The sequence below is a fragment of the Polypterus senegalus genome, chromosome 8, assembly GCF_016835505.1.
Source record: "Polypterus senegalus isolate Bchr_013 chromosome 8, ASM1683550v1, whole genome shotgun sequence".
NCBI lineage: Eukaryota > Metazoa > Chordata > Cladistia > Polypteriformes > Polypteridae > Polypterus > Polypterus senegalus.
The window spans coordinates 159,435,598-159,561,579 of NC_053161.1; the positions used below are offsets into that span (position 1 = coordinate 159,435,598).

Sequence of the window (125,982 nt, forward strand, 5' to 3'; positions counted from 1 at the left end):
GTAACTATCTGTTAAGGATCTCTTTGTATACCACGTTGTCAGTTCAGCACTCCGGTTGAAATATGATCAAGCTGTGCACTGAAATTACTTTTGAGAATGCAACGTATAGTTTTGTCCAGGAGGAAAGCAATGTTGCCTCAAATCAATGGCAACCTTTTGTAGGGTCTGTCCCTGAGACTTATTAATTGTCATCGCGAAGCAGAGCCTTACTGGAAATTTGAGGCATTTGAATTGAAATTGGAGATCAGAGGGTATAACGGTGATGCGAGGAATACATTTAGAGTGTGGCGCTTGTGGACGAAACTCAGACCCGACAGCAGGTGCGGTTATAAAGCAGCTTTATTTTCAGAGTCACGGTGAGAAGAGTTTCAGAAAAGCAGACAATCAAATATACATGACAGCGTCAGGGCTCTTCTGAACCCCGTCTGTTAGGTGGGGTCCAGTTTTATACCCCTAGAATGCGTGATTTAATATCATTATAAAATGTAACAGTCAACACATTTATTATACACAAACCTTGAGCCCCTTTAACGTCCCTTGTGAAACTTGATTTCTTGGCCCCATTTGTTATGGCGTTCAGATGTAAGCTAAGGGAAAACGTGATAAGGCAGACTCATGTGTGGAATGCTCAGTCCTTTGCACAAATATTATTCTGTTTGCTGAAACAAAGCAGGCTTCTACAAGCTGACTGCTTAGACATGAATTAGTACAAGGGAACGAAGAGAACATTCGTCTTCCACACTCTCTGCTGTTTTTTTGTGTAGCTGCCTTCACACAGCTTCTCCGCTGCTTTATAAACGAATGCCATACAAGGCCGTCATTTCTCCTTGCTTCGCGGTTCTGTACTGTTTTATTGTTTGTTTATTATGATTCTTATAGTTATTGTGTAGCTATTTGAGACTTACTTTACTGTTCTGGTACCCATTTCCTTTATTTAATCCACGGCTTTTACGCTATTTTTTGTTTGTTTATTATGATTATAGATATTTATTAATTCCCTTCTTTAGCTGACTGTCTGCTCATATAAGGCGCTCCGCTTGCTTTTTGTGAAGCAGCCTTTACACAGCTTCTCCGCTGTTTTATAAACAAAAGACATATAAAGCTATCCTTCTTCCTTGCTTTGCTAAGGAAGCTGCCTTTTTATTTAATCCATGTGTTCTCCGCTGTTTTATTGTTCGTTTATTACGATTATTATAGTTCTCTTTATATATCACGTTGTCAGTTCAGCACTCTGGTTGTAATATGACGAAGCTGCACGAGCTCACTCTTGAGAATGCAACGTATAGTTGTCCAGGAGAAAAGCAATCTTGCCTGAAATGAATGGTAACCTTTTGTTGGGTCTGTCCTTGAGACTTCTTACTTCTCATCGTGAAGCAGAGTCTTACTGGAAATTGGAGGCATCTGAATTGAAATGGGAGATCAGACGGTGTAACGGGGATGCGAGGAATACTTTGAGTGTGGAGAAACTCTACAGACAGCGTGTGTATTAACTTGTGGATTTTTCTGTGAGTATTTGGTGGCAGCGTGACGAAGTTGCTTCCGCAAGACTGCCTTAGCTGTGGTGCTCAGCTCAGAGCATATTCTTTTCCCACCTTGTCAATTGTGTAATGCGTTTTTTGAACAGGTTTGATGCATGGAAGTGATCACTGGTACTGCGGTCAGTCAGTACACGTGAGCTGCTCTCTTGTGTGATGTTGCGATGTCCACGGCTTTATTTAATGTTAGCTAAGACCCGGCACTTAAAAGTTTCTCGCTACAGCAATTTTAACTCTGTTACAAAGTAATCCTCATTAAACTTGTATCTCGTGAATAAAGTATTCTGCGTTTTTCTTCAGCACTCTTTGGGAGCTCTTCCTTCTTTTCTACATACTGCGGTCACTGTCAGTTCACGTGATTACGTGGGAGGCGTGATGATGTCACACGCAGCTCCGCCCCCACGGCCATCGAGCTAACGTCCATTACAGTAAATGGAGAAAAATAGGTTCCAGTTATGACCATTACGCGTAGAATTTCGAAATGAAACCTGCCCAACTTTTGTAAGTAAGCTGTAAGGAATGAGCCAGCCAAATTTCAGCCTTCTACCTACACGGGAAGTTGGAGAATTAGTGGTGAGTGAGTCAGTCAGTCAGTGAGTCAGTGAGTGAGTGAGTGAGTGAGTGAGTGAGTCAGTGAGGGCTTTGCCTTTTATTAGTATAGATATGTACACACACAGTAACAGCCAAATGATACAAAGAGTACACAACAGTGTTTTGCCCTAATTTGGGGCTCATCAGGTGAGCACTCCTATGCTTCCTCTTATGATTGAACATTGGATGTCAATGTTTCACTCTGAAAGCTGCTTTGTTTATTTTGCAGGATCAATATTTTCATTATGGTCAATTAATGTGGAAGTAAAATGAATATACTGTAATGTTAAGTTGTGAATCGTCATGCACAGTTCAGATCGGGCAGTGCCGTAAAGTTGAATTTTTTTTTGTTTTTTTTTATTAAGTGCAGGCGGTGTGTTTTAGTACCTGGTCCACTTGCAGAACCACAGCACCATACGTCACCGCAGTTGTAGACCCCCAGTTGTAGACCCCCAGTTACAGACCCGGAAGTGACATCTCCATCATTTCAGGACTGACTTTGTAAAATGACTTTTGGAAGGTTTTGGCAAGTCTCGGTAAAGCCCGGAATGTAATGTTGGGTCAAAGACCCGTTTAGAAACCACAATGAATTGTAAATGAAACAACTCAGGTGCAGTTGAAGTGCAGACTTTCAGCTTTAATTCAGTGGGGTGAACAAAAAGATTGCATAAAAATGTGAGGCAACTTAAGCTTCTTTTTAACACAATCCCTTCATTTCAGGGGCTCAAAAGTAATTGGACAATTGACTCAAAGGCTATTTCATGGGCAGGTGTGGGCAAGCCCGTTGTTATGTCTTATCAATTAAACAGATAAAAGGCCTGGAGTTGATTTGAGGTGTCGTGCTTGCATATGGAAGATTTTACTGTGAACAGACAACGTGCGGTCAAAAAGCTCTCCATGCAGGTGAAAGAAGCCATCCTTAAGCTGCGAAAACAGAAAAAACCCATCGAAGAAATTGCTACAATATTACGAGTGGCAAAATCTACAGTTTGGTACATCCAGAGAAAGAAAGCAAGCACTGGTGAACTCAGCAATGCAAAAAGACCTGGATGTCCATGGAAGACAACAGTGGTGGATGATTGCAGAATCATTTCCATGGTGAAGAGAAACCCCTTCACAACAGCCAAATGAGTGAACAACACTCTCCAGAGGGTCGGCGTATCGATATCCAAGTCTACCATAAAGAGAAGACTGCATGAAACTAAATACAGAGGGTGCACTGCAAGGTGCAAGCCACTCATAAGCCTCAAGAATAGAAAGGCTAGATTGGACTAAAGAACATCTATAAAAGCCAGCACAGTTCTGGAAAACCATTCTTTGGACAGATGAAACCAAGATCATCCTCTACCAGAATGATAGCAAGAAAAAAGTATGGGGAAGATTGTGGAACAGCTCATTATCCAAAACATACCACATAATCTGTAAAACACAATGGAGGCAGTGTGATGGCTTGGGCGTGCATGGCTGCCAGTGGCACTGGGACACTAGTGTTTATTGATGATGTGACACAGGACAGTAGCAGCCGAATGAATCCTGAGGTGTTCAGAGACATATTGTCTGCTAAAATCCAGCCAAATGCAGTCAAACTGATTGGGCGACGTTTCATGATACAGATGGACAATGACCCAAACCATACAGCCAAAGCAACCCAGGAGTTTATTAAAGCAAAGAAGTGGAAAATTCTTGAATGGCCAAGTCAGTCACCTGATCTTAACCCAATTTAGCATGCATTTCACTTGTTGAAGACTAAACTTCGGACAGAAAGGCCAACAAACAAACAGCAACTGAAAGCCGCTGCAGTAAAGGCCTGGCAGAGCATTAAAAAGGAGGAAACCCAGCATCTGGTGATGTCCATGAGTTGAAGACGTCAGGCTGTCATTGCCATCCAAGAGTTTTCAACCAAGTATTAGAAATGAACATTTTATTTCCAGTTATTTAATTTGTCCAATTACTTTTGAACCCCTGAAATAAAGGGATTGTGTTTAAAAAATGCTTTAGTTGCTTCACATTTTTATGCAATCTTTTTGTTCAACCCACTGAATTAAAGTTGAAAGTCTGCACTTCAACTGCATCTGAGTTGTTTCATTTAAAATTCATTGTGGTAATGTGCAGAATCAAAATTAGAAAAAAGTTGTCTCTGTCCAAATATTTATGGACCTAACTTTATACACTGCTCAAAAAAATTAAAGGAACCCTTTTGAATGAAAGTGTAGTATCAAGTCAATGAAACATCTGGGCTATTGATCTGGTCATTTAAGTTTCAGCTGCTTTGGTGCGCTAGAGGGGCAACACTGAGACCACCCCCAAAACAGGAATGAATGGTTTAACAGCTGGAGGGAGGCCACTGACATTTTTCAATTCACATCTGTTTTGTCACTCATTTTGCATTTGTCTATGACCAGATTCACTACTGGTAGCATGAGGCCATACCTGGATCCTACAGAGCTGGCACAGGTAGTCCAACTTCTCCAGGATGGCACATCAGTACCATGTGCCAATGCCAGAAGGTTTGCTGTGTCTCCCAACACAGTCTCAAGGGCATGGAGGAGATTCCAGGAGACAGACAGGCAGTTACTCTAGAAGAGCTGGACAGGGCCCCTCATAGAAGGTCCTTAACCCATCAGCAGGACCCACCGGTATCTGCTCCTTTGGGCAAGGAGGATCAGGATGAGCACAGCTAGAGCCTACAAAATGACCTCCAGCAGGCAGGCTACTGGTGTGAATGTCTCTGACCCAATAATCAGATACCGACTTCATGAGGGTGGCCTGAGGGCCCAATGTCCTCTAGTGGGCACCGTGGAGCTTGATTTGCATTTGCCATTGAGTACCAGAATTGGCAGGTCCACCACTGGCACCCTTTGCTTTTCACAGATGAGAGCAGGTTCACCCTGAGCACAAGTGACAGACGTGAAAGGGTCTGGAGAACATTATGCTGCCTGTGACATCCCTCAGCATGACTGGTTTGGTGGTGTGTCAGTGATGGTATATCTAGGGAGGCATATCCATGGAGGAACGCACAGACCAATACAGGCTAGCCAACGGCACATTGACTGCCATTAGGTATCAGGATGAAATCCTTGGACCCATTGTCAGACCCTATGCTGGTTCCTCCTGGTGCATGACAATGCCTGGCCTCATGTGGCGAGAGGATAAAGGAACTGATACCATTGACTGGCCCCCATACTCACTCGCCTGAACTCAATCCAATAGACCACCTCTGGGTGTGACATTATGTTTTGGTCCATCTGATGCCACCAGGTTGCACCTCAGACTGTCCAGGAGCTCAGTGATGCCCTGGTCCAAATCTGGAAGGAGATCCACCAGGAGACCATCCGTCGTGTCATTAGGATGTTGTCAGGCATGAGGGGACAGGGGGACAGGGTTCAGGCAACATACAAACTACTGAGTGCAATTGGGGTTGCTGCAATGACATTTTGGCAAAATGGACTCGCCAGCCTGCCTGCCGCAACATTATTTGTCTTTGATTTTCAGGTTGTCTTTGAATTCAGCCCTCCCTCTGTAGGTTAATTATTTTAATTTCCATCCTTTCGTTCCTCATACAGAGATAGCCAGCAGGATTTTTTTTCCCATTGAGATCTGATGTGTTTTCAAAGTGTTCCTTTAATTTTTTAAATATATATATATATAAATATATATAATTATATAAATTTATACTGTATATTTAAAAGCACTGATACACACTAAATGACAAGACCTTAGAATAATGAGGCTCTAGCTGTGAGTTATGGTTTTAGAATACTGAGCTTCAAACGCTTTCACTCTCCATTTATCAGGAGTATACAATCCTTTTCCTTTAATTTTGTTCCTATATATACAAGCTGCATTTTTAGTTAAAGACAATGCAAGTTTTATTTAAAATTTGACTCCTAAATAAAGATAAATAAGACCCTTATTGTTGTAGACTATTTGTAAGTGAACAGCAAAGTCTTGGTCAGGATGCTCAGTTTCCAAGCTGTTTAATTCTGTGGGATCATCGGCGAGTCCAGCAATGTGCCATTTGTAGACGGTGTTAATACAAGAGGAGGTTCTGCTCAAATCTGTCAGTTCTAGTTGTGTTAATACGTGAGTTGACTGGACCAGCACAAATTAAAATACTCAGTATTGTCACTACCAAAAACAAAATTGTATTAATAATTATTCAGTATAAATTGTATCACTATTTCAAGAAATATTTACAATTAACAATATATGATGGTTCAGTTGAATTGAAAGAAAAATTAATCTTCTTTTTGCATTGTAACAAACAGACTTATCAGGGAAGAAATATTTACAATTAACAATATATGATGGTTCAGTTGAATTGAAAGAAAAATTAATCTTCTTTGTGCATTCTAACAAACAGACTTATCAGGGAATATACTGAAGGATGGACGTCCAGAGCAGGGAACTGCGTCACCTGAACTGGAGTGTAGTCGAGTCCGTACCACCCGTTCTTCAATAATTTTAAAAATAGTTTAATCTACATCGGAGTCTAAAAGGGCCGCCAACATTGTAATTTCTTCCGATAAATCTTCATTTCTCTCTCTGAAATACGTAATATCCTCGGCAGAATCCATTTCATCGGCAGTAGTAAGCGTTTTTCTAATTAATTCGTGTGCTATCGATTCACCAATCAGTAACTAGAGGGCGTGTTAGATCCCACCCTCTCAACTTTGACGAGTGAAAGTGACAGTTTTATTTCAGGTCGTATTTCATGACAATTTTCAGGAATATAACGAACAAAATGAAATAAATAAATAAGCAACAAAAAACATATTTCGTGACACATTAATTTATTTATGCTCTCATTTCATGACATATTTATTTAGGCTCGCATTTCATGACATATTTATTTATTTATACTCACATTTCACAGTACTTTTATTTATTTATTTAATTTTGTCCGAAATATTCCTCCATATGAATGCAGCGTCTACCTATATATGTCTACGGGATGGATGGCAGTCCTGATCCGCGCGCACGTGCGTATTGAAAGGCTACGTCATAGCACACTTTTACTGTGCCGCCCAATCTGTTTGACGCATGCGTGAACACTTTACGGCACGTCAGGCCTTCAAAACGCCTGCACGCGCGGATCGGGTAACAACAGACTGTACATCAGAGATGCGGAATGTTACTGGCAATCGAGTGACTGACTGAAGGTGTCCTGCTTCCCGGAGAAGCAATTCCCCAAAAGACAAACGGTACGCACTTCAATGCTGCAAGCAATCGAAAAAGGGCAAAAGTGGTGCCGGAGATATATTTTGTAGTAATCGAATATGCAGAAGAGCGAGAGCACCGAGGCGTGTGCTGTTTTTACGAGTCTCTCTTTTTAACGAGTCTAAAGTTCCACTTAAATTTTGCACTATTTTGCGTATGCAATCCGTAGATGGCGATGTTTACCTATTATTTCAAATTTTATTTAAATGCTGTAAAATCGACACATCCTCCTTAGTTCAAATAATTATTGAGTTTTACACCTTTTTTGACTATAAATCACACGTGTCCCAGTATATATTTACTGAAGTAGAAGAAATGCTGCCGCTGACTTTAACCGTGGATTTTTGAGAAGACTATAGCGAGTGGTACTATCAGCTACAAAGTTTCTGGGTACATACATTTTGAGAAGAATTGAATTATTTAGAAGTTTTGGTAGAGAGTCAGGGTCTTGCATGTTTTTCAGTGATGGTTAGTGTTTTAGGCTTGGCTTTATCTTTTTTTTTTTTGTTTGGACATTGTGGCTGTCCCAGCCCAATTGCAAAATCAATTGCCTTGCCATTTTCTGACATGGGCAGCAAATTGAGAGAGTTGTTACAAAAGTAACTGGGTAAGATTAGATAAACTTTATTAATCCCAAGGGGAATTTTAGATACAGCTGCAGAAACACAGAAAACAAGGAGAAACCATACATTCAAGCAATCAATAAATAATAATTGTATATTGCTCTGCAATTGCAAAATTAAATTAAGAGTGTGAAATTAGAGACTGGGTTAGAATGAGCCTGTGCCTAAAATTGCTTACAGAGAGCGTCTCCTGCAGGGAATGGAGATTTTTCATCAGGGCATCCAATTTTGCCACCATTCTCTTTTCCACGGTGGCTTCCAGTGTGTCCAGGGAGCGGGCTTTCTGATAAGTTTGTACAGGCATTGTGTATTTTTTGAGCTCAAGTTGCTTCCCCAGGACACCACAACATAGAAGAAGATACTGGTTATTGCTGACTTTTAGAACATTTCCAGAAGCTTGCTACATGCATCAAAACACCCAAGTTCTTCGTAGAAAGTATAGTCTGCCTTGACCCTTCTTGTAACACGCCTATGTTTTGTCAGACCAACCCAGTTTGCTCTTTATATGAACCCCCAGGTGCTTGTAGCTGTGCACCTCTTCCATGTCCACCGAAAAATGGAGAGTGGCCTCAGAGGCTCTTTAATGCACTGGAAATCCACCACAAGCTCTCTTGTTTTGCTCATTTTGGGTTGAAGGTGGTTTCCCAGCACAACAAAATGAAGTTCTCCACAAGCCTCCTGTGCTCAGACTCATCTACTATTATTAATGCAGCCTATGATGGAGGAACAATCTGAAAATATTTGTAGGTTATAAGTGGGAAGTCCTAGAACCTCACAAACTGTTTTCTGTTGGTAAAGAAGTCCATGACCCAGGTGATTGTGGGGTCATCAAGATGCAAGGCCTTAAACTTTTTCCTCAGTCTGTGAGGTAGAATGGTGTTAAGGGAATTGGACAAATCAAGGAGTATTATCCTTACTGTGGTGCTGGCCTTGTGGGAGTAGGCTCTGTGGAGCATGTAGATCACAGTGTCTTTCACACCTGTATGTGTCTGAGTATTTTTAGGACCAGCTTCGTGATTTGTAAAGTAAGAACAACTGGTCTGAAGTGCTTAGGATCAATGGAATGCCCTTTCTTTGGTGCTAGAAACACACAGTTGTGAAGGTTCCCTAGCTCTGGAGGTTTTTCACAGCTAGGGAAACTACTAGAAACTCTTGGAAAGGGAGAACAGGTGCTGAAGGACCTCTCATATCTGACTGGCACAAGTTTTCAGCACTCTGCAGTTGATTCTTTCCAGCCTTGAAGCTTTATTAAATCTCTTAGGGTGGATGTCGACTTTTTCGACAGGAGCGGTTGAGGGTGCATGAGCACAAAAGTCAACATCCAGGGTAGAGGGCGACAATCAGCTTTTAATGGCAACATTACTCACTGTTATATCACAGGCATGCCCTCTCAGCGTGGAGGAATGTTAGACTCATTGACTCAGCATCAAATCTTTACGTGCGTTAGTTGTGAAATGTAAACAAAGGCAAGATGGCATCGACATCTCATAAGGGAGTGAGAAAAGAAATGAAAATGAAAAAGAAAAGGAAATACTCGGCATACTCTGCCGTTCTGTGCATTATCGCTGAGTTGGACTCTGATTTTTCAGAATCAGATTTTGTTGACAGTGATCAGGAGATCGAGCAAGAAAGTGAGGAACTGGCATCCTCTGATCGGACACCAGCTGATGCCTCCCTAGCTGATCAGATGCCAGCTGAGTGCATTTGCGCAGCCGATGCACCTACGGCAAGATTCGTGTGGGAGGAATACCCAGACATTGGGCCGTAGGAGCCAAACTGGCTACCGGACTTGACAAGACAGCATGGCTTGCTGTTGGACACGACAGATTACCAGCCGCTGAACTACTTCAATCTGTTTTTTTTCCTGAGGCTGCTTTTCAGCTACTGTCAGACGAGACAAACGGGTATGCAGAGCAATATTTTGAATCACGTGCTGCGCTTGCACCGCATTCTCATTTTTTAAAGTGGAAACCCACAATTAAAGACGAAATAGAAATGGGACCAGACTGGTGATATAAGTTCAGGGAGCATTGGTCCAAATTTGCTTTGTCCCCTGGTGGCTTTGGACAGGTTATGCCACGTGATAGGTACGTGCTGCTGCAAAGTTTTATTCACTTCTGTGATAACCAGAAGCAAATCCCAAGGGATGAGCCAGGCTGTAACCCCATGTGTAAAGTTCAGCCTCTGCTTGACAATGTGGAACCAACATATAAACAATTTTATCAGCCTGGCTGTGATGTTTCTGTGCATGAATCTACGATAAAATAAAAGGGATGCCTTTTTTCTGCCAATATATGCCAGACAAGCCCGCAAAGTATGGCATAAAGGATTTTGTACTGGCAGAAGCAAACACTGGTTTCTGCCTGAAAGTAATTACAATATACAGGAAAGTATTTCTTTCAAAGAAAGAACTGTCCCTTGACAAGTCGGGTTGTGCTGGAGCTGCTTCAGTGCTATGAACATTTGGGTCATGTTGTGTACATGGACAATTTTTATAGATGCCCAGAATTGTTAATGGAGCTACAGAACGGGGGAAATAGAGTTTGTGGCACAGTGAGGGTGAACAGGAGACACAGGCCTTCACAGTTGAAGCCAGACAGGCTGAAGTTGAAAAGAGGTGACAATACAGTTTTCATGGGGGCAGATAACTTGGTGGCATTGGCATGGCACGATACCAAACGGGTGGCTTTCCTGCAGCATATGAGGACAAAAAAACACAAGCCTGACTGTGTTGTGTGCAGCAACAGACAATTGAAAAAGAGGTATCAGTGCAACACATATTGTAAGCAATGCAATGTGGCAATGCATGCAATTGGCTGCTTTGAGCGAGATCATACTTTGCAGGACTTTGCTGTGTAAGATGTACAGTATGTGAAATCATATAGTATGCAGGCTCATACAACATGCAAGACGGTAACATTTGTCAAAAATAAGTATTTTTTGTTGATTTGATGTTAAACAATTGCTTTGTGTTCCTTTTTTTTTAAAAAGTTAGTTTTTGGAAAAATATTCATCCGTCTCCTCACTTAAGTAGCGGAGATAGACGGCTCAAGAGGTGAAAGTGGGCTGGGGACCACAAGTGTGATGTCATTGTAGGGGAAGGTTGTGCAGGGTACAGATGGCAGTTGGCAATCCAGAATCTCCTGAGCTTGCTCTCGGAGGCTAGCGGTTTTGGGGAGGGTTGGACAAGGCTGAGTCAAACCTGTTGAAGAATTAGTTCACTTCATTAGTTCTGTTCCTCTTTTCTGCATGTTTTTAGGCCTGCTGGTTACCAGTTGTAGTCCTCATCCTGTTCCACACTTCCTTCACGTTTATTCTGCTGTAACCTGTGCTCAAGTTTATCTCTGCAGTAGGTGTTCCTCTCACAGAGCTGCTTCCTTGCTTCTGACTGCACCCATTTGATTTCCTTATTATCTCCAGACATGAAGGCTCTATTATTCTTATTCAAGAGAGCTTTCATGTCTTTTGTGATCCATGGTTTGATATTGTGGAAAACGGCACACAGTGTCTTTGTGGGAACTGTGTTACCCATACAAAACTTGATGTAGTCTTTGAAACAGTGGCTAAATCCCTCAGTGTCCCTCAGTGTCTTCACTGGGTGACTCACAAATCACTTTCCTGTCAATGAGAATGGGAGTATTAATTTTAGAAGTCAATAAAATATACATAAGCTATTATTTTATGTCAAATCTACATACATTTGAAGTCAGACATTTGCATTGAATTTTTAAAGCTCACTTCTTATCCCCTCCACAGATTTTATACTAACAAACCATAAATGTGGCATATTGTTTTTGACATCTACTTTTGTGAAGGGAAAATGTCTTTTTTCCAACAATGTTCACAGACCTCAGAGTATTTCACTTTTTATTGACCATATCACTGTTTCAGTAGGTCACAACTTTGTTGATATTTGGTAGCATTGCCTTAAAATAGATTAACTTGAGTCAAACATATTGGGTCACCTTCTACAAGCTTCTTGCAATAAGTTGCTGGAATTTTAGCCCATTTCCTCCAGACAGATCTGGTGTAACTGGGGCAGGTTCATAGACCTCCTTGCTTGCACACGCTTTTTCAGTTCTGCCCACAAATCTTCAATCGGATTGAGGTTAGAGCTTTGTGATGACCAATCCAGTACCTGACCTTTTGAACTTAAGTCCTTTTACCAGAACCTTGGAGGTCTGCTTGGAGTTATTGTCCATTTGGAAAGGCCCATTTGTGACTGAGCTTCAGCTTCCTTGATGAGCTCTTTGAGATGTTGCTGCAGTACATCTGCATCGTTTTCTTTCCTCATGATATTGCCTATTTTGTGGAGTGCATCATTCCCTCCTGCAGCATAGCACCCCTACAATATGATGCTCCCACCCCCATAATTAATGGTAAGGATGGTGTTCTTTAGCTTGCAGGCCTCACCCTTTTCTTCCAAACATGACAATGGTCATTATGGCAAAACGGTTTGATCTTGGGTTCATCAGACCAGAGGACTTTTCTCCAGAAAGTGAGATCTTTGTCCCCATGTACCATTGTAAACTGCAGTTTGTCTTTTATGGTGGCTTTGTTTCAGTGGCTTCTTCCTTGCTGGGCAGACTTTCAGGTTATGTCAATATAGGACTGGTTTTTACTGTGGACTTGTCTATCTGTTTTCTCCAGCATCTCCACAAGGTGCTGTGCAGCTGTTCTGAGACTGATTTGCACTTTTCACACCAAAGTACGTTTTTGTCTAGGAGACAGAATGCATCTCTTTCCTGAGTGGTATGATGGCTGTGAGGTCCCATGGTGTTTATAATATGCTTGTGTATTATTGTTTGTACAGATGAACGTGGAACCTTTAGGCATTTGGAAAGTGTTCCCAAGCATGAACCAGATTTGTGGAGGTTCACAATTTTTTTGAGGCCTGCAATGATTTCTGTTGATTCTCCCATTTTGTCAAGCATAGAGGCAGTAAGTCTGATGGTAGACCTTAACATACATCCACACATTAACTAATTAGGCTAATTTGCTATCAGCAGCAAATAGTCATTCACTCATGACTCCATTTTCTGTCATTTTTCCAAGCTGTTTAAAGGCACAAGTGTATGTAAACTTGTGACCCACTGGAATTGTGATTAAAATCAAAAAAAGTAAAACACTCGAGGTCTGAACTTTGTTGGAAAAAATTACTTTTGCCCTACGCAAAGTAGACATCTTAAAAAATATGCCAAGTTTATAGTTTGCTAGGATAAAATCTGTGGAAGGTGTTATAAAATGAGTGTTAAAGAATTCACCCTGAGTGTATGCAAACTTCTGAATTCAACTGTAGCTGTGTTTTCTTCTCTGGAAAATCCCTACTTTTATCAATGTATTGTGCTCCACCATTCTGAAGTATCATGATTCTGTGAGTTAGAGCAACATTCCAGATGTGCCTCATTGCTCTCCTAGTACTGGTCTCACCTCTGATCCTTTATGAACTTCAAAAACTTGCTTATCTGGCAAAAATGTGTCGAGGATGTTTCCTGCTGAAACCTGTGGGGTTAACAAAAGATGAACCTTATGGTATAATGAACATTATAAAGTAAAAACCAACACTATACAAGAAGAACAGTGCCTCTAGTTTTGCTCAGCTGAAAGTCTTAATCCTACAGCCATAGTACAATGGCATAATAATGTCTATTTTTCATAAAAAGTGGGGAAAATTAGATATGCCATATAAAGACAGGTTACTTTATTTTATTTTTTTTTTTATTTATCAGTGTTGTCATCAACTAAATAAATGTGCTGTTGCTAGTTTTTTCCCCCAATATCTCATGATATTAAAAAACAGATAATAGTATTAATCATAATGGAACAAACCACAGTAATGTCCGGTCACTTTATAACTACAGGCGTGTAAACAATAGTTTTACAGAGTTGACATACAACTTGGGCTTTATCTTTGACAACAATCTGTGTTTTCAAATGCACACTGCAGTACAATACAAAAACTAATGGAAAATCAAGATAATTTCTCAGTATCCTTCAGATTTGGAAACAAAGTTATGATTTATTAAACTTGGCCCCCAGTTTTCTGAGATAAGGGGGTCTCATCCACACTTACTTAGATAATAACCTAGAAAAACAAAAATCGCAACTGTTAGGGCTGTGTTTCAGATCCATTGGACTAGGGCTCGCTGTATTGTCTCTGGCGTAAGCTCCTGGCCCTCCACTTTCATCCTAATGAATCCTTTGCTATGATTTCTTCTATCAGGACAAAATCTGTTTGAATTTCTAATGACCCCAAATAGAGTTGCAATATGCATCATCTACAGTAATATCTTGTTGTTTTAATGAAGTGCGAGCTGAAATTACCAAATATGTTTCTCTCTTTTGTGACTACCAGAGAGCACACCAGCTCCTCAATACTGACACAACAGGCACAAACGCAAGTGCAGCACTACACAAGGCTTTTATTCAGCTGTGGAAAATGCTTGTCCTTTGTGTCCCACCAAGGCAGCACAGTACGATAAGCACTGATGAATACAGCACAATGTAATTTTTCTTTATTTCTCTCTCTGTGTCTCTTGTCTGCCTCCACTCCTCCTCCAGCAAGCTTTCTGAGAAGTGTCCAGCTACAGTCAGGACAGTTTTTAGGCCTCAGACAGATGCGAGCACTTCAGACACTATAGCCGCTTTTCCACTGCATAGTACGGCACGACACGGTTCAGTACAGCTCACTTTTGCGGGGCTTTCCACGGGGAACAGTACTTGGTACCTGGTCCTTTTTTTAGTACCACCTCAGCCGAGGTTCCAAGCGTGCCGAACCGTTACCAAAATGTGACGTGTAAACTCTGCTGGTCACTGATTGGCTGGAGAAAATCGTCATTACTGTGTCACTGGCTATTCTTTTCTTTAAAGGTACAGACACGTGGAAGTTTCGAAAGTTCTCCAGCCACTGAGTGTTTGTAAAACCGGGAACAATCACATCCCACCACTCTGAAGCACGGTTAAATGTCCAAACAGATGGTCTGTTGCGGCGACTTTTTTGCAAAATGTGGAAGATCTGTAATATACAGAATCAGCATTTTAATGTTACACTGGCAGTTAAGTTCATTTTATGCTTTGCAACAGTGATAAAAGTTAGCTAGTGATGTGCTTATTTTAGATGCTTAACCTTGCGCGTCGTCGAGCTAAAGTGTTGTCGTTGTCTGCGTGTTGTTGTAAAAGTTCCACGGTGTCACGGCAGTAGAGGCGGCGCAACTATAACGACACGTGAATAATCCCGCCCACTCTAAAGCGGTACTACACTGCAGTCGAAACGCAAACCGAGCTGAACTGAGCCGAACCAAGGTGAGCTGTACTGAACCGTGTCGTGCCGTACTATGCAGTGGAAAAGCGGCTTAAGAGGTCCATAAATGGACGCCCCCTTCTGGAGCCATTCTCCTGTTTCACTGGTGAACTGACACTTATTATTAAACGCCCCTCATGATGATTTCAATTCCCTTTAGTTCCTGCACTCAAATGTGGATTCTGCAATTTATTAAACTATTAAACTATCGAGTTCTCTCAGTTCTGCATTTGAAGCAGTTGTTTTGGTGTCATACATATTAGAAACAAATTGAACAAATAATCTTAACATTTTGTATTTTATAGTATACATTTTATATCTGCATTTGTCATGTCTCATTCATTACACTGCACTTTTTTAATTAGTTAATCGCTGCAGTCAACAGAGTAGTGGTTCTGTGGCTAAGGATTTACACTGGTGGACCCCACATAAAATGGGAAATGCTAAGGAAGAAGATGAAGAATAAATTCTATGCTGCACACAGCTACGATTAACACTACATATTCTTATAGACTCCAAATCGAATAAATCATATTTGTGTAAACAGTCAAAATATGTAATACTACACGCCAAACGTTTAGGAGCTCTTTAAAGTACTGTCTTTTTGGTCCTATCTGTGTTATATCATTAGTACTTTAGTTTTGCTGGTGTTCAAAATTTTAATATTTATGTTAAACTCTGCCACGATTAATGATTCATTATGCTCCAGAGGAATGACGCACTCGCCCTCAGAAGCACGAAGAGGTATATAGTAGTAGTTTGAATCGCCCAGCTAAGACCTTCTCTGTTAGCTGAACGGCTTTGTGTGTCCATTCTGGATGGCTCGTGACCTCGTAGCAAGTACGGAGAGACGTTTATTACATTAGCATGACAGTTAATCCTGGTGAAGCTTTTTTAATTATAATCAGTATTTTTTTGCAGACACGCTCAGTTTACCACCATTTAGCACAAAAGTGTACCGCTAACACGGGGTTGGGGGCATGGAAAGTGGGTGGAGTCAAAAGAGATGCAGCTAATCGGGGGCATCATCCAGCCTCAGAATCTCTCAGGTTGCTGAATCTGTCCAAGGCCTAAAACTGCCTGACTGCAGCTGGACTCTATTGAGCTTTGTCCTACACCTCCCAACTCTGGCTCCTTTTTATAGAGGAATCAGAAGTGCTCCAGGTGTCCAGTGATCTCCTAACAGGCCTACTTCCGGGTATGGAGGCAGTCCTGCAGTGGTGGGCTCAGCTATTCCCAGTGTGCCCTTATGTCCCTGCAGGATTATGCTTCCATGCTTCAAACCCATGGCATCCTAAAAAGCCAGGGGTACTGCCCTCTGTTGTCCCAGGAGAGATACTGTCCCATGCAAGCTGTCTCTCTCTCGGTCCTTCCATCACATTGGAGTCCTGGCTGGGTAAGAGCTTCGGCTGTCCATCACACTTTGCAACAAACAATCAAAACCACAGCTTGAGAGTCCATGCTTTCCACATCTTTTATTTATTTATTTTTTTTGTGTGTGTAGTATTCCTTTAATTTGCTACTTACTGGCTTCTAAATATGCTTTTGGTAGATGTTAAAATCCTCCTCCTTGCATACAAACTGTTTAATGGCCAAGGCCCTGCTTAACTACAGTATCTGCACTCATCATATGATACAAACTGGATTACACCTTACAATGTCAAGATCTCAGACCTTTAAGGATTCTAAGTATTAATAAAGGAACAGTGGAAGGCTGCACTCTGCATGATCTGCCACCTTTTATAAAAGACTCCCATTCAGCTTGGCTGAAAACCTACTACTTCAGCAGACTCTTATTATTAATAACCACTGACGGCACACTGCACGATAACGTGCAGTGAATACACTTGACTTGAGCATTCCTAGTTTTCATCCTCTTTCATTGTACGTTTAGCATTCATTTGCTCAGAGGTTGATGTGCTTGCTGCTTCCTCAGCAGCTCTTTTCTCCCCCCTAGTGGCCCGCTTTTTCTTCTTTTTCTTTTCTTTTTAAAACCGATTAAGTCATTGTTTATGTTGCAATTACTTTTCCTTAATTTTTCACTTAAGCTGACGCTTAAGTGTTCAGTCTGCCTCAAGAATGATTTAAAATATGAAGAGGTACGGGAAGTGAGGGCAAAGATGGTAGGAATGAGAACAGCACTCATACGCATGCGCCGCATGGCTGCCCTGCTGGCCACTGCCAGGATGATTCTACAATAATAAAAATAAAGAGGAATACCCTTGGAGGTCAATCATCACGCCGAATATGGACAGTAGATGTCACGTAGTATATGTGTACCAAATTTCAGGTCTATAGGTTGAACAGTTTACGAGCTACAGGTGATTTAAAATCCTGGACGGACAAACGGACAACCACGGTAGCGTATTATATAAGAGGATAAGTTTTTCCCCAGATATTATATCTGTTCTTATAGCACTCCTTTTTGTTAGTTATTTGTACAGAAATATAAAATTGTCAATTATAAATTAATGTCTCTCTTCAATTACTTTTCCCTTTTCTGTATCATGATATAGTCCTTGGTGCCATTGCTATACTGTCAAGCTATTTCCTTACCCATGGGAAAGACACAGAAAATACTTAGTAGCTTTGGAATCCACGAATGCCCTTGGATGAGTTGGCTGAAGTCTCCAGAGCTGTGACTGTGTTGGACATTGTTTATAAGTCTATATTATAACTAACTAGACCTCCACAAGTTTATTTTCAGTAGGCATTAAGCTGACTGGAGTTTTTAGTTTCCTCTCGTCAGTCAAAGTGTAACATTTCAATACTAATATCCTTGCATATGTTGTTAAGGTCAATATGTCAAACATCTTGAAATTTTTTTTTTATTTTTACTATGTGTTTAAACCAATCTTTATTTTTGTGAATCCATACTGTAAATTGTAAAATTTACACTTTATCAGTAAATTTGTTGCAATGTCTGTTAAGAGAGCTATTCAAAAATAATTTGAATTAAAGAGCAATCAGGAACATTTATTGTCGAATGATAACCTGTGCAGGATTGCTTTTACCTTGTGTCATCAACCAATGTGCATTCTGACAGATCTTTATAGATGGATCAGTAAAATATAAGAAAAGGCTTTACAACCCCTCTATGAGAAAACAAAATGATAATTTTTACTAGAATGCCTCATATTGTTGTTCATTTAAGTTATCCCTCTAAAACTAAATGTGGACTATTGTTTGCAGTCTGTGAACTATGAGGAACGGTTAAAGAATGTGATTAAATGTGCATTCTTGCAGTCTTGAAATAATTTTACCCTCTTCTGTTTACAGAGAAAAAGAGAAGCTGCCATTTCCGGTAACATCTTTAAAATGAAGGCAATTGTCCATCTATCTAGGATCTTCTAGAGGTGGAATACAAATTTGAATAAACTGACTCAGAAGAGACAAGTAATGTGTGATGTGTTATTCAGATCAGTGTTGCCATTTTAGAGTGGATCCTTCCAGAATCATTGTGTCCAAGTGAAAACCAAACCGTTGGATTCTGACATAAAGGAGACTGAGAAAGCATTATGTTCTGCAAAAGGTAATATATGAAAGTAATTGTAAAAAAAAATCAATGTAATTTTAGACTTCAGTTTGCTGTGCTGTGTTGCTTCACAGTTGGTTTTTTGGTTGGGTGCTGCTTTGTCCACTTTACGTTTAACTTTAGTGGCACATGGAAAGAACCAGAAAACGGGAGCACCTCTCAAAAACTGTAACAATAAGCAGGTCAACAGAAGGCTAGTAACCAACTGCATTGGCCAACTGGAGTGAAGGACATGGCTTATGTTTCATGTGATTGGTGGGTGTAATTTATATGAGACTGGCAGGGATCTTTCAACCTGAAGTTCACCCATCGGTAACCTAAAATTTTGCTTGCTTCTGTAAGTGTTGTGACTTGAAGATCTTGTAGTTCTCTGAGGGGCAACAGCAAAACCTTTGAAAGCCAGAATCTTATCCTGCCACAGCACTAACTGGAAGTGTTGGCTACTTACTTAATATACTTTATCATTTTGTTTCTTGGTAGGGGAGTTGGAGTTGGATGCTGAGGAAAGGCCTCCTATAAAGAAAACTGCAACATTTAGGTACAAGCATCCCTTGTACAATACAAGGAAAGGGAGAATCTGTGACTGTACAGGAGTCTCCTTTCTTCGTATGACATGGAAAACAATAAGCATATTAAGGAAGAAAACTGTGAATGGGAATGCATGCAACATCAGAGGAAGATTTGTAGCATTGAGGAAGATTATAAATTGGGACTAATAAATGTTAAAAGAGAATCTGAGCCAACATCAGATACAAGTGACTTGCAGCTAAATACAATTGTAAACCATGTCAAGGCAGAAGACTTCAAATCAGAGGCTGTCTCTCAATTTGTATGTCCAGAAGAAGAGCAAACTGGAACAGACTTCCCAAAAAGTAGATCCCACTCCTTCCAGAATGATTATGTCCAAGTGAAAACCGAACCTTTGGATTCTGACATAAAGGAGACAGAGAATGCATCATGTTCCGCGCATTCTGAAGAAGGTAAGGGATAAAAATAATTGTAAAAAAAATCAACATGAAGCTCAGTGTGATCTACCTACAGGGTCTCTCTCTGTCTTTCTCACAATGTAGAAATGTAAGCTAATTTTGATTCATGAACTCCAAATTTGTTATAATTAGCTCTTTTTGATGTCATAGGTATGTTTTAAACTGAGCACCTCATTTTTAAAAACCATAATTTATTATTTTTTAATTCCCTTAAATGCTGTGCAATGACCACAGTGGCACAGTTTACCAGGTTTACACCAAGTGAAAGTACAAGCCTGAATGTTAGGCTAATTTTAATCCTGGAAATCAGCTAAGGAGGTTATTGCTGGAGGTATTCAGTAATCCCACGCTATATCACGCTTTTCGCAGCTTCACTCTATCGCAGATTTTAAATGTAAGCATATCTAAATATGTATCACGGATTTTTCGCTGGTTCGCGGATTTCTGCGGACAATGGGTGTTTTAATTTATGGTACATGCTTCCTCAGTTTGTTTGCCCAGTTGATTTCATACAAGGGACGCTATTGGCAGATGGCTTAGAAGCTACCCAATCCAAGCATGTATTATATATTAACTAAAACTCCTCAATGATATAAGATATGCTTCCCGCGCGGTGCTTGATTGTTTGCTTTTCTGTCTCTCTCACCCTCTCTGACATTCTCTGCTCCTTTGAAGAGAAGATATGTTTGCATTCTTTTAATTGTGAGAAAGAACGGTCATCTCTGTCTTGTCATGGAGCACAGTTTAAACTTTTGACTAAAGGGTGTTATTTCATGTCTAGAGGGCTCTAATAATGTTAACAGTGTGGGAGAGTTTTTAAGGGCATAAAATATACAAAAATAACCATACAAACATATGGTTTCTACTTCGCGGATTTTTATCTATAGCGGGGGGTTCTGGAACGCAACCCCGCGATCGAGGAAGGATTGTAATGTGATTGTATTGTAATCCTACTCGACCAATAGTAATATTCAGCAACTCGCACAACTAAAAGAAATGTCCCAGACCTCCAAAAGGAACTTTTAAAGGATGGTTATTCGACCAAGCATTGATTAACTCCTTTCTTTAACAGCAAATACTACTAGATGCTGTAAATGATCTCTGAAACTACCGACAGTTGTATTAAGTAATGAGAAATCAATCTCGAGGAATAAAGACTATATTCTCTATATAAATGCACAATAGCACATTAGCAAACTGAGTTGGGGATTGTCAGTAACATATCAAAAAAAGTTCTTTAACCCCTGGGGGGTTCTTGTATTAGTGGATAAGTCAATGCTGGAAATGTCTGCATAATTAGCTTTGATTTACAAGGGCAGTGCTCACGTCTCCGACATGATGCTGATAAGGGCCTATTGCTGCCCCTGCCTTGTTACAGATCAAATACAGAGCAATAATAACACCTCAACAGAGGCCATGGGCCACTGCCTATTGGAACTTCCCCTGAAAACACACTTTAGACTACCTTAACTGCTCTCCTTTTGGGGCTTACCAGATAAACTTTTGAAAGGGCCACACACATCTAAAACATTATCAATATGGCCTAAGCTGACTGCCTCATCTTCAATAATTCGGCATGGGCCACAGGGACACCTGCATTCTTCGGCTTTTTCAGTTTTAGCCTTGAACGGGATGCTCAGTGCTAAGAGAAGCACCTGAATGAACATTCAAGACGTACTCCAACAAACGTCGGGAGGTTCTCCTGTGCGTTGTCCTGTTCTTTACATTTGAAAGAGCTTAACAAATAATCACTTGAACAAGCACACGGTGGCAGATCTCAATAAACAAGGCAAGTTTCAGTGAGGAAATATTGAACTTTAATCATTCGTTATGTTTTTTTGCAGAGAAACCAGTCAGTAAATAGTAGAAGTAAAAATGAGGAGAAAAAATACAACCTGAATAATACAAACCAATATCCTTAACAAGTTTATTTTAAATGTAACTGAAAGAGTCCGAGAGATGACTGTGTAATTTAAAGAGTTTATTCTACTTAATACACTTGTGGTGTTCTTTAAAAGAGTGTGCTGCCATGGCTTTGCCTTCCTCTACGTAAAGGTGTTTGTTTCTAAAACCGCACATGCTGCAGTCCTTATATTCTTATATGCATCTAGGCCTTCTCCTTCTTTTCCTGTTTAAATCAAGTTTGCCCTCTTCTATTGTGGACGAAGACTTCAGACCAGACAGCTGGTGTGGTTATAAAGCAGCTTTATTTTGCAATAATCACAGTGAGAAGAGTTTCAGAAAAGCAGACAATCAAATTATACATGACAGCATCGGGGCTCTTCTGAACCCCGTCTGTTGGGTGGGGCAAGTTTTTATACCCCTAGAATGTGACATTTCATAATGATATTAAATCACGCAGTCTACACTTCATTATACACAATCCTTGAGCCCCTTCAACGCCCCTTATGCAACTTGATTTTTTGGCCCCTTTTGTTATGGCGTTCAGATGTAAGCTAAGGGAAAACGTGACAAGGCAGACTTAGGTGTGGAATGCTTAGACCTTGAGTCCTTTGCACAAATATTTTTCTGTTACATGGTTTAGTAAAGCTTACTTCTCAGACATTAATTGGTACAAGGGAACGAAGAGAACATTCGTCTTCCACACTATCAAGACAGTAGTAGACACTTTTATATGAAATCTTTGGGTTCTTTGTGATCTGGCACATGAAATAACCTTTATTCTGCAAAAGCAAAAAGGTAGACTGTGATGTTTCTTGAGAAAGCTGTTTCATTTTCGTATTTTGAAACCCAGAACTCAACTTAAGAACAGAATAACAGGTTACAGTGATACTAATGCAGTTAGAATGGCTTTTCCAGTAACCAATTACCATTTAAACATGACTAAGGGAACTGACCAATAGGACGCTGAAAGAATGGCTGCAGAAATTGGATGATGGCTCACTTGCAGAGTTTTCATACAGTCATATAAAGTTTGTGAACCTCTCTTTATTCTTTGGATTTTTGTTTATCATTGGCTGAGTTTTCCAAGTAGCAACTTACTTTTAATATGTCCTGCCTTATGGAAACAGTAGTATTTCAGCAGTGACATTAAGTTAATTGGATTAACAGAAAATATGCAATATCCATCATAACACTTAGTTGAGCCTCCTTTTGCAAATATAACAGCCTCTAGATGCCTCCGATAGCTTTTGATGAGTGTCTGAATTCTGGATGGAGGTATTTTTGAACATTTTTCCATACAAAATCTCTCCAGTTCTGTTAAATTTGATTGCTGCTTATCATGGACATCCTGCTTTAAAGCATCCCATAGATTTTCGATGATATTCAAGTCGGGGACTTCTAGAACATTGTACTACTCCCTTTACTTGAATGCCTTTGTAGATTTCGAACTGTGTTTTGGGTCATTGTCTTGTTGGAATATCCAACCCCTGTGTAACTTCAACTGTGACTGATGCTTGAACATTATCCTGAAGAATTTGTTTATTTTGGGTTGAATTCATCCGACCCTCGACTTTAACAAGGGCCCCAGTCCCTGAACTAGCCACACAGCCCCACAGCATGATGGATCCTCCACCAAATTTGACAGCAGGTAGCAGGTGTTTTTCTTGGAATGTGGTGGTGTTCTTCCACCATGCAAAGCGCTTTTTGTTCTGACCAAAGTACTCCAATTTTTGTCTCATCAGTCCAAAGCACTTTGTTCCAAAATGAATCTGGCTTGTCTAAATGAGCATTTGCATACAACAAGCGACTCTGTTTGTGGTGTGAGTGCAGAAAGGGCTTCTTTCTCATCACCCTGCCATACAGCTGTTCTTTGTGCAAATTGCACTGAATTGTAGAACGAAGTACAGATACACCATCTGCAGCCAGATGTTCTTGCAGGTCTTTGGAGGTAATCTGTGGGTTGTCTGTAACCATTCTCACAATCATGCGCATATGCCGTTCCTGTATTTTTCTTGGCCTGCCAGACCTGCTGGGTTTAACAGAAACTGTGCCTGTGGCCTTCCATTTCCTGATTCCATTCCTTACATTTGAAACTGACAGTTTAAACCTCTGAGATTAGCTTTTTGTAGCCTTCCCCTTAATCATGATAATGAACAATCTTTGTTTTCAGATCTTTTGAGAGTTGCTTTGAGGATCCCATGCTGTCTGTCTCTCTTTAGAGGAGAGTCAAAGGGAAGCACAACTTGCAATTGCCTTATTTCATGATTGGACACACCTGTCTATGAAGTTCAAGGCTTAAAGAGCTAATCCAACTAATTTGGTGTTGCAAGTAATCCAGCAGTGAGCAGTTACGTGCATTCAAATCAGCAAAATTACAAGGGGACCCAACTTTTTGCAGTCAGTTTTTCTTATTTGATTTAATTTCATACAATTAAATACTGCTTCACTAAATATCTTTGTTTGGATAACACCCCAGTGCTCAGGGTGTTCCTAGGAAATGAAAGACATACCACAGTTATCTTTTTGATTGAAAGTAAATTATTATGCAGGCTGAGAAGGGTTTCCAAACTTTTTCATATGACTGTATATTGCAGACTGACAATGAATTCAAATGCAACAATAAATACTGATCGGTCTTTGTGAAAATGGAAGGACTGATGCAATATTTTAATTGGATGTAAATGAAGCACATTTTAGGATGATTTGAGTACAATCCTATGTTAGGTATCACTCGCGCACACACATACATATGATTGTTTAAATGCGTTTGTGTATTATATCACGTACATTTGTTTAATGGCAGATGCATATACAAGCAAAGACAACTGGCAGTTTGTTTGTATTTGCATAATCGTACATCGTCAGGGAAAACATTGTACGTGAGCTGCATTCACTTGTAGATCACTGCATCCGCAATGTGCTATCTTGTGTGTTCTCCTTTTCCCACGTAAAACTGATAGCTTTGCTGTGGTATATCTTGATACTTGGCACATGTTGTGCCGAACTGCATCATGTCTTATAAGAACAGACATACTCTTGGATGAGCAGTTATTGACGCATTGATGCCCTTTCACATAATGAAGGTCAAACAAACCCAATAAGTCTGGAATCATATTTTGTATATTGTTGTAAATAATAAATCTGCTGTATATACTAGATTCCTTTGTCGATTTGGAGAAAGATCACACTCGATCAACAGGGAAACACAGTGTGACTGCTGATGTGATCTGTTAGCTTTTCAAAAGCAATATTTGAAATGTTAGTGCTGACAATCTATTTACATTACCATTCACAGTGATGGAAGTGGGCATTTCTAACAGTAAGTAATATCTGAATCAAGACCCCTTGTGAAAGCACTCCACAGAGAAGCACAATTTAAAGCAAAGGAAAATCTCCTTGTTTCTCATCACTAAGTGTATTCTCTCTAGTGCCCCTGCTGTTGAAAAATGTCTCCCAACCATGTTGTCTTAGAAATTGCGAGATTGTAGGATGGCCACTACTGATTATGTTGTCAACAATCTGATCAAGTTTTTCATTGACTAATCTGACAAAATGTATCCATTTTATTTAATACTTGCTACATTAGAATGTTTATTGAAAAAAAGACATGAGGTCATATAAGCTTTTTTTTTTTTTTTGTTAAGAGGGGAGATGTATGTGAGATATATTTTAGAATTGCAAATGACCTTTTTTAAAAAAAAAATGGTCACGCATTTATTAAAAAAATAATATTCTTGAAACCACATATGGATTTTTATTTTGGAAGATGTAAATACAGTTGTAAAGTTTATTTTGTCTATCTCCAAGACGTTTGCCTCAACCATGTATATTTGACACTAGCAAAATACCCGCGCTTTGCAGCGGAAAAGTAGTGTGTTAAAGAAGTTATGAAAAAGAAAAGGAAACATTTTAAAAAATAACCTGATTGTCAATGTAATTGTTTTGTGACTGTTACAAGTGTTGCTGTCATCAAGGATTTGATTATCATTATTTCTTTCAATCAGATTTGTATTTGGAGGATGTGTTGTGTTCAAGTTACATTCCGTATTTGTCAACCATTGTAAAGATAACAGGTTTCATTCATCAAAGTGTTCACTACCCAAATCGCTAAAGGCAAGGAGGGCATATTTTGAACGAAAAGGGAGAAGACAGCGAAGGAGTGGAAATGGGAGAAGGAAAACTGTTTAAATAAAGAGCTGGGAAGGTGAATGGAAAGAAGCAGCCAGCGGTAAAGCAAGGAGGACTCCGTAATAAGGATGGTTGGGTGCACGTAGAAGGTGTAATAATAGGATTGTTAAGCCTTCTGATAATGTTTAGGGAGACGCACCGGGAGAAGTATAGAATAGGGAACCCCGTGTGACTGTTCTGCTGTTCTCCTTTAACAGATCTGTGGCTCTGAATATTTGTGTGCACCTCTCTAAACTTGCATCACTGGTTCCGCACATAATTCGGTCACGTATAAGGGAACTTTTAATCTCCTCGAAATTACATGTGCCTGCTAACACTCTCAGATCTGTGACGTAGTTGTCTATATTTTCTCCCCTTGCCTGATTTCTTGAAAAAAATCTGTACCTCTCTACAGTTTTGTTTATTTTCGGGTTGTAATGTTCATCAAATTTACGTATCAAGCTCATGGTTAACTCCTCATGTCTTACATCACTGGTCAGCGCCTGACACAATTCTCTGCCGCCTTCTCCAAAAAGATAATGGAATAATCTGATTTTAGTGTTTTCCTCTGCCTTCGGCATTGCAAGTTCTGTGAATAATCTGAACTTGAACTTCCATGTTCTCCATGACTTCGCAAGGTTTTTAGCATTGAGGCTTAATATCAGCAGCGATCTCAGACCCTCCACTTTCCTTTCATGTGAGCGTCTCCATGTCCTGAACTTTTAACAGCAAACTTGCGTGACTTTCGGCGCAGTTCCGTCACCTACGCTGCCACCATGTTTCTCTCTCGAGATTATGAAAAGGCTCAGACTCGCGCTTCCAGTTTGTCTGTTTATTTCACAGTAGTTAAAGCCAGAACAAAGTCCGTTCACGTGAGCCGCTCAGAGTACATGAATCGAAGCTTCTCAGCTGTGCTTGTGCAATCTATCTCGCGAATATCGTATTCGTCGTAGGCATGTCAAACGCCAGCGGCAGCCTGTTCTATGAACTTAATTTAAACTTAAGGTTTACACCGTGCTTTTGTTTCCGCAGTAGCTGCACTTATGAATATGCTTGTATGCGTCGCTCGCTTCATATTCTTTTGCTGCCTTCTCAATTGTGTAATGCGTTTTTTGAACAGGAGGGTTGTTACATCACACACTGCATGCACGGGTTTACCTTTCCCAGTCCTACAAAGTCAGTTCACGTGAGCCGCTCAGACTATATGCATCAAAGGTTCTTAGCTGTGCTTGTGCTATGTCGTGCGATCTTGCGATGTCCACGGCTTTATTTAATGTTAGCTAAGACCTGGCACTTCAGTTTCTCTCGCACTTTCGCTGAGTTTGTGACTGACCATCCCATCTGCGTTTGCATAAGCACAGCCCTTCACCCGCAAATATTTCGCGACAGCGTGTCTATTGGATAGCTGCTGACGGACGGCCTTATATGGGCAGGCACAACTCCACCTCACACGGCGACCGAGCTGCAGGCTATAACCGTATATATGGATGAAAGTAGGTTCCAGTTATGACCGTTACACACAGAATTTCGAAATGAAAACTTACAAACTTATGTAAGTAAGCTGTATCGAATGAGCCTGCCAAATTTCAGCCTTCCGCCTACACGGGAAGTTGGAAAGTGAGTGAGTCAGTCAGTGCTTTGCAAAATTATTAAGCAACATTATCTATACTAATAAAAGGCAAAGTATAAATGATACCACCTGAAAGCTTGTTTCAGAGGATGGCGGTTCATATCTCTTAAAGAGTGGATGAAAGCAAAGCTGATGTACTATACATTTGAAGCTGCGGTGTATTTAACACCTGGATGCGGAAAATAGATGGTCATTTCCAAAGGGTGGGACTGGACCATGAGTTTGTCTGTATATGTCTATATATCATTTATTTGCAGACTTGTTTCTCAATATTTGATTTCTTACTGTATGACAATTTCTTTCAAAACTGTGACAAGGAGGGATCACAGATTGTGTGTAAATCAGTTAGTTCATCTTTCATTTTTAATGGTCTTTGGCGGTTTCTTTTTTGAAAAGGAAAAATAAAAAGCCCAATAGATAACATACTTAACATAATTTATTTTCTTTTAGAACTACAAGATGACAGCTGAAGAGTCCGAATTTGCTGTCACTAGCTAAAAATATTGAGTAGCGTCCATTTGCAGAGCCACAGCACCATATTGAGTAGCGTCCATTTGCAGAGCCACAATTCCATATGTCACCACAGGGCTGGACCCGCAATTTCAGGACAGAAGTGACATCACCATTGCTAGGCAAGGTGAACAAAACGCCTCCATTTCTCAAAAACAACAAGTCTCCGTTTCTAGGCATGAGCACTGCATTCTCGAGCACAAATCAAAGATGGCAATAGTACTATTGTTTTTAATTATAATTGATAAAAACTGTACATTTTGGAAAATGTTTTTCAAAACCGGTTTAAAAGTTAATGTAACATTTACATGTATGCAATCTTTGTTCTTTGGCTGATGTGCTAATTGTTAATGACTACATCACTGGTTATGGTGCTGTTCATTTTGCCTCGTAAAAACTGGGGGACATCAAAACTTATTGTATTGTCATCAAGTTGTGACAAAAATAATTTTTGCCCAAAGTTTAGTCTATTTTTCTGATGAATGGAAAATTCCAGGTACATTAAGACAATATTTTAACATAAATTAAGATCGTTAAAGTTCTGTTTTATTGTTTGTTGTATATTTTATAAATTGGATTCATCCATCCATTCTTTGGGGTCATTTTTCATGAAACAATCGACTCACATATTCCTGTTTGGTTAAGAAGTAAAGGTTAAGTTTTTTTAATGAGACGGTAATATAGGGTTAAGGTTGTAATTTCTATGCCACTTTATATTTGTCTTTTTTTTGTCAGTGAAGTAGTGTCAAATTATGTTGCTTTTAAGAAACTGAGTAATTCAAAATCCTTTTCCCAAATAATTGTTTGTTGCTACATTGTTAGTTTATTGCTTAATTTTTGAATGGGTTCATAATCCCCTGAAAGCTTCTAAAAGTCATCATCTGAACATCCATCTTTTGAAACAGTGGTGACATGGTTTCTGATGACTTACTTGCTGAGATCAGATTAAACCTTCCAAAAGTAATTTTCCAAACCACAGTCCTGAAAATGCAGTGATGTCACATCTGGCCTGCAACTGCAGCCCTAGATCTGCGGTGACGTATTGTGCTGTGGCTGTGCAAGTGGATATTATTGTAAATATCTGTCAGATGGAGAGTATGCTACTCAATTGAAGTAAAGTTAACCGGTGCATTTTGCAGACTACTCAATTGTATTTAGCTAGCTACTGTATTTATTTATGCTACCCAAAGAAATACCATGGCTCAAACTTTCATCTAAACTTCTTTCTAAAGTCAATCAATCTCGCATCAGTAAAAGATCAATTGTGTGATGACTAAGTGAGTTGAAGTGAATTACTTATGGTACTCTCTTGTTCTGATTATGGTTTTTGTTTTAATACCGCTTCCCCTTTAGGTTTCAATGCTTACTGTAGAACTAGTTCTGCTGTAATTCCATCTGTTTTTTTTACATAATAAATAAACAACCTTCTGTTTTTTCTAGTGAAAAAATACTCTGATGGAGGAGACTTTTGGGTGATATTTATAGGGGCTGTCCTTTTGTTTGGGCTTGTTTAGTCGATTAAGCAAATATAATTACATGCATTTTTTTGCCGATCAGTCCGTTATACTAAAACAATCCCAACACTGCTATGAGACTGAAAGAAGTTGGCAGGTTTTATGGTATAGTGGTTAATACTTTGGACTTCGAACCCTGAGGTTGTGGCTTCAAATCCCACTACTGACACTGTGCGACCATGAGCAAGTCACCAGACCAGCCTGTGCTCCAATTGGAAAACAAAAAAGAAATGTAACCAATTGTATCATAAATGTTATAAGACTCCTTGGGTAAAGGTGTCGGCCAAATAAGTAAATGTAAACATGGCACACAGATTCTTCATTCCTCCAACAGGAGCTTGCACTAGGGAAATAACACCATTGATCATTTGTACAGTTTGGATCTGCCAAAGATTAATGGCCACTGCTCTGATTGGTTATATTGGATTACAGACAATCCAAGGAAGGTTGTGGTGTGTTGGTAAACTAGCCTCTGATTGGCTGTGATGTACATCCTTCGATTGGCGAATATGGACTGTTATATTAAACAGATTTTATGATATAAACTGTGATTTTTCCCTTTTTTAATTACGTCTACACATTGCTTAGCTAGCTGTTGAAAATATTGTGTCAACAAAATCTCAAGTTCTCTTCTGATGTTGCTTCCTGTAGTACAGTGTGTCCCATTTTGTAATTATAATTGATGTTTCTGTTGCCAACATGTAGCAGTGTGAACTTTACTGCAGCAAACTGAATTTTCTCTTTGTCTCCTGTTGGTTAACCAAGTTGAGATCCTCTGATCCCTACAACATCTAGTTTTAGAATTAGTCTTGGGTGTGTGGGACTCTATCAAAGGATTTTTGAAAATGCAGGTAACTGTTGTCATGTTTTTGTAAACTATTCCAGTTCCAGTTTGGATTGATCTCCCTCTTATAAACCCATGTTGCCACTTATATAATATAATATTTTAATAGTTTTGTTGCAGAAGTTAAACTTTTTGATCTGTAATTACATGGACCAATTTTGTTTTCTTTCTTAAAGACTGAAGTCACATTTGCAACTTTCCAGTCCTCTGGTAATTCTTTTCTTAAGTAACTGCTCTGATATTCTTAAGGGTTCATAAATTACAGTTACTACTACTCTGGAAAATACAGTTAAAGTGTTTGCACTGTTAGTACACACAGGTTACATACAAGTTCATAGAAAGTAACATCACTGTTAAGATACAAATACATTTTTTTTTTCCTTCTCAATGCATGTGTTAATATGTGTATGCATGTTGTTTTTTGGTGTTTTTTTTTTTTCGCACAGTGGTAAACCAGTTTTTATGCAATCTGTAGTGGGAAAATTACATCTGGAACTGGATTAACTGGTCACCCATTCTTTCTGAACTTAATGTTTATTTGAAACTGTACATTTTTTATTTCTGCAGATTTACAAGAAAAACTGACTGCCTCTCAGTCTTCATTTTTTGATGCCTCTCTTCACTGTAGACCACAGGAAAATGAAAATGTGAAAAAACTGACATCGGAATCAGAGATTTTAACACCAGCCTCAGTCAAACATAGTTCTTTACGTGTTGTGAAATTAACAAGGTTAAGAATAATCCACATGCAACGACAGGTGCACAATTCAAAACCTACAGCTCTGGATGTTTGCCAAAAGCAGACAGGAACAGTTAAAGAAAAATCGAGATCTGAACTTGACAGGGCTCGCACACAACCGAAACCATACTGTTCTGAATGTGGAAAACAATTATTTAGCAAAAGCAGCCTTGCAAGACACAAACGAATACACACTGGAGAGAAGCCATATTGCTGTTATGAATGTAGGAAAAAATGTAACACCAGTGGTCATCTTAAGATCAACACAGGAGTTCACACAGGAGAGAGGCCATATTGTTCTGAGTGTGGCAAACAATTCTCAAGGAGTAGTTCTTTTTCGGGTTCATTCAAGATTGCACAAGGGAGAGAAGCCTTATTGCTGTTCTGAGTGTGGTAAGCGATTTTCTGATATAAGCAATCTTAAGAGTCATGCAAGAATTCACACCAGAGTTGAGCTATATCACACTTCTGAATGTGGCAAACAAGTTTCTGACAGTCTGCAGTCCTTATACTAATACAAGAACTCACAAAGGAGAAAAGCCATATAGCTGTTCAGTGTATGGCAAAGGAATTAGCACAAATGGCAAGCTTCAGATCCATTTAAAAATGCACACTGGTCTGAGGCCATATTGCTGTTCTGACTGGAAAATGATTCTTTAGGAGTGGCAGATTTCAAAAACATAAAAGATTTCATATTGGATAAAGGCCTTATTGGTGTTCGGACAGTGGCAAACAGTTCTTTAATAAAAGCAATCTTCAGATTCATACAATAATTCACATGAGAAATGCCATACTGTTGTTTTGAATGTGGCAAAGGATTTGGTACAAATGGCAAGCTTCAAGTCCACGTAAGAATACACAATGGAGAGAAGCTTTTTTTGCTGTTCTGACTGTGGCAAAGTATTCTCAAGGACTAGTACTGTTCAGGTCCATTCAAAGGTACACACTGGAGAGAAGCCATATTGCTGTTCTGAGTGTGGTAAATGATTCTCTACGAGTAACAGCTTACAGAGACATAAGAGAATTCACAGTGGAGAGAGGCCATGTTGCTGTTCTGACTGCAGCAAAAGACTCGCTGATAAAAGTAATCTTCAGAATCTCACAAGAATTCACAAGGAAAAATCCAAAGTAAATGGAATATGATTTACAGCAGTGAAATATGCCTGAAGAGTGAGGTTCACTCCTATTTTGACAGTAAGCATGAACAGCAGAGTAGGAATTCCACTAAATGTTCTGTTTACCTGACACTGATGAACACATTCAGTATGTGAAGTTACTGGAAAATTAGCTTGTTATTTGCAAACTGGTAAATTCAACTCAGACCATTTTTTTTTTTTTTTTTACAATTCACCACTCTGCTGATCATTTAAAAGCCCTACCTCCCTAGTGCACTTTTTTTATTAGATACTGAGGCTTTTGACTGGCTCAGTTAATACTATCCAGGGAGAGTCTTGGAAACACAATATTGATTCCTTTTCCTTTGTTTTATATATTCATAGTGTTCATTCTTTTTAGTATTTAGGCAGTATAATATCTTCTGTTAAAAGCATTATTTCTTCTAATTTTGGCAATGCAATTAAGGATTTTAAGCAGCAAATGAATCAACTTATTATCCTAGCTTTAATTAACTATCATACAGATAATCACCTTTCCTTCTTTAAAGTTTCTGAGTCCAATGATCCCACTCCCATTTTCTCCTATGTATTTGAAAAACAGCAGGGGCCTCATGTATAAGGCTGTGCATAGAATTCACACTAAAACATGGCATATGGAGAAAACATATGAAATGTGCATACACAGAAATAAATCCAGATGCATTAAACTGTACATATGCCAAGTTCCACACACTTCTCCTAGTGGAGAAAAAGATAGGACACAGTGAAGAAAAAAAAAATTAAATGTAGACTTTGAGATTAAAGTTTATTTTGTCATTGAAGTAGAATGTTGTAAGCTTCATCTTAAAATCGATTGTTTTATTTACTAGAGTTTCTCAAATCCCACCATAACTAAAGTAGCATGGTAAATTCTTCATGTTTCATGTGTTCTATGTGTGTGAATCACTACGTGCATTTTAAACAGACTTACGCTGACAGGAGCGTGCAGGCACTGCTTGCCACACAGAATTTTTTACATTTATGATATTCCAGCTCCTTGAACATTTTAAAAGACTAAGATGTATTCTTGATATACTGTAATTTTCATGATGAAATGCATTAAAACATGTATTAAATATATAGGGACACAGTGGCGCAGCAGTAGCGATTAGCTGGAAGCCCTGTCCTGTTGCTGCCTCTCAAAAGATGCTTGCTGGGACATGTGCGACCCAGAATCGAATAATTTATTGCAGCAGTACTGGCTTTGTCAATTTTACTAACCCCCATTCCTGTCCTTCTGTTGTCTTTCTCTATGTAACCAATCAACACACAATGAACTTTGTAGTAAAAGTTAAAACCATTTGTAAAACGTTTATGGAACATTGAATAATCTTCATTATACATAATAATAAGTTGTATTTATTGAGTGCCTTTCACAAACCCAAGGTTGCTTTGCATACAAAGTTAAAAAAAAAAAAAAAAAATTACACAGATGACAAAAGTTCATAGAAGAGGAAAGTTTTCAGTTGAGAAAGAGGAGCAATCTACGAGAAATTGAGGAAGAGAATTCCAGAGTTGAGGGACTATAACACTGAAGGACCAGCCTCCCAGGGTGGAGAGTCTGGTGTGTGGGACAGTAATAAGATTACTGCACGACAAGGAGTGTAAGGTGCTAGGAGCTGAGTGAGGTAGAGAGGGGGGAAAGGTTATGTAAGGCTTTGAAGGTGAGAAGCAGAATCCTGAATTTAATACTTGATGGAACCGGTAACCAGTGAAGTTGGGTGAGAACAGGGGAAATGTGAGCAAAACGCTTTGTGTGGGTGAGGACTCTGGCTGCGGAGTTCTGAATATACTGTAGCTTCTGTATAGATTTTGCAGGGAGGCCAATGAAGAGGGAATTATAGTAATCGATACAATACATTATAAAACAATGAACCAGAGTTTGAGCATCATTAAAGGACAGAAATGGACGTAGGCAATGTAAGATGATGGAATGACATTTTGAACAGAGACCTAATGTGTAGCTCAACGTTAAGTGATGAATCAAACAAAACACCAAGATTTCTGCCAACACGAGCAGGTTTGACAAATGTACCATCAACAGAAACTGTGAAATTGGATGCCTTAGAAAGTTGGGATTTTGGACCTACCAGTAACACTTCAATTTTATTGACATTAAGTTTGAGAAAATTATTTTCCATCCATAGCTTAAGATCAGTGATGCAGTCAGTGAGCGTGCTGGGAGGTGAATCTGTAGGGGAGTCTGTACTAAGACATAACTGTATATTGTCTGCATAACAGTGGAAGTTAAGGCTAATGTCTGCGAAAAATCTGACCCAAAGGAAGAATATAGAGTAGATAAAGTAATGGGCCAAGGACTGAACCCTGAGGGACAACACACGACACAGGTAAGGCGGAGGCTTTATATCGGCCGAATGTTAAACTGTTGCCTATTGGAGAGATATGATGTGAGCCATTGAAGGGCTAAGCCAGAAATTCCTATGGCAACGAGACGTGACAGGAGAATTTATGATTAACTGTGTCAAATGCTGTACTTAAACCAAGAAGGAGGAGAATATTAAGTGAACCATAGTCTGCAGATTAAAGAAGGTCATTAAGTACACGGAGAAGAGCTGTCTCGGTGCTGTGCTGTTTAAGAAAGCCAGACTGAAAATGCTCATAGAGTGTATTGTCTAGAGGAAAAGCATGGAGTTGTGTAGCAACCACGTGTTCCATCACCAAAAAAGGGAATTTAGAGATAGGCCTGTAACTGGAGGGAAAGGAAGGATCCAGGTCAGCTTTTTTAAGGATTTGGGTAACTGCAGCAGTTTTAAGGGCAGTAGGGACAACCTGAAATGAAACATGCATTTACCAATAAGGCAACAGCAATACTAATTATGGATGAATATGTCTTAAGCAGAGAAGTGGGGGCAGGATCAAGCAGACAGGAGGAGGAATTAGACTTATTAAAAAATTCAGAAATGGCAAGAGAGTCAACAGGCAAGAAACAAGTGAGTCTTGATGATGGAGATGGCAGAGCAGAATGAGTGAGTGATTGAGGTGTGAAGTGGAAACTGTGATAGATTTGATCAATTTTGGTATTAAAGAAATGTAAGAATGCCTGAGTCTGTTCAGCTGTATTGGGACATTCTAGAGGAGGGGTTGGTGGAGTTTGACAGTCCTAAAAAGAATTCTAGGCCTACACTTAGCACCATTTATGAGAGAGGAATAATAGTTGGAGAGAGAAGTGTTTAGGGCATCCCCATATTTAAACATTTATTCAGTGTAAAGCTGTGAATGAACTATGAGGCCCGTTTCTTATAAAGCTGCTCAAGATGACAGTTAGTGGCTTTCTTAGCTCTGAGCTCATCGGTGTACCAGGGACAGGAGTGGGAGGCTGGAACCTTCTTAGTTCTTAAGGGAGCAAAATTATCTAAAAGTTGGGAAACACGGCTGTTATAAAGGGAAACCATGTTTTCAGGATAAGGAAGACTATTCAGTTCAAAAAGAGATGAAGACAGAAGGGAAGCAGCAAACAAGCCAGAATTAACAGACCTAATGTTGCGATACGAGATAGACTTTTTCTTAACAGATGTAGTGGTAATAATTCTAAAGTTACATTCAGTAAGCTTATGATCAGAAATATCATAGAGTGATCCTGAGACAGAGACATTATTCAAGCCATTTGAACAAAGCAAATCAAGAATATGACCCTTAGTATGAATGGGGAAATCCACATGATGCAAGTCAAAACATTCCCAAGTCGAGATGAATTCAGCTGTAAGAGAGCAATTGATATCAATATGAATTTTAAAATCGCCAAGTAAAATTATAGCAGGGCAAAGAGATGAGATTACAGTGTGAAGTTCATTAAATTCAGATAGAAAGTTCACCACAGATTTGGGAGGGCGATAAATGAACAACAGCTGCAAAGGAGAGGAGGGAACCAGTTTAACAGCAATATTTTCAAAAGATGTGACTTCAAAAAAGGAGAGTTCCTTCATTGTGAAGGTAGATCTATAAACCACAGCCAGGCCAACCCCTTTTCCTTTTACCTTGGGTTCACTTATGTGGCTATAGCCTGGGGGAGACCGCAAGTTTAAATGTAACAAGTCACCAGGTTGTTGAAAAGTTTCTGGAAGAAGAAACATGTCCACTTGCTTCTGGGAGATGAAGTTATTAATCAGCGAGGTCTTGTTACTGATGGACGAACATTCAAAAGGCCGAGTCTAAAGGTGGAACAGCCGGGAGAGATGGGGCAGACACTTCCTAAAGAGGTCGAAGATGGCCCATGTTTATTCCTTGGACAGCCCTAGCATTACGCCAGTGAACACAGTGAAATGTGAATATAGTTGGAATCGGCACGTCCGAGTCATAGATCCACGAGGGACCTCTTTTAGACCTGTGAATATAGTGCAGAGTAATTCCAATCGACTTGCAAAAACTATGTCAGGTAGACCAATCGTACATGACAGTCAAGATTTTTAAGTTCATATGTAGAATATATGAGCTGCATTGCCAAAAAATTAAAAATGACAACACACAGCACAACTCCAAACCAGAGACAGAACAATGTAAGAATATCCAGACAACACAATGTTAACTCCAGCTACACACGATAGCCAACCCAAATCTCACTTCATAACCAGGTAGAAAAGGAAAAGCACAGCGGGCAGGCAGCACGTTCACAGTGCAGACTGGCAGCTGCAAACAAAGCAAGAGTAGATTTATACTCCCCGAGATAGCAGTAACAGGAGAGAAGGAAGGGAGCTCACGTAGGACTGAAGTAGGTGTGATGTAGACAATCGCCAGTGGTATTCATAAGTAAAATTCAAAAAGACGGGACAAAACAAAACCAATACAACAACACCAGTGAGAAGCGGCAGCCAAATGCGCACAGTGTAATCTCAACCTGAAGGGATGGAGATGTTTACATGTTACATGTTTAATTATACCATGTCTCCAGGGCCGCGACAGTCCCAGCAAGCATGAAGCACAAGGCAGGAACAATCCCTGGAAGGAGTGCCAGCTCATCACTGCTGCTGCACCACAGCCACAGTGCCCCACATGTTTAATTATTAAGAGTATACATTATTTAAATTAACAACGATTTATCTGTAAAATGTAATATCCATATTTAAATGGATTTCATCTTAAAAATGATATCCAGTATACATCCTAGTATTCTAACAGCACATAGCGCCAAGAGGATAGTCAATTATCATCATCTGTAAATTCGCACTCTCTTCTATTGAATTGAATTCCTTTATTGTCATTGTATGGTGCAATGAGATTTAATATGCAAATCCTCCATAAACTTAATTTTCCACAAAAGCATAAAAATAATAATAATAAATTGATAAAAATCTGAAAAATATAAAATATGAAAGCATAAATACAATAAACAATATATAAACAATAAAATAAAGTGCAAATAGTTCATGAATTGGCTCAGATTGTGCAGTGTTAGTTATATTTCAAGTTTATAGTGAGATAATTGTAATTATAAATACAGACAGTTCTATCAAGACCACTTGAAGGACTGATTGAGTGCATTTAGAGCTCTTGGGATGAGCTCTTCCGATCCTCGAGGTCGGTGCAGGAAAGGCTCTGACGTATTTGCCAGATGGAAGAAGTTCAAATAGACTGCACGCATAGCTGAATGGAATTCACGCAGATACTGGTGGCAGTGGCTGCTGTAAATGTCCTCCAGGGATGGAAGCTGTATCCCTATAATCCTCTGTGCTCTCGACACAACCCTTCGTAGAGCCTTCCGAACAACTTCTGCATACAGTAGCTGTTATACCACACTCGGATACAATGGGTTAAAATGCTGTGAGTGGTGCACTGATGGTGACAGCTCTAAAGCAGCTATGTTATTTGGAATAGTTTGGTCATTCCATGTGCCATTATATTGTTACAGAATGACTACAGTCAAATGAATTAAGTTTGTAATCAGTGTGAAATTAATTTTGGTCTTTTTGATAAATCTCACTGTTTTGATGCAGGGTGCTGCCAGTTTGCAAAACTGAGCAGAAAAGTGTACTGTATATGCCATATGTGTGGCTTTATGCAAAGTTTACTTTTTATACATCTCAAAGCGAGTGTGGGAATGGGTGTACGCAACATTTTTGTGTGTACAAACCATTTAAACATAAGGTCCCTGGTCTTGTATTTCTGGCGTTCATGTGGAACGCATGCCAGCTTTGCATTAAACAATTACTTTTGACTTTTTTTAGAGCAGACGGGAAAGTTGCATTACACAGTTTTGAAGGATATCATTGGTCACTTGTCCTGTGTTCAGTTTGATTTTTGTTCAGCCAACCCTCGTCTCTAATAACTCCACCACCACCCACCTTCCAGTTGAGACAAGTCTGAACGTCCAAACTCTTTGTGTGACTTTCCTTTTTAAATCCAAGACTACTAGTATATTCTACCTAATTGTTACACAAGCCTTTCAGATATTTCAGAGTGCTGTTAACAAACTTTTGCATTGGTACTGCAACATGTCATTTTTTTAATACAGCACTTCACATTGTGGGTCATCCTATTTTATTTCCATATTGGGCCTCTCTTGATGATTTGGAGCTTCTTATGTTTGTGTCTCTTGGCTCACATTTTCCATTCTTCACTCCTCCTTATATCTGTGGATCAGATTTGTACTCAGAACATATGAAATTATTCTTTCTGCTCTGTTGCTAGCACATCTTGTGTGCAACTTTGCTGCTCCTTCAGCCTGTTTCTGCCATGTGTGGCCTTCTGTTTGATGGTGGAAGAATGCCTGTGCCTATAATAGGAAAATGGGCTTCAGATCTTCCCTCCTCATATTCCATGTGCTTGTGTAGTTCTTTAAAAAATGTTAAGCTTGCATCAAAAAATATCCTAATCACCAACACATACAATACCATTTTGCTCACTGGACTTCTGACCTGTTTTATAAACTTTGCTCACTTAACACTTTGGGTCTGTCCTGCTATGGCTGCTCTCTGGTCATCTCTCTCCACTTATGTTTCCACTATTCTCAGTGTTAACTGTCCCCTGCTCTCCGCAGTTATCATTGCTTTTAGATTTCTTTGCCTTTTTTTCTGTTTTCTATCGGTGAGTTGTTTCTTTATGTTCAGTTGCTGCTGAAATCTTATTGGTCCCTCGGAGGAAGAATCCCACAAGTACAACTTTAAACGCTTTTCTGTATTCCTTTTTAAACTAATTATGCTAAGTGGTCTTTTTGACAAGATAGTTTCCAATGGGAAGGATTTTACTTTGCTGGTCAAAGACTACAGTAGTGTGGGACGTCCTTTGTTAAATATATGTAACTTTGCTTTTCTTTACTATTCTGTCCTTCAGTCTCTCAAAGACCCCATAATTCCCTCTCATCTGGGCAATTTTATTTTTGCTCCAGTTATAGGGGTGAGGGAAGGAATTGAGGTTGGTATGGAAGGAAGGGAGATTGAAGATTATTTCTCTTATTTGAGGTTACTTTTCTTACACCCTTTAATAGATTCAAAGTATTCATTTCAATTTCAGTAAAATAAAATGTATAAAAGAAAATTGGTCTTGATAAAAAAAATGTAATAAGAACATTGGATGAAAAAGAAACAAATATTACAGTAGACAATAAAAAATGAATTGATGGTGTGCATCTCAGTCTATCTGTAAATTATGAGGATTTTTCTAATATTGTGAGTTTTTGCCATTTATGTTAGAACAATAATTACTGCCAACTACAAAGATTTTGATACAGAATGACCCCTCGCTATTGAACATAGACACAGCATTTGTAACAACATAAATTGAAATTAACAATATGAAAGTTACATTAAATGAAATTCAAGTACAGTGACTCACTATAGACTAGGGCTGCTGTTTTTGTTTTCAAATTTCAAATACAGTAATATGTTTATTGCAGTTTGCATTAAAAATTTGTTTGAAGTTTTCACATGTTTGCATTTGGTGTCACATTACACTTTGTGAGACATTTCATGTACACTAAACCCAGAAAGGATAACATCTCAAAAAAATGAAAGCTAGGCCTACTCTCCACCAAAGATCTGAGGCAAAAGTGTAAGCCTCGTGCCTTCAAGAAGTGCAGCTCCAAACTAAAGGTGCAGGCTTGTGGCCTACACAGGATCAATAGTGGGGCTTAGGGTTTTAAATAAAGATAAAAAATGTCTACAAATAACCTGGGTAGAGGTCTAAAGAAAAAAATCTGTGCAAAGTTTTTTTTTTTAATTTTAAATTCAAAAGGTTAACAAAAAAGGACTTGATGGTTAACAAACAGAGATGGGATTCAAAAAACACTGTCATATCAGCTAGAAGTCTGAAGCCAGGGAAATAAATATCAAAATACCAAACACAAAACCAAGGAACAGCAGAACAAGCTAATGCAAGCAGTTCATGGGCTGTTGCTTCTTAAATAAAACTGGAGTTGTTCCACAGTTGTAGTATCAGCTACACGACTGACCAACAAAATATTTACAAATATGTTTATATGAAATGGAAAACAAAATAAATATTTGCATAATCTTTATTAATGTCTATCTGGCTGTCACTAATGAATAGCATAAATAAATTCATTTTGGAACTGTTGCTCAAGGCTTATTTTTAGCTTTAACATTGTGGACATTTTGTTTGCCCAGTCTATAACACCAAGACTTGACTTCCATATGATGTGATGTGTAAATCCTTATTGGTAACTTGTGAGGTACAAAATCTGTAGATTTTGGGTTATATTTCCATTATACTTTGTTCAAGACAAAACAACAGATGAACAAAATTCAGGATACGTCAAAGCATATCCTTTTCCCAGTTGTACCTCACTACTAAAACAGCTGTTCCAACAAAGAAAGGAAGACATGCTTGTGCCTAAGGCTATTGATCAGTTTATAATCTGGGCAAATAAGTAGCTAAATTATTTTACAGCCTGGGAAAGGAAGAGATATTAAGCAACATCAAAAAAGTTATATTGTTTGGGAAAATGGACAGTGAATTCATTCATCATATTGACATCCAGTCAATCAGAATATCTAACAATCACATCTCACAAAACCCCCCGGTAGAATTTTATACTAAATCTGCTTCATCTGAAGAGCGACATAGGATGGAGAAAGAAGAAGGGACGTCAAAAGAGAGGGCGCTGGCAACGTGTAGCTGTTTCCATCTGATCTTCAGAAAACCATCTCCCAACTACGAGTGCAAGATCACAAGCTACCTGTGACATTCATCCCGTACATCTTTACTTTTTCGTACGCATTTTCTAAAGACTATATATACATCCAGACTTTACTATCTGTCCTATTTTCTATTATTCTTTTTTTCACGGGTATTATTATTACTACAATAAATATCATGCTGCTTTAACTTTCTATGCTTTGTCTTAATGTCTAGAGTGACTGAAGTAATAAGGTAGATTTCTTTGAGCACTTGGTGCAGCCGGAGATTTGCCATTTCGTTGTTCTGCAAGGTTTATTAAGGGCCGAGGGTGAAAGCTCCACCCAAAAGTAGGGAACAGTATATAAAGTAAGGCATTATTGGCTGATAAATGGCCTATAGTCAAGGAAGCTGAGACTTTGTAAGTTTAAATGTATTCTTGGAGACCAAAAGTAATGCTTAGGTCTGAGATATCTTTAAAACATCGTATGTTGTTCCTGTGTATAATAAGTAAGTCTCATAAAGTGCTAGGAGAGTGACAAGTTGTGTTATTCCTAAGGCACTTGTGTGATTTAAAGTGTTAGAGATTAACCAGCTTTGTGTGTGTCATCTATAAGGCACTGTTGTGGTTAGGGTCTGTGTATGTATGCGTATATCTATGTATGTGTGTGTTAATCTTAAGATACAACAGTAGACCTACCCGGTAATGAATCTGATGAGTACATTTACCCTAGGTAAAGGGTAAGTAGAGGGAAATACCACAATAATACAGTAACTGAAAATAAATTTTGTCAGTATGAATGAGCAAACCAAAAAAAAAACAAAAAACAGAGCATTAGTAAACTCTACACAGAGTGCATAATGGAGTCAAAATTAAAACTCAGAAATCTGGACCAGTGAGGCAGTAGAGCCAACCACATGCCAAAGATGTCCAGTTTGGGTTGATGAGTGACTCTGAATTGGTTCCTTGTTAGTATTTGTCTTAGGTGATGGACTGGTGTTCTGTTCAGGGTCCGGTCTTATCTTACTTCTTTCAGTTCTCTACATTACACAAACTCACTGCTTTGACATAATTAGTTCAGAAAATTAATAAATATCCTTGTTCATTATGTTCATCACATATACATTATTATTGTCAATGGCCACATGAATGTCCACAGGAAAGTTTCCAGGGGAGTGGATTTTTTAGCCAAATTTTCTTTATTATAACAAATAATGGATGAATTCCAAGATTATAAGATTGAATAAACAAGACTAAAATGCAGAGTTATATCACTTGCTTGAACAGCAAGTGTGCCTGGCATTCATTTTTGTCTGAACTTGTTAATAACTTTGTTATTTCATTCATTTTTATGCTCAGTAATCTCAGTTCAATGAAAACTAATCATGCACAGGCTAGGTATGCATGCATTTGATATGCTTGTCCAAAGCCAGGTTTTCACGTTTCTCTTTTCAGTTCTTTTTACATGTAATGTTAGAGCAATAAGAATGACTTGTTGAAAACCAAGAAAAAACTCAATACTTTACAGTCCACAGTCTGACATTTACATTCTATGTCATTGATTTAGGTAACCCTAAGGTGTGACCAATGTCTCTAATGGCTTTATTCTAATTTTTCAGCCTCAGAGTGGCCTCTGTGACTTTTTTTGTATCAGCTCTTGTCCTCATGTTGAACAATGGCAACTATAGACTCCAAAGGATAACACCTTCACACTATCCTGGCTTGGGTTATTGTTTGAAATAGCAGACACCTCTACAATACAGTTTATGGCTTTGCTGAATTGTTTGTTCTGCAGGAGCGCTTACAACAGGACTTTCTTCCTCAAATCCCTTATGGGAGTTTTATGAATGTGTAGCTCCATAACTGAAATATGCTCTTGCTATGGCATGCAAGCCCTCCAGCAAGCACACATATGCTATAACAGAACTCACAAAACAAATGACAACAAGAATGGGTGCTACAAATTTAACATTTTTTGAATGTCATTCCATTATTATTTATCATATTATTAATATTGTTGGAGAAATTAAGTATTAATTTCATCCCAAGTAGAGGGTTGGCACAGTTCTCTAAAGCTTCTCCTCCTCTCTCCTCAACATATCTGATGACCGCAGTACCAGTGATATCACGGTCCTCTGATCCTGCCCTTTCTGCTTTGGCCTCCTTGTTAAGGGCACCATCGCCATCTTGGGTCAGTCTGAAAAGGCATTGCTTGTTTTTTTTTTTTTTTTACTTTTTGTTATTTTGTCACCCGTTATACGGGGTTCGCTTTCAAAGGGTCCCAACTCTTTATATTCTCACTGTGTTTTTCTCACATACCAAATAATGCTAGTTAGGAAAGGGATTTCCTAATCAGTGTTAAGCTCTGTTTTTTTCTCTTTAGACACAACATTTTTGAATCATGCTTTGGTTTTGGTAGCTATTACTTTTGTCCTTGTTTAACTTTGTTCCCCACCATTTTTTTACCTTTTCAATTTCAGTTCTTCATTGTTCAAATACACTTTTGGTTTAATTTCTGATCAATGCAACCCAGGCCACGAAAATGGGGCTTTCATTTTCTTCATCTGTTTGCATTTCCTGCCACCAAAACCAGCAGGGGACTCCTTTCCGTGAGTCATTTTCTAAATTGACTAAATATATTTATGCTATTTATAATCTTACCATACATTTAATGGCAGGTAGGTAATGCAATACAGTCCTCTACCAAATCTTATGATCTTGATGATTTTGAAGGAGTAACATACAAGAACCTTACACTTTTCCAAATTTTTAAATGTAAGCTTGTCACTGTCAGTGTATTCAGTCCCTCATAAGGCACTGTCACCCTTCTCACAAATTGAAGGAAACTGCACAAACACTGGAATTTTAATTAAGTATTGTAAGAGAACTAATGGACCATGATGAAGAGTTGGGGCTCCACCTTGGTGACCACATATAACTGGAATGCAGCAATACAAAAGAGAGCACGAAAACGTCTTTCCAGGCACCAGTTCTGAAATGAGCTATTTCAAGATGAAAGATCTTCCAGTGTTAAGTCCTTCCACCAGGAAGAGGCGGGTCCAGGCTGACGGACACTGGAAGTGATGTCAGAGGTGTTACAGCTGTCAATCATCTGGTCTGAATATGTTGAGAATTTTGATCAAGGATCAATGCACTGCATTATTAGTTTTTGTCCTCTTAGCTATGAAAAGTCTAAGCCTGAAACAACTTTTAAAGGACATCATTTATTTTGTTAGAGAGGCCTCTTGCCTACCTGTCCTTAGTACTTGCCTTGTTTTGAGTTTCTATTTGTCGAGTTGTGAGACAAGGTCATCATGCTGTCTGAGGAAGCAAGCAGGCAAACTTTGTTTAGAAAAATGAAGGTGCGCTCCGCATTGACAGAAAACGAAAAAAAAAAACTGCATGTAAGCCCTTTGCCTGTGTGAGTAAAAAGCGAGCTCATAAGCCAGCGCATAAAACATTAAATGACATTTAGAAGTATTAGGGCTCATCAATACCTTAGGCAATAAAATTAAAACACAATGTATTATTAGTTTGAACAATATAGGGGCTTAAGAGTTGATTATTGAAAGTTGGGGGACTTTTTCCTCAACATGTGCCATGACGTAAGCAGTAGCTTGGCCTCTTCTGTCAGACCACTGAGCAGCTGTGTGCCATGATAACAGCGCTGCTGTCTGCGTTCATGGGCTTTTTATATTAGCACACATGTATATGTTTTACAGAAGCATTTAAGTTTATATGGCAATGTTTCATTATACAGCTTAGGGATAATAACAATACAATATAGTAGCACATATGAGTGAGCTTAAAGAAGCAATTGTTAAAGGCTTGTCTTTTTCCTTCTTTCAAGCGTGAAGCGTGTCAAGGTTGTTCACAGCTCGGCGCTTGTCAGTGAAGCTGTGCGCTGCCGCTCAATGGCACAGTTGCCTATTATGTAAGCCTTAGCCTTACAGGATGCTGGTGCAACAAATAATTATTTATTGAATTAATTAGGCAGACCTGTTCTCATATATGGGTCATTCTAATCCCAACTTAATTAATTGTTAAGAATTGAATATTTAAAAAATTGATTAACTGAATGGCCATCGATCTTTAACAGCTCAGGATTAGGCCATGAGAATGAAGGGATGGGTAATCAGGTGATGCTCACCGCCAGATGGCAAATATGTCCTGCCAGCAAAAATAGTTATGAGCAGGTTTATGGGGAAGAAGACTATTATGGGGATTTTTTCAGGGGCAAGAATATTGTGATGAGAAGGTCTGGAACACCAGGTGATTGTTATGGGTAAAGGTGCTATGTGCTGACAACATCATGGGAACCTCAAAACAGTAGATGTTGGGAAATGTGTGTGGAACGGGGGCATTGTGTGATAAGGATTGTAATATATATTCGGGGCTCATTTCATGAACTGAGATAGCCTTTATGTGCTCTGCAATTGATTTCTATGCTGTACAATAAAGTCTTAAATTCTGACTGCCTTTCTGAAGACTCTGCGTGGTTTTTCTAAAGATTTCTCCACAACACAGAGAGAAGAAGAAAAAAGGCATTTGGACACAACACCAACCCCTTGAGTGGCAGGAAATTACAATCATCAGAGCCCTTAACGCTGTCACCTATGCACACACACGTGTGACAGTACCCTTTTTGGAATAATGCAAAACTAGCAATTACCCACATTATGACACTGCTACCCATTTGCAGCCGATTCATTGAGAGTAAACGATTGTCCTGGAATAACAACCTGACAAAATCAAATTGACCTAAGAAAATACAGTGGAAAAGGCTGCCTTGTTGGTAGGAATTTCTGCAGTACCAGTAAATGAATGTGAAACAAAACTCAGACATAAAACAGGCTAGGTGTAAAAGAATGTAAGTATTTTAAGAATGTAAGTATAGAATTCAAATTGTTCTGAAAAGGTTTCATAACTAGTGTGCAGTTAATACTATACACACATAAGCGAATTCAGATCAAAGTAATTTATTCTTGTTAAGCACATTCTTCTTATGGGTCTACCATGATCACTTTTTATATGATGAAAAAAGAAATCTGTATACTTAAAATGCAAAGTTAGCTGACTCACCCACTCCCTGACTGAATGACTTACTCACTCAGAAAAACTCTATTTCTCATTTAATTTAAAAAGTGAAATGTGTCCAAGTATCTGTTTATCATTGCCAGTTTTTATACATGGCAAAGTATTTGTCTTTGGTTTAGAACAACCGTGAAAGCAATAGTTAAAATAAACATTTTTGATGCAGAAAAGTAACAAAGTTTTTACCCAAAATATTGTGTACAGTATAAGGAAGCATTTGCTGTTAAAATATGTTATTTAATTTAATAAAGAACTATGTAAGCATAAAATATACATTAAACAAGCAATTAAGCCAGAGGGGGAGTATCGTCAGTCCTGGAGGGCTGCAGGTTTTTGTTTTAACCCGGTTGATTAATGAGATGTCAGTTATTACTGTTCAATCAAGTTTGACTGTGACTGACTGATATTTGTCTCACATGTTAAGATTTCTCACTCTTAATTTCTTATTTAGTCTTAAACTGCTGCATTAACTGTTTTCAGTTGCTCCTTACTAGCAATAAGATGCAAATGACAAAGGAACCAGCAGTTCTCCGTCTACACACATTATGGCAGAATAATAGAAAGTGGCAATGATAACCCAAGGGTTTTGTTCTCTGTAGTTAATAAATTACTTCAACCTGCATCTAGCACAATTACCTCCTCTACTGAGGACGTAGGGTGCATGACTCAACGTCACTTGCTATTGGGGAAACCTGGAAGAAGTAAGTAACAATTGGTTAAGCAAGAGGGTCAGTAATAAAAAACTGAAGTCCAGGCCACCAGGGGTCGTCTTTTGACCGGTCTTGAGTCTTGAAGATGCTTCTTTACTAGTAAATTAGTGGTGCAGAGAGAAGAACATTTAAGTTTTCAACTATTAGTCAGGATAGTTTTCTTCTGATTTGTGTATATATTTGGGTGGAAGTAATCTGTGTTTGTGGGTACTCATTTTTTCTTTAAACATTGGAACACGCTGACCAATAGCATTGCACATGGAGACATTTCCTTCATGCTGCCCAGGGACTTTGACAATGGCACAGTTACCAATGATGTTACTCTGCCTACCTCATCAATGAGGATATATGAATAGGGAACAGTATAGGCTTCTCTGAAAAAGGGAGAATAAGCATATCAGACAAAAGGCACACATACAGGATGACTCCGGTATATAGTGTGGTAGAAATGAACATCTTTAATTAAAAAAAAGAAGCTTATCCTCTAGTAGAACAAGTCTGATAAAACTTGTTTGAGTCAGAAACCAGGCAGGAGGGAAACAGTTAATTGCATCATATATTACTATCAGCAAAAGCTTGAACAGGGAGCATTCTTTATAGCAGTTACTTACAGCATTATAAGAAGGATCAAATTATTATGGGTATAGGTCTACTTTATAAGCAATTGAATTTACATAACTGTCAATACATAAACTTACTCTGGTTGGTTCATCACCTTACACCCAAATGACTTGTAGAAAATCTTCTTCTTGTTCTTTCGACTGCTCCCATTAGGGGTTGCCACAGCGGATCATCTTCTTCCAAATCTTATTGTCCTCTGCATCTTGTTCTGTTACACCCATCACCTGCATGTCCTCTCTCACCGCATCCATAAACCTCGTCTTAGACCTTCCTCTTTTCCTCTTGCCTGGCAGCACTATCCTTAGCATCCTTCTCCCAATATACTTAGCATCTCTCCTCTTCACATGTCCAAACCAACGCAATCTCGCCTCTCTGACTTTGTCTCCCAACCATCCAACCTGAGCTGACCCTCTAATGTACTCATTTCTAATCCTGTCCATCCTTGTCACACACAGAGCAAATCTTAGCATTTTTAACTCTGTCACCTCCAGTTCTGTCTCCAGCTTTCTGGTGAGTGCCACCGCCTCCAACCCATATAACCTATCTGGTCTCACTACCGTCCTGTAGACCTTCCCTTTCACTCTTGCTGATATCCATCTGTCACAGATTACTCCTGACACTCTTCACCCTGCCTGCACTCTCTTTTTCACCTCTCTTCCACAATCCCTATTACTCTGTACTGTTGATCCCAAGTATTTAAGCTCCTCCACCTTTGCCAACTCTACTCCTTGCATCCACACCATCCCACTGACCTCCCTCTCAAACACACACATATATTCTGTCTTGGTGGTCCTGCTGACCTTCATTCCTCTCCTCTCTAGAGCATATCTCCACCTCTCCAGGGTCTCCTGAACCTGCTCCCTACTATTGCTACAGATAACAATGTCATCAGCAAACATCATAGTCCACGGGGACTCCTGTCTAATCTCGTCTGTCAATCTGTCCATCACCAATGCAAATAAGAAAAGGTTCAGAGCCGATCCCTGATGTAATCCCACCTCCACCTTGAATACATCTGTCACTACTACCACAGACCTCATCACAGTCTCACTTCCCCCGTACATATCCTGTACAACTCTTACATACTTCTCTGACACTCCCGACTTCCTCATACAATACCACAGCTTCTCTCGTGGCACCCTGTCATATGCTTTCTCCAGGTCCACAAAGACACAACACTTTCTGGCCTTCTCTGTACTTCTCCATCAACATCCTCAGAGCAAACATTGCATCTGTTGTGCTCTTTCTTGGCATGAAACCATACTGCTGCTCACTAATCATTACCTTACTTCTTAACCTAGCTTCCGCTACTCTATCCCATAACTTCATGCTGTGGCTCATCAATTTTATCCCCCTGTAGTTACTACAGTCCTGCATATCCCTCTTATTCTTTAATATCGGCACCAATACACTTCTTCTCCATTCCTCAGGCATCCTCTAATTTTCCCAGATTCCATAAAACAATCTGGTTAAAATCTCCACTGCCATCTCTCCTAAACACCTCCATGCTTCCACAAGAATTCAATCTGGATCAACGGCTTTTCTATTTTTCATCTTCTTCATAGCTGTTCTTACTTCCTCCTTGCTAATCCATTGCACTTCCTGATTCACTATCTCCACATCATCAAACCTCTTCTTTCTCTCATTCTCTTCATTCATCAGCCTCTCAAAGTACTCTTTCCATCTGCTCAGTACACTCTCCTCGCTAGTGAGTATGTTTCCATCTTTATCCTTTATCACCCTAACCTGCTGCACATCTTTCCCAGCTTGGTCCCTCTCTCTAGCCAATCGGTACAGGTCCTTTTCTCCCTCCTTAGGACCCTGCCTGATCTGCGTTTTTTTACTTTGTAACATGAGTCCCCATCCAAATTGTCTTGAGCACGCACTCTCTGCTTAAAAAAATTGATTTCACAATGCTGCCCAATTTGTACTGTGCATGTCTAATGTTTTATAGCACATGTCACTCACCATGTTTGAATTGTACTTGTGAGTCATTTATGTGTTGCAGTTTATCTCCGTCTGTAAGTCGACTTCTTACTGGAAAAGATGGCAACTTTTAAATTTTATAACATCTTGGAAGAATATTTGTTGCCTGAAAATTTTAAATCCAATCAAATGAAGAGGTAGCAAAATGAAATGCGACGTGTGTCTGTGAACTTTATAATGGATACGTACAGATTTTTGTAAGTACAGTGGAACCTCGGTTCACGTACAACTCGGTTCACGACCAAAAAGATCGCCAAACTTTTGCCTCGGTTCACAACCACACATTCGGTATACAAACAAGCCAGTTTCCCTTGCCTGTCTGAGCTGAGCTGAAAGAGAGAGAGAGAGAGAGAGAGAGCAAGAGCGAGCGAGCACGTGCCTACTAGGGAGGGGGAGGAGGAGATTGCTTCACGTGTTTGCTGAACAAGCCAGTTTCCCTTGCCTCCTCAGCTGAGAGAGAGAGAGAGAGAGAGAGAGAGAGCAAGAGCGAGCGAGAGCGAGAGAGCAAGAGCGAGCAAGCACGTGCCTGCTGGGAAGGGGGAGGAGGAGATTGCTGCTACGTGTTTGCCTGCCTATCTGTAGGCTGTAGTGCAAGCGAAACCATCCCCCTCCCCCCACAGGCAGCCTGAGAGAGAAAGAGAGCTGCCATGCTTTTTCATTTAAGCAAAGCCGCTCCTTGTTCATTGTTTTCAATAGGACGTGCACTCTCTTTGTGCTCTACAGTATCTCGTGTGCTTTTACAGTTAACTATGGCTTCTAAGCAAGTGGAGAGTGTTCAGAAGAAAGTTTTGAAGATAATTGAAATTGAAGTAAAGAAAGAAATTACAAAAGGTGGAAAAACTGTTTAACAGTTTACTCATTTACCAATCGGAGAACCCTCGTGCTTTCAAGCAGCATAATGTAAACAAAGCCAGACTGCCAGTAATGTGGAGGGTCACAAGAACTTTCTTTTTGGAATGGCTGCATGAGGCTTTCACTCCCACCAGCTAAACAGCTAAAAGCACCAGAAACCCAAGAAATCACAAGAGAGAAAACACCTGAAGGAAAACACTTCATGCCAGAACTCGTTTCATGCAAGGTTAGTTTTCTTGGTGGTCTTTGTATTACAGAGTTTTCAAAAGTTAATTTTTTAGTTCATAATGCGATTTGTTGCAATGTTATTTTTCTCTTTTTTCAAATGTTCGCTTTTTTCCTTGTGCTTAAAACTCATGAAAGGTTTACAGATGGAGTTTTTCATAGCGCGATTAGGTGCAATGTTACATTTCTCTTTTTCAAATGTTCGCTTTTTTTCCTTGTGCTTAAAACTCATTAAAATTGTTTACATGGGGGACTTCATCGTGTGATTTGTTGCAATGTTACTTTTCTGGTTGCTTGTGAGTTGGTTTTTAAATGAAGTTCGGATTTGTGCGATGTTTTTTTTTCTGCTGTGCTTAAAACTCATTTTAAAAACATTGTTTACAGCGATCAGGCTTTAGGTTTAATAGCGTGATCTCCTGCAATCTTACTTTTTTGTTTGCTTGTGAGTTGGTTTTTGCAAGCGCTTTGCAATTTTTCTTCTGCTGTGCTTAAAAGTCATTTTAAAAAAAATGCTGCGCGAGCACGTGCTACAGAGAGATTAGAAAGCGCGGGCAGCTGACAGGGAAGGGATTGGGAGGACAGATAGGTGTGTGTGTGTGTGTGTTTGTGCGCTCGCGCTACACAGAGAGAGAGCGCGTGAGCCAGCCTGCTCCTGTAGCTGAGGTAGGGAGGGGCTTTGGTGGTGTGTGTGCTACAGAGAGAGAGCGCGAGCGAGCCAGCTCGTGTAGTTGATCAGGAGCCTGGGTGTTTTGTGTCAGTGTTATTCAATGTTTTTACATTAGTTTACTATTACACTGTGGATTCTATGGTGTAATTAACTATATTTGTGCTTAATCTTTACATATTTTTACCTATTTACATACAGTTTGTATGGTCTGGAACGGATTAATTGTATTTACATACAATCCTATGGGGGGAAACTGCTTTGGTTCACGAGCCAAAGTTCTGGAACGAATTATGGTCATGAACCGAGGTTCCACTGTACATTGTATTGATTGAAAAGGCAATAAGGATTTTCATTTTTTGTTGCAATACGACCTTAGTATTTTCGTAGGTTAAATGTAAAATTCACAGCATTTTCTGTATTTGGGTTAATGGATGTATGTCATTTATTTCGTAACACCCTATTAGCATTAGGTGGTGTGTTTCAGCATGCTAGTAATTAAGCAAAACAATGTAATCGAGGTGTTGAACTGGGAGTAGAATTAGGAGTGCACATCTGACACTGGACCGGTGTAAAGTGTGTCCTCCAAAGCCATTGGTATTTTTTTATTATGTTGATATCAGAATACATCAATACAAGAGTATATCTATAATAAAGTTAACAAATATATAATGATGAAGGCTAAATTACATCCACGAGTAGCAACAGCTAAGTTATTACAAGATAGCGGGATGCATATATTAGCATTACAAATTGTTAATGAAGCAGTTCAGAATCTTACACATTTTTATTGCTTTAGTGTATTTTTCATTTTTTAAAATCTATTTCTAGCATATTAAATGTCGATACAGAAAGATGTAATAGTGGGTCTAACATTCTTAACTTTACACTTATGTATTGGAAATTTACGAAGCAAGGAAACCACAGTTGCTGCATTTTCTAACATTTAGTTTTCAAAATTTTACACAGAAAAAGAACAATACTTAAACAGTGAGATATTGGTTTGTCATTCAAGACAGTAACAGAAATAAATCTTTATAAAAATTTTGGAAAAGGAGCAGAAGCTAAAGAAATGTGAGAGGGGATTTGACTTCATTTGTACAAAACTACATTTTGGGGATATATTAATGTCATACTTATGAATGAATTTATTAGTTGGGTACTATTTATTCATTGTTTTGTAATGTATTTCTTTAACTTTGTTTGGTAGAAAAACTTCTATGACACAAACAGGCAATTTCAAAATTTATGTCCAAAGCCATCAGAGAAGTGTGGTGTGTGTCTGATGTGGCACAATGACAGGCTAGGCACCTGCTGTTGTCACTTGTTATTTGCTTATTGTTTAATCTGTTGGTTTAGGAGAAGTACACACACATACATTTAACTGAACATAATGGAGAAGGCTTGCCCCTTAGAAAAAACTTATTTCTTATTGCTGCAGTTACAAAAACAATGCCCCTTTATTGTATTTATTTCTTGACCCTACAGGATACATGGTGGTAACCAGCCTTCAATTTGGCTGAACAGATGCCAGTGTACCCGAATTCTGAGACACAACTGGATGTTCTTTTCTTCTGCTTTTAAGATTCCCAATTTGGGATGAAATGCAGTTCACATTAGATTTGCTATTTCTACAGGTAAGACTACTGAGGCTTTCAGTTTCAAAAGTAATTTGTGCACAATTCCTGCAAAACCTCCCCAAATTTATTACTTGATCTGTAATATTTTGCTGACTTGAATACTGTGCAGTATGTTTGCTCACTCTGTTCAGTAACTAACACAAGCATTTTAATTTTAGACAGGAAAGCCTCAGAGTGTGAATCCTCACAAACACAGAGACTGAGGCGCATCAGTACCAGAAGTCACTAAACAGAGATGTTGTTCCATTTTGCAAAATAACATTTATTTTCTTAAGTTACTGTGCTTTGTTGTTGGATTTTAAAAGAGCCAAGACTTAATTTTAACCTAAAAGAAAACTAAGGCAGGAGATAAAAACAAAGATGTTTACATGTAAGTAATCACACCTGAGCACATCATATTAGAAGTTCAGATATACAGAGATACCAGTCTTAATGACTACAGGCCAGTTGCACTGACCCCTGTGGTTATGAAGCGCTTCAAGAAGCTCATCAGGAACCACATCATGTGGTATAGGAATAACAACTTGCTCCTAAATACCACCAAGATCAAGGAGATCATTGTGGACTTCAGGAAGAAGGTAGACAACATCCATCCACTCATCATCAATAGGGACTGTGTGGATAGTGTCTCAGACTTCCGCTTCTTGGGTGTCACCATTAGGAAAGACTTGACCTGGGGAACACAAATTGCTGAGGTAGTGAAGAAGGCCCAAAAGAGACTCTACTTCCTGAGGGTTCTCTGGAAGAACAACATCCCTGAGACTCTGTCCTTTAATCGCTGCATAGTAGAGACCACCCTGGTCTACTGTCTAGGTGCGTGGTTCTCCAGCGGCACAGTTAAACAGAGGAAAGAGCTCCACGGGGTCATTAAGGTTGCCCAGCGGATAGTCAGCTGTCCTCTCCCCTCACCAGAAGAACTACATAGTTCCTGTTGTCTCAGGAATGTGAAGAAAATTCTTCAGGACCCATCACACCCAGTAAATGCATTGTTTGAATGCCTGCCTTCAGGCAGATTTTTCAGATACATAAATACTAAGACAAATAGACTGAGAAACAATTTCTATCCTTCAGCCATCACCATGCTGAATGCTGCTAAGTGGTCAATCTGACCGAGTTCACCTTCATGTTTACAATACAACTCTAAGTTAACACTGTGTGTATGAGTGGAAAACATTGTTCTGCTGTTATGGACAATTTTGGTACCTATTTTATTCCCTTTCTATTTTAGTTTTAACTTGAGTAATTGTGTTTTTTTTTTTTTTTTTATATTTTATTTTTCTGCACTGGAAAAATTGCTCCTAAAAACTGTAGTTGTACAGTGTCTCATTGCTACAATGACAATAAAGATTTTGATTTTTTGATTTTTTTTTTATTGTAACACAATGCCTACTGTATGTGTAATGTAAAAGAAAAAAAATGATGCTACACATATTGACAATTAAGTTGGGGTTCTTTCAAAATCCAACAAACTTAATCTGTTGTGATGATTTATTTTGGTAATAATTGATCTTCAGGTGTACCAAGAAAGGAGGCAGAACAAGAAGTAAGGGTACAATTTGTTAATGTTTGATCTCGGTGAATGAACGTCATTTATCTACTGTGTTTATGTTTTTAACAGTTTCAGTGAAGTGTAAGTTTCCAGCTATGTTATGGGGCAGCACATAAACAAGAAGGATAGAGGGATGTGTGCCATGTTGAAGTAGTGGCTGGCCATCCTGCCCAGCACTTCTAGAATCCTCCATCTAAACATCTGGTCTGATATTCTGTGCCTTTGCCAAGTGATCACGAGGTATTGGACTATTTTGGTTTTTTTTTTCTTCTGGAAACTATCTTGGTCTCATTACACTGGCTGCCTGTCTCGCATAGAATTGATTTCAAGGTTCCATTAAATAAATAGAAGGCTATGAGTATTTTACACCCTGCCTGAATTTTGGAGTGTCTGCTCCCGACATTTTTTTTCTCAAACGTTGCTTTGCTTTTTATTCCAAGATCAACCATAAAAACTGGCAGTTTTCTGTACTCAAGCAACAAAATCTGGAATAGTTTGCCAATTGAGAAGTGCCAGGCTACAAATGTCGATCATTTTAAAATTTCTAATTTTACTTTTACTTAATTACTTGCATTGGTTGTAATAGATTCGAAATAGTACTGTGTACAGTTTGTAAGATCTGCACTGAGCAGTCACTTATGCTGTGTTTCTCTGTTGTCTTTTTGCAGTTTATTGCAGTGGTACCCCCTGCATCTCCACCGTCTTTTACATGAACTCAAACTGCCTGTGATGCCGGAGAGGACAAAAGTTCACAAGACATCCTGAAGTGGAATTGTGATTGGAGTGAGACGGCCACAATTATGTATGCTGGGAAGTGCAGAGGGGGCTGCGCGAGCTTTGGTTTGGAACCCCCAGAGATTTATTATCTCCAACATCCTTGAAGGCTGCAAGTTTTTCTTTCTCCCTGGCTATTTTACCATGCAGTGTATTTATTACAAAGGGCAAGGACCCATCCATTTGCTTCTCATTTACTTTAATAATACCTTCAATTTTCTCAATTTTTTCATTAACTGTATATTTTTGTAGAGCAATTTGAGCTACACTTGTAAGCAAAGGTGATATAGAAATGTTATTAGTGAACAAATGTTAAGGGACAGATCAGGGAAAATGTCAATTGAAATAGAACACATTTTTATGGAACATTGCTGGATAATAACTCTGACTCTGAGTAGTGTCTTGTTCAAAAAGCTAAAGTAGCATTTTTCCTTTTTTGACAAATTTAATGATTCACTTTTACTGTGTTCAAAACCTTGGCTAACATTTTTTTTAAATACCAAGGTAATATATATATATATATATATATATATATATATATATATATATATACACATTTATAAAATGTGTGTATATTTTTTTTGACAAACATTGTTCACGGATCTTTCACTTTTGTTATTTTTAAACATACCATTTATTTATTAAATAAAAAAGTCTGAAAAAGTGTATTGTATTTTCTTTTTTTAAAGTTATTAAAGAATCTGAACAAGTGGACAGTCACAGTTAATACTAAGGGGGACAGTCAGCACAATTCCATGCAACACAGTGTTCTTTTCTTTTGTTGAAAAAGGACCATTTATTTCAATAAAACTAGTTGGATACATTAGGTTTTGTAACCCTGATGCCTTAAGACAAATGGCAATTTTGTTTTAATGATAATTGATATCTAAAGATGTATTTAAACAAACACAATTTGTCCATAGAGGGAAATTGCAACAACAGATCAAAAATGGAAAGGGGACTTCATATAATTTATTACGTGAGTGGAAAAATAAAAACACTATATATATATATATATATATATATATTGTGACAGATTATGGTTTTTCTCACACCCTTGTACCCTCGGACCACACGTCACACACCAGATAAAAGTCCAATCATAGGATTTATTATAGTAATAAAGTGCACAAACCACGCTCCTCTCCACAATTCTCAATAAACAATCAAATACCAATAACAAATAACCAATCCTCCAGCTCCCAGATGCGTTGCCACCCTTCCACCCAGCTCAGCTCATTGTCTGGGAGCTCCCACAGTCCTTTTATACTCCCTGACCCGGAGGTGTTCCTGCCCAACAGTCCACAAGTCCTTATTCCTTCCGGGTCAGGGTAAACAATGCTTTTTCTCACCCCGGAAGCCCGTCGCTCTTCCTATGACGAACTTCCGGGTCATAGGGCACGAAGAACTCTTCGGTCCTCCCTGCAGCTCCCTCTTGTGGCCCCCATTGCATCCAGCAGGGCGGTGCATAAAAACTCCATTGTCCATGATGCCCTGCTGCAAGGAGGGCTCCACCTGGCGGCTTGGGGGTATTGGCCGAGATAAACAGCCGGCCATCCTCCACAGTATTCCCCCCCTAGCGACGAATTATAAAGATTCGGAGCGGCCTGCCCCGAGAGGGAAGTCTTCCCCCAAGAGGACGTTCCGATTGAGCCTTGATTAGTCCGAATATCTTGGTCCCTGGAGAACCTAGGGGGAATATTATTCCAATTCGATATCTTGTCCCCCTCTCTCCAAGGACAGTATCGCCAAATGTGGCCCAACCTTCGGCACCCGTAGCACTGCCTCTGTCCTCCTGGTATTCTCCCCCTACGGGACTGAAAACAATAAGGAAATGTTAGGTCCGCCCCTTCTCTTGCTGGGAGAGAAACCCCTGCCGCCTCTAACGGTGTTTCTCTTTCTGCTTCTATACCTTTCTTGTCAGGAGACCCCCGTTTTATTTTCGGGATCTCCTGCTTAATCTAGGGCTTGTCCACAGTCTGAGTCTCTCTATTAAGTAAAGAGAGACCCTTTACTGTTTGCACCCCTTTACTTTTACAAATTACCGGTGGCGGCGTCTGTGTGCACTGTGTAGCTGCCCCGGATCGATTAGCCCTTCCGCCGGCCACTCGGTTATCGTACCGGCCTCTCTTGTAGGTCACGCCGTGTATTGGCACCCGCTATTTATTAAACGGGCCGGATTACACTCGTCCCTCTTGTTTTATATACGTACGGGTTTCACATACCTGTACCGCCACATTATGATATACGGAGGCTCCCACCAAATCGCGCCGTAGTCCCTCAGCTTCTCCAACAGCGCTTTGGCTACCGCTCCCAATTCTCCAACGATCTTCTCAATGGTCGTCAGGACCTGTAAACAACTCTTTACGGGCTCGATCAAGCTCTCGAGTTCCCGCATGTCAATATTATTTAATTCGACCGGCAGAAGACTTACTTCCTTTTCTGTCTTCTCTGCCGGCCGGGAGCCAATGAGCACGGCCGCTTCTGGCACGTGTTCTGACGGGTCTCACGGAGGCTTCTGGGACTTGGAGTTCTCTTTGGACGAGGACCGGGCCGCCATCTTTGGCTGACTGCGATCTGCCTGTATTAATTTGTCGTCAGATCGACCAGCCATTTCAAGGGCCTCCTTACCTTCTCGTGGGTTGAGCGGTGCTTCGCTCACCTCCCCTTTCCCCTTCGGAAAAATCAAGTCCGTCTTTTACGTGGGCGAAGCCACAAACAGCTGGACATGGAGCGTCACCTTCCTGGAATCCCTCGTGGTAGGTCCGCGTGTCCTCGCCGACACCCGTAATGCGGAAGTCCTTCGGGTTACTCGTTTGCCTGCACAAGAGCACGCCATCGCCTTCGGGTTTGTCTTCTACCTCCCGCAGAGCCTTCGGATGGACATCTGGGAGGTATGTACACGGGACAACAGTTGTTAAATTAAAAAGATTATAAAGTACATTCCCTGCACATACCTCGTCGGAGATGTCCTCCTCCGGAAATCTCTCCCGAAACGCATAGCTACTCCATGGCTCGTCTTGAGCACAGGCAATGTCGAGCACTAGACCTCCGCTGTTGCTGGCACTCTGTTTTGTCTTCTTCTTCCCCATGACAGACTTGATAAAGGTGAGGTTTCTGGCGATTTTTCTGCGTGTCGTGACGCTGTCTTCTTGGGTATTCTGTCCACAATAAAATTTTTTTAAATTCAGGTCCTCTGCCAAACTGACGGCCAGAGAATCCTGCCGAAGCTACGCCAATTGTGACAGATTATGGTTTTTCTCTCACCCTTGTACCCTCGGACCACACGTCAGACACCAGATAAAAGTCCAATCATAGGATTTATTATAATAATAAAGTGCACAAAGCACGCTCCTCTCCACAATTCTCAATAAACGATTAAATACCAATGACAAATAACCAATCCTCCAGCTCCCAGACGCGTTGCCAACCTTCCACCCATCTCAGCTCATTGTCTGGGAGCTCCCACAGTCCTTTTATACTCCCTGACCCGGAGGTGTTCCTGCCCAACAGTACACAAGTCCTTATTCCTTCCGGGTCAGGGTAAACGATGCTTTTTCTCACCCTGGAAGCCTGTCGCTCTTCCTATGACGAACTTCCGGGTCATAGGGCATGAAGAACTCTTCGGTCCTCCCTGCAGCTCCCTCTCGTGGCCCCCATGGCATCCAGCAGGGCGGTGCATAAAAACTCCATTGTCCATGATGCCCTACTGGTCTTCTGGAGACCTCCATGCTGCAAGGAGGGCTCCACCTGGCGGCTTGGGGGTATTGGCCCGGATAAACAGCCGGCCATCCTCCACAATATATATATATATACACACACTGTTCACAAAAATTAAAGGAACACTTTAAACAAACACATTAGATACATCAGATCTCAATATGAAGTTGGATATCTATAAAAATAATGACAGGGCAATGTCTTAGGAACAAAAGGATGCCAAGTCTTTAAATGGAAATAAAAGTTTTCTGCCTACAGAGGGCTCAATTGTGTAGACACCCTAAAATCAGAGTGAAATGAAGATGTGGCAGGCTAGTCCATTTTTCAAAAACTTAATTTCTGCTACTCAAAATGCTTTTCAGTATCTTGTGTGGCCCCGAGCTTGTATGCATGCTTGACAACGTCGGGGCATGCTCCTAATGGGACAACGGATGGTGTCTTGTGGCATTTCCTCCCAGATCTGTATGAGGGCATCCCTGAGCTGTTGTACAGTCTGAGGAGCAACCTGGCGGCGCCTAATGGACCAAAACATAATGTCCCACAGATGTTCTATTGGGTTTAAGTCAGGGGATCGTGAAGGCCATTCAATTGTTTCAATTCCTTCATCCTCCAGGTACTGCCTACATACTCTTGCCACATGAGGCCGGGCATTGTCGTGCATTACGAGGAAACCAGGACCTACTGCACCAGCGTAGGGTCTGACAATGGGTCCAAGGATTTCATCCTGATACCTAATGGCAGTCAAGATGCCGTTGTCTAGCCTGTAGAGGTTTGTGAGTCGCTCCATGGATATGCCTCCAAGATCATCACTGACCCACCACCAAACCAGTCATGCTAAACGATGTTACAGGCAGCATAATATTCTCCACGGCTTCTCCTGACCCTTTCATGTCTTTCACATATACTCAGGGTGAACCTGCTTTCATCTGTGAAAAGCACAGGACGCCAGTGGTGGACCTGCCAATTCTGGTATTCTATGTCAAATGCCAATTGAGCTCCCCGGTGCTGTGCAGTGAGCACAGGGCGCAGTAGACATTTGGGCCCTCAGGCAACCCTCATGAAGTCTGTTTCTGATTGTTTGGTCAGAGACATTCACACCAGTGGCCTGCTGGAGGTCATTTTGTAGGGCTCTGGCAGTGCTCATCCTGTTCCTCCTTGCCCAAAGGAGCAGATACTGGTCCTGCTGATGGGTTATGCACCTTCTATGACCCTCTCCAGCTCTCCTAGAGTAACTGCTTGTCTCCTAGAATCTCCTCCATGCCCTTGAGACTGTGCAGGGAGACACAGCAAACCTTCTGGCAATGACACGTATTGATGTGCCATCCTGGAGAAGTTGGACTACCTGTGCAACCTCTGTAGGGTCCAGGTATCACCTTGTGCTACCAGTAGTGACACTGACTGTAGCCAAATGCAAAACTAGTGAAGAAACAATCAGAAAAGATGAGGAGGGAAAAATGTCAGTGGCCTCCACCTGTTAAACCATTCCTGTTTTGGGGGTCATCTCATTGTTGCCCCTCTAGTGCATCTGCTGTTAATTTCATTAACACCACAGCAGCTGAAACTGATTAACAACCCCCTCTGATACTTAACTGACCAGATTAATATCCCATAAGTTTCATTGACTTTATGCTATACTCTGATTAAAAAGTGTTCCTTTAATTCTTTTGAGCAGTATATATATATATATATAAAATGATGCAAAGAGTACACAACATGTTTTTCGCCCTAATTGGGGCTGATCAGGTGTGCACACCTATGCTTCCTCTTACAATGATTGAACATTGGACATCAATGTTTCGCCACGAAAGCTGCTTTGTTTATTTTGCTGGATGAATATTTTCATTATGGTCAATTAATGTGGAAGTAAAATGAATATACCGTAATGTCAAGTTGTGAATCATCATGCACAGTTCAGATCGGACATTACCGTAAAGTTGATTTTTTTTTTGTTTTTTTTTCATTAAGCGCAGGTGGTGTGTGTTAGTACCTAGTCTACTTGCAGACCAACAGCACCATGTGTCACCGCAGTTGTAGACCTGCTGTTATAGACCCGGAAGTGATGTCACCATCGTTTCAGGACTGACTTCGTAAAATTATTTTTGGGTGGTTTCGGCAGGTCTCGGCAAAGCCCGGAAAGCAACGTCGGGTCAAAGACCCGTTCAGAAACCAAATAAATATGCATCATTTTGAAGTTCAGAGGGTTTCTGCCATCACATCGTATCATACATCAAACTAAACAATACGGATCATTTCTGTGAAATACACTATTAAAATTTATGTTGTGTTCAGGTCTGTGGGAACCATTTAACATGTCGACAAAATTAAAATCATCATGATCTGTGTTAATTGAAAATAGTTTTTTGTTTATATTCATGAAACGAAACATCTTCTTATATAATATGCTACCGTGGCTGTTCGTTTGTCTGTCCAGGATTTTTAATCACCTGTAGCACTCAAACTGTTTCACCCATTGACCTGAAATTTGGTACACATTTACTACGTGACGTCTACTATCCTCTTTCGGGGTGATGATTATTTTTACTCTTTTTAGTTTTATTTTATTTTATTGTAGAATCAACTCTTGGAAGCACGCAGCAGGGCAGCTGTGCAGCACATGCGTATGTGCACCGTTCTAATTCCATACCACCTTAGCATTCACTTCCCCTACCTCTTCATATCTTAAATCATTCTTGAGGCAGATTAAAGACTTAAGTGCCAGCTTAAGTGAAAAATTAAGAAAAACGTAGTAAGTAATTGCAAAACACAAACTAACTTAATCAGTTTTAACGCAAAAAGATGCCGACGAATTCGACAAGCAGCGGGCCACTAGGGTGGAGAAAAGAAGAGCTGCACAAGAAACAAGCGCATCAACCTCTGAGCAAACGAATGATAAACGTACAGAGAAAGAAAGAGGATGAAAACTATGAATGCTCAAGTCAAGTGTATTCACTGCACGTCATCGTGTAGTGTGCTGTTACTGGTACAATCTAATTACAATGTTTGCCCCACGTTAATAAAAGTGACTATGTTTTTTAAAATGTGCTATGCATGTGTGCAATGTAGTTCTAAACCAATTTAGAATAAACATTTAAGCCAATCTAATATTTTTAAACATGTGAAGAAAACGGCAATACATATTCTACACTGAATTATGCTATATATTAATCGCCTTATATAGAACTACTCTAGTTTTTGGCACTTATTATTATAAACGATGGGCCATCAAAAGAAAAAAAGAAAAATACTAATAAAAACACAATTTATTTATATAGCACCCTTCCTATGCCCAAAAATCAGGAAGAACAACAGGACCTATATAATATTGGCTACAAATTATATCTTCACTAAATAAAAATAAACACAGGATATACAAAACATTCAAATAGAATAAAAGACAATAATGTAGACTGAATATAATATTACAAAAACCAAATGATATAATTCTTCCTAAACAAATGATTGGAGTCAACTGACCTCATTAATTTTGGGAGGTCATTCCACATTTAGGGTGCTATATACAGCTGAAGGCCCTGCTGTCACCCACAGAGTGCAGGTTAGTGTGGGTACAGAATGAGAGGACCTTAGTGGGCAGGTCAATAACAGAATTTGATATTCAGTCCTGTAAGACACAGGGAGCCATGAAGGTGCAGCAGGATGGCTGTGATGTGCCCGCTGTTGTTGGTCCATGTCAGGACTCTTGCAGTTGAGTTTTGAATCAGCAGGAGCTCTAATATAAGATTATATTATTATAAAATTAAGATAACTTAATTATTATATTATAAATTAAGGTATGAGGGTTGCCCTGGTCATGACATAAGCTACATTGTGTCTGACAATGGGTCCAAGGATTTCATCCTGATACCTAATGGCAGTCAAGGTGTCGTTCTCTAGCCTGTAGAGGTCTGTGCGTCCCTCCATGGATATGCCTCCCCAAACTGACCATCACTGACTCCCCACCAAACCGGTTATGATGAACGATGTTACAGGCAGCATAACATTTTCCACGGCTTCTCCCGACCCTGTCACGTCTGTCACATGTGCCCAGGGTGAACCTGCTCTCATCTGTGAAAAGCACAGGGTGCCAGTGGTGGACCTGCCAATTCTGGTATTCTATGGCAAATGCCAATCAAGCTCCACAGAGCCCACTAAAGGATATTGAGCCCCCAGGCCACTATCATGAAGTCTATTTCTTTCGGTCAGAAGTCAGAGACATTCACACCAGTGGCCTGCCTGCTGGAAGTCATTTTGTATGTTCTGGCTGTGCTCATCCTGTTCCTCCAGTCCTCTTGATGGGTTAAATACCTTCTCTGGCCCTGTCCAGCTCTCCTAGAGTAACTGCCCGTCTCCTGGAATCACTTCAATGCCCTTGACACTGTGCTGGGAGACACAGCAAACCTTCTGGCAATTACATGTATTGATGTGCCATCATGGAGAAGTTGGACTACCTGTGTAACCTCTGTAGGGTCCAGGTATCACCTCAGTAGTAACACTGACTGTAGCCAAATGCAGAACGAGTGAAAAAACAGATGAGGAGGGAAAAATGTCAGTGGCCTCCCTGCACTGTTGTCTCTCTAGTGCACCAAAGCAGCTGAAACTGATGAACAATCCCCTCTGCTACTTACTGTAACTGAGCAGATCAATAGCCCACAAGTTTCATTGACTTGATGCTATACTCGGATTTAAATTGTTCCTTTAATTTTTTTGAGCAGTATATTTTAATGTAATATTGTGGTTTTATAAGTCACTACACAAATTACTGAAATACACTCAATGATAGTTTTGGATAGCCTCACACTTCAGTCCTTCACAAATGCAGAAGTTTACAAACATTGTAGGTTAATCTTTCTTTGAGAAGCATGAAAGATAATTGTGTTGCATCTCAACTTATGATTACATTTTTGCTGCGTATGTACTATTGAGGGACTTTTTTTAAAATCAGTTGGTCACTTTATTTTAACAAGCAATGTATAAAAAATAACCTGTTTATCAAGCAGAACTATTTTCATTTTCCACACAATACTGTAATACAGTAACTGTACAGTTCACACAGTGAGACACACAAACACACTCGCTATGCATACACACTACAGGTGCCGTCATTGGTTCCTCTGTGGATTGGACTGTTAAATCTACACAATTGCTGTACATGCTGGGGTCTTTGACACTTGTCGTCCCAGTAGCATGTGAAGTGTCGCTAGTGGTTTACCCTGCTCCTCAAGAAGGCTCTGTCTCCTTCTCCCTGTTCCAGTCTCAGTTCCAGGTTGTTGATATGACAAAAGTAATTTTTTTCTGAGATGTTCAATATGTTGAAAAAATTGCCTGTTGCCAGCATCCAGCATAATGTTATGTCTAAATTCTCCACTCATCTTTTTGTAGCATTATAGGTCATTATCATTTCTGGCTATGGCATCTCCTATCCCTGTGCAGATCACATTGTGCACCAAGGATGTGTCATTTGTTTAGACAAACGTGAAGGTCTTCACTGTCCTATTCTGTGTTGCCACCAGTTGAGATGGTGTTTCCTGAAGAGGCATTAGCTCTCTTGGAAATGTGTTCTTTTGAAATTGTGGCATATTAAATAACTAAACAATATCGTAATATACCAGAAAAGGTGATATCCCTCCCATCGTAATTACGGGTACAAGAATCACATGAGAAAAAATATCTTTTAGCTTACATTTACTGACGGTTAACGAGGTTACAGACGGGAGGCAAATGGACAGACTTTATCCAGGTGGGAATCTGGATCAACACAGGCTGCCATTTCTCGTCCCCACGCTGGGAGGTTTTTCGAACTTTGTCGACACAGCCTCGAAGGGTCTGGCTGCTGTCCAAGCCTTTTATACTGTTGTTCTTCAACTTGCTGGTCCTTTCTGTCTCCAAACAAAGGCTGAACTCCTCCTCCACCAAAATACAGAAATATCATAGTGCTTACATGCCGGTTCTCATTCTCCCAATAAGGAAATTAGATTTTGTGCTGACAGAGGACAGAAATACCCTATCCTGTGTTTAAGCTGACTATACAATCCTCCAGTTGTCTTTGGCTATCTAATCCAATGCTTGGCTAGCAATTCTAACTGCTGAGCCCCTGTGTGCCAAATTTAACATGCACATGTGAATAAATCCATCATAGAGACAGTGACACTAATATTAAAGAAAAAATGTAGCATAACAAGCCACCCTTTGTCACTGGATCTGTGACAAAAACAATACTTGAAGTTATATCCACAAAGCAAAAGGTACTTGATCCCCTGTCACAGTGTAGACATTTCAAGATCATTTATGGAAATGTGAGATGTAGTACCACTATAGCTTCTGTACCATTCATCTAAAACCAGCGTAAACATTGACAAACAGTTACATTTAACATGCTGTTATCAAATAGTGATCAATGTATCTCATCAATGGTGTTAGTGTAGATTTTTGCCCTGTTATTTCTTACATAGTCTGTGTTGTATCTACATATTACTGAATTGGTGTCATAGCATCAGATTATATTATAATCCTATATAGCATCTTGATGGATTAGACTATTCTTTGGCACTCCTATCATTTCTAGCTTCAATATATTGCTAGATGTGCCCCACCCCTTTGGTGTCTGATCCCTTTATGAGTTACAATAGTTGTAATATAACTCAGATGCTATTCTAGCTTCATTGCTATGATTATTAATTGTTCTTAACTAGTATTATTGCATAATTGTTCATTCACTATCTGTTATCCTCCCCAACTTCACTATCAGATGTTCTATTCCAGGTTAACAATTTACAAGTTCACATCATTGATAAATCATGCATATCCTCATACCTTTGAGCCCTTCTTATAATAGTTTCAAGTATATTCCTAGGCTTGCTATATACAGTGGTGTGAAAAACTATTTGCCCCCTTCCTGATTTCTTATTCTTTTGCATGTTTGTCACACAAAATGTTTCTGATCATCAAACACATTTAACCATTAGTCAAATATAACACAAGTAAACACAAAATGCAGTTTTTAAATGATGGTTTTATTATTTAGGGAGAAAAAATCCAAACCTACATGGCCCTGTGTGAAAAAGTAATTGCCCCTGAACCTAATAACTGGTTGGGCCACCCTTAGCAGCAATAACTGCAATCAAGCGTTTGCGATAACTTGCAATGAGTCTTTTACAGCGCTCTGGAGGAATTTTGGCCCACTCATCTTTGCAGAATTGTTGTAATTCAGCTTTATTTGAGGGTTTTCTAGCATGAACCGCCTTTTAAGGTCATGCCATAGCATCTCAATTGGATTCAGGTCAGGACTTTGACTAGGCCACTCCAAAGTCTTCATTTTGTTTTTCTTCAGCCATTCAGAGGTGGATTTGCTGGTGTGTTTTGGGTCATTGTCCTGTTGCAGCACCCAAGATCGCTTCAGCTTGAGATGACAAACAGATGGCCGGACATTCTCCTTCAGGATTTTTTGGTAGACAGTAAAATTCATGGTTCCATCTATCACAGCAAGCCTTCCAGGTCCTGAAGCAGCAAAACAACCCCAGACCATCACACTACCACCACCATATTTTACTGTTGGTATGATGTTCTTTTCTGAAATGCTGTGTTCCTTTTACGCCAGATGTAACGGGACATTTGCCTTCCAAAAAGTTCAACTTTTGTCTCATCAGTCCACAAGGTATTTTCCCAAAAGTCTTGGCAATCATTGAGGTGTTGCTTAGCAAAATTGAGACGAGCCCTAATGTTCTTTTCGCTTAACAGTGGTTTGCGTCTTGGAAATCTGCCATGCAGGCCGTTTTTGCCCAGTCTCTTTCTTATGGTGGAGTCGTGAACACTGACCTTAATTGAGGCAAGTGAGGCCTGCAGTTCTTTAGACGTTGTCCTGGGGTCTTTTGTGACCTCTCAGATGAGTCGTCTCTGCGCTCTTGGGGTCATTTTGGTGGGCCGGCCACTCCTGGAAAGGTTCACCACTGTTCCATGTTTTGCCATTTGTGGATAATGGCTCTCACTGTGGTTCGCTGGAGTCCCAAAGTTTTAGAAATGGCTTTATAACCTTTACCAGACTGATAGATCTCAATTACTTCTGTTATCATTTGTTCCTGAATTTCTTTGGATCTTGGCATGATGTCTAGCTCTTGAGGTGCTTTTGGTCTACTTCTCTGTGTCAGGCAGCTCCTATTTAAGGGATTTCTTGATTGAAACAGGTGTGGCAGTAATCAGGCCTGGGGTGGCTACGGAAATTGAACTCAGGTGTGATACACCACAGTTAGGTTATTTTTTAACAAGGGGGCAATTACTTTTCACACTGGGCCATGTAGGTTTGGATTTTTTCTCCCTAAATAATAAAAACCATCATTTAAAAACGGCATTTTGTATTTACTTGTGTTATGTTTGACTAATGGTTAAATGTGTTTGATGATCAGAAACATTTTGTGTGACAAACATGCAAAAGAATAAGAAATCAGGACGGGGGCAAATAGTTTTTCACACCACTGTATATATATATATATATATATATATATATGCCTTGTCCAACCCAGTGGTCTGTTAACAAAGTCTTTTTCTTGGTGGCTTTGCAGATTGGTAACTTTGCAGATCTGTCTGAACAAAGTGTGACTGTTTCAAGACACTAAAGTTTTTTGTTACTGGAACAGAAAGTAAACAGTCCTTTTGCCATTAGGGAGCTCATAAGATGAACACATGGTTGACTGTCCCTTTTTAGCAGAGGTGCACTTCCCTCTAGGTTTGTACTGTATTCATTGGTCATTCATGGGAGCCTTCACATCACCTCAGTGCCTACAGCCTGTCCTTGAAGAGTCCATAAAACTTGTCTCATTAGCAAAAAGGTCTGCTCACATCATGGCATCAAATTTGAGTAGCTGGACTTACAATCTTTCTTTAGCTCTTCACTCCGTTCCCTCTGGAAAAGCAAGTGTTTCTTCACCAGCTATTCTCAGGTATGTGCAGCAGATTAAAAGTCATTAGTGCAGTACAGTCTCTGTAAATCTTTGTTTGTGTATACACCACCTGTTACTTCATTCATGAAACTTTACCACTGAATGGAGAGGCTTTAACCACTAAATTGAGTGGCCAAACTAAACTCCTTGCTAGGCTAACTAAAGAAGGGTTCAAGGTAGAGCAAATACATAACATAAAGCAATTATTTCCCAATCATATGTATCATACAATGCAGCATTATAAATGACCATTTTAGGCCCGCAGTTCAGTCTCATAAAATAACAGCAAGAAATAGAGTAATACATTTAAACCAGGCTAGTGACAATGTTTCTTCAGTAGGATCATACATTACACAAAATTCACACATTGCCTAAATTATAACAGGATGTTACATATTTGAATTTAAGTGTTTTCATTTTTTTTTTTTTTTCTCTAAAACAAAAATATCTTATAACATCCGTACCATATAACTCATCTTATTAAGAGACAAAATCTTTTAAATGTCTGTAAGATTTTACAACAGTTCATATAGACCAATGTTTCTAATGTATAACTGAATAATCCATTTAGCTATGTGCATTATCACTGAGCATTAACTTAATACATTGATGCAATAACAACTCTTCCTAAAATCAATCACTTACAGAGACAAATCAATACATGTATTTCAATTCTAATACATTTGTAATTACTGAAGTGATAAAAATACTCATTTGTCATACATCAAAATATGTAAACCCTCTATACTGTTTTTTCATGAAGACTAAGAGAAAGAGATCAGTCTAGTGTTCATTTGTTTGCATTTTTTCATTTAAACATTTAACACTTGCACTAAATCAGCATGCAAAAAAATTATTCCAATAGCTGCTGTTCATTAATTTATGATTGATAAATATTCACTATCCTTCGATTAGATTATTTCTAATTGCTCTGCCCAAACTTGCTATTAAGCTATTTTTTGCAACTTGTATAGAAACATAGTTTGTGTTTTTCATCCGTTGGTCACTGGATTTGCTGAATCTGGAGAAAAGGAACATCTATAGATTTAAACTTTTATGCTTATAATACTTTTCTTAAAATTCTGATTTTAAAATGCTTAAACTCTTTGACTGACCATGTTACAAGCTATTCTGAGATTCGTCGAGGTCAATAAGTCATGGCGTTATTTAAACTCTGCATCTGTTTGCAAGCTTCAAAGACACAGACCAGGCAAAGATTGTGTTATCAATCACCAGTCATGATCACTATTGATATTCACATGTATTACATTTAACTTTGCATATTATTATATGGGACGTCTCCCATTTCTACAGTTTAATTTAACATTCTTAGTCAGCTGACAAACATAGAAAGACAGACGTACAAATGACATAAACACGCATCTGCCACCCCAGACTCTGAATAAAGATAATTTATTCGTCTTTTCTTTTATATATTCTAAACTCTGCTTCATGTCCAAGCAGAATTACTTGGCTAAAGCAGAAATTCGTTCACTGGAGAAACAGACAATCAACCTTCACTCGTTTCAGTCATTTCTACACACAGTATTTGGCAATTGCTTCATTCTTTCACATGTATTCACATGCTCACGTTCTCTTTTACAACAATACTTCATTCACAGAATAAAGTTCTCGATTTCTAGCAAACGTGCTATAAACTCACTCGAGGTTGTGCTTTTTTGTTTATCTATAGGGTTTCACCATGCAACACATTTAAACGCGTCTTTTCCTTCATGCTTATTATTAATCAAACAACATCTCAGGCCGCAAGCTGATATTACTGAAAATATTAGGAATGCTTCTTTCCTCAGTTTCATACGCGCTATTTTCCAGATCATTGAAATTTCGTGCTAAACTCCCGAGTCAGCGTCAACAAGGACACAATATTGTCCGTGGCGATCCGTAAAATTCAGCGGCAACGAGAAAAATTCACTCGTAGGGAAATCACGCAGCACAATTCCACAACAAGAAAGTATTCCCACAAAAAGTTACGCGGTCACAGAGAATATCCTGACTTAACAAGGAAAACATACATGCTTGAACCTTTATCTCGTATCACCGGGCAAGTGTGCTAACCACTGCGCCACCATACATTCCCTTAAGAATTCCCAAAATACATAACCTCCATTCATGCACAATCGGGCACATGCTACATATCCGCGAGAACTTGTCTCCCTTATTATTTAGTATTATTAAAAGAGCATTTTTCCTTTAAATTTGATCAGGGTTTAAAAGGAAAATGTTTTGCGCGTTTATAAGTTTTAAACAAACGTGGAGACATTCTATTTTGATTTGCTTTAAACCAATTAAACATATCATTATCTTTCTTTGTCTTATGAGAAACTGCCTCATGTTTTTAACTTCATACTTATCCAATTAATCCCTTCTTAAAACAAAGTTTGGCCAGTACTTACCAGAAGGTACAAAGGCATGTTTCTCATTGTAAGTTTTAACCCCAAATGTATTTATTCTTTTTCCACTTTTTAGTTACAGCTCTTTTGTATTTTAGCGCTATATGTGTACACCGTTTTATAAATTCTTTTCAAACATTAACTTATAACGTAGGTTCGTTATTTAAGCTATACTTAAAAGGCAATTTAATTATTTCTGTGTGTTTAAACACACGCCAATTTCTTAAAAGTGCCAAAATAGGTGGGGTTTTGCCAAAACCTTTACCCTTTAACCTTTACCCTTGTAGGTAGAAGGATAGGAACAGCTGTTGACTTGCAGACTGCGTTTACCACGTGGACGAAACTTGTATTTCTTGCATCGGGCTGCTAGGATGCCATTAAAGATTTCTACAAATTATTTTAGCGATCGTGATCGAGATGTTATGGATTCTATCGCTGTTGATTTTATGTTATCTTTAATTTTTTTCAGCTCCGCTGGATTATTACGCAAACGGCAAGGTAAGTGCATTGCCAGCATGTCTGTCTGCCTGCCGCAACTAAATACAATAACGCGCCGTTCTTTATAGCTTTTCAATATTGTTTTCAAATGGCTAGCGATGTAATTTATTTAAATAACAGTGTTCCCTATCAAGTATCAAAAATAAGGTAAGTTAGTTGGAGTTGTATGTAGCAGAGCATAATTATGATAATATAGCAATAACGGAAACCTGGCTAAATAACAAAGATGGGGATGAGTGTAACATAGAGGGATACACATTTTTAGGAAGGATAGACAGAACAGAAAAGGAGGTGGGGTTGCTGTTTATGCCAAACAGGGATTAAATGTAAGTCATCTTCAGTTGGATGATGAGCCCCATCTTAGTGAGGACATGTGGCTTCGCCTGAAAAATATTCGGGAAAAAGGTCTTATTTTAGGAGTGTGTTATAGACCACCCAATTCAGACAGTAATTTCAACACACATCTTTTTAGTAATATCAAAAGGCAAGTTTACAGGAGGATATTATAGTCATGGGGGACTTTAATTATCCAAATATTAACTGGGATAACCTTGTAGATGGAGGAGCGCAAGAGCAGGAGTTTTTAGAAGTAATCAGCGACTGTTTTTTAACACAGCATGTTAAAGCACCAACACGGGGTGAAGCCTGTCTGGATTTAGTATTCTGTAATAATCAGGATAGAATTGAGGGTGTAGAGGTGATTGAACCACTAGGGTCAAGTGACCATAATGTAATACAATTCTCAGTATTTTGTAAGAGTACAGATGCAAAGACTAAAATTGTTAAGTTGAACTTTGGTAGGGCTAATTTTGAGCAGATGCGACAAAGTCTAAGTAGGATAGACTGGGATAAGCTTTTAAATGTGGAGACAGTTGAGGAGCAGTGGAACAGGTTTAAAATGTTTTACATGTAATGCAGGACAGATACATACCTAAATTTGGAAGTAATAGGAAACTAAAAAACTCCACGATGGATTAATAAAGATTTAAAAAAGAAGTTGCAAAGGAAAAAACTGCTGTATAAGGCATATAAGACTAATGACTGCAAAGAGAATCGTAGCGTATGAGAACATGAGGGCAACCATTAAGAAGGATATCAGAGAGGCTAAAAGACAGTTGGAGAGGAATATAGCAGATAAGGTGAAAGAAGACCCCAAGAGATTCTTTCAGTATTTTAGTAGTAAAAGAACAGTTAAGGAGGAGGTCAAGTTCATCAGGAATAGTAAAGGGAATTAAAAGATACAGACAATGAAATAGCAGATGCCCTAAACTTACATTTTTCTGAGGTGTTTACAAGTGAGCAAGTGGATAACCTGCCAGAGGTAAACACAACTACTAAGGAGGTACTGAGGGATTTGGAAATTGTAGAGGGAGAAGTGCTGCTCAGATTAAATAAGATGAAATCAAACAAATCACCAGGCCCAGATAATATTTATCCTCGTGTTCTTAAGGAGGCTAGTGAGTACATATATAAACCCTTGACACATTTTTAGGAAGTCACTGTGCACTGGAGATTCCAAAGGACTGGAAAATGGCAAATATCATCCCATTATATAAAAAGGGTGACAGGGCAGATCCAAGCAACTATAGGCCAGTAAGCAACATGCATCACAGGAAAATTAATGGAAGGAATTATTAAGGATAAGATTGAGCAACACATGGCAAGGACAGGAGTTATTCTGAACAGTCAGCATGGGTTCAGAAGAGGGAGGTCGTGTTTTACTAACATGTTGGAATTCTATGAGGAGGCAACAAAGGATACGATCAAAGTGGAGCTTATGATATTATTTATCTGGACTTTCAGAAAGCATTTGATAAGGTGCCACATGAGAGGTTGGGCATCAAGTTAAAAGAAGTGGGAGTTCAGGGTGATGTTTTTAGATGGGTGCAGAATTGGCTCAGACACAGGAAGCAGAGGGTGATGGTGCGAGGAACCTCATCAGAACTGGCTGATGTTAAGAGTGGTGTTCCACAGGGGTCAGTGCTAGGGCGCTGCTATTTTTAATATATATAAATGATTTAGATAGGAATATAAGTAACAAGCTGGTTAAGTTTGCAGATGATACCAAGATAGGTGGATTAGCAGATAATTTGGAATCCGTTATATCATTACAGAAGGACTTGGATAGCATACAGGCTTGGGCAGATTTGTGGCAGATGAAATTTAATGTCAGTAAATGTAAAGTATTACACATAGGAAGTAAAAATATTAGGTTTGAATACACAATGGGCGGTCGGAAAATCGAGAGTACACCTTATGAGAAGGATTTAGGAGTCATAGTGGACTCTAAGCTATCAACTTCCCAACAGTGTTCAGAAGCCATTAAGAAGGCTAACAGAATGTTAGGTTATATAGCACGATCTGTGGAGTACAAGTCCAAGGAGGTTATGCTCAACCTTTATAATGCACTGGTGAGGCCTCATCTTGAGTACTGTGTGCAGTTTTGGTCTCCAGGCTACAAAAAGGACATAGCAGCACTAGAAAAGGTCTAGAGAAGAGCGACTAGGCTGATTCCAGGACTACAGGGGTTGAATTATGAGGAAAGATTAAAAGAGCTGAGCCTTTAGAGTTTAAGCAAAAGATGATTAAGAGGTGACATGATTGAAGTGTTTAAAATTCTGAAGGGAATTAGTACAGTGGATCGAGACTTGTATTTTAAAATGAGTTCATCAAGAACACGGGGACACAGTTGGAAACTTGTTAAGGGTAAATTTCGCACAAACATTAGGAAGTTTTTCTTTACACAAAGAATGATAGACACTTGGAATAAGCTACCAAGTAGTGTGGTAGACAGTAAGACGTTAGGGACTTTCAAAACTCGACTTGATGTTTTCTTGGAGGAAACAAGTGGATAGTACTGGCGAGCTTTGTTGGGCTGAATGGCCTGTTCTTGTCTAGATTGTTCTAATGTTCTATCACAACATGTACTTTTCAGGCAGGTTTTGGACTCGTACGGGAGTCCATTAATCTGTGCTGCCCCTGTGAGTGTCGTTTCATGTTACAGGACAGCCCGTCTCGTGCTATACGTTTCAATCTTGTTGTTTTCCATTTATTTTGTCCGATTTTAGTCCCACTTATGCGTTGAACTTAAAAGTCTAACCTTAAAAGTCCACTCGCATACCGTAGGTAGCAGACGCTACCATGATTCGCCAACAGATGTTGGGTTTTCTTTCCAACCTCATGCACTGTGCTGATTTTGACAGAACCGCCTCTTGTCTTTTGATGGGATTAATTAATATTCCTATTCCAATTCGGGCCAGGCATGTTAAGGTAGTTTTAATTCTTGGTCGGGAGTCCATGACAGTGCGCCCGACCATCCATTCAGACCGAGCCACCCATGTCTTCAGTATAAGCATATTTTTATATATACAAATAATATACACTCAACTAAATGATTATTAGGAACACCTGTTCAATTTCTCATTAATGCAATTATCTAATCAACCAATCACATGGCAGTTGCTTCAGTGCATTTAGGGGTGTGGTCCTGGTCAAGTCAATCTCCTGAACTCCAAACTGAATGTCAGAATGGGAAAGAAACGTGATTTAAGCAATTTTGAGCATGGCATGGTTGTTGGTGCCAGACGGGCCGGTCTGAGTATTTCAAAATCTGCTCAGTTACTGGGATTTTCACGCACAACCATTTCTAGGATTTACAAAGAATGGTGTGAAAAGGGAAACGCATCCAGTATGCGGCAGTCCTGTGGGTGAAAATGCCTTGTTGATGCTAGAGGTCAGAGGAGAATGGGCCGACTGATTTAAGCTGATAGAAGAGCAACTTTGACTGAAATAACCACTCATTACAACCGAGGTATGCAGCAAAGCATTTGTGAAGCCACAACACGTACAACCTTGAGGCGGATGGGCTACAACAGCAGAAGACCCCACCGGGTACCACTCATCTCCATTACAAATAGGAAAAAGAGGCTACAATTTGCACAAGCTCACCAAAATTGGACAGTTGAAGACTGGAAAAATGTTGCCTGGTCTGATGAGTCTTGATTTCTGTTGAGACATTCAAATGGTAGTCAGAATTTGGCGTAAACAGAATGAGAACATGGATCCATCATGCCTTGTTACCACTGTGCAGGCTGGTGGTGGTGGTGTAATGGTGTGGGGGATGTTTTCTTGGCACACTTTAGGCCCCTTAGTGCCAATTGGGCATCATTTAAATGCCATGGGCTACCTGAGCATTGTTTCTGACCATGTCCATCCCTTCATGACCACCATGTACCCATCCTCTAATGGCTACTTCCAGCAGAATAATGCACCATGTCCCCACAGTCACCAGATCTCAACCCAATAGAGCATCTTTGGGATGTGGTGGAACGGGAGCTTCGTGCCCTGGATGTGCATCCCACAAATCTCCATCAACTGCAAGATGCTATCCTATCAATATGGGCCAACATTTCTAAAGAATGCTTTCAGCACCTTGTTGAATCAATGCCACATAGAATTAAGGCAGTTCTGAAGGCGAAAGGGGGTCAAACACCTTATTACTATGGTGTTCCTAATAATCTTTTAGGTGAGTGTATAATTATTAATGTAGCCACAATCCTGCCGACTACGCCATTATGTTTCCTGAAGAGGCATTAGCTCTCTTGGAAATGTGTTCTTTTGAAATTGTGGCATATTAAATAACTAAACAATATCGTAATATACCAGAAAAGCCAATATCCCTCCCATCGTGATTACGGCGGTACAAGAATCACATGAGAAAAAATATCTTTTAGCTTACATTTACTGACGGTTAACGCGGTTACAGACGGGAGGCAAATGGACAGACTTTATCCAGGTGGGAATCTTGATCAACACAGGCTGCCATTTCTCGTCCCCACGCTGGGAGGTTTTTCAAACTTTGTCGATACAGCCTCAAAGGGTCTGGCTGCTGTCCAAGCCTTTTATACTGTTGTTCTTCAACTTGCTGGTCCTTTCTGTCTTCAAACAAGGGCTGAACTCCTCCTCCACAAAATACAGAAATATCATAGTGCTTACATGCCAGGTCTCATTCTCCCAATAAGGAAAGAAGATTTTGTGCTGACAGAGGACAGAAATACCCTATCCTGTGTTTAAGCTGACTATACAATCCTCCAGTTGTCTTTGGCTATCTAATCCAATGCTTGGCTAGCAATTCTAACTTCTGAGCCCCTGTGTGACAAATTTAACATGCACATGTGAATAAATCCATCATAGAGACAGTGACACTAATATTAAAGAAAAAATGTACAGGTAGTATATCAGATGGCGGCTTTGGCTATTTTTCCTTATTGTGCTAAGCATTGTTACCTTCCTCTTGAGGAGCTCCTGTCCCAGTTTGTGTAAAAGTTATTGCATATGGTGTTGGGATCATGCAGCTTATGTCATGTCCAGGGCAACCCTTGTGCCTTAATTTCTCACAGGAGTTCCTCCATCTGACTTCCCTTTGTTAATGAAATGACATCCTCTGCTCTTCTGTATCTCTGTGCTTCCCCTTGAGCAAGTTATTTGTAGCTTTGGACTGGTTTATCATTTTTATGCAGATGAGGCTTAGATCTATTTCAGTGTTAAAACTGACACTTCATCACAGCTTTCTCAGCTCACAACTTAACTCAGTGAAATTAAATTAAAATTAAAACCTGAGCAGAGCAAAACCCTTTAAAATTAAATTGCAACATAACTGAACTCCTGCAAAGTGGCACTAAAGTGCAACTTAAGAAAACAAGCTCCTCTTCAACCATTCTGGATGATGATCTCATCAGACCTTCTTTTACTGCAAAGATTTTTGGTGTCACTTTGATTCCTTCTTTTCTTATTTCACCCATATAAACCATATTAAGAAACTTTCTCACTTCCACCTGTGTCACATTTCTTATGTTCGCTCCTTCCTCTCCTTTTCTAATGCTGAGAATCTTGTCCCTGCTTTTATCACATCCCACATTGATTATTTTAAGTCACTACTGGCAGGTGTCACTACTAATCTTATGTCCCAGCTCCAGCTGATTGAAAACTCAACTGCAAGAGTCCTGACACGAATCAACAACAGCGAGCACATCACAGCCATCCTGCTGCACCTTCACTGCTCCCTGTGTCTTACAGGATTGAATATCAAATTCTGTTCTTAACTTGCCCACTAAGGTCCTCTGATTCTGTGCCCCTCACTAACCTGCACTCTGTGGGTGACAGCAGAGCCTTCAGCTGTATATAGCGCAATGACTGTGGAATGACCTCCCGAAATTAATGAGATCAGCTGACTCCATTCATTTGTTTTTAACTCATTTGATAAGAAGACGTTAAACAGACCTGACATTCGGCCCCTTCTTTCAGTTTACCCCCTCGGTCTGTCCAGGTACTCAGGGTTTGCATTTTTATCACAATTTATGTTAACTGTTCAAGATTTTTTTGTAGTATTATATGTTGTATTTCAGTCTGCATTATTGTATTTTATTCTATTTGAATGTTTTGTATACCCTGTATTTATCTTTATTTAGTGAAGATATCATTTGTAGCCAATGTTATATAGGTCCCATTGTTCTTTCTGAAGTTTGGGCAGGGTGCTATATAAATAAATCGTGTTCTTTTTTGTATTTTTCTTTTTGATGGCCCATCGTTTATAATAATAAGTGACAAAAACTAGAGAAGTTCTGTATAAGGCAATTTAATATAGCATAATTCAGTGTAGAATATGTATTGCCGTTTTCTTCACATATCAGAACTAGCTTAAATGTTTATTTTAAATTGGCTTAGAAAAATATTGCACACATGCATAATACATTTTTAAAAACGTAATCACTTTTATTATTAACGTTTTACTAGACACTAATGTGGTGAAAACATTATACTTATATTGTATACTTCATTTCATGAATGTAAACACAGATCTTGATTTTAATTTTGTCGACATGTTAAATGGTTCCCACAGACCCGAACACAACGTAAATGTTAATGGTGTATTTCACAGAAACGATCCGCATTGTTTAGTTTGATGTGTGACACAACGTGATGGCAAAAACCCAGTGAACTTCACAATGATGCGTATTATTTGGTTTGATGTACATTTTTACCTTCTGATTTTTATTGCTTAATTACTGAATGGGTCCATCACCCGACGTTACTTTCCGGGCTTTGCCGAGACATGCCGAAACCTTCCAAACATAATTTACAAAGTCAGTCTTGAAACGACGGAGACGTCATTTCCAGGTCTGCAACTGCGGGTCTACAACCACATAGACATACAGTATATAGATAGACGCCTCATTCACTGTGTTTCCCAGTCGACATGATACGTCAGCACGTCCGCCCTATTGCGAGTGGCAAAAGTGCCATTTAAACTAGTGCAGGTAGACGTGGAAACCGGGTTTTCTGATTGAAAAACAATAACGTTTAAAACAGTATCGTTTACATACAACAGATTTCGATGAGTCACTTAAATGCAATTATTTATATACATTTATACACTAATAATGGCAATTATTAAATAATAATAATTATAATTATTATTATAAAATAATTCCTCCCATATAAGTAACATTTCTCGGGCTGCCTTCTTCCATCTCCGAAACATTTCTAGACTTCGCCCTGTTCTTATGCAACACAGTACTGAAGTATTGGTTAATGCCCGAGTCACCTCACGTATAGATTACTGTAACGTTATTCTATCTGGCATCCCACAAAAACGTATCCATTGCTTACCACTTCTTCAAAATTCTGCTGCCAGGATAATAACCTGCTGTACTAAATCCACTGAACATATTACACCTATTCTCTCTCAACTTTACTGGCTCCCTGTTCACTACAGCTTACTATCTATCTATCTATCTATCTATCTATCTATATATATATATATATATATATATATATATATATATATATATATATATATATATATATATATATATATATATATATATATATATATATATACAGGCACACAGGAAGGAGCCCCACCAATTCCAAGACCATTGGATACGATGACAACTCGCAGGGCCACGCCCACCAACTCGGACGCGACGACACAGAAAAAATGGCGTCATTTATGTTCAGGTTAATGTCATGCACCTCCGAGCCACGTTGACTGTTCATAGAGGCATGTTTCTCGCGGAGGTGAATCGCCATATGCAGCGTGTGAAATGGTTTGCGAGGGGTATCACATGGGATCCTTAAAACAATCCTTTAAAACTGAGGTTAAAGCACAATGAAGGAATCAGTCTTTAAAAACCAATAAGCCCTGTGCCTCTGTTTCATTACTGTCTCACCTGCTTCACCAATGCAGGCCCAGCAACAGTCGAGACGCTCTGTCAGCAGCTGACCTTCTCTGTGCCTGACCGGTTCACACAGAGGCAGCGCAAGAGAAAGCCGCGCCAGAGACAGACAGAGGCACACACATAGGCAGCTGGTGGGCGGCTCTCCGTGAGTTTTTCTTGCGAGTGGACACGTGACGAGGCGGTGTGTATGCTTCGAGAACGAGGCTGGACGCGGCTTGCGACCGGGCACATGAGCAGGCAGTGTGTATGCCGAGTGCGAGGGTGGACGCGACAGGACCATCTAGAAAAAATCGTGGATGTGATTCGCTGTATGCAGTGTGTAAAACAGTTTGTTTGTCGCAGATGTGAATCGCTGTATGCAGCGTGTAGAACAGTTTGCGAGGGTGTCCCTGTGTCTTTCAGAAGTGTTCAACCATCAATAAATAATTATCGGCGTTTGTTATGCCGCGGGTTCACTATTGTGTTGTATTTTGCTCTCTCCAGAGTTCCATCTTTTCATTCACTTACTGTTGTATTTTCACACTAACCTGTTTTAGACAACCGTGTCTTTCCAGAAGTGCTTACCATTCAATAAATAATTATGTATGAGATTGAGCGTGTGTCTAGGCGTGGGTAAGCCGTTGAACCCCATTCGGGCTGCAAACCGTGGAATTGCCACTAAGTGCCACTCATACTCTCCCACTGTTTTCGCCCCTACCCTTTGTACACACCCCCTCCCACACGTTGACTGGTAATAGAGGCATGTTTCTCGCGGAGGTGAATCGCCATATGCAGCGTATAAAACTGTTTGCGAGGGGTATCCCATGGGATCATTAAAACATTCCTTTACAACTGAGGTTAAAACACAATGAAGTGAGCAGTCTTTAGAAAATGAGTTTTCGGTTACGACGCACGACCGCGTGCAGCATAGCAAAGTGTTGTACACGCTACATACAGCAATTAGCATCCGCGACAAACATGCGTCGTCTTAGATGCTCCTGCTTTTTGTACACACCCCTCTCCCACCTCGCTACGCCGCACGGACGATTGTGTGTTGGTTCGTTCCGTGCATTGTTACAATGTTGCTTTTCTTGCTGATTTATTACATTACCGATTCTGCAAATGTTTCATTTTCTCCCAGTGCTTAAAAATTATTATAAAACCAGCCTGATTATGCGGCGTATGGTATGCCGCGGGTTGGCTAGTACAAAATAATATCTTAACATTTAAAGCTCCCCCCTACCTCACTGATCTCCTACAGACTTAAACTCCATCTCGCTCACTCAGATCCTGTAATTTGAGAGTGTTCAGTCTGGCAATATGGTGCAGCCTTAGTTTGTGGAAGACAGACATCACTAAAGACATGAGCATAAAATGATGGTTGTCAATTTCAAACTGTGTTTCCTCAATGTGCTCCTTGAGAAAAAAAACATCAAGTTTGAGAAATGTTAACAGCTAACAACAATCTACATAGTTAGTGACTAAATACGTTTAGCCAAAACGTTGTTTGGAGGCTCACTTGAGCACATAAATGCATAGCTTTGCTAGCTTAGCCTGGCGTAGCTAAAGTAAAGATTATAAAACGGGATTTTCTAATGACCAAATATAACCAAAACAATTGTTCAGCCTTAACTATGAAATGTTATCTCTCAGGATCTGGTTTGGAGCGTACAGCGGTTTGTAAAATCCCAAGCAGAACATGTGTGAGGCATCTTATCCATTACTTCACTCCACAGCAGTGGCACTCGCAATATGGCGGCGACGTTGACGTACGATTCGGCTGGTCATGAGGCGTCTAGTTATTCTATGTCTCTGCTACAACCATAGACATATATAGATTCTATGTAATTCTATGTCTATGTCGAGAACTGCGGTGACATATGGTGCGGTGGCGCTGCAAGTAGATATATTTGCCTTTTGCCGGCCCGATCCGTTGAAAGGCTACGTCATCGCATACTTTACGGTGCTGTCCAATATGTTTGATGCATGCGTGAACACTTTACGGCACGTTAGGCTTTCAAAACGCCTGCACGCGCGAATCGAGTAGGCACGCAGGTCGGGTAGCAACAGGCTGTATATCAGAGATGCGGAGTGTTACTGGCAATCGACTGACTGACTGAAGGTGCCCTGCTTCCTGGAGAAACAATTCCCCAAAAGACAAACGGTAGGCACTTCTATGCTGTAAGCAATCGAAAAGGGCAAAAGTGGTGCCGGAGATATATTTTGTAGTAATCGAATACCAGCTTGACGAGCTCATAATCTGTGTTGTGCGCTTCTGTCTCTGTACAGAATGGCGTTCGATGTCCAAGGAGTAGGAGCCCATCCGTAGTCCGAGGTTGCAGAAGAGCGAGAGCACCGAGGCGTGTGCTTTTTAACGAGTCTAAATTTAGTTCCACTTAAAGTTTGCCCTATTTTGCGTATTCGGACGGTAGATGGTGCTGTTTACCTATTTAAAATTTCATTTGAATGCTGTAAATCGACACATCCTCCTTAGTTCAAATGGTTTTTGAGTTTCACACCTTTTTTGACTATAAAACACACGTGTCCTTGTATATAGTTACTGAACTAGAAGAAATGCTGCCACTGACTTTAACCGTGGATTTTTGAGAAGTCTATAAGGAGTGGTACTATCAGCTACAAAGTTTCTGGGTACATACATTGTGAGAAGAATTTAATTGTTTACAAGTTTTGCTAGTGAGTCAGGGTCTTGCATATTTTTCAATGATGGTTAGTGTTTTAGGCTTGGCTATCTCTTTTTTTTTTTGTTTGGACATTGTGGCTGTCCCAGCCCAATTGCAAAATCAATTTGGCAATGTGCCTTGCCATTTTCTGACACAGGCAGCAAATTGAGAGAGTTGTTACAAAAGTAATTGGGCAAGATTAATCCCAAGGGGAAGTTTAGGTACATACAGCAGCAGCAACACAGAAAAGAAAAGATACAGACTCGCAGGAGAAACAATACAATCAAGCAAGCAATCAATCAATAAATAATAATTGTATATTCTGAAATTGCAAAATGAAATTATAGTATCTGCATTTAGTTTGGGATGTTTGGAGAAAGCACTAAATTGTCTAGTAGCAGTGAGCAGAAAAAAATGTTTATTAGTAGACTGTGTTAGAATGTGCCTTTGCCTAAAATTGCTTACGGAGAGCGCCTCCTGCAAGGAATGGAGGAGATTTTTCATCAGGGCATCCAATTTTGCCACCATTCTCTTTTTCCACGGTGGCTTCCAGTGTGTCCAGGGAAGATGACCTTTCTTATAAGTTTGTACAGATATTGTGCATCTTTTAAGCTTAAGTTGCTTCCCCAGGACACCAAAACATAGAAGAAGATACTGGCTACTACTGACTTATAGAACATTTCCAGCAGCTTGGTACATACATCAAAAGAACTAAGTCTTCGTAGAAAGTATAGTCTGCCTTGCCCCTTCTTGTAACATGCCTATATTTTGTCAGACCAACCCAGTTTGCTCTTTATAATAATAATAATTCATTACATTTATATAGCTCTTTTCTCAGTACTCAAAGTGCTATCCACACAGGGAGGAACCGGGAAGCGAACCCACATTCTTCCACAGTCTCCTTACTACAAAGCAGCAGCACCACTACTGCACCCCCAGGTGCTTGTAGCTGTGCACCTTTTCCATGTCTACCAAAAAATGGAGAGGTGCCTCAGATGCCTTAATGCACTGGAAATCCACCATAAGCTATTTTGTCTTGCTGATTTTGGGTTGAAGGTGGTTTTCCCTGCACCACAAAATGAAGTTCTCCACAAGCCTCCTGTGCTCTGACTCATCTAATATAATTACTACAGCCTATGATGGAGGAACAATCTGAAAATATTTGTAGGTTGTAAGCGGGAAGTCCTTGAACCTCACAAACTGCTTTCTGTTGTTAAAGAAGTCCATGATCCAGGTGATTGTGGGGTCATCAAGATGCAAGGCCTTGAGCTTTTTCCTCAGTCTGTGAGGTAGAATTTTGTTAAGGGAACTGGACAAATCAAGGAGTATTATCCTTACTATGTTGCTGGCCTTGTGGGAGTAGGCTCTGTGGAGCATGTAGATCACAGTGTCTTTCACACCTGTATGTGTCTGAGTATTTTTAGGACCTGCTTTGTGATTTGTGAAGTAAGAGCAACTGGTCTGAAGTGCTTAGGATCACTGGAATGCCCTGTCTTTGGTGCTGGGACAACACAGTTGTGAAGGTTCCCTAGCTGTTGAAGATTTTCATAGCTAGGGAACCTACTAGAAACTCTTGGAAAGGGAGAACAGGTGCTGAAGGACCCCACATATCTGGCTGGCACAAGTTTTCAGCACTCTGCAGATGATTCTTTCCAGCCTTGAAGCTTTATTAACTCTCTTAGGGTGGATGTCGACTTTTGTCGACAGGAGCGGTTGAGGGTGCATGTCGACAAAAGTCAACATCCAGGGGTAGAGGGCGACAATCGGCTGTTAATGGCGACATTACTCACTGTTCCATCACAGGCATTCCCTCTCTGCGTGGAGGAATATTAGACTCATTGACTCGGCATCTAATCCTTGCGTGTGCGTTAGTTGTGAAATGTAAACAAAGGCAAGATGGCATCGACATCTCATAAGGGAGTGAGAAAAGAAATGAAAAAGAAAAGAAAATACTTGGCATACTCTGCCATTTTGCGCGTTATCGCTGAGTTGGACTCTGATTTTTTCAGAATCAGATTTTGTTGACTGTGATCAGGAGATTGAGCAAGAGAGTGAGAATAAACTCACTGCATAAACTAATTTCACACGAGCCGATGCCACCCTAGCTGATCGGATGCCAGCTGAGCACATTCATGCAGACAATGCAACTACGGCAAGGTTCATGTGGGAGAAATACCCAGACATTGATCCGTGGGAGCCAAAATGGCTACAGGACTTCACAAGACAGCATGGCTTGCTGTTGGATACGACAGATTACCATCCGCTGGACTACTTCAATCTGTTTTTTTTTTCCCTGAGGCTGCTTTTCAGCTACTGTCAGACGAGACAAACAGGTATGCAGAGCAATTTTTTGAATTGCAGGCTGCACTTGCACCGCATTCTCATTTTCAAAGTGGAATCCCACAACAAAGAAGACATACAATACAATACAATACAGTTTATTTTTGTATAGCCCAAAATCACACAGGAAGTGCCGCAATGGGCTTTAACAGGCCCTGCCTTTTGACAGCCCCCCAGCCTTGACTCTCTGAGAAGACAAGGAAAAACTCCCAATAAAAACCTTGTAGGGAAAAATGGAAGAAACCTCGGGAAAGGCAGTTCAAAGAGAGACCCCTTTCCAGGTAGGTTGGGCGTGCAGTAGGTGTCAAAAGTAGGGGGTCAATACAATACAATATACACAACAGAACAATTCCTTAAGACAGCATAATAAAAATTTTAGAATTACGGTTTAACAGTAGATGATATGACATAATTAGGTTTCGATATTTTTAGAGTCCTGGAGACCTCATCCATCTAGCTGCATCTCCATTTGGCCATGCCACGGCTGAAACATTGCTCCGATGAAAGGACCCTCTTTCCCATGATTCCTGTGATCCTCCATCAGGGATGACTTTACCATAGGCAGGCAAACAACTTGGCAGGTGGGCGTGACACCAATGGCCACATTTGGGTACCGAGAAAAGAAACAGAATAGGTGAGGGTTAGTATTCAAATATAATTATTCATGTTACTTATGTTATAGTGCTAATGACTAACAACAGAGATGCAGTATGTACAGTTAATCAGCAGCTCTAGTCAGGATATGCTAAACTGAAGTAGTGAGTCTTCAGCCGGGATTTAAAGGCTGAGACCGAGGGGCATCTCTTATGGAAGCAGGAAGACCATTCCACAGTTTAGGGGGCCCTGTAACTAAAAGCTCGACCTCCCACTGCTATTTTATTAATCCTTGGAATCCTAAGCAGACCGGCATCTTGAGATTTTAATGTGCGCTCAGGTTTGTAAGTCATGATAAGTTCAGACAAGTAAGCTGGACCTTGGCCGTTTAATGCTTTATATGTTAAAAGGAGGATTTTGAAATCTGCCCTAAATTTAACTGGGAGCCAGTGTAAAGATTTAAGAACTGGGGTTATGTGTTCATATTTTCTTGTTCTTGTAATAATTCTTGCAGCGGCATTTTGGATTAACTGGAGGCTGTATAGAGAACAGTTTGAACAGCCAGTGAACACCGCATTGCAGTAGTCAATCCTACTAGAGATAAATGCATGAATTAATTTCTCACAATCCTGTTTATTTAGAAAGCGCCTTAATTTCCTAATATTTTTAAGATGGAAAAAACAGGTTTTGGACGACTTTGTAATATGCGCTTTAAATGACATGCTAGAGTCAAAGATAACTCCTAGATTGCGGGCTGATTCAGTAAAATTAATTGGGATTCCAACTGAGTTAAATGACGACAAAATATTGCTGTGATCAGCGTCATTCCCTCCAACAATTAACATCTCTGTTTTATCTGTATTTAAAGACAAGTAGTTCTCATTCATCCATTCCTTTAATTCATGAACTTCATGACATGAAGATGACATAGAGCTTGTGGCACTGTGAGGGTGAACAGGAGGCACAGGCCTTCACAGTTGAAGCCAGACAGGCTGAAGATGAACAGAGGTGACAATACGGTTTTTATACGGGCAGATAACTTGTTGGCATTGGCATGGCACGATGTCAAATGGGTGACTTTCCTGCAACATATGAGGAAAAAAAATACAAGCCTGACTTTGTTGTGTGTAAAAGGAGGTATCAGTGCAGCACATATTGTAAGCAATACAATGTGGCAATGCGTGCAATTGGCTGCTATGAGCGAGATCATACTTTGCAGGACTTTGCTGTGTAACATGTACAGTATGTGAAATCCTATAGTATGCAGGCTCATACAACATGCAAGATGGTAACATTTGTCAAAAATAAATATTTTTTGTTGATTTGATATGTTAAACAATTGCTTTGTGTTCTTTTTTTAAAAAAGTTAGTTTTTGGAAAAATATTCATCCGTCTACTCACTTGAGTAGCAGAGATAGACGGCTCAGGAGGTGAAAGTGGGCTGGAGACCACAAGTGTGATGTCATTGTAGGGGAAGGTTGAGCAGGGTACAGATGGCAGTTGGCAATCCAGAATCTCCTGAGCTTGCTCTCGGAGGCTAGTGGTTTTGGGAGGGGGTTGGATTGACAAGGCTGAGTCACTTCATTAGTTCTGTTCATCTTTTCTGCATGTTTTTAGGCCTGCTGGTAACCAGTTGTAGTCCTCATCCTGTTCCATACTTCCTTCACGTTGTTCTGCTGTAACTTGTGCTCAAGTTTGTCTCTGTAGTAGGCGTTCATCTCACAGAGCGGCTTCCTCACTTCTGACTACACCCATTTGATTTCCTTATTATCTCCAGACCTGAAGGCCCTATTGTTCTTATTCAGGAGAGCTTTCATGTCTTTTGTGACCATTGGTGTGTGGTGGGGGAGGTAAGCAGCAAACAGTGTCTTTGTGGGAACTGTGTTACCCATACAAAACGTGATGTACTCTTTGAAACAGTGGCTAAATCCCTCAAAGTCCCTCAGTGTCTTCACTGGGTGACTCACAAATCACTTCCCTGTCAATGAGAATGGGAGTATTCATTTTAGAAGTCAATAAAATATACATAAGCTATTAATTTATGTCAAATCTACATACATTTGAAGTCAGACATTTACTTTGAATTGTTTAAAACTCACTTTCTAACCTCTCCACAGATTTTATACCATCCATCCATCCATCCTCTTCCGCTTATCCGAGGTCGGGTCGTGGGGGCAGTAGCTTAATCAGAGAGGCCCAGACTTCCCTCTCCACTTCTTCCAGCTCTTCCAGGAGAATCCTAAGGTGTTCCCAGGCCAGCCGGGAGACATAGTCCCTCCAGCGTGTCCTGGGTCTTTTCCGGGGCCTCCTCCCGTTTGGACGTGCCCGGAACACCTCACCAGGGAGGCGTCCAGGAGGCATCCTGATCAGATGCCCGAGCCACCTCATCTGACTCCTCTCGATGCGGAGGAGCAGCGGCTCTACTCTGAGCCCCTCCCGGATGACTGAGCTTCTCACCCTATCATTAAGGGAAAGCCCAGACACCCTGCGGAGGAAACTCATTTCAGCCGCTTGTATTCGCGATCTCGTTCTTTCGGTCACTACCCATAGCTCATGACCATAGGTGAGGGTAGGAGCGTAGATCGTCTGGTAAATTGAGAGCTTTGCCTTACGGCTCAGCTCCTTTTTCACCACGACAGACCGATGCAGAGCCCGCATCACTGCGGATGCCGCACCGATCCGCCTGTCGATCTCACGCTCCATTCTTCCCTCACTCATGAACAAGACCCGAGATACTTAAACTCCTCCACTTGGGGCAGGATCTCTCCCCCAACCCTGAGAGGGCACTCCACCCTTTTCCGGCTGAGGACCATGCTCGGATTTGGAGGTGCTGATTCTCATCCAAGCCGCTTCACACTCAGCTGCGAACCGATCCAGAGAGCTGAAGATCACGGCCTGATGAAGCAAACAGGACAACATCATCTGCAAAAAGCAGTGACCCAATCCTGAGTCCACCAAACCGGACCCCTTCAACACCCTGGCTGCGCCTAGAAATTCTGTCCATAAAAGTTATGAACAGATAACAGGCTTTAAAAAGGGGGACCGGAGGGTGTGTTCCAACTATAGAGGGATCACACTCCTCAGCCTCCCTGGAAAAGTCTATTCAGGGGTTCTGGAGAGGAGGGTCCGTCGGATAGTCGAACCTCGGATTCAGGAGGAACAGTGTGGTTTTCGTCCTGGTCGCGGAACAGTGGACCAACTCTTCACCCTTAGCAGAGTCCTGGAGGGTGCATGGGAGTTTGCCCGACCGGTCTACATGTGTTTTGTGGACTTGGAAAAGGCATTCGACCGTGTCCCTCGGGGAATCCTGTGGGGGTGCTCCGGGAGTATGGGGTACGGACCCCTGATAAGAGCTGTTAGGTCTATGTACAACCGGTGTCAGAACTTGGTCCGCATTGCCGGCAGTAAGTCGAGCCCGTTTCCAGTGAGAGTTGGACTCCGCCAGGGCTGCCCTTTGTCACCGATTCTGTTCATAACTTTTATGATTTTATACTAACAAACCATAAATGTGGCATATTGTTTTTGACACCTACTTTTGTAAAGGGCAAATGTCATTTTTTCCAACAATGTTCACAGACGTCACCTCAGAGTATTTCACTTTTTATTGACCATATCACTATTCTAGTAGGTCACAACTTTATTTGGTAGCATTGCCTTAAAATTGATTAACTTGAGCCAGACATTTTGGGTGGCCTTCCACAAGCTTCTTACAATAAGTTGCTGGAATTTTAGCCCATTCCTCCAGACAGATCTAGTGTAACTGGGGCAGGTTCATAGACCTCCTTGATTGAATACACTTTTTCAGTTCTGCCCACAAATTTTCAGTCAGGTTGAGGTTAGAGCTTTATGATGAGCAATCCAGGACCTTGACCTTGTTGACCTTAAGTCATTTTACTAGAACTTTGGAGGTCTGCTTGGAGTTATTGTCCATTTGGAAGGCCCATTTGTGACTGAGCTTCAACTTCCTTGATAAACTCACTGAGATATTGCTTCAGTGCATTTCCATCGTTTTCCTTCCTCATGATGTCGCCTATTTTGTGGAGTGCATCATTCCATCCTGCAGCATAGCACCGCTGCAATATGATGCTCCAACCCCCGTGTTTAATGGTTAGGATGGTGTTCTTTAGCTTGCAGGCCTCACCCTTCCAAAGATGACAATGATCATTATGGCTAAACCGTTTTGATCTTGGGTTCATTAGACCACAGGACTTTTCTCCAGAAATTGAGATCTTCGTCCCCATGTACCATTGTAAACTGCAGTTTGTCTGTCTTTTATGGCAGCTTTGTTTCAGTGGCTAATTTCTTGCTGAGCAGCCTTTCAGATTATGTCGATATAGGACTGGTTTTTACTGTGGAGTTGTCTACCTGTTTCCTCCAGCATCTCCAGAAGGTGCTGTGCTGTTGTTCTGAGACTGATTTGCATTTTTCACGCCAAAGTACATTTTTCCTCAAGGAAACAGAATGCATCTCTTTCCTGTGTGGTAGTGCTGGGCGGTATGTCGGTTCATGCCGAAAACCATTTTTTATTTTTATGATATGGATTTTTCTTATACCGCAACACCGCTTTAAATTGCCTAAACGACGTTCGGAACGTGGCACAGCGGGAAACTGTTCAAGTGGGGACCTTTTTCACTGCTACACCTCTAATCACAGAGGTGTTGCGTGGGGGCGCTCTTTCACTGCTACACCACTAAATAAGTAGTGGTAGTGTATGTTTTGCGTAGTGAAAATGGACAGAGAACATTATGAAACTGAAGCTGTAGCTGATGAAAAAGTTGAACAAGATGACACAGAAGAACTTTTGCCGAAAATAAGGAGTCACGTCTGTTGCCTGGAGATACTTTGGTTTTAAAAGGTCGGATGTGGACCATTATGTTCAAATGTGTAAATACTGTTTCTATACTACTGGATAATACTGCAAGCCAAGTTGTACTTGTTTTATTTGTTTTCAATACAGTGTAATGTACCTGGGTACTGTGTAGTGTAACGACATGTTGACTTTATTCTCAACATTTCTACTTTATTCTCGCCGTTTATGTCAAGATTAAAGTCAACATGTTGATTTTATTCTCGTAATTGTCATTAAAGTAGAACACCATAAATTAAACTTCATCATAAAATGAATATTTAATTTACTAGATTTTCTCAAACCCCGTCATAAGTTATATAGCACATTAAATGCTTTGTGTTAAGTGTTCCCCGATCCATGTTAAATTGGTACGTGCTTCTTAAACTGACTTCCTCTTGTACTGAGGAGGTGCCGGCAGCGGTCGCTACACAGAATACATTCACTTCATGATATTCCTGCTCTCAGAACATTTAGAATGCTAAGATAAATACTTGATATAATTTTCATGACGAAATGCATTAAAGCATGTAATAATCATGTGGGGGCACAGCGGCATGGAGGTTGCACTGCTGCCTTGCAGCAAGGGTGTCTCGTGTATACCCTGCCTTGAATTTGCATGTTTTTCTGGTGGGTTTACTCTGTGTGCTTCAGTTTCATTTCAATGTCACGTAGGATGCTGAATTTTGTTATGCTATATTGACCCTTTATTGACCCAACTTTAATCTCGAAATGTCCACTTTAATCACATAGTTTATTTTATCATTTAAAGGGGAACATCATAAACTTCATCTTAAAATCGTTTAATTTACTAGTTTCTCAAATCCCATCGCAACTAAAGTAGCACGTTAAATGCTTTGTTTTGTATTTGATCTTCAATGTGCTGTATGTGTGTGTGAATCACTACGTGCTTCTTAAACCGTCTTTCTCTTCCTCTGACAGGACACAGAATCCATTATATTCGTAATATTACAGCTCTCTGAATAATTAAAATACTGAGATGCATACGTGATATCTTTTTCATGATGATAGGAATGAAAGCATGTTATTAAACATGGGAACGCAGTGATTTTGCGCGACCTTCGATGAAATTATTGCAGCAGTACTGTCTCTTTCAAACGTACAAACCTCCAATTCCTGTCCTTACTTTTCTTTCCCCAAATACCCAATCGCCACACAATCAGCTCTGTAATGGACGTTAAGCCATCTGTAAGCTTACAACGATGATTCTTCAAAACTTTAAAGGAACATTGAAAGATCTTCGTAGTACGTGTTTAATTATTCTATCCATCTATCCATCCAGTGTCGCGCCAGCCCAGCAAGAATAGCACGAGGTAGAATCAATCCGTGAACTAGCTAGCGCGGAGGCACTGTGTCCTCACATGTTTAATTATTAACAATACAGATTATTTGAATTAAGTTAGTTTTATCTGTATAATATCAACATATATTATAAGCAGCACTAGCATGCATGTTTTGTGAATTTCCCCTTGGGATTAATAAAGTATCTATCTATCTATCTATCTATCTATCTATCTATCTATCTATCTATCTATCTATCTGCATTTTGTCTTAAAAATGATATTGTCATCATATGTAAATTCGCGCTTTATAAAGTGGCACAGGTTGTGCAATATTATAACTGTAGTGCAAGTTTACAGTGAGGTGATTGTAATATATGTACAAACTAGCAAAATACCCACGCTTCGCAGCGGAGAAGTAGTGTGTTAAAGAAGTTATGAAAATGAAAAGCAAACATTTTAAAAATAACGTAAGATGATTGTTAATGTAATTGTTTTGTCATTGATATTGAGTGTTGTTGTCATATCTATCTATTTATATATATCTGTATATATATATATATATATATCTATATATATATATATATATATATATATATATATATATATATATATATATATATATATATATATATATATATATATATATATATATATATATATATATATATATATATATATATATATATAGCAAAATACCTAGCATTGGCAGCGAGAAGTAAAAAGAAAAGGAAACATTTTAATAATAACGTAACGTGTCATTGTCATGAGTGTTGCTGGCATATATATATAAATATATATATATATATACACATCTATACACATATATATACACAGTTATATATATATACATATACACACATACATATATATACATACTGTATATATACATACTGTATATACACATATACATATCTACATATATACTGTATATACACATTTATATATACAAATCTACATATATATATCCACATATATATATATATTAGGGTGGGACTCGATTAAAAAATTAATCCAATTAATTAGAGGCTGTGTAAGAATTAATCTTGATTAATCGTATGTAATCGCATTACACGTAAATTTGCCCCAAATCGCAAATGTTTTTTTTTTAATTTAAAAGTGTTTTAGTGGGCGACAGAATCAAATAATAGACATGGACATGAATATTGTAAACTGAAGCTGTTTTAATTTCTGAAAAAAAGCCTTTAAACTGCATTTGAATTCAAAACAGAAACAAAAATATCATCCCTGGTTAAAATTGGGCAGACTTAAAAATAAAGTGGTAGTTTAAGTACTTTAAGTAGATTTTCAGAATAGTATTGTCTTTAAATAATAATAACCAAAATTTCAACATAAAGTGCAGTTTTTCTTCTGAAAAATAAGTCAGAAACATAAAAGGTAATTTGACCAACTTAATCTTTAAACTCTGAGTAACCTTAGCCAAAATTATTTTGTACATTAGGCTAAAACAGTGAGATCATTGAACATTTTGTAATTAGATGTAATCAGAATTACTAACGGTCATGGAAGTCCAATGATCCCCAGTAAGAGCCACAAAGTCCGCTTTCTGTAATGCATCTAATTTTGCTTGCTTTTCAGTGTGCACAAAACCATGCTTTTATCAAGGCTTCGCTCGGAAGTCGAAATGATCAGTCGTAGGAACGCTTTATTCCGACTCTAACATTTTTGTAGCTGTGATGTGTGCATCAGTGTAATGGATGTACCAGGAAATGATGCATTGACAAAAGTTCCCGTTTGCTTGGAATTGAAAGTGTGATTAAATGCGCTATTTTTAACGCGTTATGGAGTACATGCATCGAAGCTTCTCAGCTGTGCTTGTGCTAATAAAGGGAAACATTTTAAAAATAACGTAACATGATTCTGCGTTAACCTAATATTTTTTCATACGTCCCAAACCAAGGAGATGCTAAGGTAAAATGAATCAGTAGCGCAGTACATACTCAGTGAATCCCTCTCGAATCGAACCTCGAATGTCGGCATTAGAGGCTTAAGACTCTACAATTGAGCCACAGCATGTGGCTTGTCTATGCCAGAGTATGTACTGTAGATAGGGGTATATATATACATTTAAATATATACCCGCGTATCGCAGTGGAGAAGTAGAAGTTATGAAAAAGAAAAGGGAACATTTTAAAAATAACGTAACATGATTGTCAATATACAGTAATTGTTTTGTGAGTGTTATTGAATGTTGCTGTCATCAAGGATTTGATTATCATTATTTCTTTCAATCAGGGTCGTATTTGTACGATGTGTTGTGTTCAAGTTACATTCCGTGTTTGTCAATCGTTGTAAAGATAACAGGTTTCATTCATCGATTCGTTTCTTACTGCATCAATAAACAGCTCGTCTTCTTCTTTATCTGAGACCTGACACACTGCATGCACGGGTTTTTTTACACTGTCTTCCTTTAGCGGACATTGACTTTTTCCACCGTGTGCTTTGTTTCCACAGTAGCTGCATTTATGAATATGCTTATCAGACGCTTCATATTTTTTTGCTACCTTTTCAATTGTGTAATTCGGTTTTTGTTCAGTGCTCTTTGGAACTGTTGCTTTTTATCTGTGCACTGCGTCAGTTCACGTGAGCCACTCGGTGTACTTGCATCGAAGGTTCCCAGCTGTGCTGGTGCCATCTCGTGCTATGTCCATAGCTTTATTTAATGTTACCTTACTCCTGGCACTTAAAACTTTCTCTCGCAGTTTCGCTGAGTTTGTGTCAAACACCACCCTGACCATCTCATCTTCCTCTCCATAAGCACAGTCCTTCACCCGTGAATATTTACCCGTGGCAGTTTGCTATTGGATTGCCGCTGACGGACGGCCTTCTATGGGCAGGCACTAAATTACAAACGCCAGCGGCAGCCTGTCTATGAACTTAATTTAAAGTGTAGGTTTACATCGTGCTTTGTTTCCGAAGTAGCAGAACTCGCTTCTTATTGTTTCGCTGCCTTCTCAATTATATAATGCATGTTTTCTTGAGCGCATTTTTGAGGTCTTCCTGGTTTTCTATGTACTGCGTGATTACGTGGGAGGCGTGATGATGTCACACGAAACTCCGCCCCCACGGCGTTGAAGCTCATCTCCATTACAGTAAATGGAGAAAAACTGCTTCCAGTTATGACCATTACGCGTAGAATTTCGATATAAAACCTGCCCAACTTTTGTAAGGAAGCTGTAAGGAATCAACCTGCCAAATTTCAGCCTTCCACCCACACAGGAAGTTGGAGAATTAGTGATGAGTGAGTGAGTCAGTGAGTGAGTGAGTGAGGGCTTTGCCTTTTATTAGTATAGATAGTTCTACAAAGAGTACTTGATGGACTGATTGACTGTGTTTTAAAGTTCTTGGGATGAAACTGTTTCTGAACCGCAAGGTTACGAACGGGAAAGTCTCTGAAGTATTTTGCCGTGGCTGAGGCAGCGTGTGCTAGATGCTGTATCCCGATAATTCTCTTTCCGATTAGCTGCTGCTGTGATTCCCCACTCAGATACAGTCATATAAATATTCCGAGTGGTGCAGTGAGAGTAATATGGAAAAAGATGATCTGCTGTGGCAACCCTTAGTGGGAGCAGCTGAAAGAAGAAAAAAAGGTGCAGTGACAGTAACAACACTAAAGCAGCTATGGTATTTGGAATACTATGGCTATTCCCTGGGCCATTATATTGTTACAGGTTAATTACAATCCGATGCATTACACTAATAAACAATATGCGGTTAGTTTCAGTGTATTTATAAAGTCACGTTAGGAATGTGGATCTAAGAAAGAAATATAAACCACACAGGAACAGTAGCACTGCTTTGACGCTGGGTGCCGCCAGTCTGCAAAACCGAGAGCAATAGGTATGAGGTACCGTGGAAATGTGCATGGCTTTACGCCAAGTTTAGGTTTTATACATCATTACTTGAACGTGGAAGCATTCTTACGCAACATTTCTGTGCGTACGCACCGTTTATACACAAGGCCTCAGATCACAAACCCAACATTTACACAATATTTAAGTTAAAACTTTGCGATACCCATTCATACATCCAGTTTCCAGAGTCTCGTCACACCTGCCATAAAGTTCTGTACATTGAACATACACCTGGGGAGCCCTTACTGCGAGGAAGCAGTGCTAGCATGCATGTTTAATACCTGCTTTAATGCATTTCATCATGAAAATGATATCAAGTATTTATCTTGACATTCTAAATTTTTAGAGAGCAGGAATATCATGAAGTGAATGGATTCTGTGCGGTGATCTCTGCCGGCTCCACCTACTCGCTAATTCTCCAACTTCCCGTGTAGGTAGAAGGCTGAAATTTGGCACACTCATTCCTTACAGCTTACTTACAAAAGTTAAACAGGTTTTACTTCTAAATTCCATGCGTAACGGCCATAACTGAATCCTACTTGCGTACATATATACGTCCGTAGTCTGCAGCTCGGTCTCCGTGTGAGGCAAGGTTGTGTCCTGCATCCTGCCTATATTGCAACCCCATCCCTATGCCTCCCACGTAGTTGGCAGCCTGCCTTATATAGATTTAAAAGCTTAAACGAGCAGAGCAGACACACTGGCAAACAACACTGAAAACTCTCTTTTGTTGATTTCATTATATTTTGCCCTATATCTGTGCAGTTTTTTCCCTTTGTTGCATCTTAATAATGACAATTTAAAACGAGTAGAGCAGACACGCTGGCAAACAACACTGAATAATCAACGGCTGCAAGTACTTTAGCTAAATAACACATTAATGAAACAATTAGAAGACCTAAAAAAGTAGAATGAAAATCAAGATGAAAATACTGTTAAATGTGTATATATGTATATGTATATATATATATATATATATATATATATATATATATATATATATATATATATATATATATATATATATATATATATATATATATATATATATATATTGTCACGCACGCTGAGTAGGAGGTCATGGATTGATTCGACAGCACCTGGGAAACCACTCGCCAGGGAATGGTGGGGTATTAACTTTCTCCCTCTGCTTCCTCATAGGAAAAAAGACCGTCCTGCACCATAGGCATGGATGACCGCAGTGCGATACTTCCGCCCTTCCTCCGCCATCTTGCCCTGACGCCATCCTTCCCATCCTCCCTTGCGGTCCTTCCCGACATTCCTCCACTTCCGCTCCTCCCCAATAATGGCCGCGACGCCAGGAGTCGGCGCGCGCATTATGAACTGTTTGTTTATGATTTTGACCTGTTTTTGTTTTCTGTACAATATACGGGCCGGAAAACCCCAACCCTTGCTACTGTCTCTCTCGGTCCTTTACAAGTGGCGAGCGGCAGGATAAGAGATCCCGGAATGACGGAGGGACAGGACCTGAACACCGTGCTGCAGGGAATGAACGCCCAGCTCCAGGCCCTGCAGCAAGCGCAAGCCGCTACCAACCGGGAGCTGGAGGCCACGAAGGCCAGGTTAGTGGAAGCCCAACGGGCGAGACCAGACCCGCCAGGCAGCCGCCTCCTATGGTACCGGGGCCCTTCGAGGACGCCGATGCCTACCTGGGCATGTTTGAGAGGACGCCACCCGAACGAGTGGCAGCGGTCCGAGTGGGCGCCCATCTTGGCGCCATACCTAAAGGGACCAGCTGGCCTATTATGACCTCCCTGAGGAGGAGGCGCTAATTACGACCTCCTCAAGCCCGAAATATTGGCCCGCTACGGCATTAGCCCGGCCAGCAGGCGTCGAATGGCGGAACTGGGTCTTTGACCCGAAAAGCCGCGCGCCCAGGCGCTCGAAGTTCTGGGGCAAGATGGGCCGCTGGCTACGCCAGAGAGCCCCGACGGGCGGAAAGTCGCCGAGCGGGTGGCCTGTGAAGGCCTGGTCAATGCAATGCCCAGTTCCCTCGCCCAGCAGGTCCGGGCACGCCTATCAAACATGTCGGGCCTCCTCGACGCCCTGGAGCGCCAGTTGGCGGTCCTCCGACTTGGGGGTCAGAAAAGCCTGCTCGCTGGAACCGCAGGGACGGGCGGCCACCCCGAAGCCCTCGACGCGCTGCAGAAGCGCCAGCCAGAGCCAAAGAGAGGCCGGGTCCGCGCGCTGTTTCAAGTGTGGCGAGACCGCCACCTGCTGCCAAACTGCCCCCATCACATCGCCCGGAGCCTATGGACTGCAGCTGGACATCACGGAGAGGTATTGTACCCGCCGCATCCCTTGGCGAGTCCAATACGGGAGTGGTGTTGCTAAATGGGCACGCCGTGGTGGCTTTGTTTGATTCCGCAGCAACATTACCATTGTTGCTCGCCGCTTGCCTTACCGCAACAGTGGTTAAAGCAACATTTGTTGGTTACCTGTGTACATGGGGGACTAGGTCATATCGCTCCGCCACTGCTATCTTACCTGGAAGGGGAACCAATCCAAATGACGGTCGCTGTGTTACCTGACCCCCTTCCCAGTGATCCTGGGACAAGACTGGTCTAAAAGAATCAGCGGTAAGCCATTCGCGCTCCCGGGCCTCGCTGGATCTTGTCATGAGGGGAAAAGGCACCCTCCCGCGCCTCCACGCCGCACAAGGGCAGGCCCTATGGGCGCTGGTGTCTCGGGGACCTTCCGTGGCTACGGACCTTGACCCGAAGATTCCGCCGGAGAAGGGACTAGCCAGGAACTCTCCCCGGCCCAGGCCCCAAGACCCTCTCGCGCCTGGACCATCAATTTCGGTCCACGCCGCCTCCTTTAAGAGGGAGCAGTGGAATGATGACTCCCGCGCTTTGCCCGAACGCGATTGTTCTGCCTAACAGCTCGACAGCGGACGGATCCACACCGCGGAACCCTTCTTTGTCCTTGAAATGATCTGTTGTACCGAAAGTGGCTACCCATGAGGGCGAGGTGCGAAGTTGTTGCTAATTCAGCGCACCTTCCGGGCGGGAGATATGCGAAGTTGGCACATGCTCACCTCCTAGGCCACCTCGGGCCAAAAACACTGGAGAGGATTAAGCCCGCTTTTACTGGCCTGGGATCAATGAGGAGGTCCGCGGTTCTGTCAATCCTGTCCGAGTGCCAGACCCGCCAGATTCCTAGGAGGGACCGTGCTCCTCTAGTCCCTATTCCCTCGTGGACATCCCCTTTGAAAGGATAGGGGTCGATTTGGTGGGACCCTGGAGCCCTCAACCCGTGGCCACAAGTATATCCTAGTCATGGTGGACTATGCCACCCGGTACCCAGAGGCGGTTCCCCGCGCCCGCTAATACTAAAAGCATCGCGACGGGAACTGGTTAACTTGTTTTCACGCTGGGCATACCCAAGGAGGTCCTCACGGACCAGGGTACGCCCTTCACTTCGGATACGCTCAAGGAGGTGGCCAAATTACTGCAGATAAAGCACCTGAAAGCGCCAGTCTATCACCCGCAAACTGACGGGTTGGTCGAACGATTTAATCAGACGCTTAAGCAGATGCTCCGCAAGGTAGTCAGCGCTGACGGCAGGAACTGGGACCAGCTCCTCCCGCCGTGCTTTTGCCTACCGGGAGGTACCCCAGGCCTCTACGGCTTCTCCCCTTTGAATTACTATACGGGCGACAACCCCGGGAATCCTCGACATCCTAAAAGAAGGCTGGGAGGCCGAGGCTCTTCCCTCCTCTAATATTTTGAGTACGTGAGCAACTGCGCGACCACTCACAAAGATCAGGCCCCTCCTAAAAGAGCACGGACTCGGCGCAAGCAGCGCAGGCCGGTGTTACAACCGCAACTCCGCCCTCAGGGAGTTCCGCCTGGGACCGAAGTTATGGTGCTCGCCCCGACCTCCCACTCGAAGCTGCTCGCCACTGGCAAGGGCCTTACGAGGTTAAGGAGAGAAAGGACTCGCCGACTATTTGGTAAAACAGCCCAACGTCGACCGAAAGTGAGAGGATCTATCATGTCAACCTGTTAAAGCCCTGGAGAGATAGAGAGGAGCTCCCAGCTCCCGTAGGTCACTCTCCCTTTCGCAAGCACAACTGCCCTTAACCTCGTGAAGAGCTGACCCCAAGCAGCGGCAGGAGTTAGCCCAAACACTCCGAGCCATCCCGAGGTAGTGAGCGAGTCACCCGCCGGACGCGCTGATTGAGCACGATATAGTCACGGAGCCGGGGTAATCGTCCGGAGAGGCCCTACCGACTCCGGAGGCAAAACGCGCAGAGGTCGAACTGGAGGTGAAACGTATGTTGGACATGGACATAATTGAAGAGAGCCATAGTCCCTGGTCCAGCCCTATTGTCCTCGTCTCCAAGCCAGACGGCTCCTGGAGGTTCTGTAATGACTTTAGACGACTGAATCAGATCTCCAAGTTCGATGCCTACCCCATGCCCCGCATTGACGACCTCCTTGAGCGCTGGGTACGGCTCGATATCTGACTACCCTTGACATGACAAAAGGGTATTGGCAAATTCCTTTAACGGCATCCGCAAAGGAGAAAACGGCCTTTAGCACCCCTAGCGGGCACTGGCAGTACAAGGTCCTCCCATTTGGGCTGCACGGGCCCGCACCTTCCAACGCCTGGTAGATAGAGTGCTGACGCCCACCAGTCCTATAGTGCCGCTTACCTGGATGACGTTGTCATCTATTCCGCACCTGGGAGGAGCATCTACTGCAGGTCGCAGCTGTCCTCCTAACACTGGCTAAAGCCGCCTCCGCATAAACCCCGGAAGTGTTTTTGGATTAAAGGAGGCCAAATATTTAGGCTACCTCGTGGGACAAGGACAGGTGCGGCCACAGAGCTCCAAAGTGAAAGACATCTTAGAATGGCCCCGTCCGAGTACCAAGAAACAGGTGCAGGCTTTCTTGGGGCTTGCGGGTTACTACCGCCGGTTTGTTCCCCGCTTCTCCGAAAGAGCAGCACCCTTGACTGACCTGACAAAAAGGGCGCCCCTATACGTGGTGTGGACCGACAAAGCAGAACACGCGCTCAGTGACCTAAAGAAGGCCCTAACGCCGGCACCTGTGTTACGGACGCCCGATTTTGGGCTCCCGCTTATTCTCCAGACCGACGCCGGACACAGGCCTGGGTGCCGTGCTGAGCCAAAGCGCCGATGGTGTCGAGCACCCTGTGATGTACCTTAGCCGGAAACTGATGGACCGGGAGACCCGCACGCTGCAGTGGAGAGGGAGGCCTTGGCCATTAAGTGGGCAGTGACCCACCTCCGTACTACCTGCTGGGTCGCGAAGTTCGCTCTGGTGACTGATCACGCTGCACTTCAGTGGATGTCCCTGCACAAAGAGTCGAATCCGCGGGTCACCAGGTGGTTCCTGGACTTACAGCCGTATAAGTTCACTGTCACTTATCGGCGGGCGACCCCTCACGCCAATGCCGATGGCCCCTCTCGTATTCACGACCTCTCGGTTAGGTCCGCCCCACCTGACGGTCCTGGGCTAAGGGGGATCGTGTCACGCACGCGCAGTAGGAGGCGCGGATTGATTCGACAGCACCTGGGAAACCACTCCGCCAGGGAATGGTGGGGTATTAACTTTCTCCCTCTGCTTCCTCATAGGAAAAAGACCGCCCTGCACCATAGGCATGGATGACCGCAGTGCGCATACTTCCGCCCTTCCTCCGCCATCTTGCCCTGACGCCATCCTTCCCATCCTCCCTTGCGGTCCTTCCCGACATTCCTCCACTTCCGCTCCTCCCCAATAAAATGGCGCGACGCCAGGAGTCGGCCGCATTATGAACTGTTTAGTTTATGATTTTGACCTGTTTTTGTTTATCTGTACAATATACGGGCCGGAAAACCCCAACCCTTGCTACTGTCTCTCTCGGTCCTTATATATATATATATATATATATATATATATATATATATATATATATATATATATATATATATATATATATATATATATATATATATATATATGTATTTATATAGGAATATATATATAAGCAAACTTAGTTTTCTAATTTTGATATTGTTCCCTAAACACATAACATGGGAAATATTAGTTCACTTAATTAGCTCAGGAGTTCAATTAAAACAGAAGCAGGTTGGAACAAAAACCTGCAGCCACAGGGGTTCACCAGGACCGAGATTGGGGAAATGCTGGTTTACATTTTCTTTATCGTTCCAACCGTAACCCCATTAACATGTTTATCGAGGTGATCACTATCGATCAAAGAACTGTCACTTACCGAGTGGTTTCCATGCCTGGAGATGTCACCTGCCTTTTCCATTCTTTGTGTTACATATTGCACAGACCTATCAGGCTCACTCTTGATATCCGGAGGAACATTGTGTCTTATGTATTGAATGACTGGGACAGGTTCAAGGTGTGGACTGATGACGGTACAGGAGATAATTATACTACACAGGAGCACTAGAAGAGTGAAATGCTTAAGCGCTTCACATATTCATCTGTATGTGAGTTGATGGCTGCCGCTGAATTGTTCGGTTGTCGCTTTCAAGTGTATCGAAATGGCCAAATATTTTACACCTTTCGACAACCGCCAATGCCTCTTAAACATCTTAGATTCACAGGTGACGATTTGAGTAGTGGACACTTTGATGTTTATGAATGTTTCAACTCTCAAAAGCTGGATGCGAAGTTATCGATGAAACTGGTTGTATGCTTACAACGCTTGACAGATGCCAAATGTCACTTCAACACAAGTCCTGCAAACACTAATGTAATTGAAACAAACCATGAAACTCAAGCAGATTATGACAGCAGCAATCCAAGCTGTGAGAAAACAGTAAAAAGGAGGCGTGTCAGACATCACGGTACTTTTTCTGATGCAGCTAGACGGAAACAACTTAGTGATGCTGCCGCCAAATACTCGCAGAAAAATCCATAAGTTAATAGACACGCTGTTGCTAGAGTTTCTCCACACTTTGAATCCTCTAGGCACTACTGAGCATAATCTAATTTTGAAGGTTGGGGCACCAATAATGTTACTGAGAAACTTACAGCCACCGAAACTTTGTAACGGCACGAGACTTCAGGTCACGTGTCTGCAAAAGAACCTAATTGAGGCAACTATTTTTACTGGCAGTGTTTCAGGGGAGAGAGTTTTTATTCCTCGCATCCCCCGTTATACCCTCTGATCTCCCATTTCAATTTAAATGCCTCCAATTTCCAGTAAGGCTCTGCTTCACAATGACAATTAATAAGTCTCAGGGATAGACCCTACAAAAGGATGGCATTGATTTGAGGCAAGATTGCTTTTCACATTTTCAACTATACGTTGCATGCTCAAGAGTAAGCTCAGCGCACAGCTTGGTCATATTGGTGAACTGACAACGTGGTATACAAAAAGATCCTTAACAAATAATTATTGGTATATTTTCCCTCAGTTTAAAAAGGTTTACTTTTCTTCTTAATAAAAATTTAAAAGCAGTACTTCGCCGCTGCGAAGCGCGGGTATTTTACTAGTTTATGTATATAGCTTAGCTTGAAGCAAGGTCCATATTAATGCAGTTTGCCTAAATGATGGTTCAGTTAGTAAAGATGTCATCATCAAGTTGCACTTGTTTTATTTTATTTTAATTTGGTGAATACTGTGTAATGCACCTGGGCTTGAAGTCTTGAAGTAATAGTGCAACTATCAGTAATAATACTATTATTTATTTTATTGTTATTATTTATTTGTTTAAATGTTATGCAGTTTAATGATGGTAAAGTTGTTTAAAAAGTCACGTTAACGTGTCAGTGGACAGAGGTTGTTAACATTAACAGAAAGTGTAGTTGGTTTACAAAAATATTGACTATTTATTCCTTTTCTAAAACCTGTTCAATGCAATAACAACTTTTGACAAGCACCTCTGGATATTTTACTAAATCTAAATGCCTCTTTGGATGGTTGAAAATATGTTGTTAAAATTAGTTTGTTTTTGCAAAATTTGTTCAATAAAAGGTCTTATATTTTGACTGCATTTGTCATGCAATGTGATTCCTTCTCTTCATTAGTGCCACCCCTTTAAAACTATCACTTTATGGGGCCATGCAAAACTTTATTAATACTTGTGTGCACATAAAAAAAAAAATTGTACAATGCTCATGACTGTGGAAAAGGTTATTCTTAGCCAGTCTACTGCAGTAATTGCAGTGGAAAATGTGGTTAACATCCACTCATGCATGCGGAAAAAAATACCGTTGAATACCGTGAAACCGGGATAATTTAGAAAAATACAGTGATATAGAATTTTGGTCATACCGCCCACCTCTACTGTTTGGTCCCATGGTGTTTATGCTTGTGCATTATTGTTTGTACAGATGAATGTGGAACCTTCAGACATTTGGAAATTGATCCCAAAGATGAATAAGATTTATGGAGGTCCACAATTTTTTTTTCTGAGGTCTTGACTGATTTCTGTTGATTTTCCCATTATGTCAAGCTGAGAGGCAGCGAGTCTGATTGTAGGCCTTAACATACATCCAGACATTAACTAATTAGGCTAATTTGCTATTAGAAGCTAATAGTCCTTCACTCATGACTCCATTTTCTGTAATTTTTCCAAGCTGTTTAAAGGCACAAGTGTTATGTAAACTGGTGACCCACTAGAATTGTGATATAATCAAAAAAATTAAAACACTCGGAAGTCTGTGAACTTTGTTGGAAAAAATTACTTTTGTCGTACGCAAAGTAGATATCTTAAACAATATGCCAAATTTATAGTTTGCTAGTATAAAATCAGTGTAGGGATTATAAAGTGAGTGTTAAAGAATTGACACTAAGTGTATGTAAACTTCTGACTTCAACTATAACTCTGTATTCTTCTCTGAAAAAAACCCTACTTTTATCAATGAATTGTGCGCCACCATTCTGAAGTATCAAGATTCTGTGAGTTAGAACTCCATTCCAGATGTGTCTGGACAGCCTCATTGTTCTCCTAGTACTGGTCTCACCTCTGATCCTTTATGAACTTCAAGCACTTGCTTCTCTAGCTAACGTGTCGAGGATGTTTCTTGCTGAAACCTGTGGGGTTAACAAAAGATGAACCTTATGGTATAATGTACATTTCAAAGTAAAAACCTGCACTATACAAGAAGAACAGTGTCTGGTTTTGCTCAGCTGAAAGTCTTAATCCTACAGCCGTATTACAATGGCATAACAATGTCTATTTTTCATAAAAATTGGGGAAAATTAGATATGCCCTATAAAGAAAGGTTACTTTATTTTTTTTTTTTGTTTGTTTTATTTATCAGTGTTGTCATCAACTAAATGAATGTCCTGTTGCTCGTTTTTTTTTCCCCCCAGTATCTCATGACATTAAAAAAACGATAATAGGATTAATCGTAATGGAGCAAACCACAGTAATGTCCTGTCACCTTTTAACTACAGGCTTGTAAACAATACTTCTACAGAGTTGACGTACAACTTGGACTTTATCTTTGACAACAATGTGTGTTTTCATACACACTGCAGTACAATACAAAAACAATGGAAAATCAAGATAGTTTCTAAATCTGAAGGATACTGAGAAATTAAGTTATGATTTATTGAAATTGGCTCCCAGTTTTCTGAGATAAGGGTTTCTCATCCCCACTTACTAGATAAAAAAACTAGAAAAACAAAAATAATTTCTTTTTTCTGTAGTATTCTTTTAAGTTGTTGCTTACTGGCTTCTAAATATGCTTATGTTTAATGTTAAAATCCTCCTCCTTGCATAGAAACTAATAAATGGCCAAGGCCCTTGCTTATCTACAGTATCTGCACTCCTCATTTCATCCAAACTGGAGTACACCTTACAATGTCATGATCTCAGACCTCTAAGCATTAATAAAGAAACAGTGGGAGCCTGCACTCTGCACAATCTGCAACCTTTTATAAAAGTCTCCTATTCAGCTTGGCTGAAAACCTACTACTTCAGCAGACTCTTATTATTAATAACCAGTAACGGTGCACTGCACGATAACGTGCTGTGAATACACTTGACTTGAGATTCATAGTTTTCATCCTCTCTCACTGTACATTTAGCATTCGTTTCTTCCGATGATGATATGCTTGCTGCTTCCAGAGCAGCTCTTCTTTTGTCCACCCTAGCGACCCGCTTTTTCTCTTCTTTCATCTACATCTTTTCGCTTTAAAACTGATTAAGTCAGTGTTTATGTTGCAATTACTTTTCCTTAATTTTTCACTTAAGATGACACTTAAGTGTTCAGTCTGCCTCAAGAATGATTTAAAATATGAAGATGTAGGCGATGTGATGGCGAAGATGGTAGGAATAAGAATGGCACCCATACACATGCGCCGCATGGCTGGCCACTGCCAAGAGTTGATTCTACAATAAAATAAAAAAAAATAAAGAGGAATACCCTTGGATGTTAATCATCACCACGAAAGTGGACAGTAGATGTCACGTAGTATATTTCAAATTTCAGGTCAATAGATTAAACCATTTACGAGCTACAGGTGATTTAAAATCCTGGACAGACAAACGGACAACCACGGTAGCGTATTATATAAGATGATAAGTTCTGGCCAGATATTATCTGTTTTTATAGCACTCCTTTTTGTTAGTTATTTGTACAGAAAAATAAAATTGACCATTATGAACTGTTAATGTCTCTTTTCAATTACTTTACACCCTTCTCTGTATCAAGATATAGTCCTTGGCGCCATTGCTATACTGTCAAGCTATTTTCTTGCCCATGGGAAAGACACAGAAATACTTAGTAGCTTTGGAATCCACGAATGAAAGGAATCAATCTTCTTTGACTTCCCAGTAGCATAGAATGCCCTTGGATGAGTTGGCGGAAGTCTCCAGAGCTGTGACTGTGTTGGACATTGTTTATAAGTCTACATTATAACTGAATAGACTGCCACATGTTTTATTTTCAGTAGGAATTCAGCTGACTGGAGATTTTAGTTTCCTCTCGTCAGTCAAAGTGTCAAATTTCAATACTAATATCCTTGCATATGTTGTTAAGATCAATATGTCAAACATCTTGAAATTTCTTTTTTTATTTTTACTATGTGTTTAACCTAATCTTTAATTTCGTGAATCCATATTGTAAATTGTAAAATTTACACTTTATCAGTAAATGTGTTGCATTACATTTGTTGCATTCTCGGTTAAGAGAGCTATTCAAAAATAAGTTGAATTAAAGAGCAATCAGGAACATTTATTGTCGAATGATAACCTGTGCAGGATTGGTTGATAACACAAGGTAAAAGCAATGTGCATTCTGACAGATCTTTATAGATGGATCAGTAAAAGATAAGAACAGGCTTTACAACCCCTCTATGAGTGAAAAAAAAATTACTAGAATGCCTCCTATTGTTATTCATTTAAAAGTCATCCCTCTAAAACTAAATGTGGATTACTGTGTACAGTCTGTGAACTATGAGGAACGGTTAAAAAATGTGATTAAATGTGTTTAGTTCTTTTTGATGCAATCTTGATTTCATTTTACTCTCTTCTGTTTACAGAGAAAAAGAGAAGCTGCCATTTCCGGTAACATCTATAAAATGTCTATAAAATGAAGGCAATTGTCCATCTTCTAGAGGTGGAATATAAATGTTAATAAACTTACTCAGAAGAGACAAATAATGTGTGATGTGCTATTCATATCAGTGTTGCCATTTCAGAGTGGATCCTTCCAGAATCATTGTGTCCAAGTGAAAACCAAACCATTGGATTTTGACATAAAGGAGACTAAGAAAGCATTATGTTCATTACATTCTGGAAAAGGTAATATATGAAAATAACTGTAAAAAAAAAAATCAACGTAACTTCAGACTTCAGTTTGCTGTGCTGTGTTGCTTCACAGTTGGTTTTTTTCATTGGGTGCTGCTTTGTCCACTTTTTAAGTATAACTTTAGTGGCACATGGAAAGAACCAGAAAACAGGAGCACCTCTCAAAAACTGTAACAATAAGCAGGTCAACAGAAGGCTAGTGACCAACTGCATTTGCTAATTGGAGTGAAGGACACAGCTTATGTTTCAATGTGATTGGTGGGTTTAATTTATATAAGGCAGACCCCTACAATACAAGGAAAGGGAGAATCTCTGACTGCACAGGAGTCTCCTTTCTTTGTATGACATGGAAAACAATAAGCATATTAAGGAAGAAAACTGTGAATGGGAATGCAGGCAACATCAGATGATTTGTAGCATTGAGAAGAAGGAAGATTATAAATTGGAACTAATAAATGTTAAAAGAGAATCTGAGCCAACATCAGATACAAGTGCCTTGCAGCTAAATACAATTTTAAACCATATCAAGGCAGAAGACTTCAAATCAGAGTCTGTCTCTCAATTTGTATGTCCAGAAGAAGAGTTAACTGGAACAGACTTCACAAAAAGTAGATCTCACTCCTTCCAGAATGATTATGTCCAAGTGAAAAGCGAACCTTTGGATTGTAACATAAACGAGACAGAGTATGCATCATGTTCAGCGCATTCTGAAGAAGGTAAGAGATGCTAATAATTGTAAAAATAATCAGTGTGAAGCTCAGTGTGATCTACCTACAGGGTCTCTCTGTCTTTCTCACAATTTAGAAATGTGAGCTAATTTTGATTCATGAACTCCAAACTAAACACCAAACTTGTTTTAATTAGCTGTTTTTGATGTCCTAGATATGTTTTAAACTGAGCACCTCCTTTTTAAAAACCATAATTTATTATTTTTTTTATTTTCCCTGTAATGCTGTGCAATGACCACAGTTTACCAGGTTTACACCAAGTAAAAGTACAAGCATGAATGTTAACCGATTCCCAGGATTAACATTACCCTAAGGAGGTTAATGCTGGAGGTATATTGTAATCCTACTCGACCCAATAGTACTATTCGGCAGCTCACACAACTAAAAGAAATGTCCCAGAGCTCCAAAAGGAACTTAAATTTGAAGGATGCTTATTTGACCAAGCCTTGATTAACTCCTTTCTTTAACAACAAATACTACTAGTTGCTGTAAATGATCTCTGAAACTACCAACAGTTGTGTTACGTAATAAGAGATCAATCTCGGGAGTAAAGACTATATTTTCCATATAAATGCACAATAACACAATTCACAAACTGACTTGGGGATTGTCAGTAACATATCAAAAAAGGTTCTTTAACCTCTGGGGTTCTTGTATTGTTGGATAAGTCAATGGTGGAAATGTAAATTAAGGCTAATAACGTAGACATGGTCAGTGCTCATGTCTCCGTAATGATGTTTGTAAGAGCCTATTGCCGCCCCTTCCTTGTTACAGATCAAATACAGAGCAATAATAACCCCTCAGCAGAGATCATGGGCCACTGCCTATGGTAACTTTCCCTGAAATGTCTACACTTTAGACTACCTTTAGATTACCAGATAAACTATCTTTGAAAGGGCCACACACATCTAAAACATTATCAATATGACCTAAGCTGACTGCCTCCGCTTCAGTACTTCAGCATGGACCAGATGGACACCTGTATTCTTCGGCTTTTTCATTGTTATCCCTGAACGGGATCCTCAGTGCTAAGAGAAGAAGAAGCAGCTGAATGAACATTCAAGACTTACTTCCACAAACGTCAGGAGGTTCTCCTGTGTGTTGTCCTTTTCACTGTGTTTGAAAGAGCTTAACAAATAATCACTTGAACAAGCACACAAGGGCAGATGATCTCAATAAACAAGGCAGGTTTCAGAGAGGAAATATTTCACTTTAATCATTCGTTGTGTTTATTTGCAGGGAAACCAGGCAGTAAATAGTAGAAGTCAAAATGAGGAGAAAAAAATGCATCGTGAATAATTCAAACCAATGTCCTTAAAACAAGCTTCTCTTAAATGTCAGAGAGATGCCCTTGTAATTTAAAGAGTTCATTCTACTTAATACACCTGAGGTGTTCTTTAAAAGAATGTGCTGCCATGGCTTTGCCTTCCTCTACAGTATGTAAAGGTGTTTCTTTCTCAAATCGCACATGCTGCTGTCCTTTTAAGTGCATCTAGGGCTTCTCCTTTTTTAAATCCAGTTTTCCCTCTTCTATCAAGACAGTAATAGACACTTTTGTATGAAGTCTTTTGGTTTCTTTGTGATTTGTCGCATGAAATAACCTTTATTATGCAAAAGCAAAAAGGTAGACTGACATATTTCGTGAGAAAGCGGTTTCATTTTCGTATTTTGAAACCCAGAACTCAACTTTAGGAAAAGGATAACCGGTTTCAGTGATACTAATGCAGTTAGATAGATTTTTCCAGTAACCAGTTACCATTTAAACATGACTAAGGAAATGTTAAGGGAGCTGACCATTATTACACTGAAAGAATGGCTGCAGAAAATGGATGGCGGCTAACTTGCAGAGTTTTTATATATTGCAGACTGACCCTGAATGCAAATGCAACAATAAATACTGGTCTTTCTTTGTGAAAATTGGAGGACTGATGCTATATGTTATTTGAATGTAAATGAGGCACATTTTGGGATGATTTGAGTACAACAACCATATGTTTGGAATCGCACATACACACACTCAAGCAATCACGTATTATATCACATACATTTGTTTAATGGCAGATGCATACACAAGCTGTTATTACATTTTTCTTTATGTCACTATATCTGGACAATACTGTTATGAGTTTTATTCACATGTGCATGTTAAATTTGGCACACAGGGGCGCAGCAGTTAGAATTGCTAGCCAAGCATTGGATTAGATAGCCAAAGACAACTGGAGGCTTGTATAGTCAGCTTAAACACAGGATAGGGTATTTCTGTCCTCTGTCAGCACAAAATCTTCTTTCCTTATTGGGAGAATGAGAACTGGCATGTAAGCACTATGATATTTCTGTATTTTGTGGAGGAGGAGTTCAGCCCTTGTTTGAAGACAGAAAGGACCAGCAAGTTGAAGAACAACAGTATAAAAGGCTTGGACAGCAGCCAGATCCTTCGAGGCTGTATCGACAAAGTTCGAAAAACCTCCCAGCGTGGGGACGAGAAAATGACTGACTGTGTTGATCCAGATTTCCCACCTGGATAAAGTCTGTCCATGCGCCTCCCCGTCTGTAACCGCGTTAACCGTCAGTAAATGTAAGCTAAAAGATATTTTTTCTCATGTGATTCTTGTACCGCCATAATCACGATGGGAGGGATATCGCCTTTTCTGGTATATTATGATATTGTTTAGTTATTTAATATGCCACAATTTATAAAGAACACATTTCCAAGAGAGCTAATGCCTCTTCAGGAAACACAAGCAAAGACAACTGCCAGTTTGTTTGTATATGCATACTCGTACATCATCGGGTCTGCCATTTATATGAAAACATTGAATGTGATCACTCCATCCACAATCTTGCTTGTTCTCCTTTTCCCACGTAAAAACTGATAGCTTTGCTGTTTTTTTTTTTGACACTTGGCACACGTTGTGCCAAACTGCATCAAGTGTTATGAGTAAGAACAGACATACTCTTGGATGAGCAGTTACTGATATATTGATGTCCTTTCACATAGTGAAGGTCAAACAAACCCAACAAATCTAGAATCCAATTTTTTTTGTTGATGTAAATAATAAATGTGCTTTATATACGAGATACTTATGCCTATTTGGAGAAAGATCACACTCGATCGACAGGGAAACAGTGTGACTAATGCTGGGCAGTATGACCAAAATTCTATATCGTGGCATTTTTCTAAATTATCCCGGTTTCACGGTATTCAACTGTATTTTTTTCTCATGCATGAGTGGATGTTAACCACATTTTCCACAGCAATAGACTGGCTAAGAATAACCTTTCCACTGTCATGAGCATTGTATATTATACAAAAAAAACCATTTTAATGTGCACACAAGTATTAATACAGGTTTGCATGGCCCCCTAAAGTTATAGTTTTCAAGGGAGTGGCACTAATTAAGAGAATGAATCGCATTGCATGACAGATGCAGTCAAAATATTGAAACTTTTTATAGAACAAATTTTGCAAACAACTTGAACTATAATTTTGACAACATATTTTCAACCATCCAAAGAGGCATTTAGACTTAGTAAAATATCCAGAGGTGCTTGTCAAAAGTTGTATTGCACTAAACATGTCTTAGAAAAGGAATAAATAATAAATATTTTTTGTAAACCAACTACAATTTGTTAATGTTAATATCTGTCCACTGAAACGTTAGAGTTTTTAAATAACTTTACCTTCATTAAGCTGCATAATATGTTTTGATATAAGTGATTGAAAACGAATGTGAGGTTCCAGCTTCAGTTGACTGGTCCCCAGCCAATCATGGTGCTGAACGGGTTCATGTAGCTGATATGCCTATGGCAATGTTCGTCAGGGAGGAGTGCCACTTAACACTGATAAGCGGTAGAACCTAGATTGCAATGCCTCAGCCACGTGAAGACAGCTTGGCAGCAAGCCTGCTGCACATTCTTGTGAAACTGGTAGCCACAGCATGCAGCAACAGAGGTTTAATCTTGATTCCTGTGTAAAACCATTGCTTTTCAGAAACTGTTTTTTGTAAAAATATTCATCCCTCAAAGAGTTAAACTAATAAATAATAACAATAAAATAGTGCAACTTCCAGTAATAATACTATTACTTCCAATACTTCAAGCTCAGGTGCATTACACAGTATTCACCAAATAAAAATAAAATAAAACAAGTGCGGCTTGGTGATGACCTCTTTATCAACTGAACCATCATTTAGGCAAATTGCATTAATATGGACCTTGCTTTTCTTTTTTAATAAATCTGCAACAATTTCAAAAATTATTTTTTTTGTCTGTCAATATGGGGTGCTGTGTGTACATTAATGAGGAAAAAAAATAATTTAAATGATTTTAGCAAATGGCTGCAATATAACAAAGAGTGAAAAATTGAAGGGGGTCTGAATACTTTCCATACCCACTGTACTTGATATAATTTTCATGATTAAATGCACCAAAGCATATATTAAACATGCACAGTAGTGTGGCGGTAGTGCTGCTCCCTCGCAGTAAGGGGTCCCCAGGTGTATGTTCAGTGTAGGCTTCAAAAAACTGGATGTATGAATGGGTATCACACAGGTTTAACTTCAATATTGTGTAAATGTTGGGTTTGTGATCTGATGGTCGGAGACACGAACACAGAATTCAATGAATGTTCTTCTGAGTGGGCTTTCTTTATTGCATGCGTGCTGTCTGTCTGACGTATCAAACCCTCAGATCCTATCCCCTTTTTTTTTTTTTCTCTCCATCTACCTAATCACCACATGATAAATGTCTTTGTGAAATTAAAAGTAATTATAAACTCAGCCCATGGAGTGCTCAGAACTTTAAAAAAAATCTTCATTATACATGTTTAATTATGCCATCCATTCAGGGTTGCGCCCATCCCAGCAAGCATTGTGTGCGAGGCAGGAGCAAATTCTGTACACCAGCACATCGCAGGGTGAATATGAGCAACACATAACACTAGCAGGGTCAATACAGCATAACAATACCCCACATCCTACATGACTTTGAAAGAAAACTGAAGCATTCGGAGTAAACCCACCAGAAAAACATGCAAATTCAAGGCAGGGTACACCTGAGACCCCCTTGCTGCGAGGCAGCAGTGTAACCTCCATGCCTCCAAATGATTAATACATGCTTTAATGCATTTCATCATGAAAATTATATCAAGTATTTATCTTAACATTCTAAATGTTCAGGGAGGAGGAATATCATGAAGTGAATGTATTCTGTGCAGCGACCGCTGCTGGCACCTCCTCAGTACAAGAGGAAGTCAGTTTAAGAAGCATGTACCGATTTAACATGGCTCGGGGAACACAACACAAAGCATTTAATGTGCTATATAACTTATTACAGAGTTTGAGAAAATCTAGTAAATTAAATATTCATTTTACGATGAAGTTTCGTAAATTACGAGAATGAGAGTGAGAGACATGTGCGAGAGAATGAGAGATGCACACACACACACACGAGAGAATGAGAGACACATGCGCACAAGAAAAAGGCACGCACACACAAGCACGTGCGAGCGAGAGAGACACACACGCCAGAGAGGGCTGGCCACATAATCCACTGTAATCATGTTTTACAACAAAACAACATCAAAATTTAACTGAAAAAATTAACTTGGCAACAAAAAATAGATTGCGCTCATGCTCGCAACTTGCAGATCTTGTTGCCGATTTATGCGTTGTTTTTTTTGTTGCAGTGGGACGTCGGATAATACAGATTGTTGGATAAGCGAAGGTCGAATAAGTGAGACTCTACTGTAACTGAAATTGGTTTTGTTTTTGTAAACTATTCCAGTTGCAGTTTGGCTGGATCTCCTTCTTATAAACCCATGCTGGCACTTATTTTAATAATCCTTATTATATTTTTCTTATTTTTGCATATTGCAGAAGTAAGACTTTTTGGTCTGTAATTGCATTGATCAATTTTGTTTTCCTTCTTAAACACTGAAGTCACATTTGCAACTTTCCAGTCCTCTGGTAATTCTCCTTTCCTATGTAACAGTTCAAGTATTCTTAATAATGGTTCATAAATTACAATTACTACTACTCTGGTTTGCTTAGTTAGTACACACAGGTTACATACAAGTTCATAGAAAGTAACATCACCATTTAAGACACAAATACAACATTAATTTTTTTCCTTTCTCAATGAACATTATGTGTTAACATACATAATGTATGCATGTTTTTTAGCACAGTGGTAAACCAGTTTTTATGTAATCTATAGTGGGAAAAGAATTACATCTGGAACTGGATTAACTGGCCAACCACTCTTTCTGAACTTAATGTTTATTTGAAACTGTACATTTTTTATTTCTGCAGATTTACAAGACGGACGGACTGTCTCTCAGTCTTCGTTTTTTCAGGCTTCTCTTCACTGTAGACCACAGCAAAATGAAGTTGTCAAAAAACTGACATCGGAATCAGAGATTCTGACACCAGCCTCCGTTAAATACAGTTCTCTACGTGTTGTGAAATTAACAAGGGTAAGAATAATCCATACTAAACGACAGGAACACAATGCAAAATCTACAGCGCTGGATGTTTGCCAAAAGCAGACAAGAACTTTTAAAGAGAAATTGAGATCTGAACTTTACAGCAGTCACACACAACAGAAGCCATACTGTTCTGAATGTGGAAAACAATTCTTTAGCAAAAGCAGCCTTGCAAGACACAAACGAATACACACTGGAGAGAAGCCATATTACTGTAATGAATGTGGGAAACAATTTAAAACCAGTGGTGATCTTAAGACCCACACAAGAATTCACACAGGAGAGAGGCCATATTGTTGTTCTGAGTGTGGCAAACAATTCTCAAGGAGTAGTTCTCTTCGGGTTCATTCAAGATTGCATACGGGAGAGAAGCCATATTGCTGTTCTGAGTGTGGTAAGCGATTTTCTGATCTAAGCAATCATAAAAGTCATGCAAGAATTCACACCAGAGAGAAGCTATTTCACACTTCTGAATGTGGCAAACAAGTTTCTGACAATCTGCAATCTCACAAAGGAGAAATGCCATATAGCTGTTCAGAGTGTGGCAAAGGATTTAGCACAAATGGCAAGCTTCAGATCCATTTAAAAATGCACACTGGCCAGAGGCCATATTGCTGTTCTAACTGTGGAAAATGATTCTCTAGGAGTGGCAGATTTCAAAAACGTAAAAGATTTCATATTGGAGAAAGGCCATATCGGTGTTTGGATAGTGGCAAACAGTTCTTTAATAAAAGCAATCTCCAGACTCATACAATAATTCACACAAGAGAAATGCCATGCTGCTGTTTGGAATATGGCAAAGGATTTAGCACAAATGGCAAGCTTCAAGTCCACTTAAGAATACACAATGGAGAGAAGCTTTATTGCTGTTCTGACTGTGGCAACATATTCTCAAGGAGTAGTACTCTTCAGGTCCATTCAAGAGTACACACTGGAGAGAAGCCATATTGCTGTTCTGAGTGTGGTAAATGATTCTCTACGAGTAGCAGCTTACAGAGACATAAGAGAATTCACAGTGGAAAGAAGCCATGTTGCTGTTCTGACTGCTGCAAAAGACTCACTGATAAAAGCAATCTTCAAAGTCACACAAGAATTCACAAGGAAAAATCCAAAGTAAATGGTATATGATTTATAGCAGTAAGATATGCCTGAAGAGTGAGGTTCACTCCTATTTTGACAGTAAGCATGAAAAGCAAGGTAGGAATTCAACTGAATGTTCTGTTTACCAGCCCCTGACTCTGATGAACACATTCAGTATGTGAAGTTACTGGGAAAAGTGTTTGCTTGTTATTTGCAAACTGGTATATCCAAATCAGACCAGTTTTATTGTAATTCACCACTTTGCTGACAATGTGCTCCATCTCTTGTGAATTATCAGTAGTGACTGTTTGAAAGCCCTACCTCCCTAGTGCACTTTTTTATTAGATACAGAGGCTTTTGACTGGCTCAGTTAATACTATCCAGGGAGAGTCTTGGAAACACAATATTGATTCCTTTTCCTTTGTTTTATTCATTCTTTTTAGTATTTAGGCAGTATAATGTTATCTTCTGTTAAAAACATTGTTTCTTCTAATTTTGGCAATGCAATTAAACGATTTTAAGCATTCACCTTTTTCAGCAAATGAATCAACTTATTATCCCAGCTTTAATTAGCTATCAGACAGATAATCACCCTTCCTTCTTTAAAGTTTCTGAGTCAAATGATCCCACTCCAAATTTATTAGTATTAGGAAAACATCAGGGGCCTTTTGTATAAGGCCGTGCATAGAATTCACACTAAAACATGGCATATGGAGAAAACTGGAAATGTGCATACACAGAAATAAATTCAGATGCATTAAACTGTGCGTACACCAAGTTCCACACATTTCTCCTACTGGACAAAAAATAGGACACAGTGAAGAAAAAATATAATGAAATGTAGACTTCAATATCAAAGTTTATTTTGTCATTGAAGTAGAATTTTGTAAGCTTCATCTTAAAATCGATGTTTTATTTGCTACAGTTTCTCAAATCCCACCATAACTAAAGTAGCATGGTAAATTCTTCACTTTTATGTGCTCTATGTGTGTGAATCACTACGTGCCTTTTAAACGGACTTTCTCTTACGCTGACAGGAGTGTGCATGCACTGATTGCCACACAGAATATTTTACATTCATGATATTACAGTTCCTTAAACATTTTAGAAGACTAAGGTGTATTCTTGATATAATTTTCATGATGAAATGCATTCAAATGTGTATTAAATATATGGGGGCACAGTGGCACCCTGTCCTGTTGCTGCCTCTCACAAGATGCTTTCTTGGACATGGGCGACCCAGACTCGAATAATTTATTGCAGCAGTACTGCCTTTGTCAAATGTACTAACTCTCAATTCCTGTCCTTCTGTTTTCTTTCTCCATGTAAACAATCACCGCACAATGAACTTTTTAGTAAAACTTAAAAGTAGTTGTAAAACTTTTATGGAACATTGAATAATGTTCATTATACATAATAATGAATAAACAAAATAGTGAATTTCCCCTTGGGGTTAATAAAGTATCTATCTATCTATCTATCTATCTATCTATCTATCTATCTAATAATAAGTTACATTTATTGAGTGCCTTTCACAAACCCAAGGTTGCTTTACATACAGAGTTAAAAAAAATTACACAGATGACAAAAGGTCATAGAAGAGGAAAGTTTTCAGTTGAGGTTTAAAAGTGCAGAAAGAGGAGCAATCTCGGAGAAACTGAGGAAAAGAGTTCCAGAGTTGAGGGGCTATTGCACTGAAGGGTGGAAAGTCTGGTGTGTGGGACAGTAAGAAGATTACTGCGCGACAAGGAGTGTAAGGAGCTAGTAGCTGAGTGAGGTAGAGGGGGGCAAGGTTATGTAGGGCTTTGAAGGTGAGAAGCAGAATATTGAATTTAATCCTTGGTGGAACCGGTAACCAATGAAGTTGGGCGAGAACAGGGGAGATGTGAGCAAAACACTTTGTGTGGGTGAGGACTCTGGCTGCGGAGTTCTGAATATACTGTAGCTTCTGTCTAGATTTTGCAGGGAGGCCAATGAAGAGGGAATTACAGTAATCAATACGAGACATTATGAAACAATGAACCAGAGTTTGAGCATCATTAAAGGACCGAAATGGACGGAGGCGGGCAATGTTTACATCAACAACAACATTTATTTATATAGCACATTTTCATACAAAAAATGTAGCTCAAAGTGCTTTACAAAATGAAGAATAGAAAAATAGAAGACATAATAAGAAATAAAAATAAGTCAACATTAAATAACATAGAATAAGTAAGTTCCGATGGCCAGGGTGGACAGAAAAAACCCCAGACAGATGGAGAAAAAAATAAATAAAATCTGCAGGGATTCCAGACCAAGAGACCGCCCAGTCCCCTCTGGGCATTCTACCTAACATAAATGAAACAGTCCTCTTTGTATTTAGGGTTGTCATGGAAGGACTTGATGATGATGGTCACGTAGACTTCTGGCTTTCAGTCCATCAATGTTGGAGCATCATCACGCTTTGAGTAGGTGGTGGTGGCGCAGGCCAGGTGTCATACATGATAGAATGAAATTTTGAACAGAGACATTATGTGTAGCTCAAAGTTAAGTGGTGAATCAAAGAAAACACTAATATTTCTGCCAACAGGAACAAGTTTGACAAATGTACCATCAACAGAAATGGAGAAATTGGATGTCTTAGAAAGTTGGGATTTTGGACCTACCAGTAACATCAATTTTATTGACATTAAGTTTGAGAAAATTATTTTTCAGCCATAGCTTAAGATCAGTGATGCAGTCAGTGAGTGTGCTGGGAGGTGAATCTATAGGGGAGTCTGTACTAAGATATAACTGTATATTGTCTACATTACAGTGGAAGTTAAGGCCATATCTGCAAAAAATCTGACCCAAAGGAAGGATATAGAGTAGATTAAGTAATGGCACAAGGACTGAACCCTGAGGGATACCACGCGACACAGGTAAGGTGGAGGATTTATATCGGCCAAATGTTAAACTGTTGCCTATTAGAGAGATTTGATGTGAGCCATTGAAGGGCTAAGCCAGAGATGCCTACAGCAACGAGATGTGACAGGAGAATTTCATGATTAACTGTGTCAAATGCTGCACTTAAGTCAAGAAGGAGGAGAATATTAAGTGAACCATAGTCTGCAGATCTGAGAAGATCATTAACTACACGGAGAAGAGCTGTCTCGGTACTGTGCTGTTTATGAAAGCCAGACTGAAAATGCACATAGAGTGTATTGTCTAGAAGAAAAGCATGGAGTTGTGTAGCAACCACGTGTTCCATCACCAAAAAAAGGGAGCTTAGAGATAGGCCTGTAACTGGAGATAAAGGAAGGATCCAGGTCAGGTTCTTTAAGGACTGGGGTAACTGCAGCAGTTTTGAGGGCAGTAGGGACAACATGAAATGAAACATGCATTTACAAATGAGGCAACAGGAATACTAATTATGAATTAACATGTCTTAAGCAGAGAAGTGGTGGAAGGGTCAAGCAGACAGGAGGAGGAATTCGACTTCTAAGTTCAGAGATGGCAAGAGAGTCAACAGGCAAGAAACAAGTGGGTCTTGATGATGGAGATGGCAGATCAGAGTTAGTGAGTAATTGAGGTGTGGAGGGGAAACTCTGATAGATTTGATCAATTTTGGTATTAAAGAAATATAAGAATGCCTGAGACTGTTCAGCTGTATTGGGGCATTCTCGAGGAGGTGTTTGGAGTTTATTAACAGTCCTAAAAAGAGTTCTAGGCCTACAGTTAGCACCATTTATGAGAGAGGAATAATCGTTGGAGCTAGAAGTGTTAAGGGCATCCCCATATTTAAACATGTGTTCATTGTAAAGTTGTGAATGAAGTATGAGGCCTGTTTTCTTATAAAGCTGCTCAAGACGAAGGTTAGTGACTTTCTTAGCTATGAGCTCATCTGTGTACCAAGGACAGGAGTGGGAGGCTGGAACCTTCCTAGTTCTTAAGAGAGAAAAGTTATCTAACAGTTGGGAAACACGGCTGTTATAAAGGGAAACCATGTTTTCAGGATAAGGAAGATTGTGCTGTTCAAAAAGAGATGAAGACAGAAGGGAAGCAGCAAACAAATCAGAATTAACAGACCTAATGTTGCAATAGGAGACAGACTTTTTCTTAACAGATGTAGTGGTAATATTACTAAAGTTACATTTAATAAGCTTATGATCAGAAATACCATAGAGTGATCCTGAGACTGAGACATTATTCAAGCCATTTGAACAAAGCAAATCAAGAATATGACCCTTAGTATGAATGGAGAAATCCACATGATGTGTCAAGTCAAAACATTCCAAAGTCGAGATGAATTCATCTGTAAGAGAGCAATTGATATCAACATGAATATTAAAATCACCAAGTAAAATTACAGCAGGGCAAGAACATGAGATTACAGTGAGATGTTCATTAAATTCAGATAGAAAGTTCACCACAGATTTGGGAGGGTGATAAACTAACAACAGCAGAAGAGGAGGGGAGGAAACCAGTTTAACTGCAATATATTCAAAAGATATGACTTCAAAAAAGGAGAGTTCCTTCTTTGTCAAGGTAGATCTACAGTATAAACCACAGCCAGGCCAACCCCTTTTCCTTTTAACTTGGGTTCACTTATGTGGCTATAGCCTGGGGAAGACAGCAAGTTTAACTGTAACAAGTCACAAGGTTGTTGCCAAGTTTCTGTAAGAAGAAACATATCCACTTGCTTCTGGGAGATGAGGTTATTCATCTGCGAGGTCTTGTTACTGATGGAGCGAACATTCAAAAGGCCGAGTCTAAAGGTGGAACAGCCGGGAGAGATGGGGCAGACACTTACTGAAGAGGTCGAAGGTGGCCCATGTTTATTCCTTGGACAGCCCTAGGATTACGCCAGTGAACATGGTGAAATGTGAATATAGTTGGAATCGACGTGTCCGAATCATAGATCCGCGTGGGGTCTCTTTTAGACTGGTGAATATAGTGCAGAGTAATTCCAGCGACTGGACAAAACTATAAGTCCGTTAAACCAATTGTACATGACAGTCAAGATTTTTAAGTTCATATGGAGAATATATGAGCTGCATTGCCAAAAAAGTAGAAATGACAACACACAGCACAACTCCAAACCAGAGACAGAACAGGGTAAGAATGTCCAGACAACACCATGTTAACTCCAGCTACACACGTTAGCCAACCCAAATCTCACTCCATAACCAGGTTGAAAAGCACAGCGGGCAGGCTGCACGTTCACAGTTCAGACTGGCAACTGCAAACGAAGCAAGAGTAGATTTATACTCACTGCAAAGGCAGTAACCGGAGAGAAGACAATCGTCAGTGGCATTCGTAAGTAAAATTCAAGAAGACGGGACAAAACAAAAACAATACAACAACACCAGTGAGAAGCGGCAGCCAAATGCGCACAGCATACTCTCAACCTGAAGGGATGGAGATGTTTACATGTTACATGTTCAATTATACCATCTCTCCAGGGTCACGACAGTCCCAGCAAGCATGAAGCGCAAGGCAGTAACAATCCCTGGAAGGGGTGCCAGCTCATCACTGCCGCTGTGCCACAGCCACCACGCCCCACATGTTTAATTATTAACAGTATACATTATTTAAATGAAGTTAACGATTTATCAGTAAAATGTAATATACATATTTTAATGAAGTTCGTCATAAAAATGATATCCAGTATACATCCTATTATTCTAACAGCACATTGCGCTAAGAGGATAGCCAATCATCATCATTTGTAAATACGCGCTCTCTTCTATTGAATTGAATTGAATTGAATTCCTTTATTGTTTTATAGTATAATGAGATTCAATATGCAAATCCTCCATAAATTTATTTTCCACAAAAGGATAAAAATAACTAATAATAAATTGATAAAAACTGAAAAATGTACAATATGAAAGCATAAGTACAATAAACATGTACAGATGCAAGTGCAAATGGTTCATAAAGTGGCTCAGGTTGTGCAGTGTTACAGTTATGTTCTAAGTTTATATTAAGATAATTGTAATTATAAGTACAAACAGTTCTATCAGGAGCACTTGATGGACTGATTGAGTGAATTTAGAGTTCTTGGGATGAGCTCTTCTGATCCTCGAGGTCGGTGCAGGAAAGGCTCTGACGTATTTGCCAGATGGAAGAAGTTCAAATAGACTGCACGCATAGCTCAGTGGAATTCATGCAGTGGCTGCTGTAAATGTCCTCCAGGGATGGAAGCTGTATCCTGATAATCCACTGTGCTCTTGACACAACCCATCATAGAACCTTCCGAAAAGCTTCTGCATAGCTGTTATACCACACTTGAATACAATGGGTTAAAATGCTCTGTGTGGTGCACTGATGGTGACAGCTCTAAAGCAGCTATGGTATTTGAAATTGTTTGGTCATTCCATGCGCCATTATATTTTAATATTTTTACAGAATGATTACAGTCAGGTGAATTAAATTTGTAATCAATACGAAATTAATTTTGGTCTTTTTGATAAAAACAACATCATGAATATGAAAAAAGAAGGAAAACAACACAGAAACAGTAGCACTGCTTTGATACGGGGTGCTACCAGTTTGCAAAACTGGGCAGAAAAGTGCATACGCCATGTATGTGGCTTTATGCAAAGTTTACTTTTTATACATCTCAAAGCAAGCGTGGGAATGAGTGTATGCAACATTTTTGTGTGTACACACCATTTAAACATAAGATCCCTTGTCTTGTATTTCTGGCTCCTTGTGGAACGCATGTCAACTTTGCATTAAACAATTACTTTTGAGTTTTTTTAGAGTTGCATTACACGGTTTTGAAGGATATCATTGGTCACTTGTTCTGTGTTCAGTATGATTTTGGTTCAGCCCACCCTTGTCTCCACTAACACCATCACCACCCACCTTCCAGTCGAGGAAAGTCTGACCCATCCAAACTCTTTGTGTGACTTTCCTTTTTAAATCCAAGGCTACTAGTACATTCTACCTAATTGTTTCACAAGCCTTTCATATCGTATTTCAGAGTGCTGTTAACAAACTTTTGCATTGGTACTCCAACATGCCATTTTTTGTGTGGGACATTCTTTATTAAATATATGTAACTTTGCATTTCTCTGCTATTATGTCCTTCAGTCTCTCTCCCTCCACCAGCCAAAGACCCCATAATTCCCTCTTATCTGGGAAATGTTATTTTTGCTCCAGTGACAGAGGTGAGGGAAGGAGTTGAGATTGGTATGGAAGGATGGGAGATGGAAAATTAGTTCTCTTATTTGATGTTGCTTTTCTTAGACCCTTTAATAGATTCAAAGTATTTATTTCAATTTCAGTAAAAAAATGTATAAAACAAAATTTCTCTTGATAATAAAATGTTATTAGAACATTGGACGAAGAAGAAACATATAAAAACTACAGTAGACAATAAAGAATGAATTGATGATGTGCATCTCAGTCTATCTGTAAATTAAGAGGATTTTTCTAATATTGTGAGTTTTTGCCATTTTTGTTAGAACAATAACAACTGCTGACTACAAAGATTTTGATACAGAATGACCCCTCGCTATTGAACATAGACACAGCATTTGTAACAGCATAAAGTGAAGTTAACAATATAAAAGTTACATTAAATGAAATTCAAGTACGGTAACTCACTACAGACTTGGGCTGCTGTTTTGTTTTTTTTAATTTCAAATACAATAATATGTTTATTGCAGTTTGCACTCAAAATTAGTTTGAAGTTTTCACATGTTTGTACTTGGTATCACATTACACGCTGTGAGATATTTCATGTACACTAAACCCAGAAAGGATAACATCTCAACAAAATGAAAGCTAGGCCTACTCTCCACCAAAGATCTGAGGCAAAAGTGTAAGCCTCGTGCCTTCAAGAAGTGCAGATCCAAACTAAAGGTGCAGGCTTGTGGCCTACACAGGATCAATAGTGGGCATAGGCTTTCAAATAAAAATGTCTACAAATTACCAGGGTAGAGCTCTAAAGAAAAAAATCTGTGCAAAGTTTTTTTTTAATTTTAAATTCAAAAAGTTAACAAAGAAGGACTTGATGGTTAACAAACAGAGATGGGATTCCAAAAACACTGTCATATCAGCTAGAAGTCTAAAGCCAGGGAAATAAATATCAAAATACCAAACACAAAACCAAGGAACAGGAGATCAAGCTAAAGCAGGCAGTGCACGGGCTGTTGTTTCTTAATTAAAACTGGAGTCATTCCCCAGTTGTAGTGTCAGCTACATGACTAATCAACAAAATATTTACAAATATGTTTATATGAAGGTGGCATAGTGGGTAGCGCTGCTGCCTCGCAGTTATGAGACCCGGGTTCGCTTCCCGGGTCCTCCCTACGTGGAGTTTGCATATTCTCCCCGTGTCTGCGTGGGTTTCCTCTGGGTACACGGTTTCCTTCCACAGTCCAAAGACATGCAGGTTAGGTGCTTTGGCAATTCTAAATTGTCCCTAGTGTGTGCTTGGTGTGTGTGTGCCCTGCGGTGGGCTGGCATCTTGCCCGGGGTTTGTTTCCTGTCTTGCTCCCTGTGTTGGCTGGGATTGGCTCTGACAGAACCCCGTAACCCTGTGGTTAGGATATAGCGGGTTGGATAATGGATGAATGGATGTTTATATGAAAAGGAAAACAAAATAAATATTTGCATAATCTTTATTAATGTGTATCTGGCTGTCACTAATGAATAGCATAAATAAATTCATTTCAGAACTGTTGCTACAGGCTTATTTTTAGCTTTAACATTGTGGACATTTTGTTTGCCCACTCTATAACACCCAAGACTTGACTTCCATATGATGTGATGTTTAAATCCTTCTTGGTAACTGTTGTGGGGTTTGAAATCTGTACATTTTGGTTTATATTTCCATTATATTTTATTCAAGACAAAACACCAGATGAACTAAATTCAGGACACATCAAAGCATATCCTCTTCCCAAAAGGAAGACATGCTGGTGCCTGAGGCTACTGATTCGTTTATAACCAGGGCATCTGGGAAAATAAGTAGCTAAATCATTTTACAGCCTGGGAAAGGAAGAGGTATTAAGCAACATCAAAAAAGTTTTATTATTTGGGAAAATGGACAGTGAATTCATTCATCATATTGACAGCCAGCCAATCAGAATATCTAACAAAAACATCTTGCAAAACCTCCCGGTAGAATTTTATCTATACTAATAAAAGGCAAAGCCCTCACTAACTCACTCACTCACTGACTCATCACTAATTCTCCAACTTCCTGTGTAGGTAGAAGGCTGAAATATGGCAGGCTCATTCCTTACAGCTTCCTTACAAAAGTTGGGCAGGTTTCATTTCGAAATTCTACGCGTAATGGTCATAACTGGAAGCTATTTTTCTCCATTTACTGTAATGGAGTTGAGCGCGAAAGCCGTGGGGGCGGAGTTTCGTGTGAGATCATCACACCACCCACGTAATCCCGTGAACTGACTGTCAATGCAGTACGTAGAAAACCAGGAAGAGCTCCAAAAAGCGCTGAAGAAAACATGCATTATATAATTGAGAAGGCAGCGAAACAATAAGAAGCGAGCGACTGACATATACAACCATATTCATGAGTGCTGCTACTTCGGAAACAAAGCACGGTGTAAACCTAAAGTTTAAATTAAGTTCATAGACAGGCTGCCGCTGACGTTTGTAATTTAGTGCCTGCCCATATAAGGCGGTCTGTCAGCGGCAATTCACTGACGCTAAATATTCATGGGTGAAGGACTGTGCTTATGCAGAGGAAGATGAGATGGTCAGGGTGGTGTTTGGCACAAACTCAGCGAAACTGCAAGAGAAACTTTTAAGTGCCGGGTCTTAGCTAACATTAAATACAGCCGTGGACATCGCACGAGATGGCACCACAGCTGGGAACCTTCGATGCATGTACACCGAGTGGCTTACGTGAACTGACTCAGTGCGCAGACAAAAAGCAACAATTCCAAAGAGTGCTGAACAAAAACCGAATTACACAATTGAGAAGGCAGCAAAAAAATATGAAGCATGTGATACATACAAGCATATTCATAAGTGCAGCTACTGCGGAAACAAAGCACACGGTGGGAAAAGTCAATGTCCCGCTAAAGGAAGACAATGTAAAAAAAAACCCGTGCATGCAGTGTGTCACGTCTCAGATAAAGAGTAAGACGAGCTGTTTATTGATGCAGTAAGAAACGAATCGATGAATGAAACCTGTCATCTTTACAACGATTGACAAACACGGAATGTAACTTGAACACAACACATCCTACAAATATGAACCTGACTGAAAGAAATAATGATAATCAAATCCTTGATGACAGCAACACTCAATAACACTCACAAAACAATTACTGTATACAGTATTGACAATCATGTTACGTTAGTTTTAAAATGTTCCCTTTTCTTTTTCATAACTTCTTAAACACACTACTTCTCGGCTGCGATACGCGGGTATATATATATATATATATATATAAAACTGCTCAAAAAAATTAAAGGAACACTTTGAAAACACATCAGATCTCAATGGGAAAAAGAAATCCTCCTGGATATCTATACTGATATAGACTGGTTAATGTGTTAGGAACGAAAGGATGCCACATCGTTTGATGGAAATGAAAATGATCAACCTACAGAGCCCTGAATTCAAAGACCCCCCAAAAATCAGAGTGAAAAAATTATGTGGCAGCCTAGTCCATTTTGCCAAAATTTAATTGCAGCAACTCAAAATTATACGCAGCACTTTGTATGGCCCCTGTGTTCTTGTATACATGCCTGACCACATCGGTGCATGCTTCTAATGAGATGACAGATGGTGTTGTGGGGGATCTCCTCCCAGATCTGGACCAGGGCATCACTGAGCTCCTGGACAGTCTGAGGTGCAACCTGGTGGCATTGGATGGACCAAAACAAAAGATGTAAAGATGACAGGTTTCATTCATCGATTCGTTTCTTACTGCATCAATAAACAGCTCGTCTTCTTCTTTATCTGAGACCTGACACACTGCATGCACGGGTTTTTTTTACACTGTCTTCCTTTAGCGGGACATTGACTTTTTCCACCGTGTGCTTTGTTTCCGCAGTAACTGGATTTATGAATATGCTTATCAGACGCTT

General features: G+C 40.0%; 2 protein-coding genes and 1 long non-coding RNA gene across 3 annotated transcripts; all 3 read left to right on the forward strand.

Annotated features, from left to right (window-relative positions):
* The first annotated feature begins 7,167 nt into the window (after nt 1-7,167).
* On the forward strand, nt 7,168-31,660 carry LOC120534428 (zinc finger protein 891-like). Its single transcript, XM_039762001.1, has 4 exons — nt 7,168-7,330; nt 18,549-18,801; nt 19,285-19,784; nt 30,928-31,660. The coding sequence occupies exons 3-4, from the start codon at nt 19,418-19,420 to the stop codon at nt 31,485-31,487; spliced, it is 927 nt and encodes a 308-aa protein (XP_039617935.1). The 5' UTR covers nt 7,168-7,330; nt 18,549-18,801; nt 19,285-19,417; the 3' UTR covers nt 31,488-31,660.
* Nucleotides 31,661-53,008: 21,348 nt separating this feature from the next.
* On the forward strand, nt 53,009-55,659 carry LOC120534429. The gene is made up of 3 exons (XR_005634746.1): nt 53,009-53,130; nt 54,752-54,922; nt 55,351-55,659. It is a non-coding gene; the product is annotated as an uncharacterized LOC120534429 (long non-coding RNA).
* A 15,176-nt stretch (nt 55,660-70,835) lies between these two features.
* Nucleotides 70,836-115,797, forward strand: LOC120534430 (zinc finger protein 480-like). Its single transcript, XM_039762002.1, has 3 exons — nt 70,836-71,012; nt 106,377-107,360; nt 113,684-115,797. The coding sequence occupies exons 2-3, from the start codon at nt 106,991-106,993 to the stop codon at nt 114,490-114,492; spliced, it is 1,179 nt and encodes a 392-aa protein (XP_039617936.1). The 5' UTR covers nt 70,836-71,012; nt 106,377-106,990; the 3' UTR covers nt 114,493-115,797.
* Nucleotides 115,798-125,982: the final 10,185 nt, after the last annotated feature.

What these genes read in the sequence shown, in the direction of transcription:
- LOC120534428 (XM_039762001.1), top strand. Translation starts at nt 19,418, where the DNA reads ATGGAAAACAATAAGCATATTAAGGAAGAAAACTGTGAATGGGAATGC. An exon ending in TTCCGCGCATTCTGAAGAAG is followed by an intron (nt 19,785 to 30,927) that starts GTAAGGGATAAA and finishes TTATTTCTGCAG; the next exon opens with ATTTACAAGAAAAACTGACT.
- LOC120534430 (XM_039762002.1), top strand. Translation starts at nt 106,991, where the DNA reads ATGGAAAACAATAAGCATATTAAGGAAGAAAACTGTGAATGGGAATGC. An exon ending in TTCAGCGCATTCTGAAGAAG is followed by an intron (nt 107,361 to 113,683) that starts GTAAGAGATGCT and finishes TTATTTCTGCAG; the next exon opens with ATTTACAAGACGGACGGACT.